Raw genomic sequence first — 144179 nt, 5'->3', positions numbered from 1 at the left:
ACTGAGATACACCCCCAATCAGGTATTTTGAAATATTTCATATTGTAGTCAATCAGAGTGATCCTACCATGCTGTGGAATACTAAAAGTAAGTCATTTCTCTTATCCAAGGGCACCCCCCATACCTATTAACCATCATCTTGCCATGGTCCCTCCCCTGTGCCCTTCCTGGGCTCTGGTAACCACTGTTCTCTGTATTCTATCAATTTTATTTTATTTTAAGTACTAAATTTTTTATATATGACAGCAGAATGTACAATTTTCACAACTCTGGTTGTACATAAAGTATATTCACACCAACTTATGTTTTCATACGTGTACTTTGGATAACCATGTCCATCACATTCCACCATCATTTCTAACCGCATGCCCCCTACCTTCCCTTCCCACTCCTCTCCCCTATCTGGAGCTCATCTCTTCCTCCCATGCTCCCCATCCCAGACTCCTTATATCAGAGAAAACACTTGGCATTCGTTTGTTTGGGATGGGCTGACTTCACTTAGCCTCATCTCCTCCATCTTCATCCATTTACCTGCAAATGCCATGATGGTATTCTCTTTTATTGCTGAGTAACATTCCCTTGTGTATATAAACAGACTGGTAGACCAATGGTACACAATAGAGGACACGGAGACTAACCCACTAAATTACAATTATCTTCTATCAGACAGAGGTGCCCAAAACATACTTTGGAGAAAAGATAGCCTCTTCAACAAACGGTGCTGGGAAAACTGGAAATCCATAGGCAACAAAATGAAACGAAAACCCCAGTCTCTCACCATGCACAAAACTCAATCCAGAGTGGAACTAGGACCTAGGAATTAAGCCAGAGACCTTGGGTCTAACAGAAGAAAAAGTAGGCTCTAATCTTCATCATGTGAGATTAGGCCCCAACTTGCATAATAAGACTGCTATAGTGCAAGAAATAAAATCAAGGATCAATAAATCAGATGGATTCCAACTAAAAAGCTTCTTTGCAGCAAAAGAAACAATAAGTGAGGTGAAGAGAGCCTACAGAATAGTTGGAAATTTTTAACCACACACAAATCAGATAGAGCACTCATATATATATGTATATAAAGATCTCAAAACTCTTAACACCAAAAAATACAAATAACCCAATGAATAAATGGGCCAAAAAACTGAACGGACATTTCTCAGAAAATGATATACAATCAATCAACAAATATATGAAAAAATGTTCAACATCTCTGGCAATTAGACAAATGCAAATAAAAAATCACTCTAAGATTTCATCTCTCTCCAGTAAAAATGACAGCTGTTAAGGATACAAACAACAATAAGTTTTCGCAAGGAAGTGGGGGGAAAAGGCACCTTCACACATTGCTGCTGGGACTGAAAATTGGTGCAGCCAATATGGAAAGCAGTGTGGAGATTCCTTGGAAAACTCATAACAGAACCACCATTGGATCCAGGTATCCCGCTCCTTGGTTTATACCCAAAGGACTTAGAAGTAGCATACTACAACGACGCAGACACATCCATGTTTACAGCAGCACAATTCACAATAGCTAAATTGTGGAACCAACCTAGATATACCCTTCATTAGATGAATGGATGAAGAAAATGTGGCATATATACACAATGGAATATCACTCACCATTAAAGGAGAAAAAAAATCATGGCATTTGCAAGTAAATGGATGAAGTTGGAGATTAAAATGCTGAATGAAGTAAGCAGACCCTAACAATTCAAATGCAGAATGTATTGTCTGATACAAGGATGATGATTTATAATGGGGATGGGGTGGGGGGAGCATGGGAAAAATAGATGAGCTTTAGATAGGGAAAAGGGGAGAGAGGAGAGAGGTTTTATGCTCGAAATCTGGACCCCCCGCAAAGACCACCAGAGACCAAGACCGATGTTAGCAGCAAAGAGGTTTCTATTGCGAGGTAGCTGGGTCCTCTGCGCAGACACAGCAACTGGTGATGCTAAGAGGCCCCGAGCCCAGGGTTTGCAGCAGTTTTATACATTCTTTGGAGAAGGCAGGGACGCCCACATACATCATAGCATCTCTTAGCAAATCATTACACACTGAGTGAAAATCAAATAACAACTCTAAAATATGATTAACACATTCACAGGCAGGAACAAGTTGGGTATGATGATTGGTTACTCCAAGAGGGGGATTCATTTGAACTGATTGGTTTATGCCAAGAGGGGTGTTCCTGCTGAACTACATGGTTTCCCAAAACCAAAAACTACTGGGAGGATCATCTGGCATTCCAGGTATTTCCCTGTCTCATGCTGATTGGTGGCTGCCAGGAGTTGCTAGGGGTCCCCCCCTAGCCTGACTGAGTCAGGGACAGGTGGCCCAGCAGATCTCTCCTGTTATTTGTAGAGAAACAACTTAGCAGGATGGGAATGTGCCTAAGAGTGCTCTGTGGGTTTTTCTAAAAACAAAGGTCATGTCCCTTTCTTGGACAGGCTTTGCTCTGAGGTAGAACCTGGTTTTTGAAAAGCGGGAATAAAGAGCCGGCAAGACAGGAATAAAATAAACGGATTTATGACAACTAAGCTGTAGGGAATGATGTAATGTGGGGCATGTTGCATCAGAAATGAGGAAAGAAAAGAAGAGCCCAGAGGAGGAGACCAGGGAGGGGGAAGAGTACAGGTAGGAGAAGTTTAGGGAAAAGAAAAACAGAAGATCAGGGAGGAGAAGGGTAGGGGAAAGAAAATCAGGAGGAGAAGGTTAGCGCAAAGAAGATCAGGGAGGAGAAGGTTGGGGAAAAGAGAAACAAACATGTAAGTTTCAAAGCGACAGGGTTGTAGTCAAAGCATCCAGTGAACCCCTGTTGCAACTTCAATAAAATATTCCCTTTGTATTCCAGCATATTGCCTTACTTACCTTTACTGTGGATTACCTTCCAGTAGTTTCATGGTTTCTTTACCCAGATTTGTTAAGTTCCAGGGGACAGGACCGTGCCCTGTGTTTTGTAGTTTCTCAGAATTGTGCTGTATATGTAGCAAAGACTTGAAAAAGGAAAAAATAATTGAAAAGCAAAAATAACTAAAGGTCTTCAGTGTTTCTGTACCCCTACAATCATGAGTTCCCCAACATTACTGTGAAATACAGGAAGCAGATAAAATTAACCTAAGTTTGCTAATATGGGCTTGAGGCCTCTGTAGGTAAAATGACTACTAAAATAAAAGGAGGATGACAGCCCAGCAGCTCTAGAGGCTGAGACAGGAGGATCGTGAATTCAAAGCCTGCCTCAGCAACTTGGAGGGGCACTAAGCAAGTCTGTGAGACCCTGTCTCAAAATAAAATATATATATAAAATACAAAATAATGGCTGGGGATGTGACTTAGTGGTTGAGTGCCCCTGTGTTCAATTCCCTGTACCAAAAAAAAAAAAAAAAAACAAACCAGAAAAAAAGGATTACTGTACAAGAACCCAGGTCTTTCCTCCCAAAGTCTACTTTATTTTCTCTTTCATCAGAACATATTAAGACCCTGGGTCTAACAGAAGAAAAAGTAGGCCCTAATCTTCATCATGTGAGATTAGGCCCCAACTTCCTTAATAAGACTGCTATAGTGCAAGAAATAAAATCAAGAATCAATAAATCACATGGATTCCAACTAAAATTTTATTTTCTAAGTTTCAATGCGACAAGGGATTTTTGCTTTTATATATTGGTGAGAGCATGCATAATTCTTTTTTCTGTGCCTGCCTGATTGCACTTAAGTGCTTGTCCCTCAGTTCCATCCAGGTTATCACAGGCCCTTTATTTCTTCATGACTCCCGAAAGAATCAATTTTTCTCAAGGAGTAAGTGTTCAAGGAGAAACCCAGAGGTATCATTTGAGGTTATTCTCACATATTATCTTCTGAAAACATGCAGTGAAGCAAAAACTTTCTTGGACTACAGAAAATAAACTTGGTCACTGTTCCTGCCCTCTTCTCTTCCCTTTTTCTCTTCTGCCAAGGCATTCTGGGTTGGTTTCCCATCTTCTGGCTCTTACACAGGACTTACCTTCACTGTGTTATTCATTACATTGTCTTATAAATATATTTGCTTGTCTTTGCTCCACCACACTGTATTTTCTTTGATATGAGCAGCTGTGTGTTTTATTTTTGAAGCCCCTGCTCCATAACTCAAGGCATTTAACACCTCATCTAAGAGTTTCTTAGGTTCAAGACCCTGGAATGATTCAGGGGCGAGAATTGTTCATTATCAGTGCAGAACTATGTGTTTCAAAAGTGTTCAATGGATATGGGCCAGTTCAGTGATTTTCTGATTTTTCTCTTTAGCTTTGGTGTGCTCTGCAGAAATATGCAGTAGCATGTTTAAGAAATCATTCATAGTAATGGATCTTGCTTCCCTTGTTTGGCTCACTCCCAATCTTCTTTTGTCCCCAAATTATTAGGTAATTACCCACTTTAGGCAACAACTAGCAGCATAGTCCACTATTTGCAAAATTCTGATATGAAAAACAGATTGTGATAAACCTAAATTTCACACGCACAAGAAATAACTCACAGAGCACTGGGCTTGCAGTAACTGACTATACCAGAGATAGCAAAACAGGTCAGTGACAAATTTAGGTTCTGATTTAATCAGGTAGCCTGGAAGGCAGCCAGCATGTCAGGAAAGCTCAGAGAGAGCATGTTTTGTCCTACCTCCCACTCTGTGGGTTTTTAGCCTTCATTCCTAAGCAAGAGCTGCTAAGTACTTGAGTGGTTTACAAAGCACTTCAAAATTCTTTCTAGTCAGGCTGCAGGTGGTAATGCTCAACCAATGTCAAAGACAGCCCAGAATCATTTCTAGGATTTTTTTTTCCTCATCTTTGTCCCTTCATAAAGCAACCGGGTTTCTCCATAGTCAGAAATTTTATGGGCTGACAAAATGAGGATGTGAAATAAGCAAGTCTATGAAAGGTTCTGAGGATTTGAAAGTACTCTTAGCATGAGGTTTGCCACTGTTGTGGTTTAGATATGAAGCATCCCCCAAAGGATCATTTGTGAGGCAATGCAAGAAAGTTCAGAAGTTAAATGTTTGGATTACAAGAGGTGTAATCTAATCAGTGGATTAATCCACTGACATGGATTATCTGAGCAGTAAATCTAGGCATGCAGGGTGTAGCTGGAGGAAGTAGGTCACCTGGTACATGCTTTTGAGGTTTACATTTTATCCCTATTGAGTGAGTGGAATATTCTCTCTCTCTCTCTCTCTGTCTCTGTCTCTCTCTCTGTCTCTGTCTCTCTCTCTGTCTCTGTCTCTCTCTCTCTCTCTCTGTCTGTCTCTCTGTCTTTCTCTCTCTCTCTTTTTCTCTCTCTCACTCTGTCTCTCTCTCTCTGTCTCTTGCTGTCTCTGTCTCACTCTCTTTCTCCATCCCTCCATCCTGGTTGCCATGTTCTGAGCTGTGTTCCTCTGCCACACCCTTCTGCCATGATTGCTGCCTCATCTTGGGCTCAGAGCTATGGAGATGGCCAACCATGAATTGAATCTCTGAATCCATGAGTCAAAATAAACTTTTCTTCCTCTGTGTTGTTTTGTAAGGTCTCTTGGTCGCAGCTATGAAAAGCAATGGAAAAGCTAACCGAAACAGCCAGCGCTCTACACATCATACATAGCCAGAGAGAGACAATGCCCTGGCACTGTGGCCTACATGGTGGGTATAAGCTCAACTAAGGCTCAGGTGAAGTTAATTCTCTTTTCTCACCAAACCTTCCTTAGGGCTTTAGATTCCCCACTCCCATATCTGTCTTTCTGCTCCCTCAAAGTTGTGAATAGGATGTGGGATCAACTCATGATTAAACATCCTTACAATCAGCTAGGTCCAGAAAAAGTCCATCAGATTTGATTTGTATCTTACAACACATGTGGAATCCTCAGGTGGGGTGGAATGTGAACAGGCTCTCCTCTTTATGTCTACATATTCTTTCCAACATCAGTGAGTGTGAATCACTCACAACTCCCACAAAACTGGGTCCTCAGTTAACTACTCTTTACAGTATCACCAGGGGAAATTTGGTTCTTCTTTGGGATGGTTTTAAATTTCAACCTCCTTTGCTCTATGTCTCTCTCTCTAGGCCCAGCCTCTTCTGTGATATCAGCTGTCAATCATTCCGTTCTATCTCTTGTCCCAGGGTGGACCTTAGGTTGGTGCTGAGAAAGATGTTCAGACTCCAGGTACATCAGTGTGATAATTAGCTGTTTTCTGCCATCTTGGGCATTGTTTTAGAGTGATCTTTGTGTCTTATCCTTTCTTTGCTCTGAGTTGCATTACCAAACACTCCCTTTTGCTCTTTGAATGTCCTGGGCCCCAAGAAACAGGGAGTGGGTTTGTAATAGGAATTGACTCTTCCTTTCACCACACACGTGGACCTGACTTCTTGGCTATTCCTTTATATATGAGATAATCATTTTTTTCTGAATGTCATTATTTGGCAGTTTTATCTCAGAAGTATAAATATGCCTACAAAGATAATCAATTGAAGGAAGATCTAGTTGGCCTGAAATTTTTGAAATATATGATTGGGTCTGATTTTGGGGTTTTGTCTTGATCATCAAGCTTATTATTCTGGTTCTCATTCCCTAAGCCTCTGCTAATAACAGGCTACCTCTTTCATCTGCAGTTAATCCCATTTCACTGTAAAGGATGTCTCCACATGGGGTAATGCATTTTCATTTTATGAGAGACGTCAACACTTTAACATAAAGCCTGAAGGTGAAAGATCAGAATTAAATGAAAACCTGAAGGTGAAAGATCAGAATTAAACTTCATCAGACCTGCAATTTTGTACCAGTTTTGGCACAGTCTTAGCCCTGTTACATTGAGTATTTCATACAACTGAGCCTTAGATTATGAAAACTGGAGATAGTGATAGCTACATCCCATTATTTAAAAACCACACAGTCTAGTGCTTATCAGTGTTAACTGTGCAGAAGAATCGTCTAGAGAACTTATTAAAACACAAAATGTCTGGGGCCATGTCCTGCACAGATGGTGCTTAATGGGGCCTGAGAATGTGTATTTCTAATAAGACATCAGGCAAGGTTGCTTGAACCACACTTGGAATACTACTGACATAATTGTTAGTAGTTCTTAGAACTGCCTGTGAAACAGGATCATGTACTTGTCTACAACATAGATTCTTAGGCTCTGTCTGCAGAATGTGATTCTATAATCCTCAGAAAGGCCTGGTAATCTTTGAAAGCCCCCAGAAATTTTTTTGTCATTGTTGGTCTATATACTCAATTATATTGTATTTTTGATAATTTAATCTATTTATTTATTTTTGGTGCTGGGGATTAAACCCAAGACTCTGCACATGCTAGACATACACTGTGCCGCTGACCTGTACCCCTACCATCTGATAATTACAGAAATCTTACCGAAATCATACAGAAACTTTGTATATACCCCCTTATCTAAGGTTAACAGTTTAAATAATCTTAAAGCAATGATTAAAACTGAGAAATTGACATTGGTACAATTCTATTAACTGAACTGATATACTCAGTGTAGAGAATCAGATGTGACTGCGTTACTATTACTGTCCTTGATGGAGTTTGCCTGCAAACAGGATATTCTGTCAAGATATAGAAAGGCAACAGCGGACATGCTTGCAAACGAGGTGTCTACTGTCCTTGGAAGGGCTTGCTCGCAAACGAGGGGCTCCTTCAAGGTTTAGATAAAGTAACAGCGGACATGCTTGAAAACGAGATGTTTGCTGTCCCTGGGAGAGTCTGCTCGCAAACGAGAGGCTTCTTCAAGGTTTAGATAGGTAACAACAGCCATGCTTGAAAGCGAGGTGTTTGCTGACCTTGGGAGAACTTGCCTGCAAACGGGATGTTCTGCCAAATGGGCTAGGAGGGCGCTAAGAAAAATTTTTATCTGTTCTAAACTAAGAGCAGAGCTCAGCATACTCCAGGTCAAAAGTAGATTAGCCATGAGAAGCGGGTCACTTCTGATTAGAAAGTAAAACTTCTATGCGCTATGTTTAATTAGCTGAAAGACCTGATTTATTGATGTTGGAAGGCTGCCTTCTTTGTTCACAATACTATAAAAAGATTGCTTATACACAATAAAGGACTTTTTTTCTGCTGCTGCTTTGCTTGCTCTGCTTCTTCTTTTTCTTTGTTTTCCCATGCTGACCTGCAAGTGAATTACTGCAACAATTGGCGTAGTCGGCAGGATCCAGCACCGAAAGGGTAAGCACCCCGGGTTAAGAAAACGAAAGGGGGACTTTCGGGATTCACAAAATATCGAAAGGTATCGCCCCAGGTTGAAAGAAACTTTAGGGGGAACTTTCAGAACTAACAAATATTGAAAGGTAGCACCCCAGGTTGAAAGAAACTTTAGGGGGACTTTCAGAACTAACATGGGAAACTCCCAGTCCTTAAAGGAACAATACATGGAGTTACTACAAAGATTATTATATTCCATAGGTTTGAAAACATCTCATAAGAGACTCAAGGAGTTATTTAAAATTATAGAATGTCATTGTCACTGGTTCCAGTATCAAACTAAGGTCCAGTTAAATTTAGGAGAATGAAAATTAGTTCAAAAAGAGCTCCATAAACAGCATCAGGCTGGAAATGTTATTTCTTTAAAGATTTGGACATTATATAATGCTATTACTCAGGCATTACAATTATTAGAAAACAATAATGAAAAGGGCTCTCTTTGTGAAGGTCAAGTTAATACATCAGAATCTGATAATAAGGTTAACAAAACGGAGCCCTAAGAAAATATTTGTGATACTATAGATGGCTCCCCTAAATCAGATCTGGATCATGAGGAAGATTCAAAAAATTCAGATAGTGACTCCAATATAAAAGAAATTATGGAGGGCCTTTGTAGATAAAATACAATTAAAAAAGCAAAGGTCCTCTCTTAAACCTACTGCTCCTTTTAATGCTTCTCTCTTTCCAATGACAGAGTATAGAGTTAATGTGGGTAAAGAACAACAATGTTCTTCATTTCCTCTTACTATGATACATGATGATGATGATCTTGCAGCCCCTCATGGTTGTTTTGTTGATCCACCACATTTGTTTCCTATAACTAGACAACAAAACCTTCAAAATCCCCTATGATTGATGTTCACTATACTGCAGTGGAATACAAGTTTATAAAGGATTTAAAAGCTACAGCCTTTCAATATGGCCCTCAGTCTCCTTTTGTGTTAGATATGTTAGAAAATTTGGGAAGTTCTAAATTACTTATTCCTTTGGATTGGGAGGCATTAACCAAAACAGTTTTGGAGGGATCTCAATGGTTACGATTGAGAAGTTGATGGGAAGATAAGACACAAAAACAAGCTAGAGAGAATGAAATTCAAAATCCCCCGGGACCTATAGAGGATAAGTTAATGGGAGAAAGTAATTACCATGCCTTTAGAGACAGGCTCAATATACAGATCCAGATCTACGACAAGTTTGACAGGTTTTCTTAAAAGCTTAGAGATGTATGATACCCACTGGTCAGGCACAACCTTCCTTTACTAAAACTATACAAGGGGCTACTGAAACTTACACTGATTTTCTTGCAAGACCGCATACTTTTGTTATGAGGGCATAGGTCACGATCAAATAGCAAAGGTATTATTGGAAACATTAACATTTGAAAATGCAAATCCTAAATGTAAGCATATTTTGGGGCCATTATAAGGGCAAAACGCCTCATTGAGTATATATGTGAGAGCTTGTGCTGGAGTGGGAGGAATTAAACATCAAAGTTTCTGTTTTTGCTGCAGCCGTGGCTGGAGCCCTTAAACCCAATAAATCAGGAACTTGTTTCAATTGTGGAAAAGCAGGTCATTTTAAAAGGGATCATAAAAAATAAAATAAAATATATAAATAAATTTTATGATACTTTCTAATTACTGGCCGGTCATTTTTCTAGGACTCTTACTTTTTCCTAGATTCTATATTTTTTGACCTCATAATTTTGACCCTACAGACCTAAGTTAATGTTTTTCTGATCAGTTCTATTTTTGATCAACTGTGGAATATTTAAACATTACAATGGAAATTTCACCTAAAATAGCTACAAGGCCTTTATTGTGTTATGTGTGCACATTTGTATTATATGTTGTATGTCTGTTTATGTGTATGTCCATATGTCATGTACATGATATAAAGATTGATATATATGTAAAGAGTGCTCATAAAAATTAAAAAAAAAATGGATCCAAATATTTTTAATTCACTGATTTAAATGGTTCAATTTAAATTGGGTAAACAAATAAAAATAAGATGTCTTTAACATGTTAATGACTGATGTGCTTTGATTCTAGGACTTTTCTTCAACAACAACAACAAAAAATGGCTAACACGGTTCATTATACTTGTCTAATGTTTTGATAATATAAGTAAATTAATTAGACATAAGAGTATTTGTTTATAAATATTTGTTAAATATCTGATTGATTTACAAGGTTAATATGCTAAATGTTAAATATACCATTAAATGCTTTTAACTCCTTAAATTACATTAGATAACATTATTAATAATTTTTTAAGTTGGTAAATAATATAAATAAATAAATGGTTCTTTATCATCCCTAATATTTAGACACTATATTTTCATAATATGGTAAAATAATGTGATTAATTGTGTACTACAAATAACAAAATATCTCTTATTAAAATGGAGTAATTTGCCTAAATTCAAAAATTCACAAGGATTATTTCAAAATGTAAATAAAGAAGGGGTTAAAAAAAAATTAAAAGGTTCTAGGTATGGATTTAATTAAAAAATGTGTTTCTGGAAGTGAGTAAATAAAAAAAATTTAAGCAAATGATAAAGAAGGTCTATGTATGTTGGCTATATAGTTTTAAGTAAGTGATAAAGAAGGTCTATATACATTGGCTATATATGTAAATTTTTGAACAAATAATCTTGAAAAAATTAGGATTATACAAATATGGTTAAATAACAACTTTTATTTTGCAATATTCTATTATGTTATTTCTTTAAGAGCTAAACTTAATTAATATAAAAACATCAATAGTAATTATGGTACTATTACTCTTCTTTGTATATTAAATGTGTTCATATTTTCCAGGTATACAAGTCATTAAGATAAAGCTTTAAAAAAAAAAAATTATATCAAGCTGGTGTTCTCCAAAAGGTTGCATGGTAATTTTAGGCTTATAAAAATAACATATTGGAGATTTATTTATATAATTTAATGTTCTATAACTGGGCCTATTATCAATAAGATATATAAAGTTTTATGTTACTTTTTACACTGAGGTACAATTTAAATATATTTTTTAAGTTAATGAGAGCCTTATCTACATAAAGGTTAATATTATAAAACACAAGAACATTTTTTCTATTTTTCTAAAAAAAGGCTAAAAGCTTTCAGCCTTTCTTTATTTCATGTTTTAGATGTGTTATCATATTGTGTTAGTTTTTACTCAAATAAACTTAAACAATTATTTATATAAAATTTATAATATATAATATTTAAAAAAATAATAATAACTTTAAAACTACAACACTTTACTTAAATTTATAAAGAGCCCTACTTACCTAAGATAAGACTCTATGTCCTATCTAACTACATGTAAAAATACGACAAAAATAGTAGGCCAAATTTCAGTGTATTTTACTCATATTAGAGCACATTCTACACTACCAGGACCATTTACTAAAAAAAATCAAAATGTTGATCAACTATTATTTCCCCTTACAAAAGGCTCATCTAGAACATGCTTTACATCATACAAACACTAAAGGACTTTATAAAAAATACAAAATAACTGTTCATCATGTGCTCCTTTTAATATTCCTTACTGTCCTCCTGGTGTTTATCCAAGGGGACTCCATCCTAATGCCCTTTAACAAATGGATGTTGTTATAATTCAGTCATTTGGACAATTAAGATATGTACATCATACTATTGACACTAATACTCATTTTCTTGGGCCACAGTTTATCTTTAAAAAAAAAGGGCTAATGCAATCATTTCTCATTTATTATCTTGTTTTGCTATCTTGGGAATTCCTTTAGAACTTAAACTGACAATGCACCTGCATATACCTCACAAAAATTACATTCATTTTTACATAAGTATGACATTACACATACATTTGGTATTCCTTATAATAGTCAAGGTCAAGCTATTATAGAAAGGACAAATCATACGCTAAGAGAATATATATTAAAAATAAAAAGGGGGGATATGGCTATGGCTTATACACCTCAAAATATAATTCATAAGACTTTACTAACTTTAATTTTTTTAAATGTCTGGTCAGCCTCTGAGGTTCCTGCAGCTCAGCAACATTTCTCTACATTTAAATCTCAGCCATTATTTCTAAAATCGGAAATACCTATATGGTACAGAGATGAAAATAAAGAATGGATTTCTAGGTTGTTGCACCACATGGGAAGGGGGTTTACTCTTATTTCTGCAGGTAAAACACCTTTCTAGGTACCTTCAAGACTTATCAAATTGCAGAATAAGTGACCCATTTATCAGACAATTTCAGGAGCTAACATTGCAGAGAACTTCTACAATGGCAACGAGAACAGCAAACCCCCCAACATGGGGACAGATAAAAAAGTTAACTCAAGAAGCTGAAAAAAAACCTTCAAAAGGCAAATCAGCCTTTAAATCCTGTTAATCTTTTATTAGCTATGCTTACAGTTATTAATTGCCAGGTAAGTATAATTTCTGCTCATTCTTTTGCTTATTGGGCCTATGTTCCTAACCCTCCTTTGGTGCGCAGTGTTTCCTGGGGAAAACCTGAAGTTCCTGTGTGTACTAATAATACTAATTTTCCCCCCTCATGTATGTGGGGGAATTAAAATTATTCCATTCTATAAAAATCTGTATAATATTTCTAATATAACTGTAACTGTTGAAGGAATCCCATTGTGTATAGGGGCTCATTCTTTCTGTTTGCCTCTTATAGCACATAACAACTCTCTTTCTTATAATAGTTGGGGAGTTAATTATCATAGTTACCCTACTGCTGTTTTTATTGTCATGATATCTTCTCGAGGATTTAATACCTCTAGTATGTATGTTAATCCATCATGGCTATCATCTAAAAAATGTTTTGTCAGAACTCATCTTCCTTTATGTTCACCTAAATATTTTGAAACCTTTTTAACTCATTTAGAGTGGGAAAAATGCCATGATCATCACCCTAAAACAGTAATCAAATATCAAAATATCACTATAGTTGATTGGAGTCCTGATCATTCTAAATTTATAGAAAGTTGGTCAAATCGTACTTTAAGATGGCATCGACATAATGGGACAATAAATGCTTGGGGTAATGAGACAATTAAAATGCAACATTATGCTTTGGTCCCTCCAATGTTACAGCATATAAAGTTTCCCAATATTCAAGGGGACATATAGAAATTATGGGCAGTATCTAGGAAACTCACTGTATGGACTGGAAATTTCACGTTAGATGTATCCCGTTCCTCTCCTTTTGAAGTACATCTACATAATAATCTGACTTATTTTGCTTCTACATGTGTTAAATTCCCTTATTCTCTTATGATTGGAAACTGGGAATGGAATGTAACTTGGGGAACAATATCATGTATAGACTTATCTTACTCAATGTGTAAATAGAACTAATTGGGAATTAATAGAAATTAATAATTATTCTTTAGTTATTGTTGAAGCTCACACAGAATTGTGGGTGCCTGTTAATTTGACTCGTCCTTGGTCTGATTCATTGTCTGTTACTCATTTGTACAATGCTCTTCAAGTTTTGTTACATCGCTCTCTACGATTAATAGGAACAGTTATAGCCTCAATCCTTGCAGTTGCTTCTGTAACTGCCACTGCTGCAGTAGCTGGCGTTGCTTTGCATCAAGACATTCAAACTGTGAATTTCGTGAGAACATAGCATCAAGATGCTCATTTATTGTGGCAACAACAAAAGGACTTAAACTCTCAATTAGCTACAGATGTGATCAATTTACAACATACTGTTTCCTGGCTTGGCGATCAAGTGACTATCTTGGCTACCAGAAGTGTACTGAAGTGTGACTGGAATTCTTCTCATATTTGTGTGACTCCTGTGCCATATAATACCAGTGATTCCTGGGAAACTGTTAAAAGACGGTTAAATGGACATCAAAATTTAACTTTAGAAATTATGAATTTGGAAAAGACTATTATGGACACCTTTAGTAAGACTTTACCTGAACTAACAGGATCTAACATTTTACAAAAATTGTCTTCAAGTATTGCTAATTTAAATCCTTTAAGTCATTTTTCTACCTTGTTGTCAGCTTCCTTAGGTAACACTGTAATAATTCTTGTTTTGTGTTTTGTTTTGTATATAGTCTTCCAACGCTGGAAAAAGCGAAGGCAATTGAAACATGAAACGTCCCTTATCGCTTCTGCTATGGCTCATTTACAAAAACAGAAGGAGGGAGATGTAGAGAATCAGATGTGACTGCGTTACTATTACTGTCCTTGATGGAGTTTGCCTGCAAACAGGATATTCTGTCAAGATATAGAAAGGCAACAGCGGACATGCTTGCAAACGAGGTGTCTACTGTCCTTGGAAGGGCTTGCTCGCAAACAAGGGGCTCCTTCAAGGTTTAGATAAAGTAACAGCGGACATGCTTGAAAACGAGATGTTTGCTGTCCCTGGGAGAGTCTGCTCGCAAACGAGAGGCTTCTTCAAGGTTTAGATAGGTAACAACAGCCATGCTTGAAAGCGAGGTGTTTGCTGACCTTGGGAGAACTTGCCTGCAAACGGGATGTTCTGCCAAATGGGCTAGGAGGGCGCTAAGAAAAATTTTTATCTGTTCTAAACTAAGAGCAGAGCTCAGCATACTCCAGGTCAAAAGTAGATTAGCCATGAGAAGCGGGTCACTTCTGATTAGAAAGTAAAACTTCTATGCGCTATGTTTAATTAGCTGAAAGACCTGATTTATTGATGTTGGAAGGCTGCCTTCTTTGTTCACAATACTATAAAAAGATTGCTTATACACAATAAAGGACTTTTTTTCTGCTGCTGCTTTGCTTGCTCTGCTTCTTCTTTTTCTTTGTTTTCCCATGCTGACCTGCAAGTGAATTACTGCAACACTCAGTAATACCCATTACTCAGGAAATTCTGACATGACCAGTCTGTAGCAGGCTGAATAATGGCCCCCAGAGATGTCTGTGTCCTATGTCCAGAATCTGTGAATGCCAACTTACATGGCAAAATGGACTTTGTAGATGTGAATGAATTAGGGATTGTGAAATATAGACATTGTTCTTGGATTATTCAGATGACCTTATAGAACCAAAATAGTTTTAAAAATAATGGGTGACACAGAAGGAGTCCGATCTGGAGGAGATGCAATGTGATGGCAGAAGCGGAGAGCAAAAAGACATTGTGATATGTCAAAAGTTGAAGGCAGCCTCTTTAGATGTTGGACAAGGCAAGGAATCAGGTTCTCCCCGGAGCCTCCAGAAGGAATCAGCCCTTCCCCAACACCTTGATTTCACTCATAAAAAACTTATTTTGGACTTCTGGTCTTGAGAACTTTAAGAGAATAAACTTGTGTGTGTGGGATATATATATATATATATATATATATATATATATATATATATATCCATTAAGTTTACGATAATTTGGTACAGCATCCATACAAAACTAATACACAGTACATATGTAGTGTTGTGGAATCACTGAACCTCAAAAGGATTGTTGAAGAAATTCAAGAAGAAAACTCATATGAAAGCAAATAGATTTATATTGACATATATGCAGTAGGGGCTCAAAAAGGGTATTTTGGTAACCTAAAATAACAAAGGCAAACATTAAGACAGCTGTATGCTTTCCCAATTGGTGGGATGATTTTCTGAGACAGTTTGTTACCTTTATTGGGTAAGTTGAAAAAGATAAATATCCTGGGAGGTTATATGTGGCTCTCAATTTGCTCTCTGTCCCAGTGTCCTCTGTTCATGAAGGCCATTCAAGAGACTATACTTTCCTATAAAAAAAGCTACCTGATTCTGTTGTTTATGCTTTTCTTATCTTCATATGGAATGGAGTTACTAGTTACTTTTACTTAAAAGACTCCACATGCCTTTACAACTTTGCATCAATGTGCTACTCTATCTTATTTTGAGTTAGATTTTTTAAAAATGATGTTTCCATTTGGATTCATATTATTTTTTAGTCTCTACTTGTGACTTTCCCTTTCACCGTTCCTTTTAATTTAATCTTTATTTTTTTTTAAAGAGAGAGTGAGTGTGTGTGTGTTAGAGAGAGAGAGAGAGAGAGAGAGAGAGAGAGAGAGAGAGAGAGGGCGAGAGAGAGAATTTTTTTTAATATTTATTTTTCAGTTTTCGGTGGACACAATATCTTTGTATGTGGTGTTGAGGATTGAACCCAGGCCGTACGCATGCCAGGCGAGCGCGCCACTGCTTGAGCCACATCCCCAGCCCCTTAATTTAATCTTTAATTTCCTCTTATCTTTAATGTATTTTAATCTTTTTTCTCTATATTATAATTAACTGTTCTGATTCCTATTTTCTTTTTTAATACTTTTATCTCTTTTTTTTCATTGTATTTTTGTACCAACAACTTTAGTGGGCAAATAGCATATTATCTTTGTTTTGGTATAATTCTCATTTCTATTTTCCTTTAGTTTTATTTATTTTAATTTTGTAACTTGTTTTTATAATTATGGCAGGATGTCTGGTCTTTAAGTTATATGATTTTTGTGTATGTGTGTGTATATATATATATATATATATATATATATATATATATATCTCCATTAAGTTTATGATAATTTGGTACAGCATCCATACGAAACTAATACACAATACATATGTAGTGTTGTGGAATCACTGAGCCTCAAAAGGATTGTTGAATATATATCACATTTTCTTTGCCCAATGATCTCTTGAAGTATACCTACATTGGCTCCACAGCTTGGCTCTTGTGAATTGTGCTGTTATAAATTTGTTGAGGCTGCATTGCTGTAGTATGCTAATTTTAAATCTTTTGGATATACACCAAGGAGTGGGATAGCTGGGTCATATGGTGGTTCTATTCTGCTTTCCAGAGTTGTTGCACAAATCTGCAATCTCACCAGCAATGTATTAAGTGTGCCTTTTCCCCACATCCTCGCACATATTTATTGTTTCTGTATTCTTGATAATTGCCATTCTGACTGGAGTGAGATTAAAATATCAATGTAGTTTTAATTTGCATTTCTCTAATTGCCACAGATGTTAACATTTTTTATGTTTGCTGGCATTTGTATTTATTATTTTGAGAAGTGTCTTCTTAGTTCCCATGTCCATTTATTTATTGGGTTCGTTCTTTCTCTCTCTCTCTCTCTCTCTCTCTCTCTCTCTCTCTCTCTCTTTCTTTCTTTCTCTCAGTGTGCGTGTATGTGTGTGTGTGTTCATGGTTAATACCACTTTTTTTAAGCTGAAAATTTCCATGCTTTGGAGTGAGCTTCCTTTTCTAAGAATAGTATGTTAACTCTAGCATGCCATCTAGTGTTAAGAACATGGGATGTCTTAAGAACAGTTTGCAAATCAAAAAGATTTTTTAAGTACTTCAATTCACGTTTCTATAGGCAATTTGAGCAAAACAATTTAACCTTTAAAAAGAAACACTGGGATTTGTTCTGAGTATATATTGCTGGCAAAGCTTAGTTTGCAAACTCTAAGAGCAATTATGCTCTTTCAATTCAGTATTATGCCATTTAAGTCATCACAGAAGACTATGGAAGAGCTAAGCTACTAATTTAAACTGCTAAAGGGAGAGGGTGAATCTCTGACCACATCCTCATATCTTTCTCCACCCCACCCCAGACACACACACTCACACACACACACTTCTGTTATTATTAACATTGCTGCCTGCATGTGTAGAAGTTGAGAATTAACCAGTTTCTTTAAAGGGTTACAAAAATGAAGACTCTATTTGAAGACCTCCCCAGATCCTATTTACTTTTGCATTAAGCATGAAAACATAAACAAATAAGAAAAGGTAAGAATTATTTCTTTCTGTCTTATCTACACAATTCATTACCCGAGAAAAGTTGATACTCTATTGGTAACTTGGCTCCAGGTTCATCTGGCAATAACTTAATCAGTATAATTAAAGTGCAGTCAGACATCAGTCAGGTAAAAACATTTATTGAGTATCTGAGTAACTCCATACTTGTATTTTTTTTTTTTTTGTAAAAGGGATTGAACCCAAGGGACTTTACCCAATGAATCCCATCCTCAGCCCCCTTTTTCATGTTTTATTTGAGACAGGGTCTCACTAAATCCTTAGGATTTCACTAAGTTGCTGAGGTTAGTCTAGAACTTGCAATCCTCCTGTGCCTGGCTGGCTCTTTTAAATGTTACGGATAGTATTCAAGGTTTTAGGAAACAGTAGTTGAAAAAGATAAAAGTCTCTGCTATGAGGAAACTCACAAAGTTGTGAATATTCTGAACTAAAGAAGACGTTTCCAATTTAAAACCACATACAAATGCCTTTTAAATTTGCCTACCCAATGACTGATGATTTGACTTCTGGGAATTTATCCTAATGAAATAATACCACACTCTCATCTCAGCAAAATATATAGTGACATACTACATGATCAAAAAGAGGGGTCAGCTAAGAAATTAAAACACATTCATGCAATAGAATACTCTGCAGCCATAGAAAATGAAGTATCAAAGGATGTTTAATTCATTCCACACATATCCATAATATCAAATGAAAGGAGAAGAAAATGATAATACGGAAAAGGTCGGAAGCATTTTTGTCAGAGAAGTATTCATAAGTGATTGGACCTGTCAGAGTTTCAAGAACTGTTGTGAACAAGGTGCATGGGCAAGCCCCAACACCAGATTAGGTGGCACAGTTATTCAGGATGCACTGTATTCCTTAAAACAAGTCCTTAATGGTATAATAGACACACACACAACCAGGTTCCTTCATAGTCCTTAGAATAGAAAATAGCACAGAATATAACTGCATCACTATCAGATGTACATCACTCAGAAAGAGATAGAACTGAATTGAAGAATATTTATAAACACTCCCATGTATTTAGCATTCTTGAAACTAAACATTGGAGCCATGCCAGTTGCCCAACTCCCAACTCCAGTTTTCTGAATATTTTAAAGTATTGGTTGCCTATAAAATAAAACAGTTTACCAGGAGTTTTGAAATGACTTTTTTAGCCAGTCTATTGTATTGGCCCTTCCATGCCTGTGTTGAATGGAGTTTTATGTGCCCTTGCCAAAAGAACTAGGGAATGATTCCATTTGTGAAGGAACCAGCTATCACAGTCTAAACTGGCAGCCAGCAGGGATATTGGGCTAAACCAAGAAATAGTTTGCTTTTCTAGCACAGATCGTTTCATCTATTTCTTCTACAGCCTCATAGTAACTTTAATTATCCATAAACCCCAGCTCCACTTAAGCTGCCTCAGAATCTATCTGCAGGGGGCACTCATTTAACAACACATGCTGAATGGGCATTATGCAGATGGAATGAAGATGAAAATGGACCACAGATTATACCCTTCCTGACCTTAAAGAACATGGGGTGAGAAATGGTGGAATTAATAAGCAATACAGTAAATAGCCTGAGGGCAGAGAGTGATGAGAAAGCAAGGTCAGGAGACACCTGCTGGAGAAGGGGAGGCTTCATTCCTAAAAGCTGAAGTTGAGTAGATATAGACAAAGGGAAAGACAGAGGGAAGGGCAGCCCAGCCAGAGGCAGCAGTGGTTTGAGATGGGAAGAAGCCTGGTTCATTGGAAGGACTGAAAAATTCCAGATCATTGTAAAGTTGCATCTCATGATGGGGGTTGGGGGTGCTGGGCTCAAGGGCCAAATTACAACTTCGTTCTTCATCCCAAGAGTCAGAGGCTCCAGGATTCAACAGCTTTGCTTCTGTCCTCTCCCTTATTTCTTAGACATTATTTTAACTGTCAATCACAATTCTGGTTACCTTTGTAAAATGAAAAAGTTGAATTAAATGAGCACTGAGGTTTATTGCAGCCATGAACCTGTATTTTTACATGCTCTGCAGTTTACTTATGTTTAATATTTATGGAATAGTATGAAGTTCCTCAAGGATCTATGAAATCATGAAGCCACTCACTCTCATTAGAACCTTGGTTTTAAAGTGCTTTAAATATCCCTATACCAACAACTTCTCTGTGCAAAGTAAATATTCATGAGCATCTTACAAAGCAAACTGGTCAAGGACAGTGAGGGTCAATCACTTTAGCTACTACTACTTTTTTCTTAGTATGGAATACAGTATAGTCAAATGCAGAAAAGTTTTCAACCACAGAACCAATGAATTATAATGCTTCATATGCTACAACAGATTTGGAATGATGCTAACACTATTCAGCTATTTTTCAGTTCCTTTCTTCCAATTATAACTTTCTATCTTCGAAAATTAGACTCTAATGAAAAAAGAACATTCTTCAGAATACTATGTCACTGAATATAATGTACCTTGCAACATAGATGTTTAATCTTGTTTTGGTCTTAATTCCAGTCTGATAAGGTCATTTTGTATGGTTTTTGAAGACAGTTCTGTTTGGTTTCTTTTTCAGAGTGTGTTTCTAAATTCGTTTTCCCATGTTTTATTATGGTTGTTAATGTCAAAAGTGGGATGGCCTGAAGATTAAATGACAACTCAGAAGAAGGTAATTAAACATCTTTACAGAAGTTAAGTGAACACAAATAATCATAATTATCACCTATCTAAAAATGTTCTTGCCACCAAATTCAACTAGTCCTTTTATAATACTATACATAATGGAAATGTGGACATATTATATGTGGACAACAGGCCATGTCTGGTAGAAGAATATGTAATTTCCTTCTTCCTGAAAGAAAGTTACTACCTTCTCAAACAAGAAGTTATGATTGGAATCTTGAAGTTGAGGCAAATCAATTCTATTTTCCATTTTGTCAAGGTGGTAAGCTCAGTTCTTTCTGCTTGTCTCTTTGGGGAGGACTTTTTTCTCTGTGTAAAGAATCTGGAATTTAAAGTTCAGACAGCAGTGACTTTTCTAGATGTCATAAAAGGTAGATATATATTGGATATAACAAAATGTCATTCAGATATTTCAAATATACAAGAGAGACTTTAAACATGAAGTAGGCACCACAGAGCATTTGGGCTATGAAGATGTGAACACTAAATTTCTTTCCCTTTGATTAGTTGTGTTTTTAATTTTGTTTGTAGTGTGTGTGAAAGAGAAAGAGAAAGGATTGGGGGTTAATTTTAAAATGTAGAAAAAGCATCAGGCACTATGGTGACAGACCAACGGGTAATGAGTGACAACCAGCAGGTGCAACAGGTAGTGATTGACAACCAGCAGGTACCTGTAGTGGCTTCACCTGCAGAAAGGAGCAATGGTGTGGTATAGTTAATGATGTGCATTCTCCAAGCAGCCAGCCAGCACCACCAACCACTCATGTGAACTGCTTAGTTAGGTATGTGGTATACTTCAATAAATCTCTCTGTGCCTCACCTAGAAATGCATCTAACACTACCTACCTTCTACGGTTTCAAGAGTTGAAATGAGGTAATGTACTTAGGTTGCTGGAAGAATATCAGAACATTATCTAATATTGTAGATATGTTTAATGTTACCTAAGACATTGCCTACTATGAATAATGAATTTTAATGGTGGTTACCATAATATCTGGGAGATTAAATCAAACTGTTTTCCCCCAAAGTTTTTCAATGCATAAATAAAATAAGCAGTGTCAAATGGAATGCACAAATCAATCGGGAACACTTTGGACAATTTTAATGCTTCCAGGAAGACAATGTCTTACAGTTTAATGTAGAGTATTAACTGGGAAGTCAAAAAGTTAATATTTCATGGGGAAAGTTTCTAATATCAAAAGACACATTACTTATCTCTAGACTAATTTATAACCTACTGAGATATTGGCTTTACAAACACTTTTACTTTCATGTCTTAAATATATTTGGGTTTGACATATCCTATAAAGCTAGCCTCCTTCTGTTATATCTATTTCATATCATTCTACCTAAAGGTAAGTTGCTAAAATGTTAAGAACTATTTTTTAAAATAAACATTTTAACAATGTGAATACTCCTTTGTGAGAAAAGTCAAATGTGCATTATTCCTTTAAATGATTTCTTAACTAAGCCAGAAGAAAAATAAACTTATCTTAGAAATGGGTGATTGATGTGAGCATTAAATAGTAGCAGTTTAATAAAGCATAGCTCAAGCCAAAGAGTCCATAATTATAATTTATTGACCTAGACCTGATATACAGATTTATGGATAGGGAAAACAATCTGAATTAGAAAGTTAGTAAGCATCTAATTCATGTCTGGTGTTGCAGCATGTTAGAAACTGATTAGCTCTTTAAAACCACAGGATTTCCTTGGGCATTTAGTGTCAGGATGAAAGAAAGAATACAAATTAAAATATTAGGGGCAAAGTACAGAGATATAATATAGCTGCTATTTTTTAAAATGTGATTGCCTAAAAGTAGGTTACTGACTAAATGGATTTACAGTTTTATAGAATTTGTAACAAAAGTTGCTTTGATTCCTTTTGATATTAATTTCATATCCCCAGCAATACTGGATTAAGGATCAAATGTCGCTAAGCCTCAATCAACTTCTCTGTAGAGACCATTTCAAATTTACATTTTGATACCAAGCTTAAATATAGAACATATATTGCTAGTTAGTTCGTAACAATTTGTTCAAGAAGAACTAAGAGCCCTTTAGAAAAGTTTCTAGAAAAAAAATACTGTACTATTTTGTCATTTCTATCAGAGGAAAGTTGTGAAAGTTACAGAGGGTAAAAATAAATGACTAAATTGACATAGGTGATAGATTTTCTTGAAGAAACATTGAAAACACTTTAAAAGTTTCAATATAACTCATACTTGAGTTAAAAAATATTTTTCCTAAGTCAATAATCTTTTATGAAAGAGTTGAAGCCATCAGTTAAGAAATTCAAGTTGCTGATAACAGTCTCCAAAAGCTCTACAAAGTCATCAACCTAAAAATAGGTAGATGGGGGGCTGGGACTGGAGCTCAGAGGCAGAGCGCTTGCCTAGCATGTGTGAGGCACTGGGTTGATCCTTAGCACCACATTAAAATGAAACAAATACAATAAAGACATGCTGCCTATGTACAACTACAAAAAATAAAAAAAAAATTAAAAAAAATATGAGACTGGGATGTAGCTCAGTGATACAGCATTTCCCTGGCATGAGTGAGGCCCTGTATTAGAGCCCCAGCAACACACACACACACACACACACACACACACACACATTTTCATATTCAGTACACTGATAATGGTGATGTTCTCATTCTCATACTTTGAAATGCAATTTTACAACTGTGAAAGAACAGAGATACTGTGAAAGAACCCCAAAACTAATTGTAGTTCTATTAGCCACACTAAAATATGTTAAGAAGTCACCTGTTGGGACAGTGCTATACATTCTCTATTATTTCTTACTACTAAGACTGACCAAATATTTATATGTTTATGATTCTGCCCATCAAGATCTCTTCTGATTTTGAACCTAAAAATAAAATCGCTAATAGAATACTGAAAAAAAAAAGCAAAAGAAGCTCAACATAGGTTTCCAGAAAGGAGACATATATCCAAATTATATGATATTTTCTATTTGCTGCTGGTGCTGCTGCTACTGATATTAAAAATATTTTTTAAAATGAACTCAAGATGCGGCTGATTCTCCTTGTACAATTCTATGCTCACTTGGGCTTTACCTACAACTGTGTTGGACCCTTTTCTGCATGTTGAACTTCGTATCTCAAGGGAATGACTCTCTGTCTAAGGGCTTTCTCTGGCATCATAGGAGCAAGTACTTTAGGAAGGGTGTTATGGTTTCGATAAAAGATATCCATCCTGCTTCACTTGTACTACCTGACATCAACTCTCAGACAAACTGTCTCCACCCAAGCCTTTGTCTCAGCATCTGGTCTGGAAAGACTCCAGAAAGATAAGATCACAGTACACTGTGAATAGATGTTCAATAAACATATTGAATTGATGTCCAGGCCCTGCTGTGTACCTATCACCAACAAAAGAGAAACATTCAACATCCACATCCAACATCCTTTCACAGGTAAAATTATATAACTGTATGATAAACTGTTGGTGCAGAGTCTATTCTAGGAATCAAGATGAGAAATCAATGCTGTCTTTGAGAGTCAAGGAAAAAATCCAAGGGAAGTGATCTTTGAGATGTATATCAAAAGCAAGGAGGAGTTTTCTGAGAAAAATGAAGGTGAAAGAAATTCATTGAAGTGCGATAATCTATGCAAAGATACGGATCTAGAGAAGATCCATTATATTATTCTGGAAATTATAAGGAATTGTCCAATGAGGACTAGAGACAAGATACAACTTTGTAAATAAAAGAAATCAAATTAAATGTAAAATAGATGTGAACCTGCCTCACAATGTGCCTAGCATAAGGTAGGTCCTCAGCAAATCTTGGTTTATCTCACTGTTGTGGTTCAGTAATAAGGTGTCCCACAAAAGCTCATGTGTGGGACAATGCAAAAAAGTTTAGAGGTGAAATGATTGGGTTATGAAAATCCTAACCTAAACAGTGCATTAACACCTATAGTGTTTAACTGGGTGGTAACTGTAGGTGGGTAGGGCATGGTTGGAGGAAGTAGGTCACTAAGGGCATAACTTTAGGGTTTATATTTTGTTCCTGGTGAGGGGAGAGCTCTCTCCACTTCCTGATTTCCATGTCCTGTGTTGCTTTCCTTCACAATGCCCCTCTGCAATGATGTTCAGCCTCACCTCAGGTCTAGGGCAATGGAGTTAGACGTAAATGGACTAAGACTGGGAGCTCCAGACTTTTCCTCCTCTAAAACTGTTTTTGTCAGGTCTTTTGATCACAGAGGTGAAAAAGCTGATGAAAACATTCACTTCATCCTGTGTGTCAGGAGTGCGAAAAATTTTCCACAAGATCAGATAAAAATGTAAAGGTTTGCGGGACATAAATCTTTTGTTGCACCTACTCAAAATTGCAACTGCAGCATAAAAGTAGACTAAAATAATATGTAAATATAATGAGTGTGCCCCATTATTAAAAAAAACCTGTTTTACAAAAATGGTGTAGGGGCTGAATTTGGATATGAATTCCTATGATCAAACAGTGGTTCCCAAGTTTTCCCATCAAAAAGAAAAACTTTAATATATATCATCAATTTGAAAAAATAGTGTATGCATATATGTAACATATAATTTATTAAACCTAGAGATAATGACTGGAGAGTGAAATTAAGGAATTTTGAAATGATCTGCAGCTTGCCATGGCTATGCTGTGACCCAGTAGTAGGAGGTGTGGTGTGTTCACTCTGGGCATTTAGGACAATGTGAAGCTGAAGGAAGTTCAGGATCAGTACGAGGTTTTACTTTTCAGAGTATTTCTAATATAATGTAAGTAAATATAAGAAACACTAATACCCCAGCAGTTTTTAAAGTAATAGGATCACATAAAATTGAATAATTTCTGGATCTAATGATAATCCTTAAGAGTAAAAGGGGAGAGCCTTAAGACTTGGGGCCGGGAGGATATTCTGTGGCAGCAGAAAGTCATAAACCAGAGGATCAGAGACAGTCAACCAGTCTCATCTTCCACCTTCAGAGAAAGTAGCAATTAACCTTCCCTCAGTGACAATGGTGAAGTGACAACTGAGAGTGATAGCAGGTAAGTTCATTTATCTGACTTCATGAAGGTGAGAGGAAAATGAGGACTAGCTCACCACAGTACAGAGTTTACTGTTTCTATTACCTCTGAATAGAGAGAAACTGAGGCAAAACCAAATAGCTCTGGAAGTAGACTTACCATTGCTAACATGGAAAACATGACCACAGCTGTTTCCTTGTCTTGGCCTCAAAACAGCTCCCTCTTGTTTGTTAGGGAACTACACCTGTTGCAATGGAGGTGACATAATAATGACAAAAATATGGCAGAGTAGTTACTTCCTAGAAGATGTCAGTTATATCTGCACATTTCTAACAAAACTGGCTAAATGATCTTGAATTCACACCAGGCAAGACTTTGATGACAATTGTGAAGTAGACTCAGTCTGGCTCTTTCCTGCTCCCAGGCCCTTTCAATTTGAATTTGCACTCCAAACTACACATGCAAACTACACACTTTACATGCAATACTGCAACCTATGAGATGACTAACCTCTCCAGTTTTTTAAGACTTTCAATACCAAAATTGAGATAATTGATCACTCATTGAGGGAAAGGCTGGCAGTAATGTGGCCACAGACAAAGGTCTGGTCCCCTAGAGGCCTGATCCACTTAGCTTGGTTCCACTATGAGAACTTGACAGACTGCAGTGCAAAGCTGAGACCAAAAAAGGGATGGAAAAAATTACCTGGATTCCCTGATGGTTTCCTGATTTCTAACTTCAGTGATAATCAAGAACCAGCTGCAATTCTATCCCTTCAGTTACATAAAGCATGCTTGTATAACAAATTGCTTATTTATTGTTGATGATGTTGTTAAATTAGCACAGGCTGGTTTCTTTAACTCAGAACTAAACTAACTTTGATTAATATAATATCCACCACTGCACTCTCTAAACAACTAAAAAAAATTTTTTTAAAATCTCATGCCCTACTGATGTGAGTCAGTAGTACCGTATCTGGACACCAAGGGTAGAATTATTAATAGTTTCTGGAGCAGTAGCAAGGCCCATTAATGCTTCAGAAAGAAAAGCACTAATGGAAAAGGGCCGCCTAGTTTCCAGTTTTCTTTGTTAATGAGCACATTTCATTCTCAGGCCAACAATGACTAGCTCAGATTCCCTGGTGCCTGGAAAGTTCTAATCTAAGTGCTATCTTGGTCTGTTTTGAAATCACAGTGCAAATAAAGGTTTGTATTTCCAGGCCTTAAAACAGATTTGGAAACTAAAATTATACCAAAAAAAATTAAAATCTTAAGTCCAGGGTATAGCAACCAACAATCCAATGCAGAACAATAAAAAGACAATTAATAAAAAACATCAGGTTCTTAGGCTGGGGCTGTGACTCAGTGGCAGAGCACTTGCCTAGCATGTGTGAGGCACTGGGTTCGATTCTCAGCACCATGTATCAATAAATAAAATAAAAGGTCCATTGACAACTAAATATATATATATAAATCAGGATCTGTCTGAGTCCTGAAATGTCTTAACTCAAAAGGAATGAAGTTCTCTTCCAGGTCTGTATTCTCTGCCTTGGACAATATGTTAGTCATCTACTATTCCATTCAGCATGAGGATGAGAGGCATAAGTCACAAAAAGACAAAGACAAGGACCAAACTGGTTGAGAGAGCACTAGAGTAACAAAACAATGATGGCAGCACAATTTAGAAAACCCATCTTGAATCTCACAATTTTCCCAGCACCAATCTAATCCATGCCCCTCTCACCTCTCACTTTCAAAGCAATTACCTCCTACCTTGTCTCCTGCTTTCTCCTTTGTTTCCCCAAGTCAGCTCCCCCCAGACCAGCCAGAGTGTCATCTTTTGAAGCTAGAAATCAGATTGTGTCACCCTTGACTGGAAACACTCTAACTGGCCATCATAGTCAGAACAAAATCCAATCTCCTGACAATTCTATGTATACCTGGCCCTAGATAACCTGGTGGCTATTGTTGAGACTGTCTGTCTTCCTCGTTAGAATGTAAAGTTCATGAGGGCAAAAGCTTGTCTTCTCCTATATGACTATGTTCCCAGATCCAGGTAGATAGTAAGTCTCTGAGAATCAATAGATAAATGAACAAAGATGAAAAACATATCTAGGTTCAAATCCCAGCTCTTTTCAACTGCCATCTTATATTACCTTTAGCAAGGCACCTAACTTCCCTAGACCTAAGTTTTCTTCATCTCTAAATCAAAGCTATCCCTTCCCTTCAAAAGTTGTCACGAGGAACAGTTGAGATCACTGAGGTAAATCCCCTCCATAGTGGCTAGACCTCTGTAGACATTCAGCAAGTCTCCCCCTCTCAGTCATTCCTTCACCTTCTGGGGAAGCCAAAAGCAGTAACTAGTGAGCCTCCCGGGCCTCAGGAGCTGTTGGGTTATGTGATTTTATCAGTTCAGTTGAGCGTAGATATTCTGTCATTTAGTCAATAGGTTTCTTGGTCACTGTATATGTCCTTAAAAGGCAAACATTCCTGTAAGAAAATATTCATCTTTATCTTAATAAAAGTCATGCTTAAAATGATTTTTTTCTGTGACTAGAAGCCCTGTAAAAGCCAGAAAAAGCAGAAATCAAGATGCCCCAAAGCAATTTCATAGATGTCTAGAGAGTTTGTTTGATTTAAAATCACAGCCTGAAATAAGGGTCTCAGCTAAATCATCAGGGATGATGGAAAAATTGGCACCTGTGCAGGAAAGACTACCTTATGTATAAACATCACTCAGGTGGGCAAGGTTATTACTACCTGATCAAGGGATACTTGTGCTGGGAAATTCCCAAGTGATTGCAGTAGACTAACTGCTCATTGTTTCATTGGCTCCAGGAATTATTGTATTAAAAATAAGCTAACGAGGCAATCATTTCGAACTGTCTTAAGATTTAATTATAGTTGTTCTAAGAAGACCAGATGACCCCAATCCTACTATAATTCAGCCTAATACCTATGCCCTCTATTTTGCTTTTACGTTTGGAGGTGGAAGAGAGAGCAATTGACCTTAATCAGCTTCTTCTCTCCATAAAGGAGACACTGAAACAAACTCATCTGATCTGCTCACAAGGCCACCTCAGCCTCTGATGTTTTACCATCTCCTCTCACAACTCTTCAGGGCTATGAAATGCTTATCAGCCTTGTCCTCTGGCTCCATGGAGTCTACAGCCTAAAAATGTCTTGGTTTTTTTGGGTCATAGAGAATTTAGAATCTTGGAAAATCCCCCAAAGTCTAATAGCTTGTTGTCCTGTAATACTGGATGATTTCAAAAAAATCATCCTTTTATTTATTGAATCTTCTTCAGTGATGGGCTTCCTTTTCCCACAATTCCAACCATTACCTTCAACCCCCAGGTAAGCTTTTGAAGTTGAAATCCCTCTTAAAAACGAAATTCTGTCCTTTTGTAATTCTATCCTATTTTCTTCTGGTTGCCAAGATATTTCACATCTAAGTGTATGGACTCATGGGGTCGATTGTTAATAATCAACCTGGTTTGGCTAAGTTTTGTGGTTTTCTTTTATTCCTGACACATCCCCTCATGTAAGTTTGAGCTCACATTCCTAAAATGAATGGGTCTTGATTTAATAAACAGACATAAATAAGATTGCTCTTTGGACAGATATAAACCCTATTTTTATAGGAAATGGAGCTCATTTTTCAATACACCAATACCTGAAATCCAGCCAAAACCATCTTTTTTCTTACAGAAATCTGGGCTGCTGATATTTCTTAGAGAAAGAATTCTAAATCCGGGAGGGAGGAATGACCTGAAAGCTCATCAGTGTCCTAAATTCTGTACTAGTAATTTTAGAATCATAATTTTAGAACATGAGATTGCACTGAGGAGCTAATAATACTACTAAAACTTGTTGCTATCTTTTCTCAGCCTAGATTAAGGTTTTATAAGCAAAGAACACCAAAGCTCTGAAAAATTATTACTATGTTATTTGCAGGACAGCCTAGATTAACCTGTCTCAGGGGAGACTTTATCTCTCTATATACTTGAGGTAGAAGAAGTGGGAATGAAAAGCAAAGTCTTATTTACTATTACTTTACTTGAATGGTTAGAAAAATGATTTTTGAAGTGGATAAAGTCCTTGACCTGTGGTTTGACATTTTATACAGTTTTTCCTTGCCATTCAAACTTGGCTGATGAAGAACAGAAAACATGAGAGAATTTATGAGGTCAATGTTTATTTAAAGGTCTTCCAGGGGTCTCTCAGATGTGTCAAAGACTACTATGCCCTGCTCATTGTGTTCTCTGTTGTTAATTAATTCTTTCAAAATTGTTGAGTGTCTGCTAGAGGCCAATCATTGTGCTAGGAACAGAGGGTAGTAAATTAACTCCATTCCATCTTTACAGACAATAGTTCAGTGGTAAGTTCACTTGTCCTGCTTGGTGTCTCTACTTAGAATGCCGAAGTCCTCATTGTTGGCTTTCTGGAATCCATCAACCCTACTTTCCCCTTCAGTACTTTGCTTCCTCCATAGACTCATCTCTAAAAAGTAGCGTGGAAATAATTAGCATCTTTGTGAGTGAATATATGACTAACTCTTCTGTTGCTTCTCTTTACCTACAATTCACCTTTTCCAATAGACAAGGGTCTACTATTACAGAATATATAAATATATGAATGCTTTTTCCAGGAATGTCATTTTTCAAAAAGGATTCTGGGAGAGGATAAAGTTTAGTTCAGGATATGCAGTTTCAGCAATAAACTCTCTGGCTATGCCTACATATGGCTACCTAGTATCTTTCATTTCGTATGGTTATAAACTAACATAAATATAAAGAAGGATTTTTTTTTAAGTTTTTCACTATGTAGATAGGGATCAAACCCAGGGCCTCATACATGCTAGGTGAGTGCACTACAATTGAGTCATATCCCTCAGTCCATAATACAGAGCAGGATTAATGATAAAAACACAAATATTTCCTGGGCCAAGGACACAAAATGAAAACTTGGTGGTAATTCAATGGCATTTTTACTGGAAACTAGAATAGCCAAAGGTAGATGTTACTCTCCATCTCTCTTAAGACTTCTAACTTCTCTAAGTGTATCTTTAGTCTATTGGCAAAGGTGAATTGTAGGTAAAGAGAAGCAACAGAAGAGTTAGTCATGTATTCACTCACTGCTATCTTAATCAACTGCTTCTTCTAATTTACGTTGGACGTGGCTCAATGTGGCCAGCCGCCCTAACTCTATGTCATAAAGTTTTAGCCCTTTTCCCATAACCAACTAGTATCAATTTTGTTTCTTCAGTTTTAATATGAAAGAGGGAGAGAAAAATGAAAAGTATATGACTCAGACTTTGATTGGTGTAGTTCATCTCTTTAAGTCATGCCATAAAATGTGCTGACTATGCATTGCAGATATTGGGCAAGATCTTCCTCCAGCCCAATTTTCTGAGCCCAGAAAATACCAATGTATCAGTATATAGGGCTATCTGTATGGGATCTGGATACAACAGAAGTTTCCAAAAGTCTGGATGAGACAGGCAATTAAATATCTTTTTTCTAATTGATTCAGAATAATTACACATATTTATGGAGTATAATGTGATGTTTTGAGATATATATATATATATATATATATTGTGTAATGATTAAACCAGCATATTAAGCATATCTATCAGTTTACATGTTTATAATTTCTTTGTGGTGAGAACATTCAAAGTTCTCTATTGTAGCTATTTTGAAGTAATGAACACAGTATTGTTAACCATAGTCATCCTACTATGCAATACCAGAAGTTTTTCCTCCTAGCCACTGTAACTTTGTACTCTTTGACCAATCTCTCTGTATACCCTTCTCCCCATCATTTTTCTAGCCTCTCTGCTCTCTATTGCCATGAGATCAGCTTCTTTAAATATTCTGCATAGACTCATCTCTAAAAAGTAGCTGGGAAATAACTGGCATCTTTGTGAGTGAATACATGACTAACTCTTCTGTTGCTTCTCTTTACCTACAATTCACCTTTGCCAATAGACTAAGGATCCACTATTACAGAATATATACAATGATGTAGGGGTATTGCTTTTCCAGTCATTCTCTCCCCTCCTCCTTGCTAGTGTAGCTCATTTCCCACAGTAAATGAAATATCCTTTAACAGACCCAATCTTTGTATTTGTAACATAAAAGAGCTGTAGGTTTTCATAAAGTATGATCAGCCCTTCCTTTCCTTCTCCTTTCCAATTGTTATAGATTTTTCTAGGTTCAAATCCACTTTACATTGTTTTCTTGCCTCCCACATCTATTTATTCGCCTCCATTGTAGGCTCTCAACCTTCAGAACCTAATGAGTACTGAAACAAAATGTAATCCACATAGAACCACTCGTGACCACAATTGCCCACATTGATAGCAATCATGATAAGAGGGTGCTCAGACAGCCCCCATCTGCCTGGCACTCTGTGGCTGGAACATTGAGTATCAGAGACAAGTGAGCAGAGGCGGTGGAGTATTTGTAAATGCCCTTCACAGGCATCCCGAGAGGAGCCAAGTACCTCTAGATTGTCCCCTCTTCAACTGACAAGGCTGGACTGGCCATGCCTCATAATATAGTTTGGGGTCTTCCTGAATTCACCTGGACTCTTTAAATCTATCTCCCCGTGTTTTCCCTCCTCTTCCTCTTGACGATTTGTTTGCCCTAATTTTAATCATTCAGAGAATTTTTTTTTTTTACTGTAGATGGGTAAATTGCCGACTTGCATACAATACATAGTGATCCAAGAAACTGTACCATAGAAGATATAGAATAAAATTTATGTCGGTGTAAAATGCCTTTAGGAAATCCCTCACAATTCCACAGATTCAGCTAGGCTATGAAGCTGTGTCAGGTACTTTATTTGATAATGATGTATTTGATGGCATGAAAAACTTGAAAAGTAAATATATATATTTTTTGTCCTTCATAAACAGATTATGGATGGATAGGAATAAACTGAAAGTCATAGGAATGGTCAACAGAACAGGAGTTTTCAACTAAGTTCCCTGGCTCCATCATTGGATTCATCACTGGGCAAACTGGCCTGACTAGACATAAAGCAAACACTGTTGGTTGCCAGGAGTCAATCTCTCCCCTCCTCCTTGCTAGTGTAGCTCATTTCCCATAATGAATGATCTCTCTGCAACGATGATTCTCATTCCCATGTCATCTCACTCAACGAGGACACGGGCACCTAACCAGTCTTGGACAATGGAAACTTTTTTTTTCTGCATGGAGCTTTATGAGGGAGGTTTCCTTTGTTACTGAAAATAAATTTCCCTCTGCATGTCTTTGGAAGTTTTCATTCTTGGAATGAGAGAAGTCTTAGGGCACTCATTATGTAGAAGATAAGAAGGTTAAATAGAATCTGAGCCAGAGCCATGACATTTTTAGCTGCTTCGTTACCACCCTAAAAGTCATTGAACCACTTTTTATTGTATAAAACATTTTCATTGGGGTATTCCATTCTTTGTAGCACCCAAATCTCCTTACTGAATAAATATCACTACCTCTAAGACTACTTCCAGCTCACAGAATATATGATCCTATGAGAAAAGAGAGAGAAGCAATGTCCCTTTTGAAAAGTTATTTTAAGCATCTATAGAAAAGAAATTTCAAAAAAACAATACTTCAAGAAGTCAGACTTCTAACTAGTCAAGAGTTGAGAGCTGCTGGCACAGTATGGCATAAAAAGCACAGAGATGAATCTATTCCAGACATGGCTTGGTTAGGGGAAGGAGTATCTGTAGTGTACATCTGTAGCATTTTTTTGATGGCCTATCATTTAGGCATCTTTCCTCTTTTACTATAAATAGAAGTCAAAGGAGATATTTTCTCCAGGCAAATCAGAGGAAGAGCAGTTGACTAAGAATGGAGCAGCTGAGAGTCAGGGTTGTGGCTCAGTGGTAGAGCGTTCACCTAGCATGAGTGAGGCACTGGGTTCAATTCCTAGCACCACATAAAAATAAAAACAAATAAAGGTATTGTGTTCATCTACAACTAAAAAAAATATTTAAAAAAGAATGGAGCAGCTGATGCTCTTACAAAGGATTTTTAATCTTAAGATATGGGGAAAGAGGGATGCCAATGCAGTTCTAAAGTTATTGAGGGCAGAGGCCTTGACCTTGAGGTGCTAGTGAAGATACTTCCAATCCCCGCTTCCTAACTAGACTTACCTCTGTGGTGTGAACTTGGATTAGAATTCTTTTTTTTTAAAATTTATTTATTTTATCTTATTGGTTGTTCAAAACATTACAAAGATTGCAGAATCACATTGGTTACACATCCACATTTTTACATGATGCCATATTAGTAACTGTTGTATTCTGTAATGCTCAGTCTCCTTTGGTCCTTCTTGCATTTTGAATCTAGTTCTCCAATTTCCCAAATCCTTCTGGAAGCTTTCCCTAATATATTTCAAATAAATTGTTCTCTGGTTTTGGTTAACTACAGATTGTTTTTCACAACCAAAAAGTCAGATTGATACAGACTCAAATCTTCAATATGAAGAAATGTGTCAAGAGTCTAAATCTCATATAGACTTATGAAAATAAAATTTGTAACAATTGCTCAAGTTTTCGGAGAACATTTGGAATTTTCTAATACTTCTGGACCCATCCAAGAGAAGAATGTCAGTTTTGGGAGGCACTGAAGAAACCATGTCAGTCCGCCACGGAACAGCTTTAGGTATCTTGGCTGCCCCTGTTCTGTACACGGCTCCCTAAAAGACTTGAGATAAAGTGCTTGTTCATGACTTTAGAGAACATTTTTGTTTCTCACTGCCATTTTTCAGAAAAATTAGAGATTGTCCTTCAAAAGTCCTTCAGACATATACTTAGTGAGATGTGTATGTGAGCAAAAAAAAACATTGAATGGAATGTGACCTTTATGAAGAGGAACACCTGCAGAGTTCGCTAGAGAGCAAGGAGCCTGCAATGTTCCATTTATGGTGCAGTTGTTCCCCTATACCTTAAAGACCACACTTCCTGCCATAATTATAAAAACAAGTTAGAAAATTAAAATAAATAAAAATAAAGCAAAATAGAAATCAGAATTATACCAAAACAAAAATAATATGCTATTTGTCCACTAAAGTTATTGGTAGAAAAAAATACAATGAACAAAAGAGATAAAAGTATTAAAAAGAAAATAGGAATCAGAACAGTTAATTAAAATATAGAGAAAAAAGATTAAAATACATTAAATATAAGAGGAAATTTAAAGATTAAATTAAAAGAAAGAGTGAAAGGGAAAGTCAAAAGTAGAGACTAAAAAAATAATATGAATCCAAATGGAAACATTATTTTTTAAAAATCTAACTCAAAATAAGATAGAGTAGCACATTGATGCAAAGTTGTAAAGGCATGTGGTGTCTTTTAAGTGAAAGTAACTAGTAACTCCATTCCCTATGAAGATAAGAAAAGCATAAACAACAGAATCAGGTAGCTTTTCTTATAGGAAAGTCTCTTGAATGGCCTTCATGAACAGAGAACAATGGGACAGAGAGCAAATTGAGAACCAAATATAACCTCCCAGAATATTTATCTTTTTCAACTTACCCAATAAAGGTAACAAACTGTCTCAGAAAATCATCCCACCAATTGGGAAAGCATACAGCTGTCTTAATGTTTGCCTTTGTTATTTTAGGTAACCAAAATACCCTTTTTGAGCCCCTACTGCATGTATGTCAATATAAATCTATTTGCTTTCATATGAGTTTTCTTCTTGAATTTCTTCAACAATCCTTTTGAGGTTCAGTGATTCCACAACACTAAATATGTACTGTGTATTAGTTTCAGTGATTCCACAACACTACATATGTACTGTGTATTAGTTTAAGATGCTGTACCAAATTATCATAAACTTAATGGATATATATATATATATATATATATATATATATATATATATATATCACAAGTTTATTCTCTTAAAGTTCTCAAGACCAGAAGTCCAAAATAAGTTTTTTATGAGTGAAATCAAGGTGTTGGGGAAGGGCTGATTCCTTCTGGAGGCTCCGGGGAGAACCTGATTCCTTGCCTTGTCCAACATCTAAAGAGGCTGCCTTCAACTTTTGACATATCACAATGTCTTTTTGCTCTCCGTTTCTGCCATCACATTGCATCTCCTCCAGATCGGACTCCTTCTGTGTCACCCATTATTTTTAAAACTATTTTGGTTCTATAAGGTCATCTGAATAATCCAAGAACAATGTCTATATTTCACAATCCCTAATTCATTCACATCTACAAAGTCCATTTTGCCATGTAAGTTGGCATTCACAGATTCTGGACATAGGACACAGACATCTCTGGGGGCCATTATTCAGCCTGCTACAGACTGGTCATGTCAGAATTTCCTGAGTAATGGGTATTACTGAGTATATCAGTTCAGTTAATAGAATTGTACCAATGTCAATTTCTCAGTTTTAATCATTGCTTTAAGATTATTTAAACTGTTAACCTTAGATAAGGGGGTATATACAAAGTTTCTGTATGATTTCGGTAAGATTTCTGTAATTATCAGATGGTAGGGGTACAGGTCAGCAGCACAGTGTATGTCTAGCATGTGCGGAGTCTTGGGTTTAATCCCCAGCACCAAAAATAAATAAATAGATTAAATTATCAAAAATACAATATAATTGAGTATATAGACCAACAATGACAAAAAAATTTCTGGGGGCTTTCAAAGATTACCAGGCCTTTCTGAGGATTATAGAATCACATTCTGCAGACAGAGCCTAAGAATCTATGTTGTAGACAAGTACATGATCCTGTTTCACAGGCAGTTCTAAGAACTACTAACAATTATGTCAGTAGTATTCCAAGTGTGGTTAAAGCAACCTTGCCTGATGTCTTATTAGAAATACACATTCTCAGACCCCATTAAGCACCATCTGTGCAGGACATGGCCCCAGACATTTTGTGTTTTAATAAGTTCTCTAGACGATTCTTCTGCACAGTTAACACTGATAAGCACTAGACTGTGTGGTTTTTAAATAATGGGATGTAGCTATCACTATCTCCAGTTTTCATAATCTAAGGCTCAGTTGTATGAAATACTCAATGTAACAGGGCTAAGACTGTGCCAAAACTGGTACAAAATTGCAGGTCTGATGAAGTTTAATTCTGATCTTTCACCTTCAGGTTTTCATTTAATTCTGATCTTTCACCTTCAGGCTTTATGTTAAAGTATTGACGTCTCTCATAAAATGAAAATGCATTACCCCATGTGGAGACATCCTTTACAGTGAAATGGGATTAACTGCAGATGAAAGAGGTAGCCTGTTATTAGCAGAGGCTTAGGGAATGAGAACCAGAATAATAAGCTTGATGATCAAGACAAAACCCCCAAATCAGACCCAATCATATATTTCAAAAATTTCAGGCCGACTAGATCTTCCTTCAATTGATTATCTTTGTAGGCATATTAATACTTCTGAGATAAAACTGCCAAATAATGACATTCAGAAAAAAATGATTATCTCATATATAAAGGAATAGCCAAGAAGTCAGGTCCACGTGTGTGGTGAAAGGAAGAGTCAATTCCTATTACAAACCCACTCCCTGTTTCTTGGGGCCCAGGACATTCAAAGAGCAAAATCGAGTATTTGGTAATGCAACTCAGAGCAAAGAAAGGATAAGACACAAAGATCACTCTAAAACAATGCCCAAGATGGCAGAAAACAGCTAATTATCACACTGATGTACCTGGAGTCTGAACATCTTTCTCAGCACCAACCTAAGGTCCACCCTGGGACAAGAGATAGAACGGAATGATTGACAGCTGATATCACAGAAGAGGCTGGGCCTAGAGAGAGAGACATAGAGCAAAGGAGGTTGAAATTTAAAACCATCCAAAAGAAGAACCAAATTTCCCCTGGTGATACTGTAAAGAGTAGTTAACTGAGGACCCAGTTTTGTGGGAGTTGTGAGTGATTCACACTCACTGATGTTGGAAAGAATATGTAGACATAAAGAGGAGAGCCTGTTCACATTCCACCCCACCTGAGGATTCCACATGTGTTGTAAGATACAAATCAAATCTGATGGACTTTTTCTGGACCTAGCTGATTGTAAGGATGTTTAATCATGAGTTGATCCCACATCCTATTCACAACTTTGAGGGAGCAGAAAGACAGATATGGGAGTGGGGAATCTAAAGCCCTAAGGAAGGTTTGGTGAGAAAAGAGAATTAACTTCACCTGAGCCTTAGTTGAGCTTATACCCACCATGTAGGCCACAGTGCCAGGGCATTGTCTCTCTCTGGCTATGTATGATGTGTAGAAAGCTGGCTGTTTCGGTTAGCTTTTCCATTGCTTTTCATTGCTGCGACCAAAAGACCTTACAAAACAACACAGAGGAAGAAAAGTTTATTTTGACTCATGGATTCAGAGATTCAATTCATGGTTGGCCATCTCCATAGCTCTGAGCCCAAGATGAGGCAGCAATCATGGCAGAAGGGTGTGGCAGAGGAACACAGCTCAGAACATGGCAACCAGGATGGAGGGATGGAGAAAGAGAGTGAGACAGAGACAGCAAGAGACAGAGAGAGAGAGACAGAGTGAGAGAGAGAAAAAGAGAGAGAGAGAAAGACAGAGAGACAGACAGAGAGAGAGAGAGAGAGAGAGAGACAGAGACAGAGAGAGAGACAGAGACAGAGAGAGAGAGAGAGAATATTCCACTCACTCAATAGGGATAAAATGTAAACCTCAAAAGCATGTACCAGGTGACCTACTTCCTCCAGCTACACCCTGCATGCCTAGATTTACTGCTCAGATAATCCATGTCAGTGGATTAATCCACTGATTAGATTACACCTCTTGTAATCCAAACATTTAACTTCTGAACTTTCTTGCATTGCCTCACAAATGATCCTTTGGGGGACGCTTCATATCTAAACCACAACAGTGGCAAACCTCATGCTAAGAGTACTTTCAAATCCTCAGAACCTTTCATAGACTTGCTTATTTCACATCCTCATTTTGTCAGCCCATAAAATTTCTGACTATGGAGAAACCCGGTTGCTTTATGAAGGGACAAAGAGGAGGAAAAAAAAATCCTAGAAATGATTCTGGGCTGTCTTTGACATTGGTTGAGCATTACCACCTGCAGCCTGACTAGAAAGAATTTTGAAGTGCTTTGTAAACCACTCAAGTACTTAGCAGCTCTTGCTTAGGAATGAAGGCTAAAAACCCACAGAGTGGGAGGTAGGACAAAACATGCTCTCTCTGAGCTTTCCTGACATGCTGGCTGCCTTCCAGGCTACCTGATTAAATCAGAACCTAAATTTGTCACTGACCTGTTTTGCTATCTCTGGTATAGTCAGTTACTGCAAGCCCAGTGCTCTGTGAGTTATTTCTTGTGCGTGTGAAATTTAGGTTTATCACAATCTGTTTTTCATATCAGAATTTTGCAAATAGTGGACTATGCTGCTAGTTGTTGCCTAAAGTGGGTAATTACCTAATAATTTGGGGACAAAAGAAGATTGGGAGTGAGCCAAACAAGGGAAGCAAGATCCATTTCTATGAATGATTTCTTAAACATGCTACTGCATATTTCTGCAGAGCACACCAAAGCTAAAGAGAAAAATCAGAAAATCACTGAACTGGCCCATATCCATTGAACACTTTTGAAACACATAGTTCTGCACTGATAATGAACAATTCTCGCCCCTGAATCATTCCAGGGTCTTGAACCTAAGAAACTCTTAGATGAGGTGTTAAATGCCTTGAGTTATGGAGCAGGGGCTTCAAAAATAAAACACACAGCTGCTCATATCAAAGAAAATACAGTGTGGTGGAGCAAAGACAAGCAAATATATTTATAAGACAATGTAATGAATAACACAGTGAAGGTAAGTCCTGTGTAAGAGCCAGAAGATGGGAAACCAACCCAGAATGCCTTGGCAGAAGAGAAAAAGGGAAGAGAAGAGGGCAGGAACAGTGACCAAGTTTATTTTCTGTAGTCCAAGAAAGTTTTTGCTTCACTGCATGTTTTCAGAAGATAATATGTGAGAATAACCTCAAATGATACCTCTGGGTTTCTCCTTGAACACTTACTCCTTGAGAAAAATTGATTCTTTGGGGAGTCATGAAGAAATAAAGGGCCTGTGATAACCTGGATGGAACTGAGGGACAAGCACTTAAGTGCAATCAGGCAGGCACAGAAAAAAGAATTATGCATGCTCTCACCAATATATAAAAGCAAAAATCCCTTGTCGCATTGAAACTTAGAAAATAAAATTTTAGTTGGAATCCATGTGATTTATTGATTCTTGATTTTATTTCTTGCACTATAGCAGTCTTATTAAGGAAGTTGGGGCCTAATCTCACATGATGAAGATTAGGGCCTACTTTTTCTTCTGTTAGACCCAGGGTCTTAATATGTTCTGATGAAAGAGAAAATAAAGTAGACTTTGGGAGGAAAGACCTGGGTTCTTGTACAGTAATCCTTTTTTTCTGTTTTTTTTTTTTTTTTGGTACAGGGAATTGAACACAGGGGCACTCAACCACTAAGTCACATCCCCAGCCATTATTTTGTATTTTATATATATATTTTATTTTGAGACAGGGTCTCACAGACTTGCTTAGTGCCCCTCCAAGTTGCTGAGGCAGGCTTTGAATTCACGATCCTCCTGTCTCAGCCTCTAGAGCTGCTGGGCTGTCATCCTCCTTTTATTTTAGTAGTCATTTTACCTACAGAGACCTCAAGCCCATATTAGCAAACTTAGGTTAATTTTATCTGCTTCCTGTATTTCACAGTAATGTTGGGGAACTCATGATTGTAGGGGTACAGAAACACTGAAGACCTTTAGTTATTTTTGCTTTTCAATTATTTTTTCCTTTTTCAAGTCTTTGCTACATATACAGCACAATTCTGAGAAACTACAAAACACAGGGCATGGTCCTGTCCCCTGGAACTTAACAAATCTGGGTAAAGAAACCCTGAAACTACTGGAAGGTAATCCACAGTAAAGGTAAGTAAGGCAATATGCTGGAATACAAAGGGAAGATTTTATTGAAGTTGCAACAGGGGTTCACTGGATGCTTTGACTACAACCCTGTCGCTTTGAAACTTACATGTTTGTTTCTCTTTTCCCCAACCTTCTCCTCCCTGATCTTCTTTGCCCTAACCTTCTCCTCCTGATTTTCTTTCCCCTACCCTTCTCCTCCCTGATCTTCTGTTTTTCTTTTCCCTAAACTTCTCCTACCTGTACTTTTCCCCCTCCCTGGTCTCCTCCTCTGGGCTCTTCTTTTCTTTCCTCATTTCTGATGCAACATGCCCCACATTACATCATTCCCTACAGCTTAGTTGTCATAAATCCGTTTATTTTATTCCTGTCTTGCCGGCTCTTTATTCCTGCTTTTGAAAAACCAGGCTCTACCTCAGAGCAAAGCCTGTCCAAGAAAGGGACATGACCTTTGTTTTTAGAAAAACCCACAGAGCACTCTTAGGCACATTCCCATCCTGCTAAGTTGTTTCTCTACAAATAACAGGAGAGATCTGCTGGGCCACATGTCCCTGACTCAGTCAGGCTAGGGGGGGACCCCTAGCAACTCCTAGCAGCCACCAATCAGCCTGAGACAGGGAAATACCTGGGATGCCAGATGATCCTCCCAGTAGTTTTTGGTTTTGGGAAACCATGTAGTTCAGCAGGAACACCCCTCTTGGCATAAACCAATCAGTTCAAATGAATCCCCCTCTTGGAGTAACCAATCATCATACCCAACTTGTTCCTGCCTGTGAATGTGTTAATCATGTTTTAGAGTTGTTATTTGATTTTCACTCAGTGTGTAATGATTTGCTAAGAGATGCTATGATGTATATGGGGGTCCCTGCCTTCTCCAAAGAATGTATAAAACTGCTGGAAACCCTGGGCTCGGGGCCTCTCAGCATCACCAGTTGCTGTGTCTGCGCAGAGGACCCAGCTACCTCGCAATAGACACCTCTTTGCTGCTAACATCGGTCTTGTTCTCTGGTGGTCTTTGGGGGGGGGGTTCAGATTTCGAGCATAAAACCTCTCTCCTCTCTCCCCTTTTCCCTATCTAAAGCTCATCTATTTTTCCCATGCTCCCCCCACCCCATCCCCATTATAAATCATCATCCTTGTATCAGACAATACATTCTGCATTTGAATTGTTAGGGTCTGCTTACTTCATTCAGCATTTTAATCTCCAACTTCATCCATTTACTTGCAAATGCCATGATTTTTTTTCTCCTTTAATGGTGAGTGATATTCCATTGTGTATATATGCCACATTTTCTTCATCCATTCATCTAATGAAGGGTATATCTAGGTTGGTTCCACAATTTAGCTATTGTGAATTGTGCTGCTGTAAACATGGATGTGTCTGCGTCCTTGTAGTATGCTACTTCTAAGGCCTTTGGGTATAAACCAAGGAGCGGGATACCTGGATCCAATGGTGGTTCTGTTATGAGTTTTCCAAGGAATCTCCATACTGCTTTTCATATTGGCTGCACCAATTTTCAGTCCCACCAGCAATGTGTGAAGGTGCCTTTTTACCCCACTTCCTTGCGAAAAATTATTGTTGTTTTTATCCTTAAGAGCTGCCAGAGATGTTGAACATTTTTTCATATATTTGTTGATTGATTGTATATCATTTTCTGAGAAATGTCCGTTCAGTTTTTGGCCCATTTATTCATTGGGTTATTTGTATTTTTTGGTGTTAAGAGTTTTGAGATCTTTATATATATATATATATATATGAGTGCTCTATCTGATTTGTGTGTGGTAAAATTTCCTCCTATTCTGTAGGCTCTCCACCTCACTTATTGTTTCTTTTGCTGCAAAGAAGCTTTTTAGTTGGAATCCATCTGATTTATTGATCCTTGATTTTATTTCTTGCACTATAGCAGTCTTATTATGCAAGTTGGGGCCTAATCTCACATGATGAAGATTAGAGCCTACTTTTTCTTCTGTTAGACCCAAGGTCTCTGGCTTAATTCATAGGTCCTACTTCCACTCTGGATTGAGTTTTGTGCATGGTGAGAGACTGGGGTTTTCGTTTCATTTTGTTGCCTATGGATTTCCAGTTTTCCCAGCACCGTTTGTTGAAGAGGCTATCTTTTCTCCAAATTAGTTTTGGGCACCTTTGTCTGATAGAAGATAATTGTAATTTAGTGGGTTAGTCTCCGTGTCCTCTATTGTGTACCATTGGTCTACCAGTCTGTTTATATACACAAGGGAATGTTACTCAGCAATAAAAGAGAATACCATCATGGCATTTGCAGGTAAATGGATGCAGATGGAGGAGATGAGGCTAAGTGAAGTCAGCCCATCCCAAACAAACGAATGCCAAGTGTTTTCTCTGATATAAGGAGTCTGGGATGGGGAGCATGGGAGGAAGAGATGAGCTCCAGATAGGGGAGAGGAGTGGGAAGGGAAGGTAGGGGGCATGCGGTTAGAAATGATGGTGGAATGTGATGGACATGGTTATCCAAAGTACACGTATGAAAACATAAGTTGGTGTGAATATACTTTATGTACAACCAGAGTTGTGAAAATTGTACATTCTGCTGTCATATATAAAAAATTTAGTAATTAAAATAAAATAAAATTGATAGAATACAGAGAACAGTGGTTACCAGAGCCCAGGAAGGGCACAGGGGAGGGACCATGGCAAGAGGATGGTTAATAGGTATGGGGGGTGCCCTTGGATAAGAGAAATGACTTACTTTTAGTATTCCACAGCATGGTAGGATCACTCTGATTGACTACAATATGAAATATTTCAAAATACCTGATTGGGGGTGTATCTCAGTGGTAGAATAATTGCTGAGTATGTACAATGCCCTGGGTGCAATCCTCAGTACTGGAAGGGGGAAACCTGATAGGGTTTTGAACGTTCCCAAAACGAAGGAGTGATACATGTGTGAGTGACATATATGCCAATTACCCTGATCTGATCATTACGCTTGGAACACAAGGATTAAGGTGCCACAGTGAAAACAACCCAATAAGATCAATGAACCCATTCACACTACGGGGCATACGGCAAAGTACCCCTAAATGTGTTCTGATGAAAGAGAAAATAAACTAGACTTTGGGAGGAAAGACCTGGGTTCTTGTACAGTAATCCCTTTTTTCTGGTTTGTTTGGTTTTTTTTTTTTTTTTGGTACAGGGAATTGGACACAGGGGCACTCAACCACTAAGTCACATCCCCAGCCATTATTTTGTAATATATATATATATATATATATATATATATATATATATATATATATATTACTTTGAGAAAGGGTCTCACAGAGTTGCTTATGTCTCTCCAAGTTGCGGAGGCAGGCTTTGAACTCACAATCCTCCTGTCTCAGCCTCTAGAGCTGCTGGGCTGTTATCCTCTTTTTTATTTTAGTAGTCATTTTACCTACAGAGGCCTCAATCCCATATTAGCAAACTTAGGTTAATTTTATCTGCTTCCTGTATTTCACAGTAATGTTGGGGAACTCAAGATTGTAGGGGTAAAGAAACACTGAAGACCTTTAGTTATTTTGGCTTTTCAATTTTTTTTTTTTTTTTTTTTTTTACTTTTTCAACTCTTTGCTACATATACAGCACAATTCTGAGAAAAAACGAAACACAGGGCATGGTCCTGTCCCCTGGAACTTAACAAATCTGGGTAAAGAAACCATGAAACTACCGGAAGGTAATCCACAGTAAAGGTAAGTAAGGCAATATGCTGGAATAGAAAGGGAATATTTTATTGAAGTTGCAACAGGGGTTCACTGGATGCCTTGTCTACATCCCTAGTAGCTTTGAAATTTACATGTTTGTTTTTCTTTTCCCCAACGTTCTCCTCCCTGATCTTCTTTGCCCTAACCTTCTCCTCCTGATTTTCTTTCCCCTACCCTTCTCCTCCCTGATCTTCTGTTTTTCTTTTCCCTAAACTTCTCCTCCCTGTTCTTTTCCCCCTCCCTGGTCTCCTCCTCTGGGTTCTTCTTTTCCCTAATCTTTTCCTCCCTGATCTCTCCTCCCTGATCTCACTTTCTCTGAATCACCTCTATAAAAACCCCCTACTCCTTCTGATGTGAGAACCATCGTTTCTTCTTCGCTGGCCAAGCAATAAACCATCCTTTCTCCTTCTCAAGAAGGTTTTCTCTCTCGCTGGATTGGCATCAAGGCAAGGACAGCTTTCTACGCCAGGGACAGCTTTCTAGACCAAGGACAGTGTTCCTCAACAAGGAGGCAAATACAGGATCATGGAGCCAGAGAAGGAGAAGACGCAGAGGCTGAACAGCCAGAGGAGACGGGTCCCCGACTGGCTGATGGGGACGCCCGAGGCAAGGATACCCCGTTCGGATCTTGAAGACAGGCAGCCCGAGCCCAAGAGAGCCCGGTTTTCTGGCATCATAATGGCCAAAAACTGTGAAATAACCCACGAACAGCTATGTGAGCTGCTCAAGTATGCAGTTCTGGCTGCACCCGTTATTGAGAGACCCAGGTGGTGCCAGCTTCTGTACGGAAAGCAACTGAGCAGAACAGTGGTTGTCATCCTTCAAGGGATGAGTCAACTCCACTTCTACAGGTTCTATTTGGAGTTTGGATTTCTCCGAAAAGCCTTCAGACACAAATTCCGCTTGCCTCCTCCATCACCGACTTTTCTAGCTGATGTTATCGGGCTACCAAATCAAGCGGCTGGATATCTGCCTAAGACCACGGGAGGATCTGTACCGTCTGCCGGTACAAAACCCGACGTCGACCTGCAGAATGACCCGGTCATTCAAAAGTATGGCTCTCAGAAGGTGGGCTTGCTGCGATGCCTTCTGACAGAGGAGGAGATGAGGACATTTGACTTTCCCTTCCAAGGTTCTCCCGACTGTGAGAACTTTGTACCTACCAGATGTGATGGGTCTGTCACAGAGAACAGCCCTCTCTTTGGGCTGGACGGAGAAATGTGCATCACGTCCAAAGGGAGAGAACTAACCCGCATCTCCCTGGTTGCCGAAGGAGGCTCGTGTCTCCTGGATGAGTTGGTGAAGCCCGATGAGGAGATTGTAGACTACGCCACCTGCTATTCGGGGATCACGGAGGAGATGCTTAAGCCGGTGACGACGAAACTGAAAGACGTTCAGAGGCGGTTAAAAGCACTGCTTCCTCCTGATGCGGTGTTGGTAGGCCATTCCCTAGACGTGGATCTCCGGGCACTGCACATGATCCACCCGTATGTTATCGACACCTCGTTGCTTTATGCCAGAGAGCGGGGCAGAAGATTCAAGCTCAAGTTCTTGGCCAAAGCTGTACTGGGGAAGGACATTCAACGTTCGGAAAGGGACGGTCATGATCCCACAGAGGACGCTGCCGCGACCCTTGAATTGGCTCAACATTTCCTCAGGTATGGCCCAAGGAAGATTGCAGAACTCAATCTGGAGGCGCTGTGGAGAGCCCAAGACCCAAGAAATGCCAGAGGAAAGTTCCACTTCACCTACAGAGGTGCTTTAAGATCTTTCGACCCGGGGCATCACAAGCTCCTTTTTGTATCCCGAGAGACAGACGATGTTGAACTCCCGTCTCCTGAAGATTGTGAGACTGTTAAGTGCCTTTCCAACAGAGAGGTCTTTGAGCAGGCCAGAAGGCAAGTGCGCCTGTACCCCTTCAGCGTTATTCGGTTCTCTTTGGAGCCTTTTTCACCTCTCCTCACTGAGGAAGTGAACCAAAGGATGCGGATGAAGTGGACAGAGATGTCCACTGTCTATGCTGGGCCATTGAGCAAAGATTGGAACCTAAGTGCTCTGAAGAGGCTGTTTAGGAGCTTTGGCCCAGTTCGTACAATGACTGCCGTTCTGGAAACTCATCGGCCTCATCTCTCCATAGAGTATGAAGTCCTGGAAGCTGCCCAGCTGGCCATCGAGTGCTTGAATGGCGTTCCCATGGGAGGTGTATACATGAAGGTACAGAGACCTGTGACAGAACTCACTCTGGATTGTGACACACTGGTTAAGGAGCTGGAAGGAGATCCTGAGAACCGAGAAACCATTTATCTGTCTGGAGTAGGTAAAGATTTCTTAGGACATGTTCAGGAACTACCGAGCCTCTTTGGTGGCCTGGAAGCTGTGATCGTGCCTCCAGATGCTCAAGGCGGAAGACAGGAAAAATACTGTTTTCTGAGATTCAAAACTTTTGGCAATGCCCAGAGGGCCCTCCATGTCCTCACAGGCAAGGACTGGAAGCTGAAAGGCAGGCAGGCCCTGACCCCCAGGCACCTGCACGCGTGGCTTAGGAGCTCACCACCTGAATCAAGAAGGCCCGCAGGTCTGCGAGTGAGACCTCCTCCCTCGGAGCGGGAGACCTTGCAGAATTTAAATGCGGAAAAGGCAAAGAGTGCAGCCTGGCGCTGGAGCCGCAAGATTGGAAGGCTCTACCGAAGCCTGAGCCCGGGAACCCTTTGCGTCATCCTCCTGCCAGGAACCACTAGCCCTCATGGATCCCTCTCTGGCCTGGGACTCATGGGAATAAAAGATGAAGAAGAGGAAAGCACCGGCCCAAGCGTGGGTTTGTGAGTCGGGCTCGCCACTTGCCTTTTCTCATCCTTCCTGGGCGATGGTGGAGAAGACGGGTCAGGCTGCAGCTTCTCCAAAGACTGCTGGGCCGTGTTTGATATCTTCGGACGTTTAACGTGTGATGGGATCTGAGTGGAGCGAATGAGCCCAGTGGTTATGTGGTTGAGTCTCGGAAACTGGGAAGCCTTGCAGCGTGGCTGACCATCTAGCTGAAGGGCAGATTGCAGAATTCAAAGCAGCTTTCCCACTATTTGACAGGAACGGGAATGGAACTATAGTATACTAACAAAGGAATTGGGAAGTGTAATGACATGGTCTCTTGGGTGGAATCCCACAGAAGTCCGAGTTACAGGACAGGATGAAGGGAGTAGCTGCTGGTGGTAATGGCAAAATGGACTTCCCTGAATTTCTGACACTGATGGCAAGAAAAAGGAAACACAGACGATGTAGGGCACGATGTAACATGTGGGGCATGTTGCATCAGAAAGGAGGAAAAACCGAACTTGCTGCCTGCTTCTGGGTGGGTCCTGGGGCCACCTGTGGCTAAGAAAGCACCTGGGGATCATCCAGAAGGCGTTGCCTGGGCTGTGAGGAAAAAAACCAGATGACCTCTAGGATAGGCTCAGAACCCTTCCGCCCTCTGGACAGCTCGGGGTCTCCCATTATGGCCTGTGAGATGGGTGTACACGTGAACTCTCCCCACCCTGCTGACCTTTATCCTGATTGGCTCCTGTGCCTTGTATTAGCTCTGTGTGTTTTCTCAATAAACTGAGATCCTGCTTTGACTGGTCTCCCTGGCTTGTCTGATTGTCCTCCCGTGGGGGAGGGCTGGATGGGGGAGGGGGGGTCAGTCAGCCCTTCCTTTCTTGGTTCCTCATGGTCGGGGTGTGCTCTCCCAATCTCTCCCTCAGGTCAGGAGGGAAGCGTGTGGGGTGGGGTGGGGCTAAAATCCCTGACATCTGGCGCCCAACGTGGGGCATTAAGAAGTCTGTTCACCCAAAGTGAGCGTATTGCCAAGCCAAGCCAAGAGAGTTTCGAGGTAGGGGTCTCCCCGAAAAGATGGGGCAATCTCACACTAAGTATGAGACCAGTATTGGGAAGCCATTGGTGAGGAGCGACTTTGGTCACAACGAGTCAGTCCTCTCACTGCCCAGGAGGAGAAAGGCTTAAAGCCTCACGCTGACAATGGCCTCCTAGACCCTTTTGAGGCCTGGCCTGGTGCTCTGGGTCCCGCACCAAGTGCTCCTGTCCTGGAACACTCGGTAGACAAGTCGGGAAGGGGAGAGGCCTATGCCATATTGTCACCGCTCCCCCCAAGGAAATTCTCCACCCTCTTGTGAGAACCTGGAAAAGCTGGTTCAGCTGCCTTCTTGCAACACCAGTGATGACTCACCCCCATTGTGTATGGCCCTGTCTTGTTAAGACCAGCAATGAGATGACTTATCCCCATTGTGTATAGATTTCTTGGTAAATGCTAACTCTGGGGGCAATAGACTGGCCTTAGGGTATTCCTGGGAGGCCCAAGATTTGAAAGAATGCAAAAAGGCCATTTCCAAGGATGGACCTAATTTGGCCTAGGCCGAAACCATCCTCTGGGGTCTCACCCACCAACAGTGTCCCACTCAAGACTGGAAAAAGCTAACCAAGACTGTCCTATTTGGTCCCTTGTACCTAAAATCGTGTGCCTTTTTTAATGAGGAGTGCCACACTCAGGCTTAGAAGAATCAGGCTTTTAATCCCCTGGTTCCTATAATTTATGGGATGCTGTTGGTGTTCAGTGATCAATTTTCCACAGGCTTTATGCAGGCTGCTATCCCTGCCTTCTACCTGGAGCAGGTAATGGCTTTGGGGCTGGCAGCATGGAAGAAGTTTGATGAAGGCCCCTCAGAGTCCCTGGTAGCAGGAATTAGTCAGAGGGCTACTGAGGATCTTGCCATCTTCATGGAGAGGGTGGAAAAGTGCCTCCAAAGATTGGATGTCCCACAGGGACATCCCTCAGGCCAGACTAAAGGTCAAACTCCACCTGAGATTCCTTGTGGGTTGAACAATGGCGGCTTCCCCAATAGGCCTTCCCTGAGCCCTTGGAATAGTCCTATATTTGTCATACAAAAAGCCACTGGGAAAAGGAGAATGTTACTGGACCTAAGTAAGATTAATGAGCAGATGATACCCTCCATCCCTTGGGATTTGACTCTCATTGTGATTGATATCAAATGATTGCTTCTTTTCTATTCCTCTTGATCCCCAGGACTGCAAGTTTGCCTTCTCTGTTCTCTGGGTTAACTTCCAGGGGCCAGACCAAAGATATGAGTGTGAGGTGTTTTTTGTCTTAGGCCTTCCTGGCCGTCTGGGGAATCTTTCCTGCCCCCACCCTGTTCTTCCCAGCGGCCCCTCCACTGGTCCATCCTCTCGCCTTGCCCCATCGCTGTCTCCACTCCCTGGAGTTGAGTTTTTTGCATAGTGAGATATAGGGGCTTAATTTCATTTTGTTGCATAGGGGTTTCCAGGTTTGTCAGCATCAATTTTTAAGGAGGCTTTCTTTTCTTCAATATATGTTTTGGCACCTAGGTCTAATATAAAATAACTGAAGTTACGTGGGGTTTTCTCTGTATTAAAATGTATCATAATTTAACCAGTGTACTACTAACAATTTGATTAGTGCAATCTTTTTTGCTACTAAAGTGATGCTAAAATACATTTTAGCTCTAATCAGAGATGATTTTACAATAAAGCTAATGAATCTCAAACATAAGAGTCCCTCACTTGCACTGAATTTGAAAATCAAGTCTGTAATCCAGGTTAATGGAAACCCTAGCTCCTTAGAATTTCATGGCCTTTAATTGATACTCCTGGCAGAATACATATCTTTCTGTTTTTAATATTAGTTATTCAGGTGCCTGTCCTGCCTTCCTCCCAGAGTTATAAACACCTTGAAAACAGCATGTGAGGCTTCTGTTCCATATTCTATCCAGTGCCCAGCAAAGCGGCTTTCATATAGCAGACATTCAAATATTTGTTGAATTTATTTTTGATATGATGAATATATAATCAAAATCAGTTATTGCATATATAAATAAACCACTTCTATATCCCCTTAAGTACAATTTAAATTTGGATTCTACCCATAAGATACCATCACTGACAACTTTGCAGGTTTAATGATTGTTCATTAAATCCTGTAAAAATAGTACACTATCTAGCCTAAGTAATAGTATACTATAATAGTAATAGTAAACTAGCCTAAGGTCAAAGTCCTACAAATTTTACCTCTTTACTCTCTTCCCATCTTCACCAGTTAATATTAAGCCACTGATATTACAATATATATATAACCTTGCAAAGAAACTGAATTCACAAATATTAAACATTTTATTGAAGCCTAAATACATGCTGGCTATGGCTTTCTCATTATCTTTAATAAGAGATCTATTACTCTGTCAAATTTCACTTATCAGACATAGTTGGATCCTTCCAAAAGCAGTATGAGGTACTAGAAAAATCTTCAACTTGTGTGCAGTGTTTGCCAGTTAATTCAGAAGAACTCAGGTTAAGGTGGCCAGAATGCATAGGTGTTAAATTAAATGATACATAATTTTTCATTTAAACAATACAAAGTTTAGCAGTGTTGTCATAAGTAATAAATTAGGCATCATTTTTCCTTGAGGTAAATAAAATCCTGTTAAGAGCTTATGTAGGTGATCCCAGAACTCCTAATAAGTACTCTGAAATGCATCACCTGGTACATCTGTTAAAAATAGTTCCCAAGTCCCATTCTTACAGTGATTTCTCCAGATCGTGCAACTAAAAAGTGATTCCTGTAACATAGCTTTGGAATCACCTGGGAAAATGTCAAACTCAGTTTCTCCTCAGCCCTACTGAATTAGAATATGCATATTGAACAACATCCCTAAGAGAATCATATGCACAATCAAGTTGGAGACTGCACTAAACTACGTCCTTTTTCCTTCCATCTCCTTTCAGTTTGTGTCCTTGATTCTGTGCCTTTGTGTGTACTTTGTCAAATTTCACTTATCAGATTAATTCAATCAATTTTCCTCTAATTACCTCCTTTTGGCTTATATTTTTGCTGTGCACTGTACTTGAAATATACAAAGGCCTGAGTCAAACAAAGTTGCTACTGCCATGGAGTTTATGTTGTCTTCCGAAAAACAAGACAACTAGAAAAATCAACCGATGAAATGAAATAGGTAATGACTGGAATAAGTTAAAAAAGAAAGAAAATAAGAATGAGGCAGATATTATTAGTATCCTTATTTCTAAACATTTCCAGGGAGGGAATCTTGCTGTGTACTAGAGGTACAGAGGTTGAAGTAGACTGGCCAAGGGCCATTGCTTGGAAGCAGGAAAAGATCCCTAATTGTGAGTTTGTTTCTAGATACCACTCTTACCCTATGAAGGAAAAACCACATGTAGGAGATACTGTGGTCCTCAGTGGTGCAGCAGGCCTTTATAGGAAATATCCATCTCGTAGCACTCCTGAAGACAAGCATGAAAATTCCCCATTTACAGATGAGAAAACCAAGGTTCAGAAATTATATGCCCAGATCTGCCAGAGGTGAGACTTGAGCTGAAATCTTTCTGACTCTCTGCTTTTTCTCTACAACCTAGAATAACTACTGACTTTGTCTGATACAGAGAGCACACCCTAATATGATAAAATTATTTTTAAAGTTTCATCCTGGCCACAGTTACACAGGAATGTAGAAAGTTCACACAACCGTGAGAATGTCAATTTATTTCCTTGCTAAAATTTTTTAAAGAAGTAAAATAAAAAACAACTAATCCAACACAAAGTCAGCAGTCAGATGTACAGACTCAGAGGAGCTCAGCAAAGTAGGCCTTGCTGAATTAAGTGTACCTTTAATGGGTGTTTGGGTTGAATGTCCTTTTGCAACAAACCGATCCACAATTGCTGCCATTAACACGGAGTTCATTTTCCAACGGAGTGGACAGAATTGGGTGAGGTTGTAAAGTTTGGTTATTCCATTTTCCATGTTGCTTGCATTGTGTGAAGTTAAGGGGTCAGAAGTAATCTATGTGGACAGGCCAAAATATTTCCAGCAACAAAGTCCAGAAATATTTTGGATGGCCAAAGCAAACACAACCTGGGATGAGTTTAAATCATGAGCTGCCTTTCTCTCCAATTTTCTCACCCCAGTATTCAGGCATAAAAGTGCTACCCTTAGCACCAATCACGTTTTAATTGTGTTTTGACACACACTGAGTGGATTGTGAGCCCATGCAAAATAATAATTTAATGATATACAACAACTCTTCCCTTTGCCCCACATTTCTCAATTTTTTTCTGGATAATGAACTAATAATATTGAAAGTCATGTTTTACTTCAATAATCTATAGCTAAGATCTATTGAATATTTATTTTATTGGGCTGGTCACTTCATATAATTATACTAATTAATTCTCAAGTACTCCATTTTAGAAAGAAAGAATGAAGCATCAAAAAATTGAGTTATTTCATCAAGATTTCATCAGTAAGTAGGAGAGTTAAATTTTTTTTTACATCTTTCTTTTTTTTATTGGTTATTCAAAACATTACAAAGATTGCAGAATCACATCGGTTACACATCCACATTTTTACATAATGCCATAATAGTAACTGTTGTATTCTGCTACCTTTCCTATCCTCTACTATCCCCCCTCCCCTCCCCTCCCATCTTCTCTCTCTACCCCATCTACTGTAATTCATTTCTCTCCTTATTTTTTTCCCATTCCCCTCACAACCTCTTATATGTAATTTTGTATAACAATGAGAGTCTCCTTCCATTTCCATTCAATTTCCCTTTTCTCTCCCTTTCCCTCCTACCTCATGACTCTATTTAATGTTAATCTTTTCCTCCTGCTCTTCCTCCCTGCTCTGTTCTTGGTTGCTCTCATTATATCAAAGAAGAAATTTGGCATTTGTTTTTTAGGGATTGGCTAGCTTCACTTAGCATAATCTGCTCTAATGCCATCCATTTCCCTGCAAATTCCATGTTTTTGTCTTTTTTAGTGCTGCGTAGTACTCCATTGTGTATAAATGCCACATTTTTTTATCCATTCATCTATTGAGGGGCATCGGGGTTGGTTCCACAGTCTAGCTATTGTGAATTGTGCTGCTATGAACATCGATGTGGCAGTATCCCTGTAGTACGCTCTTTTAAGGTCTTCAGGGAATAGTCCGAGAAGGGCAATAGCTGGGTCAAATGGTGGTTCCATTCCCAGCTTTCCCAGAAATCTCCAAACTGCTTTCCATATTGGCCGCACCAATTGGCAGTCCCACCAGCAATGTACAAGAGTACCCTTTTCCCCACATCCTCTCCAGCATTTGTTGTTGTTTGACTTCATAATGGCTGCCAATCTTACTGGAGTGAGATGGTATCTTAGGGTGGTTTTGATTTGCATTTCTCTGACTGCTAGAGATGGTGAGCATTTTTTCATGTACTTGTTGATTGATTGTATGTCCTCCTCTGAGAAGTGTCTGTTCAGGTCTTTGGCCCATTTGTTGATTGGGTTGTTTGTTTTCTTATTGTTTAATTTTTTGAGTTCTTTGTATACTCTGGATATTAGGGCTCTGTCTGAAGTGTGAGGAGTAAAGATTTGTTCCCAGGATGTAGGCTCCCTATTTACCTCTCTTATTGTTTCTCTTGCTGAGAAAAAACTTTTTAGTTTAAGTAAGTCCCATTTGTTGATTCTTGTTGTTAACTATTGTGCTATGGGTGTCCTGTTAAGGAATTTGGAGCCCGCCCCCACAATATGTAGATCGGAGCCAACTTTTTCTTCTATCAGATGCAGAGTCTCTGATTTAATATCAAGCTCCTTTATCCATTTTGAGTTAACTTTTGTGCATGGTGAGAGAAGGAGATTCAGTTTCATTTTGTTGCATATGGATTTCCAGTTTTCCCAGCACCATTTGTTGAAGATGCTATCCTTCCTCCATTGCATGCTTTTGGCCCCTTTATCGAATATAAGATAGTTGTAATTTTTGTGGATTGGTCTCTGTGTCCTCTATTCTATACCATTGGTTCACCCGCTTGTTTTGGTACCAGTACCATGTTGTTTTTGTTACTATTGCTCTGTAGTACAGTTTGAAATCTGGTATCATTATACCTCCAGATTCACACTTCCTGCTTAGAGTTGCTTTTGCTATTCTGGGTCTTTTATTTTTCCATATGAATTTCATGATTGCTTTCTCTATTTCTACAAGAAATGCCGTTGGGATTTTGATTGGCATTGCATTAAACCTATAGAGAACTTTTGGTAATATCGCCATTTTGATGATGTTAGTTCTGCCTATCCATGAACAGGGTATATTTTTCCATCTTCTAAGATCTTCTTCTATTTCTCTCTTTAGGGTTCTGTAGTTTTCATTGTATAAATCTTTCACCTCTTTTGTTAGGTTGATTCCCAAGTATTTTATTTTTTTTGAGGATATTGTGAATGGGGTGGTTTTCCTCATTTCCAGTTCAGAAGATTTGTCGCTGATATACAGAAATGCCTTTGATTTATGCATGTTGATTTTATATCCTGCCACTTTGCTGAATTCATTTATTAGTTCTACTAGCTTCTTTGTAGACCCTTTTGAGTCTTCTAGGTATAAAATCATATCATCCACAAATAGTGATAATTTAAGTTCTTCTTTTTCTATCTTAATGCCTTTAATTTCTTTTGTCTGTCTAATTGCTCTGGCCAGTATTTCGAGAACTATATTGAATAGAAGTGGTGAGAGAGGGCATCCCTGTCTTGTTCCAGATTTTAGAGGGAATGCCTTCAGTTTTTTTTCCATTCAGAATGATGCTAGCCTGAGGCTTAGCATATATAGCTTTTACAATGTTGAGGTAAGTTCCTGTTATCCCTAGTTTTTCTAATGTTTTCAACATAAAGGGATGCTGTACTTTGTCGAATGCTTTTTCTCATCTATCAAGATGATCATATGGTTCTTATCTTTAAGTATACTGATGTGGTGAATAACGTTTATTGATTTCCGTATATTGAACCAGCCTTGCATCCCAGGGATGAATCCTACTTGATCATGGTGCATGATCTTTTTGATATGTTTTTGTATACGATTTGCCAGAATTTTATTGAGGATTTTTGCATCTAAATTCATTAGGGATATTGGTCTGTAGTTTTCTTTCTTTGAGGTGTCTTTATCTGGTTTGGGAATCAGGGTGATATTGGCCTCATAGAATGAATTTGGATGGAAGTTCTCCCTCTTTTTCTATCTCCCTCTTTTTTTATCTCCTGAAATAGATTGTGGAGTATTGGTATTAGTTCTTCTTTAAAGTTCTTGTAAAACTCTGCTGTATATCCATCCGGTCCTGGGCTTTTCTTGGTTGGTAGTCTTTTGATGGCTTCTTCTATTTCCTCACTTGATATTGGTCTGTTTAGGTTGTTTATATCTTCTTGACTCAATCTGGGTAGTTCATATGTCTTAAGGAATTTATCGATGACTTCACTATCTTCTATTTTATTAGAGTATAGAGTTTCAAAATAATTTCTAATTATCTTCTGTATTTCTGAATTGTCTGTTGTGATGTTGCCTTTTTCATCCCATAAGCTAGTAATTTGGGTTCTCTCTCTTCTTCTCTTTGTTAGCATGGCTAGGGGTCTATCAATCTTATTTATTTTTTCAAGGAACCAACTTTTAGTTTTGTCAATTTTTTTGATTGTTTCTTTTATTTCGATTTCATTGATTTCAGGTCTAATTTTAATTATTTCTTGCCTTCTACTATATTTGCTGCTGATTTGTTCTTCTTTTTCTAAGGCTTCGAAGTGTAGTGTGAGGTCATTTATTTGTTGGCTTTTCTTTCTTTTAAGGAATGAACTCCATGAAATGAATTTTCCTCTTAGTACTGCTTTCATAGTGTCTCAGAGATTTCAATATGTTGTGTCTGAGTTTTCGTTTACCTCTAAGAATTTTTTAATTTCCTCTTTGATGTCTTCTGTAACCCTTTGTTCATTCAAAGTAGCATATTGTTTAATCTCCATGTGATGTAGGATTTTTCCTTTCTCATTTTATTATTGATTTCCAATTTCATTCCATTATGATCAGATAAAATGCATGGTAGTATCTCATCTCCTTTGTAATTGCTAAGATTTGCCCTGTGACATAATATATGGTCTATTTTGATCCATGTGCTGCTGAGAAGAAAGTGTATCCGCTTGATGTTGGGTGGTATATTCTGTATATAACAATTAAGTTTAAATTATTAATTGTATTATTGAGCTCTATGGTTTCTTTATTCAACTTTTTTTTGTTGTTTGTTTGGAAGATCTGTCCATTGGTGAGAGAGGTGTGTTAAAATCTCCCATGATTATTGTGTTGTGGTCTATTAGACTCTTGAACTTGAGAAGAGTTTGTTTGATGAACGTAGCTGCACCATTGTTTGGGGCACATATATTAATGATCATCAAGTCTTTTTGGTGTATGGTTCCCTTGAGCAGTATGTAGTGTCCTTGTTTATCCCTTTTGATTAACTTTGGCTTGAAGTCTATTTTATTTGATACAAGTATGGACACCCCTGCTTGATTCCGGGGTCCGTATAAGTGATATGATTTTTCCCAACCTTTCACCTTCAGTCTGTGTATGTCTTTTCCTATCAGATGAGTCTCCTGTAGAGAGCATATTGTTGGATCTTTTTTTTAAATCCATTCTACTAGCCTATGTCTTTTGATTGGTGCATTTAAGCCATTAACATTTAGGGTTACTATTGAGATATTTTTTTTATTTCCAGCCATATTTGGTTATGTATGATACTTAACATGATTTGTTTTTCCTCTATGCTTAGTTTTTCCTTTACTATATTACCTCCCGCTGTTGGTTTTCATTGTTATTTTTCATTTCCTCTTCCTGTAATGTTTTGCCAAGGATGTTTTGAAGAGCTGGTTTTCTAGCTGCAAATTTTTTAACTTTTGTTTATCGTGGAACATTTTTATTTCATCTTCAATCCTGAAGCTTAATTTCGCTGGATACATGATTCTTGGTTGGAACCCTTTTTCTTTCAGTGTTTGAAATATGTTGTTCCAGGATCTTCTAGCTTTCAGAGTCTGTGTTGAAAGATCAGCAGTTATCCTGATTGGTTTACCCCTAAATGTAATCTGCTTCCTCTCTCTTGTGGCTTTTAAGATTCTCTCCTTATTCTGTATGTTGGGCATCTTCATTATTATGTGTCTTGGTGTGGATCTCTTATGATTTTGTACATTCGGTGTCCTGTAGGCTTATAGTATTTGGATTTCTTTTTCATTCTTTAAGTCTGGGAAGTTTTCTAGTATTATTTCATTGAATAGATTGCTCATTCCCTTGGTTTGGACCTCTGTACCCTCTTGTATCCCAATAACTCTTAGGTTTGGTTTCTTGATGTTATCCCATAATTCTTGTATGTTCTGCTCATGATTTCTTAACATTCTCACTGAGCTGTCTATGTTCTTTTCAAGTTGAAAAACTTTGTCTTTATTGTCTGAAGTTCTATCTTCTAAGTGTTCCACTCTGCTGGTAATACTTTCATTTGAGTTTTTAATTTGGTTTATTGTTTCCTGCATTTCCAGGATTTCTGTTTGTTTGTTTTTTATATCCTCTATCTCCCTACAGAGTTGATCTTTTGCTTCTTGGATTTGAATATGTAATTCACTGTCAAAGTGATTTTTCATAGTCTGAATTTGATGTATAATGTCTTCCTTGAGACTCCAGATCATCTGAAGCATGTATATCCTGAACTCTTTGTCTAACATTCCATCAGCTGCAGATATTATCTCATCTAATGTTGAATTGACCTGTATTGTTTGTGGTCCTTTCTTTCCTTGTCTTTTCATACTGCTCATGATTCTTTCTAGCTTTGTGAAACTGTTGTGCTAATGTTTTTCCCCTTATATATTTGTATTGTTCTTGTATAGCTCCAAAATCCCTCTTTTTCGGAGAAAGACAATGTTAACAGATCCCAATATCAACAGTACATCATCTAAGCACAAGTTTTCATTATTAATACATTTATAGTTAGATTCTAAGACTATAGATATTGGTTTTAATTATTACTTAAGAATATATTCATTAGTTTCATAAAAGGCATACCATATCTGGTGGCATATAGAAAACTTAATTTCAGACGAAGGATGTTATACTTAGAGGGAAAGGAGTGAGGGTATGAGGTTAAACTAACTTAGCACCTTTGGAGAACTCTAACCACTAGACTGGTAATTTATGGAAGAATGTATAGACTCAACCTCCTATCTGTATTTAGATAGTTACCCTATGTATAGATAGCAAAAGTTAGGAGGTTGAAAGTGGGATAGAGAGAATACGAATTAAAAAAAAGAAAAAAATAACAAGGAAGAAAAGAGAAATAAGAGAAGGAAAAGGGAAGTAAGATAGAAATAAAGAAAAAAATGGGGGGAAGGTGGGGTATATGCAATTCCTGTATATTATATTACTTTGGTAATTTGGTTGTTCATGCACAGTTCTTGGTTTCACATATGCTGAAGTTGTGGAAGAGAGAGAAGAAAAGAGAAAGAAAGAGAAAAAAAGTCTCTCAGAACACTGTTTTCTTTGCTTCCAGTAGGTGGTGTTGTCTATTCCTAGCTTGAGCCTCTGTATTCAGGGTGGTGGGTATAGCCAGTGTGAAAGGAAATGAGCTTCCACCTGTATCTTCCCTACTCTAGTCTCTGAGGTAGAAACCAGGTGCCTGTACAGTTGTTGTTTTGCATTGATAGCTACAACCCCCAAAAGCTTGTGGGCAATATTTTGAGTTATCGCACCTAAGGGTGGGGGAGTTGGAAACCGGGTACCTGGATCAGCCGCAGAACCGTGCTGGTAGCCTCACCCCCTTTGATGGGTTTTAAGGGTTGATGGCCTTCCTCCGGACTAGCACTCGGGCGAGGGGCCGGACTTCCTCCTCCGGTCTGGCTGGGCGCCTGGCATCTTCCTCCTCCAGTCTGGCTGGGCGCCTGGCGCGTCTTCCTCCTCCCAAGAGTTAAAATTTAAATGAGCAACCTACAAAGAGTGTCTTTTCCACTCACATTAATGAAGATTTTCATACTGAACACTTTGAGCGTCTACTTCAGCACCATCTTTGTTTCCTCTATAAAACTTTATCACACTTATATTGGTGATTTTCTTTTATTTTTTGTCAGTTTTGTTTATTGGAATGGAAGTTTCCAAAGAGCAGGTTTTATGACTTATGTTTATAATTGCATTCTCAGCAAATATCATACCAATCAGTGTTTCCAGTATGAAAAAAAAAAGAATTTAAATGAGTAAGAAGTCAAGCTTGAGAATCCAAGTCTAAGAGTCATTGCAACTTCCTACCAAGTACTGGACATAAGTACCAGCTACATCATCCCAGTGTGATCCAGTGCCAACCACCCATTTGAAACCTAGAACCCAGCCAGTTCTAAGTTTGGAATCCAAGTTTTAGGGTTGCTTACCCCATTCTTCCAAACTGAATCTCTGCCAGCTCTGCTCAGGTCACTTCTTATGAAAGGGTCAGGCTAAAGACTTTCACAAGTCTCATATTCATCCATTCATAGACTTCTATCCCATACCTCACAATTATGTAGATAAGCGCTTTTAATTCTCTGGTGATCCACAGGAAACTTGCTCTGAGCTTCCTGCTCACAGAGAATTTTAAGCCTACCAAATACACTAGCTCTCTAGAAGCTCATATATCACAAAGAACTGGTAGTGCCACCATCCTGGAATGAAAGAACCAAAGTGTTTTTCTTTTTGTTTCTTTTTTTTTTTTTTTTTTTTTTTTTTTTTTACCATTGGAAGGAAGTTAATGGTGAAAGGATACCTATGATCACCCAGGTGGTGATGAGCAACAAGGAAACAGAGGCCAACAACTCCTGACACCGGTTTTTTTTTTTTGTTGTTGTTTGTTTGTTTGTTTGTTTTTACTAAAGCCAGAATGAACTTGGCTGTACATCAAGACATTGTCCCAAGCTGTGTTTCTTTCTGTGCTTATTTTAGTGGAACAAAATATAAGGAAGAGATTGATGAACACTATGTAAAGATCAGAAAACTATGGAAAAAGAAGAAAAAGGGAGAGACCAGCACAACCACCACCTCTCCATTGGTAGGAAATGGGGAAGTAAAACATCTTTGTCTACTCCTGGAAACCAGCTTTCCACACTGTAAAAAAAATTTTCCTCATGCAGCCACTTTTATCCTGTAACTGCTATATACCTAGCCCAGGAATAAATCATGCACAGTGAGCCCTCCCACCCAGCCTTCTCTTTGCTAGGCCCAACTCTGTTCCAGCTCATCAAATTGAGTTTTATTAAGCAGCTCTTTACCAACAAATTTATTTAGTAATCTCATTATCCGTATTAGTATTATAGATTTGTTCTGGAATGATTGATATTCCAAGTCATAATTGTTCAAATTCAAATAATATTGAAGTGAATATTTTTAGTTGCCCAAGATATCTTTTTTTTAATAGTAACCTGGTTTATTGTTTTGTTTTGTTTCACTTTGTTTGTGAATGTTGGTTCCTATAACATATGTCTGGGGATAATAATTCTTGGCAAGTTTACCTTTATAATTTGTGGCTTCTGATTTGTCTTTGCTCAAATGTTATTGATCTTAATTATCTATTCACCTCATAAAGCCTCATCTCTTTTTGGTTTCAGGCAAGTTTCTAATGTGAGTTATATGGCAGCCTGCCTCAGGGCAGGGAGGGAGGCAGGGATGGGGTATGAAGAGAAGATGTCTGAGTACCAGTGGAGCTGGGTTCTCTGGATGCTGGGGTTCCTCACTCTCTGTCATTGCCTACCCAGGCCAAGTCCCCACTTTTCTAGTGCCATATTCCTCTCGGTGAGGCTTTAGAGAGCAGTTGCACAGCTTTGTCACTTAAAATTAATTTCCCACATCCATAAATCAATACCAATGATTTCTAGACCTCCTTTCAGTTTGAATATTCTTTGATTAAAACAACTAAGTTACTCAGGGTTCTCCAGAGAAACATAACCAACAGAGGATGTGTTTATATTTACACATGTATATGTAGTGTGTATGAATGTTGTGTGTGTGTGTGTCTGTGTGTGTAGCAGCTCATTGTAATCCTAAAAAAATGTTGTCACAGTGTTTATCAATGTCACTTTAAAAATGAGAGAACTGATGCCCCAAGACATCTGTTTAACAGAAATCTTGCAAGGGTTCTCAGTGAGGAAACAGCAAAAGTCTGCACTCTTTGCCCCAACCTTTTCCTAGTGCAAGATTACTTTGTACAAAATATTCAACCTCATTATCTCATCTTCCTCTTCTTTAAAACAGAGGAAATTGCAACTTAACAAGTCCCTAAGTAACTTGGTGAGACCCTGTCTCAAAATAAAATAAAATTGGGCTAGGGGTATGGCTTAGTGGTTAAGCACTCCTGGGTTCAATCCCTGGTAGGAGAGGAAGGAAGGAAGGGAGGGAGGGAGAGAGGGAGGGAGGGAGAAAGGAAGGAAGGAAGGGAGGGAGGGAGGGAAGGAGGGAGGAAGGGAGGGAGGGAAAGAAATTGTTCTTCCCTAATTGCTTCCTGGAATTTCTTTCTTGATTTCCACAATTCCTGTGATCCTCACAGCACATTCACCTGGTTTGCCCCACAGGGGCACCGTTCACCACACCATGCAGGTGAGCTTAGACCTTGTGATAGGAAACGCTCCAGTTTTCAGAGAAGTGTGTCTTGAGATCACACAGGATTACGGTTTTCATTACTGTTTGCTGGGAAAATGGAAGAAATTCAAGACTCTTTTAAAAACTGGTTAATATAAAATTAACATGGGTAAATGTTTACCACAAATCTGGCATTGGGCTAAGCTCTTCCCATGCCTTCTCTCCTGGAAGTCTCAGATACTTAAAATATAGGTGTCACCAAGAGAGGGGTCAAGGTAGGATTTCAGTCCAAGCCACTGGAATGAAAACCTGTGCTTTCCAATATTATCCTTTACCAACTCTAGGACTGATATGGTTGTTAGGACCTGATGAAGTTATTATGGAACTTCAAGGCACATATGAAAGGTAGAACTCCATTTTATATAAACCATAATGAACATAAATTAAGAATTAGGTTCCTCAAGTGGTAGCTTTAGTTTTGTTCAAAAGGTTAATAATATTGTCTTCACAAAAGTCTTGCCATTAATTTTAGCTTTCATTTTTTTTCACTTAAAATGTATAAGTGCATTTAATTAACATTTTGTTATTCTACCTTTGATATTCCTAAACAGCAAGCTATTCTAGTATTTATTAAGAAAATCAGAAAAAAATACCCTTTTATTTCATTGACAAATGTTTTTTTACTTGGATATAGAAAGTCTGGATTTAATAAATTATTCTTGGTTTGAATTCAGGCAGTGATGAAGGCCAGATGTAGTTTTCATTGGAAAAAAATGAAAGATGCTGCCTAACTTGCCATATCTAACTTCCCAGAATATTTGTTATCCTGAAGAATTCAAACATCAGATGGAAAAGTGTTGCATTTGTGTGAGGGAGGAGAAAAAGATATTTATTTGACAATCTTGTATAATGTTTTATATCATATTTTTACTGTCCTTTGTGTATTTAGATAGGTTTAGATATGTGAGGATTTCCCAGAAATGCATGTGTACATGGTCATGCATCAATTTACAATAGGGATACATTCTGAGAAATGCTTCATTAGGTGATTTCGGTATTTTGCAAATATCTTGACCCAAGCCTCCAAGGTAGAGCCTTCTGCACCCTGGGGCTACATGGCAGGGCCTATCGCCCTAGGCAACAAACCCACCGTGCTGCTATACTAAATTGCAACACAATGGTAAGTATTCTGTATCTAATCATAGAAAAGACACAGTAAAAAATGGTGCACCTGTGGAGATCACTGACCATGAGTGGAGCTTGCAGAACTGGAAGTTTCCCTAGGAGAGCCGTGAAGGCCTGGGACATTACTATGCCACTCCTGCAGACTTTATAAACATGGTCTACACTAAATTTATTTTTTAAATATTTTTCAATATAGGTCTACCTTAACCTACCATAACTTTCTTACTTGATGAACTTTTTAAAACTTTATGACTCTTTGATAACATTGATCTTAAAACACAAACACACTCTATGGCAATGTTGTCTTTCTTTAGATCCTTATTTTATAAGCTTTTTTTTTTATTTAAAAAAAAAGGGTTTTTGCTTTTTTTTTTCATTTTAAACATTTTTCTTAAAAACTAAGACAAATATATACACATCACCCTCGACCTATTCAGGGTCAGGATCATCAGTACCTTCTACCTGCTCATCTTGTCCCTCTAGAAGGTCTTCAGGATGCTAGAGTTTGTAGCTGGAATGTTCCTCAAATGTCCCCCAAAGGTGTTGAAGGCTTGGCCCCCAGCCTATGGTGGCATTAGGAGATGGTAGAACCCATAGAAGGTGGGGCCTAAAGGGAAGTAATTAGGTCATGGTGGGGGGGGGCGTGACTTCCAAGGAGGTATTGGAACCGTGACCCCTCTCTCACTCTTTGCTTCCCAGCCACCGTAAGTGAACAGGCCTTCTCTGCCACCCACTCCCACTGTGATGTACTATTCTACCTCAGGCCCAAATGACCATGGACTAAAATCACTGAAAGTTGGGGTCCAAATGAACCTGTTTCTTTAGTAAGATGATTATCTCAAGATTTTTGTCATGGAGATGGAAAGCTGATTAACATGAGGGGCGATCAGGTGTATGGGGCTGTCAACTCCGATGATAATGATGCTTTCCTCTGTACTACCTCCTGGAGGACCCATCTGAGACTGTTTTACACTTAACTTTTCTCAATAAGTAGAAGGAGTACACTCTGAAATAATAATAAAATATAGAGTACAGTAAATACATAAGCAAATTACATAGTCATGTATTAGCATCATCAAGAATCATGTGCTGTGCATGATTGTATGTGCTGTGTTTTTTTATGGCTGGCAGTGAAGTTTATTCACATCGGCATCACCTCAAGCATTTAATACATCACACTACAATGTGACAACAGCTATGAATTCACTAGGCGGCAGGAATTTTTCAGCTCCCTTATGATTTCACAGGACCACTGTCATGCATGCAGTTTGTTTTTCACTGACCAAAACATGGCTCCATGCTGCATGACTATGTATTTCAGCTGTCTTTTATCTGGAGTGTCTTGAAAAAAACATACTTTTTTCTTCAAAATTTTATAAAACTAATACAAATAAATAGGTGATAACATGATTATTAAAAGGAAGAATATGCGATAACTCCTTCTCAATAAATTCTCTAAAAGCTAGTGGAGATTTTTCCTGTGGGAATAATTTTCTCTACAAGAAACAGAATAGAGCACAGCACAGTTTAAAGTCTCAACAATCTACCTTTTCTACTATTACTAGAGGAAAACACCAAATTTTTGGTAACTATATTTTCTAAAATTGCTTTTACAAAAATCAGTGTTTGCTTTGGGTTTGTTGAGCTAAATAGTATTGTTTAAAAAAACAAAAAAAAAACAGGACAAGCAGGGTGTGGGGGTGCACGCCTGTAATCCCAGCAGCTCAGGAGGCTGAGACAAGAGGATCAACAGTTCAAAGCCAGCCTCAGCAATAGGGAGGTGCTAAGCAACTCAGTGAGACCCTGTCTGTAAATAAAATGCAAAATAGGGCTGGAGATGTGGCTCAGTGGTTGAATAACCCTCAGTTCAATCCTGGTACCCCCACCCCCCTCCCCCACAAAAACGGAAAAAAAAACAGGACAATCTTTAAAATTCAAAATTTGAACATATTCATTAAATATAGGAGTGAGTATGAAAAGGAATAAGGATTCAGAGGTGAGAGATTTATAATTCAGATTTAAAGGACAGGGCCAGTGTAATATCTCCCTTGCTGCCATGGCTTTTAGATATAGCCTGGACTTTGCACAAGCTCTCAAATTCTCATTTACTCCTACAATTATATAACATTAAACTGATATTCAGTGTGCAAGGAAAAACATGTAATTGGGCGTACGTACGTGGGGGGTGAGGAGTGGGGGTGTGTTTAATCAACTCAACACTAGATGGCTCTAGTTACAAAACCAATGCATTTTTGAAAGCCTAAAACCCTGGACTCTTGTCATTCTGAAAACAGATGGATTCTAACCCACTCATTCAAATTCTGCTATCTTCCAAAGTCTTGCAGGCATTCAGAATAGTATGGAGCATTTATGTTTGTAATGTTATGAATTGCCAAAAGAGCAGGCATAAATCCTAGAAGTCCTTAGGGATAAAAACAAGAAATTGTACTGGCATAGCCTTGAAGGATGTATATTTAATTTGCTCTGTAAATATTCCACTTTATACCTGTATAGTACTCTATTATTTTTTAGTTACTTTCACATATATAAATTCATTTTATCCTCTCTGTAATCAAGGAGGGAGGTAAGGGAGGTAGATGTTTTCCTCATTCCAGGGCACTGAGACACAGGCAAAGGTAGAGGCTTACTCAAGGTTACACAGTTCCTAAGTGGCAATGTTGGGATTTGAACCCCAAGGTCCTGACTCCTGAGTCAGTGTTATTTTCTACACAACCAGCATGGAAAGGAACTGGGCTTTTGCCCTCCATTGTATTTCTGAAATAACACTTTTCATCTTTTAGCACGCACCCCTCTATTTAATTACATATTTCCACCTACCTAACAAAGTTCAAAAACTAAATGTTGAATTCCTAGAAAAATTAAAACCAATGAAGAAATATTTTAATGAGGTGGGAGAAAAAGAATGACCAACTTCATATCCTTAGTAATCTTTGGTTTGGGAATTATATTTATGGTCTCTGTTTGGCATCCTGTACTTCTCCTTCATAGTATGTATCACAACTATTCTGAGTTCATCATGAAAGTATTTGCTTCATGTACCCTCTATCTGCTCAGTTAACCACTGAATCACTAAAGACTACTGCAGTATTTGGCAAGCTTTTAAAATTGTGATCAATGATAAAAAAATAAAATTACAATATAACAACTATACACAGACACACAGGTACTTGAAAAAAACCTCATGAACAATGCTTGCCCTTTCTAGGTGCAATTCACTTTGGTATTTTCTATTCTATTTTTAATACATTGGATATAACCTACTTTATTGATTATACAGCTTACCAATAGACTCAACACTCATTTTAAATAATTATCCACCTAACAAAACTCTTTGTAGAGAGTAGTTCTTCAGTAGTTGTTTAGCGAATAAATAAATACCAGGCACTAACTGGGTTTATTTTTACAAAGTTAAAAAAAAAAAAAAAGACTTGGGCTGAGGACATGGCTCAATGGTAGAAGATTTGCCTGATATGCATGAGGTACTGGGTTCAATTCCCAGTGCTGCAAAACAAAAAAACAAAACAAAAAATCGTGCCATCCTAAGTACACTGAACTCCCTGTTTCTTGTCCCAGGAACACAGACTTTCACCTACATAGCGCTGAGTGTCGTCAGCTGGCCAGGCTTTCGAGATGAGCTGGGTTTAAAGGAGCTGGCTGTATCAATAACTAAGAAAACATCGAAGAAACCACGCAGCACACCAGCAAGAGTTTCTAAGAAAGACAGCAGGATGGCTCGGTGCCCCTAAGGGTCAGCTCCACACTGGGCAGTTCTGTAAAGAGCAAGAGAGCAAGCACACCTGAACCCCCCCCTATTTATTGGGGAGAATACATTTGATGGAGTATTCCACCCAAAGAAGGCAAGGGGTAGGGTTTTGAAGGGTGGAGTCTTGCTTGGTGATGTCTTGTGGTCAGCAGACTGAGTGACATCTTGGCAAGTCACACCCATCTCAAGTGCTGTGTGGGATCACAGGCAGAGAGAGAGGAAAGGCACATTTGTGTCCGCACAGCCCAATCAGAAGACAACGCCAGACCAGTCCCCTCCTATGCTCAAATGTGCGTGGTTCGAGACACCTGAGAAAAAGAAAAGCTGATCTATCATTTTCCACCTTATCTCCAACCACCGCATCCCTGTTGCTGTAAAAAAAAATGCTTTAGAAAATCAACAGCTATAACCTAACAATGCCATCAAATTCATTATGATCATAGGCTCCTATGAGCAATGCATGAATTGTGTTTTCCACATGACTGTAGTCCTGCCCCATTGACAGTCAGAACTTACAAATAAGGAACTGTTGTTGTATTTTTGTATCTAGTTTTTATGCGCTAAATTTTTACATCCCCAGTAAAATTCATATTTTGAATCTCTAACCCTCATTGCAAAATGTTAGATGAGTTCATGAGTGGGGGACCCTGGTTAGGACTATTCCCATTATTGAAAAAAGAGACTCAGGATTTCTTTTCCTGCATGCATGCACCTAGGCAGGCCATATGAGGATACACCCAAGAATGTGGCCCTACTGGTAATTTTGGACTTCTAGCCTCCAGAACTATGAGAAACAGATGTCTGAAGTTGAGTCCACCAGAGTGTGGTATTCATTTATAGCAACCTGAACTGAGACACTAATTAAAGCTAATAGCCCTGACTGAAAACGGTTCAAATTAGATTTCTCAGCTTAATGAAGTAAAAATGATACACATTCAGTAGAAACTGTACTTCAAATTTTCAATCTTGATCTTTTCCTGGGCTAATGATTTGCCATAGCATACTCTCTTGTAATGCTGGCAGTGGTAGTAAGCTACCGCTCCCAGTCAGCCTTGCAGTCAGAAGGGGACAAACCACCACTCCACACTGCATCATGTCACTAGTCTATGATGTTTTGTAGGTTAAGTATATTAAATACAAAATCAACTTAAGGTATTTTCAACTGATAGTGGGTTTACTGGGAAGTAACCCAGTGTAAGTCAAGGAGCCTCTGTAGAGTTCACTATTTTACCTGTTACATTTTGCTGTTTCTATCAGAAACCTAAAAGTCCCAACTTTCCTTTTTTTTTTTTTTTTCCCTCTCCACTTATCACTATCCAGGCAACCAACCAAATAAAGCAATTAAGGAAACCCTCCCAGGAATGTCACTCTGGACATATGAATCTGTCAGACCAAACTCAAAATAATTCCCCATTCATTTGGGAATCATTCAAACCTAGGCTGAACTTTCCCTGGAAAAAACAATAAGATTGCTTGGTGAAGGGATCTACTCTGAGGAAGTAGAAGGATATGACTCTCACATAACTGGCCGGATGGGACATGAATGCTTCCCTACCTCTCACTCCAAGAACACAATTATAAGGCAAAACAATTAAAGGGTGCTTTTGTTAGGCCCTGATATGCATTGCATTGGGAAAATATCAGGTAAATCAAAAAAAGTCTTTCTCATATTTAAGAACTGAAAACTGTGGGCAGAACTAGCATTCTTTTATCTCTACTTTGTGTGATCATAGATATGCTTAACTAGTACATCTTCCTCTGTCTATATTATAGAAGAATTGCTGGTTCTGTATTTTTCTATAAACAAAATGTTCTCTTAAGAGTTTGTTCCTAGAAAATTAAACTCCAAGTGAGATGATCTTCTAATTCTACTTTTGGAGCCCGTGGTTCACAACTCTTAAACCAATATTTATTCAAAATTGGGAAGGTTTCAGTTTTTCTTATTATTATTTTTTTTTCTTTTAAGTGGCCTTTTACCTTTCAAGATTTCCTCTACAGACTGAAGCCTTTACTAGAGAATTTAGTAGGTAGAGTATATCTTTTAAAAATTCCATTTCTCTACTCCTTAAGAAACACAGTTACCACTGAGATTTCACCAATGAACAATAGCATCACCCCTAACCCCAGTGTGCAGTTGATTGTTATGCTTTCTCAGAGATGAAGCCCTCTCAAAATCTGAATGAGCAGCTTGCATAAAAGGAAGAACATTTTCCTCAACCCCATCTGGCCTTTACCTGTCCACCTGGTTATGTAAATGCTTTGTGTATTTTCAGTTTGTAAGCCAACATCTATCCACATACTTGACCTAAAACACTGCACTTCACTCATGTAATACAGTGATAGAAAAACCATAAAACAAAGGAATATTCTCCTAAATTGCCTTAGCCTTAATATCACTTTGGCATAGTTAAAAAAAAAAAAAAACAAGGAAACTCAGATGAAGTAAAGCTTAGTTACCCAAATTGCAGTGAGTTCTACTTTTTAAATATTTAAGTCAATAAAATCCCTTCAAAGACTGTTTACCCCAATGTTTTTTAATGCAAAATACATTTCAGTTTTGCAAACAAGAAAGAAGAGTAGTTTTGTAGATTCCGTTTGGGTTGTAGTGACCCAATTATCTGGTCAAAGGGCTGCATGGATGCAAGAGACAGGGCGAGTTAAAGTTTAACTCCCAGGAATTGTAAACCAAACCTAAAGCCACTGAACCTTTGGAGTTTGATATGACGATTAGAACATAACCGGAGTGACACGTTGAATTCGCCATAATCAAGGAACCTTTTCCAGGTGGGGATCTCTGAAATTACTCAGGTATGGTCCACTCGGTTTGTTTTCTCTATTTCAATTTGGAAACTGTGCATTATGGTACTAGTGAGGATGCATGAAAACAGCTTTTACTCTCTTCTATTCCTAAACCTAATCTATGCTGCTATGTTTTGCTCCTTGATCTAAAACAAAAGTAGCTCAGGACTGTGGGGTCAAGAATGTGAGAATGCTCTGAGAAGTTTATTTAGCTCTAGCCAGACATCATGGAGAGCTGTGGTGGACTTCCTGTCCTGGTCCAAGGACCCTGGAAACAGAAATGTAATTAACAGGAAAAATAATAGTAACATCCCTGGCAGATTCGGAGTTCTCTATACAGGTCATAATTCCTATCATATTTTAGACTTAATGCATTCAATTATCTCCTTCACTACCACTACTATAAAAAAAGAAAACCTCGTGGTGAATTCTTGCTATTTCCTCTGCCATTACCCTGATAACCAAAAGAATGCCCTAAACTATTTGCTTTTGATTCTAGCAAAAAAGAAAACAAAAACAGTTATGGAAAATTACTGACATTTGTGTGTTAAAACTCAACCTTGGAGTGGCTAATTATTAGATAGTTGCCACAGTTTGGACAACTGTACTGTGGTGGATATATTTTTATGTTATCATTTTGTTCACCCCCAAAAAAGATGATTCATGTTCTTTCTTCAGAACATGATGTGCTCTGAAGAAAGAAACCCATCAGGGCATTTGACAGGATTATTCCATTCCTACCAGAAATCTCCTCAACTCTTTAATCGGAACACTTTTGTTTTATGATTACCCAAGTTAAGTTCCAAAATAGTTAAATAGATAAGTTTCTTTATTAAAAGAATTCTCAGATGAACATTGTGTATCTTCGAGAATATGAAGAATGCAATATTATATGTATATTATACTTTGCAAAATATGCACTCTTAAGTCCTACTCCATTTATAACTTAGGAGCATCAAAAGTGTGTTGCATTGGCCTGAAGCATTCTTTATAATATGATGGAAGCCCAGTGGGAAGATAGATCTGCAAAAAGAAGTGAAATCACTTACTTGTCAAAGTAGTAAGACTTTCTCCAGTTAAATACAGAGCAATAAACAAATGACTTACAGGGGTCATTCTTAAGGATGTTTTCTGGAATAACATTGATACTACCCATTTTAGACATTTTGTACATTTCACTGCTCCAATTTATTATTTATCAAGTGTAAGGGAAGTGAAAGGATAGTTGGCAAGAAAAAGAAATAAGTTGTTACGGGCAGACATTATGACACAATAGATCTAAAAATCACTGACTACTTTGTCATTTCCAGCAGGGCTAATACCAAGTTCGTTTTGCAGTACTTCAAATATCAACATATCCTACACTGTACTGAATGGTTAATAAGTGTAGCACAAAAAAAGCAACTCCATAGTCAAATAAGTTGAGGATATGGTGTTAAAGTGTCCTTCTTACTATTTGATATGAGTCTTTTGAGTAATAACATTGATTAAACACCATATTGGTTAAATGCAGTTCCAAGCACTCTCCATACATTTATCTCATGTTATTCTCAGAACAACCAGATGAGGTAGACACTATCATGACAAAACTGAGGTACAATTTACCTAAGGCTCACTGTCACCACTTAGCAAGTGACGGCTCCCCCCCCAGCCAGGTGGTCTTACTCCAGAACACTGATAGGGAGCTATTTGCATAAGTGCAGGGGATTTGCTATGTGTGTAAATAGGTCCATTCATTGTGCATAATCAAGACAGTATGAAGTGTTTTGTTTCCTAAGTTGGACAACAGAGTATCTTCTTCCAGGAATATTTATTGATGCTTCTCAGAACTGCTATTCCTTGGAACAGAGATTAAGGAAGAATAAATCATTTTTATAGCTCATGCCTGGCATTCATAGCAGCCAGAATCAATTGAAATCATCACTTTTGAAGTTATGGCAGTCAAACATGTCTAAGGTCCTTACATTCTCCATTTTCCATCAGCTATGCCTGGCTGAGAAGCTTTTCATAAAGAACATTGGACTTTTCTCCAGACAAAGCTGGTCAGAATGCTAGTTCCCAAATTCTCTTAGGCATATAAATTTGTGCATATTATTTGACTTTCTTGAGTCTCAGATTCCTCAAATGTGGAATGGGTATAAAATCTACTCCACAGAATTTTGTGACAATGAAATAAAATGATAAAGCAAAATAGTTAAGCACAGTCCCTGGAGCTTAGGAATTCAGTAAAACTCTCTTCCCTTTCTATTTCCCTATTTGTACCAATATCCAGAATAACTTCCTGAAACTTATCATTGGTTTTTACTAATGTTTGAACTTACCCAATAGTTCTTTTTTGTCAAAAAAATTCTATTAAAATAGAAAACTATGTAAATGATGAAGTTTTGAATGATTACAGATCATATTCCATTTATTCAGAGAAACAACCTTAATTTTTTTAATATTAGCACACACAGTGTATATTTTTATTTTAGAGAATGTTGCTCAAAACTCCCAAAGCCCAGCATACTTTTTGCTCAAACCCACAGGACACTCTGGTAAAAGTGTATACTCATTTCATCACACAGTCCGTTGATGTTAAAATTCTGTCTTAGTAGCTATCTTTTAAAATACTGTCATTTCAGGGCTGGAGTTGTAACTCAGTGGCAGAGCACTTGCCTAGCAAAAGTGAGGCACTGGCTTTGATCCTCAGAACCCCATAAAATAATAATAATAAATAAATAAAATAAAGATTTTTTTTAAATACTGTCATCTCTTAGAAAGCAGGGTAGTACTTTGGGTACTATTGCACAATGGCTTTCATTACCTTATGTGTGGATAAATGACTCAATAAGTTCAAACAAGACAGTATTGATCGACAGAGGATAAACACCATTTTATCTTATTCATGGAAACAGTAACCAGGCTCCTGTAAAGTGCAGTTCTAACAGTCCAAACTCCCCCAGGAAAAGTGGATGGAAAAGGAGCCCCATTCTCACTGTGACAGCCTTGTATTAGAAATCTAATTCCATCTGCTACTCGGCCTGAAACTATGAATCTAGGCAGTTATTATTAACAAATATTTACTACCAATTGGATCAGGAAAGTTAGTTTATAATTTTATGCCCTCAAACTCATTCCAACCAGTTTATCAGCCTTAAACACAATTTAGAATTTTTACCGTAATAAACTAAAATTTTGCATTGCATGTGTTTGGTTAATGCAAATCAAAAATTAAAATATAATGTCCCTCTTAACCCAAGGGATTGATTCCAGGACCCCTGAAGGGCACCAAAAATCTTCAGATGCTCCTGTATCTTATATAAAATGGCATAATGTTTGCATAGAGTTTACACATATCCCCCTTGCACTTAAATCATTTCCACTTGTTACACTTAATGCAATGTAGATGCTATTAAATAGTTGTTATATTGTATTGTTTGGGGAATATTGTTCAAGATAGAAGTCTGTATATTTTCAGTACAGGTGCAATTTTTTTTTCCAAATATTTTCAACCCACAGGGTAATTTGTAGATGGGGAAGCTACAGATTTATAGAGACAACTGCATTTTCTTTTGTAAAAAAATAGTTTTCTCTAAAATATCCTGATATCTTCAGCTTTTCAGTTGATTTTTAAAGGAATATAAGCTAAGCTTCTCCTTTGTAATTTCCATATATATATGGGTGAAATTTTGTGTATACAGGTATTAGAAATCATTTGGAAAACATCTTCCAGGTTTGCTTGTTTTAACAGGGGTCAGTCTCTGGTAAAGTTAGGAGGAAAGTAGTGATGAGGATGGAAGATAACTCCCTCTACTTTGCACAATTGTGTGCAGTGTTCTGCTCCAGTAAATGATACGACTAAAGAGAATTAGCACATGACAATTTGGCCAGACTGAATGTCTAAGTGAGCAAATTGGTTTGTAATTCTATAAAATTCCCTTTTCAATTATGTAGTAATGTCTTCCCTTCCTCCAACAATTAAAAACTAATCATTGTTTTGGGATGCCCAATTGATTTAAAGAACATTTGATCTAAGTAGTAGAATTAACTACTTGAGTTGCTTATTTCCATAGAATATTCTAGTTTATTAAAGTATTTCATACAGAAGAATTTATATGGACTTTTTAACGTCAAATTTCTTTCTAAACTTAATATGTCTTTACTTTAAGTTACCTGAGTCCATTTTTTCATCATCCCACGTGTACAAAACTAGTGACTTGGAAGATACCCTTGCCTCCTCTGTGTATGCAGCATAGTGCTGATGATGTGATGGGCCTTCAACTACTCTACTGAACACTAACTCATCTCTTGCTCAATCAAGATGCTAAATGAAACAATGAAGAGAGTACATAGTGTCCATAGTGATGTAAGAGAAAAAAAGAGTCCATGAAGAAAACATCCCTGAAAAGATGAAAGCCAGTCCAGATACTATAATACCCAGCGAAAGAAGTGAAGGAGTGATCATAAACAGGCTGTCAGGGGACTGGTGAAGCATTATGTACACATGTAATTGTGTTTCATTTCCAGTATCTTTAATGTTCTACTATTTATCTCTTTTATTGGGATTCTGTTTAGTGCTTATCTTTTCTGCTAGAAACTCACCATGAAGTAAAATGGCTTATTAGATATCCTTAGATCCTGATGCCTTTCATTATTTGCAGTAGAAGTTAGAAATCAGAATCTGATTCCATGGCAGAGGGGCAGGGGGAAATGTGCTGGCCCTCAGAGATGTCCATCCCAGACTTAATAGGACCAACCAGCCCTTCGTGACCTGGGCATTTATTCCCAACCAATTAATTAACCTTATAGTACTAATAATGATATTAATAATAACTTGAACATTCTCATCTAGCTTTGGCCAGGTGCCAGGGCACAATAGTGAACTCATTTATTCCTCCTATAAACTATATTCTACTGTTATGTCATTTTTCCAACCAAGAAGCTAAGGCTTAGGGATATGGTTAACCTTCTCAAACTAACAAGCTAATAAGTAGTGGAGGAGGAGTGAATCACAGTACCACCCTGCAAACCAAGGACAAATGGAATACTGAAAAGCATTGAGGCTTGGTAACAGAAAGAAACTGTGAGATCTTCTGGCAGAGTGAAGAGCTAAGTGAATTTCCCAAGAATAGAAGACACTTTTGATTAGGATAAGAAATCAAATGCAAAACTTCAACCCTCATGTGGGGCCTAGCCATTACAGCACCTCCCACTGCACTTTTTTTTTTTTGTACTAGGAATGAACAGAGGGGTGCTTTACCACTGAGCTAAACCCCCAGACTTTTCAATTTTATTTTATCTAATTTTTTGTGGGGAGGAATAGGGTCTTGCTAAGTTGCTTGGTGCTCCACTGAGTTACTAAGTTATTCTAACTTTGGATCCTCCTACCTCAGCCTCTCAAGTTGCTAGTATTACAGGCATACACTACTGCACCCCGCAGCATTTGTAAATCAACCTGATTATCTAAATTATAGGACACAGTATTAGTAGGACCTCCATGATTAAGAGGAAATCTACCTTAAATCCCTCCCTCCTTTCTATACCCACACCACAGACTGACACAGACATTCTATTAAAATATTCTTTTTTTTAATTTAATTGATTTTATTTTTTTAAAATACATGACAGCGGAATGCATTACAATTCTTATTACACATATAGAGCATTAAAAGATTCTATTAATTCTATTGAAGCCCATTTTGTGACTTGGGAGACAGGTTCAAATCACAGAGGAGACATGTGCAGGCAGGGGTGTTGTGGATATAGTACAGGATCTGCCCTGGAGATATTGCTGAACATACAAATAATTGTCTTGAAGGGCTTGGCTTCCTCATCTAAACTCTCTTAGTGTCTAAAGAGGACCTAGCACTTCCCATCTAGAGGACAAACCTTCTCCTCAGGGGAAAAATATCTGGGCTGCTAGGTCCATGTCTGCTAGCAAAGTCCCATATTAGACTGACCTAATTTGGAGCTTTAAATTAAGACTCAGGTGCTCCCATGAAGCAGTTCCACCAGCCAGAATAATAGGCTTAGGATAACAATGAGTTAATTTCCAGAAGTTTCTTGTTATAAGACAAGATGGTATTTCATTGTTAAAATATAGATTAGGTGGGGTGCAGGATGTAAGTGATGGGAACACTTCAGCCTAAAATCACTGAGCAGATGAACCAAGTTGGCAAAGCATGGTGGGATTGGTGCTCAGAAGTTCAGTTCTAATGACAGGTAAGGGAAAAAGTGGAACACTGGTCACCCAGGGTGACCAGAGAGGGATACAAGGGTCTGGAATGGCAGGTATTTGTTTGACCTTTGAGGCAGAATATACTTATTAAATGATTTTGATTTGTTATTAAAGTCATTTGAGCACCATACCAGATTCTAATTCCTCTGGGTCGCCTCCTTATTGTAACAGGTACTTACCACCAGTGCACTGGTGAGCTGGAATCACCCAGGGAATGCCATTATATGGCCCCTGAAGATAGTCTAAGGGGAAAAGCTCTAACACCTAGAAACTCATTTTATTTGCCTTTTCAGAAACAAGCCATAAAAATCAAATATTTTCTATAATAATAATAATTCAGTAACCCAGAATTGTAAAGTCTTCTCTAAAGACCAATGATGGTTAGTGCTGGAATGGCAGACAGAAACAGAATGTATGTTAAAGTAGGAGATTCTAGACCCAAAATGCCTAGGTTCAAATTCTGTCCCCACCGTTTGCTATTGTGTGACCCTAAACAAGTTATTTACCTTGTCTGTGCTTGTTTTCTCTTATGTTAAAGTTGGGAGTGTTTCAAGAAGTAGATCAGATATTATATATGAAGTTCTTAGAATAATACCAAGCAAGTGTGCATAACTCTTAGCTATTGTAGCTATTATTCCCATCAAATTTCTGTTTGGTAACAAAATGCTGTAATAGAAGAAAATGGTTATTAGAGATGCTGTGAGATGAAACTGTAGAGGATAGTTTTTAGATTGGAATAAGGTGGCTGAGAAATTAATTAGAACCTCACCATTGATATGTAGTGCATGCTTGGAAAACAAGAATGAATGAAAAATGCACTCATTAAAACATCAAGTCTCTGTAATGTGCTACATAAATAACTGGTACCAGGATTATCGACAAAACACAGCAGACACCTGCTTCTACATTGGCATTTCATGATTACCACTTCAGCTGTTTATATATTCATTTAACTATTAAATATATGCAAAGAAATCCTACTCTTCTTATTAAGCTATACCATTTTAGAATTCTAAATTCAATGCAGAGTGCCCCTGAGTTCAATTCCTGGTACCCCTCACCCCCAAAAGATTCCTTTTTATACTCACTCCTGTGTTAATGAATATTTTCAAAATTTGAGTTTTAAATGGGAGTTTTTAGGGGTCTTTTTTGTGGGGGTACCAGAGATTGAACTCAGCAGCACTCAATCACTGAGCCGCATCCCCAGCCCTGTCTTGTGTTTTATTTAGAGAAAGGGTCCCACTGAATTGCTTAGCACCTTGCTTTTGCTAAGGCTTACTTTGAACCCGCAATCCTCCTGCCTCAGCCTCCCAAGCAGCAGGGATATTCCTGGCACTTGAATAATTACAAGAAGATAGAAATCAGATTAATCAGTGTTCTCCAGAGAAAGACAAGTAATAGGGTGTTTGTTTGTGTGTGTGTGTGTGTGTGTGTGTGTGTGTACACACGTATATTTATTATATCTATAGATTTATTATATGAAATTGGCTCATAAGATTATGGAAGAAGAAACCCCAAGACTTGTATTCAGAAAACAGAGGAAACCTGAGGAGCCAGTGAGGGGGCAGTCCAAGTCCAAGGCCTGAGAGCCAGGGCAGCCAGTAGTATAAGTTCCCATCTTGAAGCTGACAAGCTGGAGACTCAAGAAGTCAAATTTTCATCTTGAGCAACCCACTGGGAGTTTCCTTTAAGTGTTGTTTGTTCTACAGAGGTCCTCAGTTGATCCATGAGGCCACTCACATGAGAATGGCACATCCCTTAACTCAGTTTACTAATTCAGACTTTAATCTCATCCAGAAACGTTCTCACAGACACTCTAAGAATAACATGTGACCAAATGTCTGGGCCCTCAGAGGCCGAGTCCAACTGACATATATGATTAACCCTCCCCGTGTCATTTTGAGGGGAGTTGCAGCTGCTCATGTTGTCTGCTCCATGTCTGTCCATTGTGTCCCCGCTACCCGCCCTTTTCCCCAATGCATGAACAGTTCCCATATGTTGTTAAATTTTCCCAAGATCATTTTTGGATTAAAAAAAAATAACAACAAAAAACATCATTCACCTCTCAGTCTTTGTGGTTGACAAGTACAAGTCATCTATGAGTATCCCAGTCTCAAGGTTTCTAACCTTCTGGTCTAAGTTCTGTAGCAAACTATTGGTGATACAACTGGTTATACAAGAGATGTACAGAGGGGCTTTTTTGTGGTGTTCTGCTGCCAGGAGTTCATTCACCCCTCTGTATATGGGTGTGATGAGGACCACACGATTGCTAGTGTATTCATACATGCATACATACAAAACCACACACACACACACACACACACACACACACACACACACACCTTATGGAGCAGGGAGAAAGGGCATAGAAAGGGAGAGCACTGAGTAGGAATACATGTGTACAGAAAGTGGGAAAATGAGATCCAGGCTTGCCAAGCCTCCTGCATTGGAGATGGATTCAGATGTAGGAATTCCTAGAACTGCTCAGGTGCTTCACAACATCCTGACCCAACTGCTTCCTCCATCTGCTCCTCCCTCTGCTACAAACCTTCCTCATCTCTTTCCTCTGCCTTTGCTTTTCCTCCATTCACAGAGCCAAAAGAAATAGTTTTATGCATATGGTGTTAATATAAATATCTTCTTAGCCAGGCATGGTGGCAGCACACCTGTAATCCCAGTGACTCGGGAGGCTGAGATATGAGGATCACAATCCTAGGTACAAAAAAAAAAAAAAGAAAGAAAGAAAGAAAATAAATATATAACATATATGTTACACATATATAACACATAAATATGTATGTTATATGTGTGTGTATATATGTGTGTGACATATATGTGTGTATGTGTGTATATATATAAAGATATATATATGTATATATAAAGATATATATATAAAGATATGTATATATATTAAAGATATATATCATATATATATATACACAAAAGATATATAAAATATATATCTTTTTTTTCTTGGTTGGTCCTCAATGAAACCAAGTTGAAAACAAGTCAGTGGAGCCAGAATATAGTTAAGAATGGGGTTTTTAATTTTTGTGAGGTAGTTCCAGGTCCTTATTTCTAAATGCCAGCAATTTGGTAAACACTTACTTATTAAAAATTATGAAAATGTAGACAAAATGGAATAGAGACAATATGGAATCATTCTTTCTTTTCTCCTGTAGTCCAGTCTCCACCTTTCTTTTATATATATATATATATTTTTTTCCTTCTTTTTAATAAAAATTTTTGTGTGAGTATCCATTCTATTTGGCAGGTAGGAAAAATTCAATTACTCTGGGTTGTTTTGTTTTGACGTTTAACACGTATAGATCAGAGCTTCGGTAAGCTGTTCTAAACTCCGCTGCATATTATCGTCACCCAGGGAGCTTTAAAATATACCATTTCCTGGGCCTCAGGCCAGATCAGTTGAATCAGAACCCTGCAGAGTGGAGAGGACACCTGAGCACCGGTGACTGTGACAGGAAGCCAGGCAGGAGGTCTGTTCCTGGGGCATTGCTCCTGCATCTCCCTCCTGTTGTCAGCTCGCTCTCATTCTTTGGTGATCATTTTGTGCCAGTAGGGAGTATGTGCTAATAGGGGTACAAAGATAGGGCCTTAAAGCAAGTTATTGAAGTCACAGTTAAAGAATCTACTCAAACTGGACGTTGCCTCTGAGCAGATTACAGTGAGCCTTTTGTTGTTGTTTGGTTTTGTTTGTGGGATGGAACCCCGGGGTACTCTACCACAGGACTACATCCTCATCCCTTTTTTTATTTTTAATATTTTATTTTTTAGTTATAGTTGGCACAATACCTTTATTTTATTTATTTATTTTTGTGTGGTGCTGAGGATGAAACCCAGGGCCTCTCACATGCTAGGCAAGCGCTCTACTGCTGAGCCACAACCCCAGTACCCCCATCCCTTTTTACAAATTTTAAAACTGGGTCTCTTTAAGTTGCTCAGCTGAGTCTCAAATTTGCAATCCTCCTGCCTCAGGCTCCCAAGTAGCTGGGATTCAGTCGCATGTGTCAGTGCTCAGCTAGTGAAGTTGTTTTTGAGATTATGAAAAAACAAAGGAAGCCTAGAGTTAATGGACTGAATGTGACTTGCTAAAATTGAAAAACACTTGTAGTTAAATCTCAAAATCCTATTTTGACAAAATGTGCAAAAATAATGCCTCCTCTGCTTGCCTTTCCCTGTTTAATTTCCAGTTTCAAGCAAAACCACAGGGATTTGATATCTAAAGGGCATTTTAAACAAATAAGTAACATAATACCTTTTGAAGCAGATAAAATATACTTCTACCATATACACCTAATGAGAATATGCTAAAAAGCAGAAGTATTTGTATTGGACCATAAATCACATAATTTTATGCAGATTTCTAAATGAAAACAAATAGTTCTATTTGAAATTTTTCTTCAAACAGACAAACAAAAAAAAAAGGATTTCTAGATGTCAAAAAAAATTGTTTTTCAAGAAGCTTGATCTGTGGACCAGAAAATTATGCTTAACTTTCCCAAGAGTTCTGGGAACTTTTTTTTTAAATAAATGTGTATCTCATTCCTGATTTTGACATAGTAAAAAAAAAAAATAGGAAAACATGTCTTCCATCACACTTGCATGCTTTAATGCCCTGATTTAGGCCCCTGTGTATCCACATGTATACTCAAACATATGTGTATATATACACAGGCAAAATTGCAACACAATAATCATTTGTCTGTTATACATCTGCTTGTTCTTTTTCTCTGATAAAGAAGTTAGTAGCTCCAATGATATCTTTCCCCTGATATAGTTTTATTTTTCTCTATAGATATTTTTACTGCAATACAATTTCCCCAGTATCTTGGGTTTTGCTATTTTAAGTTACTCTAGTTAGGATTTGGAATGATTCCAAATAGGTATTTATATGGATTGTAAACATCAACAAACAGTAATGGAGTATCACTTGCCCTATACATTTCTGCAAAAAAAAAAATTAATTATGTATTTCAAAAGTTGTGTCTATCAGTGCTGCTTTCAACAACAGTTAATATCTTGTCTTAAAAATACAGATAGAGAGGGCTGGGATTGTGGCTCAGCGGTAGAGCGCTTGCCTGGCACAGGCAGGACCCAGGTTCTATCCTCAGCACCACATAAAAATAAAGGCATTGTGTTGTGTCCATCTATATCTAAAAAATACATATTTTTAAAAAAATACAGGTATAGGACTGGGTATTGGCTCAGTGGCAGAGTGCTTGCCTAGCATGTGTGAAGTCCTGGGTTTGATTCTCAGCACCACATGTAAATAAAAAAAGAAAATAAAGGTCCATCAATAACAACAACAACAACAACAAAAACAACGCATCTTCTAAAAAAAATACAGTATACATTTCAGATACAATCAGCAACTTCTTTGCCATGAGTGTCACCAAAGAAACAAAGGGAAAATAAGGAATTAAAGAATGAAAGAGAGTGAGAAGTAGGAGGCGAAAAAGGAATATATGGACATTTGAAGGGGGAGAGTGTAAGACTCCGATCCCAAAGTAGCTGTGCTGGGCTGTGAGAGGCAATTGTGGTTTTGGCTGGCTATCACCCACCAACCCATCAGATATTTGATCCATAATGGACTTCTTTCTCTGGCTATCATCTATAGTCTAGAAGAACTGAAGATCAATAGCAAAAACAAAAAGCAAAACAAACAAAAAGAAAACCCCCAATACTTTAATTAAAATAAAAGAATAAAAATAATAGGTCAGATCCTGACAAGTGACCTATTACATGGAAAACCATGTAGAAACTACTATCTGCAGGGGGTGATGTTTGGGTGAGATACATGCAGCTCAGTGCATAGGAGATAGCTGTTCAATACCACATGTCTATTTTTTACTACGTCTGAAAGGGGTCAAATGCCTGGTCCAAGTGAATCATCAGACAAGCCATCTCCAACCAATTAGTCAAAGGAGTTATTATAAAAACTCATTTTCAGTTCAGTCAAGAACTAAATTACATAGTGCTTCAAATGGCCAAGACTCTGTGTCCCCATGGAACAGAATGCAGACTCACAGTTCATCCTCATCGACTTCTTTATGGTACCCTGTGTCCTTCATAGCAACACTTTAAGGGAAGCAGGAAATATAAGCTACTCTCTGATCACATTTTTTAAGGTGAAGAAACTGGAAATAAGTAAAATTTAGTAATTAAGAGCACAGATGGGACTGGAGTTGTGGCTCAGTGGCAGAGTGCTTACCTCATATATGTGAGGCACTGGGTTCAATTCTCAGCATGGCATATAAATATGAACAAAATAAAGGTCCATCAATAACTAAAAAAAAAATTTAAAAAGAGTATAGATGCTGCCCCCAGAATACCTAGATTCAGATCATTTGCCTGTAACTTGTTACCTGGGTGATCTTGGGCACAATAACTCACCTTTCTCTACCTTGGCTTCTACCTATAGCATGGAAATAATAAGACCCATCTCACTGAGTTCTTATGAGATTAAATGGATCATGTTTTACATTTTTAAAATATTCCATATAGTATGTGTTCAGTAAATATGAACAGTGCTTATTATTATTATTTAAAATCTTTTAAAATTTTGCCAAATAAGCAAAAAATGATATCTTGTTTTTTTTTCTTTTAATTAGTACTTTTCTTATCACTAAAGATCATCATAAATAAATCATAAGTTTATAGGTTATTATTATTTCTTTTTTCTGTGGATTGACTCTTCATGCCCTCTGCTCTTTGTCCACTGGTGGGCGAGTCTTTTTGTTATTCCTTGAAAAGCACTCTTTTCAAATTACAGATATCATTCTCCTTTTATTTAAATAGCAATCATTTTCTTGTAGTTTGTGACCTCTTTTTAACTCATCTTGCCCTTACAGAAGTTTGTGATTTCAATGTAGTTAAGTCTATTAGTCTTTTCATAATGGCTCTTTACATGCTTAGTTTTTAAAGGTTATTTCTTTAATCCACTTAGAATTTTGTCATAGATCATATGCCAACTTTCTCTCTTTCTCAAATTGTCTATGATTTCCCTATGATTTGAAATAGAATCTGTTGGCAAATTCCAATATAAACAGAACCATGGGTCTGGGCTTTTTATTCCATTGCACTAATTTGCCTATTGTTATGCCTGCTTTATTTTTTTTCTGTTGAGCTGAATAGGCTGGTTCAAAATCATTCTATTCTTTTAATATACTTCCTAGCATTTATTGCACATTTTTCCTGCGGGATGAAATGTAGAATCAATTGATCATATTGGAAACTAATTGTATTTGGATTTAAATTGGAATTGCATTAAACTAATAATTTTTTTAAAAACCAATACTTTATAAGCCTTTCATTTAACCAGGCCTTTAGATCTTTCAGTAGAATTTTATCATTTTTTTCATAAAGGTTTTGACATTTTTACTTTTATCTTTGATACTATTTGATCCATTTTCCTTTTCCTAATTCCTTTAGTTGAATGTTTAGTTATTTTCAGTGAAGTTTTCTTTTTGTTTGTTTTCTAATAAATGTTAAATACTTTCCTCAGAATAAAATCTTGACCAGATTTCATAATGAAAAATGTCACATGCTTTCCTTAATATTCATTTATTAATATAATTTTGTTTTCATTTTTTAATTGTAGGAACTATATATCATAGAAAGCTTAAAATAATTAAATAAGCAAAGATAAAGAAAATAAAAATAATTCATTAAGAACTACTATCTGTGATGAATATCATTGGCATTTTGATAAGGTTTACATTGAATCTGTGTAACACTTCTGGTAGTATGGCCAGTTTGATAATGATAATACCTATCCAAGAACACAGAAGGTCTTTCTATCTTCTACAGTCTTCAATTTCTTCCTTCAGTGTTATATAATTTTCATTATAGAGGTCTTTCACCTCCTTGTTAAAGTTATTCCAAAATTATTGGGTTTAGTTTGCATGGTTTTCTTTTTTTTAAGTTATTGTGAATGGGATGGGTTTTTTTTTCTTTTTTCAGCCAATTCATTAATGTAGTATACAGGAAAGTGATTGATTTACATATGTTAACCTTGTATTCTATTACTTTGCTAAAGTTGTTTGTCAGCTCTATAAGTCTTCTGGAGTTTTGTGGACCTTCTAAATATGAGATCATTTCATCAGCAAATAGATAATTTGACTTTGTTTTGTATCCCTTTAATTTCACATAACTTCAAGTTAGGCATCAGTGTTATATTCTTTTTTAAAAATAGGAAACCAGGTTTCAGAAAAATGAAAAATCACTGTGGCAGAACTGAAATTTAATTGCAAGCTTATCTTCTCCAAAAATGTGGACACTGTTACAGAGGAGAGTTGTCAATAATTTCAAGTAAAAGCAATATATTCATTACAAACAACTTTCTTTTCTCTATTTTAAAGCTTGTTCAGGTCCAAACTGACACAGTCCAAATTGATGCATGATTTTTTACTAATGCTTTAAGAACATAGAGGAGATTCTGGTCAATTTTCTTCTGAAATCTATTACATTAACAAAAATTGAGATTTTTGTGTGATGTTATTATGATTACATTTTGGAATTCTATGTATGCATATTCTATATTACTTTTGCTATGCTTCATAATGTGTGTCCAAATGAAGAGCTAACACATTCACTTCCAAAATACACCTAAGACCCATTTGTAAACATTTTTCCAAATTGAATATTACAGATAATTTATATTTCTTTGTATCAAGCAACAGAAAGTTCTATTTACTTAGCATCATCAAGCAAACACATGAACTTTGGTCACAAATCCTTCACAAACTGCTTCAGTACAATCTGGAATGTACTGAAAAATTCCCAGGAGATACTAAAAGGCTAAAATTCATGCTAAACCACTTATACCATATTCATGTTGCATAAGGGTTATGTCCAACTACAATCATGAAATATTACAGCATAAAACATTAGGGAAAGAGTGGATTTAGAAAAGTCCCAATAGTTAGTAAACCCATCAACAACTTGAAATGCACATGGGGCATAATGTCACCTTCAGCCCTAAGAAGCACCCTTTAGTTACAAAAGAACATCACTCCACTATGGACCAAGACAGAAGGAGTCTTTCTTCCCAGTTTCTTTGTCTTCCAAAAAATCAAATCAAAATAAGTAATATAGTAAATATAATAATAATAGAACTCCTTCACTTGCTAATACTAATTTATCTACAGCAGGTATATAGCAAATATTAAATTAAGATTTATTGATATTTTTGTTAAAGTTGAGGATATTTATTTTATTTTATGTTCAACCAAGATGTCCCCACACTTTAATTCCCCAACTTTATCTCCTTTTTGTTCTCTGCCTTTCACAACTGTCATTTCTGCCTTCGCCTCTGAAGCCTATCCTTCTTTGACTCTTTATGTACTTTCCGGGCATGTATTTCTCTTACTTGTATCTCATATCTTGATCAATTTACCATTTTGAGAGATTTTTTAAAAAATAAAACAAAAATTTTCCCCCACTTTCTCTGTTTCCCTAGTTGCCCATGAATGTTCCACTGAGGTAAAACATTCTTTCATTGCCATAACTTATGAGAAGTCTAGATAACAAACCTCATTTAAAATTCTCTCCTGGTTTTCCTTCATAACTTGTTCTCCATGTGGCACCAATTTTTAAGTACAAGATAAATGAATTTCCTCTTTCTAGACAAGGGTTATAATTATGGAACAAAATATAATATCCATCTGAAAGAAGTGAATTTAGAAAATTTAGAATTTTCTACCCCACACCTAGTCCTCTCTTCTAACTTCCTTCTCCTCTCTGCCTCCCTGACACTTTCCTGAACCAGATCCCATTGGTACCTAAGTCCATCAGGGTCAGGAACAGCAGCTCTGACCTTGCCCAACATTGAACTCTGGAAATTTCTATTGAGCAATTTAGCAAAGTGATGAAGTGAGCTGTTCATTGTAATCCTCCCCTAACTTTCAAAAAGGCAGAAATCTTAGACTCCAACTTCTCGGTCTTTCTTTTCTTAATCAAATGGGCACTGGCATTACACATATAGAATCAGAACGTCTAAAGAAGAAAAGTGTATCCAAATACCAACTTGAATTTCAATCACCTTGCACTTGAAAATGCTTACTTTTCTTTTTTTTCTCTCATAAATACAGTGATAGAAGAATAAATGCAGAGAAACCATGAAAACCAATTTCTCACATAAATCAAGTTTGTTCCGGGATGAAACTTTCAGGAATAGACTGGTAAAAAGAGAAACAATAAGTCTTAGGACATTAGATGTAAGTTAATTTTATTTCTGAGTGAACACAAGTCACTGTAATTTATAAAATTACTGATTCAAAGTCTTTCATTTGTCCTGCAAGTGTCTGTGGAGTACTTAGTGGAACATCCATCTTAACCTTTTGGGTAAACAACAATGAGTACAAGATAGATACCACATTTAGCAAGTTCACAGTTCAGTGAGAAAGACAGACATGGAAGCAAATAATTATAGCACTGTGTGCAACCAGGGAGGGCTGTACAGGCTTTCTTTAGAGCATTGAGGAACTGACAATGTTATCCACAGAGGCTGTCAGAGACAGCATCACAGAGCAAACATCAAATTTAAAAGGATGAATAAGGCCAAGCAGTGAAATTGGGAGACTTGGGAAGCAAAGAGTATTTCAAACAGAGAGGCTGAAGGTACAAGAAGGAACAGAACACTGAATGAGGGGCATGTGAATGGCTGGAAGGGGACTCTAGAATCTAATGCTGGAGGGACAGTGTTCATGATAAGAACTTGGGTTTTTATCCTCCCCATAAGTGAATAGATAGTGTTATACTGTTATCATAAAGGTGAATAATTATGATAACAGCATGACACAATAGCTAACATCAGTTATTAAACGCTAAAACCATTGTTATTTTACGTGTAAATATTTAATCTTCAAAAGAGCTATAAAGTAGGAACTATAGTTATCTTAGTTTTTTATATATAACGAGATTGAGGCTCAGAGAGCTTTACCTGGAAGCAGAAGAATAAAAGAGATCGTGTTCATATCGTAGGTTTGGTGATGAGCATACTCTGAAACCAAGAATTCAATCTCTAAGAAAAGAGGAATGGGAAGATCCTGACCACAGATGACCAAAAGTTGGCAGCGACAGAGGGGACCTCTGGCTTTTCACATGACTGGTTCCTCTCTTGCCCCATTTTTAGAATGAAAATAACAAGGAAGAAGGGAAAAGGAAGGAAATGATGCAAGGAAATGATGACCTCTCCAGGAGGCCCCTTCTAGAATCAACTCCTTTCTGCCTCTGTCCTCCAAAATGAGTTAGTAGCAGGAAGTCACATGGCCATGAGTTATGCAGTCCTGCTGGAGGACTTGCTGTGTGCTAGACCTAAACTGAATGCTTCACAGGTGTTTTCTCCTTTGTCTCCACGGCAGTATCATCCACAGCTTGTTATCCCATTTCACAGATGAAGATGCGGATGCCCAGGGAGGATGTATGAATGTAAGATTCTTTCCTGTAATGCTGACTAAAACTCTCCTCCATCCAACTTCCATTTTTCTGGACGTTTGTTCTCTTCTCATCTGTATAACAGTGCTCTTCCTCAAATCCACACAAATTCTTATTGCAGAGTCTCTGGATTTAGAGTTGAGGTGCTCCTTCTATAGTTGGGGACTACTTTGCCTCTCTCTTTCTCCTCTTTCTGGTGTCATATGTTTTTGCCTAACACTAATCAGTCATGTCCCATCTGCCAGGGGCTCTTACAAAACCCCTTCAATTCATTACTCATGTAATATCCATAGAAACCCTGAGAGAGGTACTATGATTGCCTCAGTTGAGGATACTGAGACAGAGAGGTTAAGAAATCTGCCTGGAGAATTCAGTAAGGAACACAATAAGGATGCAAACCCTGAAAATCTAGTTCCTGGGTCTGGATTCCTATTCAGACCTTTTCTCCTTGATTTAGTAGAACTTGTGCAGCTGGCCAATCACTTGTTCTCAAAATTACTTGGCTTTCAGACCATCTCACTCAATTGGTTCTTATCCTATCTTTTCCTATCTTTTTTTTTTTTTTGCCATTTCACTCAATTGTCTTTGATAGTTCCTTATTACATGCCAACTTCTACAAATTGGACTCCAGAGATCAGTCTTTCACCTATTCTCTACACTCAGTCCTTAGATGATCTCATCCAGTTTTACAGCTTAAATATCACCTCTACATGGATAACCTCACAGTCAGCCTCACCTTCCCGGGACTCTCCCAGAAATGCAGACTCATATCCACCTGCCATCAACTTAGTTCGTGGCAAAACATGTAGAATGTACCTCTCCAAGGAACTAAAATGAGCATGCCCAAACTGGAGACCCTGCTTTTCTTCCTTCCAAACTGAATGTCATTCTGGATTCTCATTTCCTCCCACACAACACATCCAATCAGTCCGTAAAATATATCCAAAATGTGTCCACTTTTCACAGTCACCACTGTCTCCACACCAGTGCAAGCCCTTCTCATCTTTTTCCTAGATGGAGCAATGGCTTCTGGTATATCTCTTGCTTCTCTCTCCCATCTCCACCAGCTAGAGTGAGGTAAGTGAGGCAAATAAGATGTTTATCTCCAGAATGAAATTTAAAGGAACACCCAAAAACTCAGTAATATAGACAAAATGATATATTAAGGCAATACTTTTCAGTTAAACCAATGCAAAAATAATTCATAATGAATGAAACAGTGAAATTTTAAATAAAATCAGGACTAGACTCTGTATTTGCATTACTTGCCTCCCTATAATATAGAACTGTTCCCAGCCCAGTTCTACTCCCTTCCATGTATTCACAACAGTCACAGTGATCTTTGTCTAAGAGCCAAAGCCAAAGTCCTTACTGGGACTGATAGGATCTACCATGAACTGGTCTGATTCTCTCTCTAACCTATACTCTTACTTCTCTCCCTTTTACTGAGCCTCATTCTCTATCACACTGGCCTCTGTTATTCCATCAACATGTTCCCACCCCTGTCCTTACTCTGACTAGGCTCTTTCTCTGCCTAGAATGTTCTATCCCATAAGTCTCTTTCTTCACCCAGATCTCTTCCCAAATACACTTTATTAGGACAAACTTTCTAAATGTTCCCCACCTACAAACACATTGTAAATATTCCTTTTCTACACTTTGTTTCTCCTCAGAAAATATCATACCACCACTCTATTTTACTTATTGATCTTATTACTTATTGTTTCTCCCACCTGTTATAAAACTCCCAGAGAAGTTTGGGGGAGGGATCAGTTTCATTCTCTGCTAATCTTCAGTGTCTCCAAAATTCCTGGAAGATGGTAGGCACTTAGCAATTTTTTGATTAATAAGTAATAGATACACGTTAATGCTCTCTTCTAGCTCCGGTGCCTCATATGGATAGGTTTTGTTTGGATGCTGTTACCTCAATAAATTACATTGGGAACTACTATTTCAAAATAGTCTCAGATCTTAAAAATTTACAGCTAGCACTGGATTAGAAAATGTATTGCAAAACCTTCATTTCAAATTGACCAAGATTTTTCACAAAAGTTTGACTTGCTTAAAAAAATATTTATCTGTGATTCAAGTTTACCCCTTAGATTTGGTCAACATTGGGAGAGGGAGTTATTTTGGAGGAATAAAAACTGAATATCCAGTGTTTTCTTGTTTTGTTTTGTGGTTGTTGTTACAGTGCTGGGGAGTGAATCCAAGGCCTCATTCATGCTAGGCAAGCACTCTACCACTGAGCTACACCCCTAGCCCTTCAAGTGCCTCTTTAGCAGATTCTGAACTTTATTTCCATGTCCTGATTTCCAGTGACTTGAGACAAAATTCAAATGTTACACAATTTGCCTCAATAACTTCAGAGTGAACTCATATGTAATCAAAAGACCTTTCTGATATCAAAATAACTTTAATCACCTTTAGTAATTATTAACAAAAATGAAAGGTAGGTTTTGCAAAAGCAAATTTGTTGTGTCACCATGAACTGTTATCTTTTGATGGAAAAGATGAAGTTCAGCAAAGTGTAAATCTGTAACCTGGTAAAAGACTGTAGACTTTGCCTTCAAAGGGCTGTAAGACATACACTCATCCACCACCTCCTTCTCTTGCAAGTTAAATCAGCACAGCCGGAGAGTTTGAGAATGTCCAATGAAAAAACAATTTAGTAACATTTGGAAACAGTGTAAGAATTAGAATTTGTCTTAAAGGTAGTTTTATTTATAAATGTTCAAAAATTTTCATAGTTTTATTTATCTGTTTTAAGGTTTATATTGTCTCCTAGAAATCCTTATGCCTGTATTCACCAGCATTTTAGGATTATAAACTGAATGCAGGTCTCAATTTACACTATATTTTAGAATCCATAGAAAAAGTACTTATACTCTAAATATATCAATAAAGGTACTTTTCCCAACCCAAGTTGTTACATTTATATCAAATCACTACTATTACAAAGAAATTCTAATCTGTCCTTTGCAAGATTCAAAACCGATGTGATTCTGCAATCTGTATACGGGGTAAAAATGGGAGTTCATAACCCACTTGAATCAAATGTATGCAATATGATATGTCGAGAGCTATGTAATGTTTTGAACAACTAATAAAAATTTTTTAAAAAAGAAAAAAAAAAAACCTTGCAAAGTGTAGACACTGAACCTGGTATGTTAACTTATTGAGTTAATAGGCTGCCCATGAAACACAATGCCCTAAAGCTGGGCAGGGAGTGGAGCCAGCATACAGACAGAACTAAATACTTCTTAAAAGAATGAGTGAGTTGACCTGGGGCAAGAGTAAGCAACAATATCACAAAGGTCACAGGCAAGAAATGGTCATACTCATCTGCAGAAAATGACACTGTTCTGTCCCTATAAAGATGATGAGTATTCTTCCTCTGGAATTTTGTATGTTTCCCTTTGGTTTCCTAAAGTATGTTGAAAATATTATGTTCTAAATAATTCCTATGAATTAGTTTGTAGGCTTTTTTATTCTGTCACCTTAGTAATAGAATACCTATTGCTATTATTACTAGCAATAGCATTATTGCTACTATTGATAATCTTAATACTAGTGATATTACTATTATATTACTTAAGTAATAATAATTTTAGTAACAATTCCTTGAAGCTTCACTTTTTTCTTCTGTCACTCAACTTTTGACCCAGTTTCCTATATTATTAATGGTTTATATATTGTTTTATAAATGATGATAATATAGGAAATCTCAGTGTGTTTGATAAAAATTTTTCAAAAGAATCTATAGTCAAATACATTAGGGTTCCATTTGGTTCAAATAATTGTAAAACACATCTCCTCTATGCTGGGCAGTAGAGCACATTAAGCAGAGTAAAAACCCAGCATTAAACCTTCACTGAGCTGCTTACACTCTGGCCCACCCTATGTACATAGGAGCCTCTACAGCCTCACTCCATTACAGCTTGAAACCTTCAGAATAGCCATTATTCTTGTCCTGGAAACCTGTGAATTTGAGTAACAACTATGATGTTTGGAATAGGGTTCAAAATGGACTATAGACAACAAAATCTGAAACTGCACACAGACATGACCTATATAAACTTTCATCATTTCCTAGATTATACAAAGGGTTGAGTTGTGTATGTTGTAATGATCCAGGTGTTGGTATACCCTTCCAACACCCCCTCCAAAAAATCCATTATTCTTGTTTTGTTAAAGTCTATGCCACATTTTCATTCTGTGGCATGTACCATATGTGGCTTCTGTACATCTATCTGTCACCAGCACACTTTCCTCTAAAAGTTTACCTTTGGAAAATAAGTAGACAAGTGTCTTAGAAACATGTGCAATAGATAAATGAAGCTCAATCTCAGAATTTTGATGTCCTGTCTTTGCTGATTTGATATAGACACAATACCCTCTTCCCCCCATCTATAAGAACCAAACTTCATATTCTTCTTCTTTTTCTCCTTTTTTTTTTTTTTTTTTTGGTACTGAGGATTGAACCCAGGGTCACTTTACCACTGAGCCATATCCCCAGCCTTCTTTATTTCTGCCTTTGAGATAAGGTCTTGCAAAGTGGCTGAGGCTGGCCTCAAAGTTTCCATCCTCCTGCCTTAGCCATCTAAGTTGCTGGGATTACAGTATACAACACCATGCCCATATTTTCATATTCTTCTAATTGATGTGAACTCATTTGTATTTGACCATTTGGTGACATCCTAAGGTAACTGGATTGAGAATTAGTGACCTGCATACTAACAGGAGAAGGGGTACCATACATTTTCACCTTCTAAGTTTCAACTATACTGAACCTTTTAAAGCACCCTATTCTTTTATTTAATATTTATTTTTTTTTAGTTGTAGTTGGACACAATACATTTATTTTATTTATTTCTTTTTATGTGGTGCTGAGGATGGAACCCAGGGCCTCGCATGTGCTAGGCAAAGGCGCTGAGCTACTACCCCAGCCCCTAAAGCACTCTATTCTTAATGAGTCCCTTTAGTCACCTACTTTGTTTGTGTATGACTGTTAGTTGCTTTGACTTCAATGACTTATTTGTAGAGAATGTTTCCTAAAGATGTTCTTCATCAGAAGGACAAGTTTGGACTTGGCAACAGTAATTTACTTAATTTATCTTAAATTTGATTTCAGTGAGCTACCCTAATTAACCTGATTTTTTGCTGATAATCACTCTCAATGGAATCAAATCACAAATCCGGGGATGGATTGAGCGGCACCCAGAAGGAAGCAGCCCTCCGCGCACTGGTCCAGCGCACAGGATATAGCTTGGTCCAGGTAGGAACTTCTTTTGACATCTGCTGAGACTCGCCACTGAATTCGCACAGTGGTGGGAACATTAGAAGTCCTCAGATGCAAACTGTAAACTCGTGTAACTCTTCACATGGGTGTCTTTTTCTGAAAGCGAAGAAAAGTGCATCCTTTCAGTTCTGTGGTGATGGGTAGGTGACAGGCCTTCTATTCTAGGTTATCCACTCAACCTTATCTTGTCACTTAAAAACAGAGTCAGTATCCACAGTCATACAGACTCTCACAGTTTTGAAAAAAACAATTTAGAATATGAAAAGGCCAGTGGAATTTCCCATTCTTGGCAAAGTAGAACTAAACTAGTATTTCAGGAATCAGCAAAAGAGAACTTCATCGGAACTAGCCTTAGTTTCAAGAGAGATCCCTGAAGATATAGGAGGACTTCTGGGTATGGGTTCAAGAAATGAACTTTTGGCAGCCTACCTATTCCAGTTTTTTTTTTTCTCAGAATACCTCCCCATCCAGCCTAGAATATATAACACTAAATTTTGCCTGTGCCCTGACCAAACTATCCTATGTACATAATGAATATGCCACAGTGAATTTCACCTTAATGAATATCTATAATGCAATAATTTAAAAAATATAAATAAATAGAAGGACTAGCAGAGTAGAGGAAAGCAACCAGAGGAGGGATAAGAGAAGAGAAAGTGGAAAGTCCTAGGGACTGAATTGGAGAAAATTATATTCTATTGCATGCATCATTGTGTCCAAATGAAGCCCAATATTAGATACATCTATAATGCACTAATAACAATTTTTAAATAAAATAAAAAATATCAATCTTAAAACAGTATTTATAGACATTGGTTATTAAGAATTGTCTGTATATTATCATTGCTATTATAAATTCCTCTAGAGAACTTATGCTGCACTGAAAAGCAAACCTGTTAGATACATATATTATTTAGTTGAATAAATAATGTTCTTTTTAAAGTAAGACAAAAGTATTTTAAGTCAGCTTTTGTCTTTCATCCACACACTTTTCCTACTTAACAAATCTAGGTACTATCATGAATATAAATATCATCCATGCCTAACCATAAAATATGCAACAGTATCCTTTTATTAGATGTTCTTTCCTCAGATAGTTGCAAAATATACAATTTGTTTTGACCAATTCTATAAATCATGACATGCTTCATTATATGTAATACAATGCTCAAAGTTATTGGTATTCTTCATCTGAATGATCTTAACACCATTTCTCTTTCCCACGTATATCAGGATGGAGGGTGATTTTTTCCATTTTCCTGCTTTATGCTTTACGCTCCCAATGCCAATTTGCTAACTGAGTTTTCTGGCTTGGAGTTGAACAGAAGGGAGAGAGAAAAGCAACAGGAGAAGAAAGGAAAGACCCTGAAAGATATTGAAAGTTGTGGGCTGCTTTGTAGGATTGTCAGAGATGCCCTCCATCCCACAGTCACAGTCTTTCACCTGGCCATACTTTTCCCAGGTCAGCCTCTTTGTGTTGAACTCCTTTTGACACCAGGCAGTATTCTTGGAGAGGAACAACAGAGGGGTTCCACAGGTAGTCATACTCCACTTCCCTAAAAACATTCACTCATTTTTTGACCCAGGAAACTGCAAACTAAAGCAGCCAGCTCCCCTGGCCAATGTCAGGGCACTAGGCCACCTGACAGCTCACCTTTAGATATCTCAGGAGTGAGTGTGTTCCCACACAACCTGGTGTGTTCCCCAGATACAAAGGCAAATATCCAGTGCTTTTATTAACACTTTTTCCCTAGTATAGGCAAAGGGAGGGACACCCTTCCCCACCAATCTCTACTGTGCAGGGAAAGTGCGACTCAATATTTAACAGCAGTTGCTTCCAAACATCTTTGTGTAGACTCAAAAAAATCCTCTGTTTGTACAAGGCGGAAGCAACCCTCTTTTCAACTAATTATACCTGAGCACAGGTTTTTAAAAGTTAAAAAAAAAAAGTTATAGACTATAAAAATCTACAGAGCTTCCCCTATCACTTATAAAGTTTCCTTTTAGGAAACCTGAATAAAAATTTTAATCATTCACTATATGGAAGCACATTAACTTTAGAAATAAAAATATTTAAAGTTTACTAATGATTTAAAAATAACATGACTTTTATGGCTTTGGAACAAGAAACATCAGCTTCTCCTTTGACTTAAATAAAGTCAGCCATGGAAAAAAAATTTTTTTAATCTTTTTAACAAATCCTAAGTAACACTCCTTAACTTTGTAGCGTAATTTTCTTTTAAGTAATATTCGTTAACAGAATGACTATTGGATCAGAAGTTCTCCAGTAACATGAAAGCCTAAAATTCTAAATACTTGTTATTTAGACTTACAACCTCTAATCAAAATGTAAATACAAATGCAATTAGTTTCAAGTGAATTAAAAAATACCTCCTGATATTAGCTGCAAAATGTGGAAAATCACTCAAATTTTCAAATCAGAAGGCCTATAATCTAATGTGTTCCCTACTGTATACAAGTTGTATGATCTTGAGCAAGGGATTTAACTACTTTAGGCCTTAATTTCCCAAAAGTCCTCCACACCTCCACTGGGCATAAATCTGTAGTTCTAATATCTTCTGAATCTGGTTATTAGTCAGCAGAGTCAGCAGACTGGACTATTTGGTTGAAGAAGTGAACCAGACATGTGTGAAGATATAGCTTTAAACTGGGTGACTTAGGAAAAATCTTTTAGTCTTCTTCCTACTCTGGATTATGGCAAAGACTATTATGATTATCAAATAAAGACAGCAACAGCAACATCAGGTTTTCCTTTTTTTTTTTTTAGAATCAGATTTACTTTTTAAAACATTTCCATACAAAAATGAAGAAATATCTTAATACAATTCAAGGAGCATACCCCTAAGGTAATGGTTTTAGAATTTTGTGGTATTTGCTAAGTGATGGCGTGGTAGATTTACTTTGGCTGTATCTTCACAGTCTCTGATACTAAATGTTAGATTCTTCCAACACAAGAATTCAAAAACAGGGTGACAACGTTGTCTTCTCATCACTAGCAGAACAAATACAGCTATCAAAAATAGATTTTTCAAGTTACTTAATAATATGAGATAATCCTTTACATGGCAACTGATATAATAATATGTGCTTTTGAGGATTTAAAAGCATGTTTAAATGAGGATTTAAAAGCATCTTTGAATATTGATAGCTGAGAATTTTTATCAAAGTACTTTATAAAAGAAACTTAAAACAGAACCCTGTATATAGTAGGCATTGATAATAAATAGTATTGATAAAAATCATATAAAATTGACAAGTGCAAATGTAAACTTTATAGTCGCAGTATGCCATATAGAAATACTTGGGTATTGTGCTATACAACATTAACACATAAACAGCTTTTGTCGCTGGGTATGGATTATTTGTATGGGTTTATTTTTTTCCTAATTTTTAACTCCCAATTACACTTTCCAGACTTTCTAAAGCTAGTATATGTTTCTTTGAGAATCAAAGAAAAAAATCACATTATGATGGTCCTTGTCCCAAGAATGAATTAATGGAGTGGGTCATAAACTCAGGTACGTGATGCTTCCTCTGCCTGAGATTTTCTCCTTAGACCCAAGAAAGTACATATTCACCAATGAGCATATTCAGAAAACTTTGGACCCAATGTGGGGTCAGTTTACATTAATTTTAGTTCTACTACTAGTAAATTTATGTCTAATAAATATCACCCTCAAGTAGTTTGAGTACTTTTTAAAAGTAGACTCAGGATTATCATCATATATAATTTACATGATTTACAATACAGTGTATATTAGCATTACTTGTTCAAGTATGCTATTTTATAATCTATTTTCTAAAAATTATATTATAACCCAGTCAATGTTTATGAACTCTGAGAATTGCATTCTTCTATTTATATTTTTTTGTTCTGGGGATTAAACCCAGGGGCACTTTACCACTGATCTACAACCCCAGCCCTTTTTATTTTGAGACAGAGTCTCTCTAAGTTGCTTAGGGTCTTGTTGCTGAGTTGCTGAGGCTGTCCTTAAACTTGTGATCTTCCAGCCTCAGCCTCCCAAATCACTGGGCTTACAGGTATGTATGTGCCATAACATCCTGCTCCTATTGCATTATTACACCAATGGTTGCCCTAAATGAACATCAAGGTTTTTTTTTTAAACTTTGTTTTTCTGCTTGTTTCCTTATTCTATATTATTGAAACCAATGTGTTAGTGCTAGGTCTTGGGAGTACAGAAGTATAAAAACATAGCCTGGCCCAAAGGGGACAGAGTCGATGAGATGAAAATTAACTTATCTAAAATTTAAAATGGCAACATAAGTCAGCCTCAAATGAGCAATGTAGTAAAAGTAACACAAAATATGAGTATACTTTTCTGTATAAGGCTCTATAAAAGTTTTTAAGCTTCCTTCAAAGAAGTAAGTGTATCCCTCCTGTCCTATACATCCACACCAACTCAAGAACCAGCCCTCAATCATTCATTTATCAACTCATTTATTGATTCTCCAAAGAAAAACATGGTTTCTGCCTTCGTGGAGATTATTCTCATATGGAAGACAGAAAGTAAACAAATAAATAAAATAATTATAGGTAATAAATCCTGGAACATCATAAACCAGGTTGTGTGACAGCATATGTCAGGTGATCTTCTTCAGAAAAGATGGCATTGAAGCTGAGATTTACAGAACAAAAGCAAACCTTGCAGTCAAGAAGATATTGTGCATCAGAGGGGACCACTCCTTCACCAAAGTATTTGTAAAATGCTTGATCTTGGTGAAGTAAAGATTTTTATGAATCTTAATTTCAAAGACCTAGAGAGATTACAACAGATAAACAAGAGACTTTAAGTGGGCTTCCTTTACTCTTGGGATCAGTCCCCTCAAGCTAAGAACAAAATACATTCTTTAATTTCCATCCCTGAAACTTTGCTTCAGATGCATTCTCTCTTATACAGAGTTTCAGTGCAACTGTGTTTTGATTCTAATTTGTTCAACTCTTTAACAAATACCTACAAGCCATAAGGTACAGAGGATAGCGTTACATCAACATAAGTCTGGTTAGAATACCAATCCCCTTCTGATGGTAAAGGTAATCCCACCTAAATTAACTACCCTTCTCTAGTCTGGTATAATATACATTAGTAATTTTAATTGGGCCTCTCAAACTGTCAAAGGTCAAAGACAAAGAGAGGTTCCTGGAAAGTAGCTACAGAAAAAAAGCAAATAAAATATAAGGGGGTTTCAGTATGCCTAGCTGCAGACTTCACAGCAGACACCTTACAAACCAGGAGGGAATTAGATAATATATTCAAAATTCTGAAGGAAAAAAACCCACCTATAATGAATACTATATCCAGCAAAACTGTCCTTCAGAAATGAAAAGGAAAAAGCAAAACTTGGGGAATTCATCGCCACCTTGTTAAAGGGAATTCCGAAAAGACAAAAGAACACTAATGAGTAAAGGGATAAAACTCACTGGTAAAATAAGGATCCAGACAAATTCAGAATACTCTAATACTATAATCATGATATGTAAACCACTAATATCTTTAGTATGAAGAGTAAAAGACAAAACTATTAAAATAATAACAAATATAATAATTTGTGACATTGAAAATTCAAAATGGGGGTAGGGGTTAAAGAATAGAAGTTTCAACTGGGCCTGGTGGAGCACATCTGTAATTCCAGTCACTTGGGAAACTAAGGCAAAAGGGTCATAAGTTCAAGTTCAGCTGGGCAATTAAGTGAGATGTTATAGCATAAAATTAAAAAGGCTGGGGGCGTGGTCCATGGTAGAGCCCTTTCCTAACATGTGCTAGACTCTGGGCTCAATCCCCAGTATCTTTCACACACACACACACACACACAAAGTAGTTTTCTTTCTTTCTTCTTTCTCCCCTTCTTCCTTTTTACATAATCAAAGTTAACTTCTTATCAGTTTAAAATAACCTGTCATAACTACAAGATGTTGTTTGTAAGCCTCATGGTAACCATGAAGCAAAAAACTATAATATCCTTTTTTAAAGCAAATAAATCAAAACATACCATGAGAGAAAATAACGTAACCAAAAAGGAGACAGTGAAAGAGGAAAAAGGGAATAATGGATCTACAAAATAACCAGAAAAAAAAACCTGACAAAATGGCAGTAGTATATCCATAATGGCCTTCGAGGTAAATGAATTAGGTTCTCCAATTAAAAGATACAGAATGGATGAGTGGATAAGAGAAAACATGACCCAGCCATAAGCTGCCTACAACAGACTCTCTTCATGTGTAAGGATACACGTGAACTCAAAGTGAAGGGATGGCAAAAGATATTCCATGCAAATACACAGGGAGTAGCTATACATTTATCAGACAAAATACACTTTAAGTAAAAAAAAAACTATAAAAAAGACAATATCGTTAAATAGTCATAAATAAATCAATTCAACAAGAGTCCATAACTAATACAATGAAACCAATAAGTAACTTTAGGACCCCGAGTTTACTAATTGGTTTCATCTGAACTCATCCAGAGAAAAGCTGATGGAAAAACACTGTGACATTGACAGTTTTTTCTAACCACTGCACACACACAAAAATTTAGGAACAGAAATAGGAATTTGACTTCATGGCAAAATATAGCTTCTGGGTCCTTTTTCTTCTATGGCTTGTTCTCACCACATGATCACATCCCTGCTATCCAAAGACTTAGGTCATTCACCAAGTACATGGATACCAGTTCTTTAAATAGGTGGCAATAAGCCTGAGAACAGGATGGGACCAGTACATCATCACAGACTCATGCTTCCCTAAGCTTATCACTCTGGCTACCCATGGGCCAACTTTATTTTAAAGCTCAGAAGAAACCTAGCTTTTTTCTAGCCAGAGGTGCCAGAGTGTAGTGTAGAAGACCCCCAATGAAGGATCCCATTAAGGAGAATGTATGTGCCCAATATTTTTGTGAATTTCATCAACCCTAGAGGTATGTACTAGAAGCTATTTTCAAAAAGGCAGCCTAATAGACCGTTGGTATATAAAATCTTCAGTATACACTTCAAAGTCTTTGCAAACTGTCCCTTAAACTTCTAGCACAAAGATTTCCCATTTATCAGATTAGAAACTAATGTAAACCTCATGACCCAAATATGAAGAAGCATGGACAGGAGGTTTAGTCTGTACTCGCAGGCAACTTCAAGATGTTTCTAAGTGATATCTATTTGTTATTTCTTATCAGCAACCAAAAATAAGTGACTTCATCTTTGGAACCATTATAAGATGCAAAGACAGCTTTCAAACATAGCTAGACAGAAATTATTGAGATCATGAGCTGTGTCATCATGTTTATAGAACTTCAGTGTCTGTAATCCTTTATAACATTATTTTAGATGTGCTGAACAGAGAACTGAGATGATGTTAAGTGGTACACTGCCAAGCATTAAGCAACCCTGAAGCATATATTAAGGAATTATTCCACTCTCAATCCTCCTTCAGGCTTTCTGATGAGAAAAGTTAGGTGATGGAGTCATGTCTTGAACAATCCCCCAACCTCTGCTCATCTTTTTAAACAAACAGTGTAGGACAAGGACTCAGATCTTTTAGTAGATGACCATGCCTAGCTAGAAGCTGATCATGATTTTCCTCTTTCATAACTGTATCTGTAAGAAAATAATGGAATCTTCAGCTGCTTTAATAGAATTAGTTAATCCAAACAAGCAAACTGTATCTGTAAGTAAATAAAAAGTTAGATGGGCCTATTTGATAAATAATAATTACCTTTTAAATAAAAATTACCTTTCATTTGTAATAAATGATAATGATATAGATATTCTCTATCTACATAATGTATATATATATATATATATATATCCTATAATATGTATTAATCCTATAGTGTACTCACATATGTTATTATATATGTATACGTACACATATATACATATATAAAATGTAGTATAAGTTTCTTCAACAGTGAGTCAATGCAAAGAAAGTTGTTAAGTAATTAATAGAATAGATGTCAAGTAGATATGTATTTTCAACCAGAGATATACTAATTTTTAAAATTCCAATACATTACCTGTAAGGCTTCCATGGATTAACTCATAAAACATCCTATGAACATTTTTCTGCATTTAAATATGGCATCAAAGTCAGCCTCCCTTTCATGAGCATCCTAGCACCCCACAGGACTCTTGCAAATGCCTAGTAAACCCCATTTTTATTTATAGATGAAGAAATGAAAGAAAGGATTGAGTGCCTTGCCAAGTCCCTCAGCTTGTGAAAAATTAAAATTCATGGGTGTATGATAAAGAGAATAATGACTATATGAAATTCCTTGCATGCCAAAATCCAAGTGCAGTAGATGAGATTACCCTTGGCAGATGTTGAAGTGGGAAAAGACAGGAGAGCAATAATCTAAACCAGATGTTCCTTCTTATGTCTTTATCCAAATGTGGACAGTTTTACATAACTTAATGGGATCTTCAGCTGCTTTAATAGTATTAGTTAATCCAAAAAGAAAAGCTGTATCTGTAAGTAAATAAAAAGTTAGATGGGCCTATTTGATAAATAATACATTCCCAAACCCCCAAAGAATGAACACATCACTAAAGCTATCACTGAGTGATTTCTTAAGTGCACATTAGAGGCTCCTGTACACGGAACACTGTGTCAAAAAAAACACATGTGCAGAGCCAGAGGTGAGCATAAGCACAGCAACTCCTGGCCTCCGGAAGAAAATGTGCTCCACGGTCCATCATCATGCAAACCTCACTGCAAAACATAAGTAGGGAGTCATAGATATATTTAACTGTAAATGAACACAATACCTTATTTTATTGATTTATTTTTATGAGATGCTGAAGATTGAACCCAATGCCTCACATGTACTAGAAAAGTGCTCAACCACTGAGCTACGGCCCCAGCCCCAGAAGAGAGTCTTAGTAGTGAACTGGCATTTTACTTTTCCCTCCATTTAAACTAACATACATGTCATTGTTTTCTGACTTCAATTTCATGTATTCTTGAATTTAATATCCCATATGAATGGCAAAAACTTACATTATAAAAAGCTTCATAAAAACACAAGTCATTTTAAAAAGCCTGCTTGTTTGTGAATGCTTCAAATATTGATGTACAGAATCTCTAAGGGGTGGTTTGTAATACATAATCCTTAAAGGTAAAACAAAATGATTAAAATATGCTATTATTAAATGTGTCAATTTGACCAAAAAAAAAAAAAAACAACCTGATTTTTCGCTTTCATGAAACAACTAAAAGGATGAAATTAGGACTGTTTACCTAGGCAACAGAACTTAAATTGTCTATTCTTAGGATAATATCTGGCATTCATATTGCATATGCCTTGTAAGGATTATAGAAAATAGCTATTAAGAGTAACACCAACTTCCTGAGCATATAAAAATGTAAGTCACATAAATTATGCCCACTAAAAGTTCCCAGTCTAAAAATAGATTTTGCCACCATGATGTCACCATTCTTAACAAGATGTGAAAATGAACAAATCGCACAAAACAGAGAATTATCCTTTATATAGAATCAATGAAATGAATATTCCCTTTGGCACTGTCTGTTCTTTCCAGGCAACAAAACCTCCATAAGACTCAATGTAAAAATCACATCTAGGAGGGTCTTTTCAGTAGATTTTATGTAAGGACCATTAGACTTGCTTTAGACCCCATCATATCATGAGGGATCTGGATATAAATGGAATGTAATTGAAATCATGTCTTATAAAAAGTTTTAGTCAATCTCACAAATTAACAAGTGGGAACCCCTAGTATAAACTCAGGAACCACAATAGACACAATCTGGACAGATATTCTTAATGTATTGGTCTCAACTCTGAGAACTACCCACAGCAGTTTTACACAGAACCACTGTCTTGAGTATGACAAGCAGAGAAATCTAGAAATGCCACCCAGTGTGGATAAATTGGCCAGGAACAGCAGCAAATACAAACCCAGCCAATTGGAAAATGGATAGAAGAACATCTGAAAGCAGTTTAGTTAGGAAAAATATGCAAATACTTCCCTCTTGGAGAGAAAGAAAAATATAAAGAACCAAAGAGAACCACTAAGATGATTACAGATTTATAATAGCAAATCTGCAAAGATCCATTAAAAGAATCAAAATTATTAGTCAGAAAACAGATTGAATGAGGGTTCATCAATTAATAGCCTTCCAGTTTGTGAATGAAATCATGTATGAGGAAGCTACTCTCTGGTCTCCATAACTGGTGAAGCCGGCAATAACACACAGCATGTAGAATCATGAGGCTGGAAAGCCTGAGAAGAAAAGTCTTCACAACTTTTGAATACTAAATACACCATGAAGTTCACCCAAGAATCATGGAACCCTTATTCTAGTGTTTTCTGCAATAAATTAAACCACTTTGTCTTTGGACAATTCATGCAATGTCTCTGAGTTTCCTCATCTATAAAATGAGTAAATGGGCTTAATCGAGAACCGAAAAGCAGGAATATCTTGATGACAAACATGGACCTAGGATTCAGATTTTGTCTCTGCTGCTTATTGCTTGTATGAATTTGGATGAATTCTATGCCTTCAGTTTCTTATCCTCCTGGGTTTGTTGAGAAAATTATTTAAGTTAATATATATAGAACACTTAGCACAGTGCCTGATTAACCAGGTTTAGCTGTTGTTTTGCTGCTGTTAATTTTAAGTGCAAATAACAAAATATAGTCTTGGCTAAGTAAGGAGAAACAGTTTATTAAAAGGATATTGGATTATAGCAATTTTGAACTTAGAGAACAAGATTCATGAGTGAGCTTTTAGGAATGAAACCTCCAAACACATCACAGATTGTTATAAGAAAATGTATCCACCATTGCAGAATGCTCAACACTAAAGTTTCTACCACTGTGATTTCAGAACCAGAATTTAATTTAATTTTACTGTAAATCCAGGGTCATCCCAGTTTTTTCAAGAGAAGTTGGAAAAGCAAGTATCTGTCAGGAGAAAGAGATTTTGCACAGATTCCCCAAATATATATATAAATTCACATGATTGGTGGCCAAATGAACTCAGCATTTTCAATTTTCATGCTAAGGCTTATTGCCCAGAATGATCTATTGAAGAAGGCTGTCTGCTTTTATTGAAGGTCAAGAAGATGGTAGCCATAATATCTTTAAGACTCCATGACTCTGTTAAGAAGGATTTGAAATATCTGTGACAGGAAGGATTTCCAAATACTCCTGACATGCAAACTGAGTTACTGGGTAGTCTCGACACTCAATATTTAAAATAAAGCCACTGGGTTTATAGTTAGAATTGGGTCCTCAATTTTTAATTTACACAGTTGAATTATGTATATGTGATTAATGAGAAAAACAAATTTCTAAGTCTTTGATTGGAAAAGTAAAAGTTCCCAGAGTTTAATAAACATCTTTTCATTTTAAAAAAATTCTATATTTTCCTTTGAACTATTAATACATTCAGGCTGCTTGGGAGATCACATCCCATAAGAATGATATCAGCCGGGAGGGAAAAGAGCAGTTATAATTGGGCTTTATCTATTTTAAACTCTTCAACTATAAAAATAGGGCCTGCAATACCAGCAAACCAGAACCCGAACTGTCCTTTCTGAGTAACGGACAGCTATTCTAATCCCATGACTAAATCCCAAGGCCTGTCTTAAATAGTTCTGGACTTCTAACTACTGGTGCATTCCAACCCACTGGTTGGCTCAGCAAGCACATCTCCTGCACTTCATGAACTTAGAGCATCTCTGGGACAGTCAGACTGTTTGCAATACCAAAGACTATTCTTGGAGAATTTTTTTCAAGTGTGTGTAGAAACCACAGAAACACAATTAATAAACTTTCTTAACCATCTTAGCTCATAAACAAATGAATCCTCTTACATCCATGATATGTACAAAATAGGGCTGGGGATATAGTTCAGTTGGTATAGTGCTTGCCTTGCATGCACTAAGCCCTGGGTTCAATCTCAAGCCCCCCCACCAAAAAAAATATATATATACACATACATAGAAAATACTATATATATATATATATATATATATATATATACACACACACACACACACACACACACACACACACAAACACACACACACACACACACATACAGATACAGAGAGAGAAAATAGCTTGGTGACAATTTTAGCAATTATAACAAGAAAGTTGAAGGCAAAATTAGAAATATCTATCTGTTGGTTGCCTGTTTTCAAACTATCAGATAAAGCGTGTCAAATCAGAAATTCTGAAAGAGCCACTCTACTCTCATGGGACGAGGGGTTGATTTCTTCAACCTAACAGGTAGAAATACTGCCAAATTTATATTAAATTTATTACAATGATCTCTTGAATGTTATAGACATCTAAGATATACAGAAATGAACTCAAAAGGCATTATCATTAGTCAAGTGGAAAGACATGGCCCAAGCAGAACTGTGATTGGCAATAAACAGGCCTCTCTGAAAGATGTTCTCCCCAAAATTTGGTGTTTTAAGATGATTGAAAATTGGAAAAGATTTTAAATGCAGCAGAGAGTTTGCTATTTAATAACATGATAAACTTTTTCATAAATAAGGATTATTTTAATGTATGTATGTGTGGTAAGGCTCAGGCTTCCCTATGTCAAGGCAGCAACATTAAGTTAATAAACCCAGGCCTACTTCCTAGGTCCAAATCCTGGCTTTTCCACCCCATAACCATGTTAGCTCAGCAAGTTGCTCTATGGAATTCATGCTTTCTGTAAATTAGGGTGAAAAAAACATCACTAACCCATGACATTGTTCTGAGAATTAGATCACCATCTAGCATATAGTATGTACTATGTAGGTATTTGTTAGAGAATAAGAAAATCAATGACTAAAACCTTCAATATCTCTACCAATGTCATATTTCTATTGAGAGCACTAAATGCTTAAGTTTTTTTTTCCTAAAAGCATGAAATACTTAAATTCTTAGATTTGTCAGTGACACCACAGTTTCACTTTCTTACAAGGAGTACTGGGTATTCCTGTAAGAATATAGGGTCAGGAAAAAATTACAAGAATTCTATAGTCAAATTTTTAAGTATTCAGTAAAATGAAAAGTATCCAATTGCCTGAAACAAGAAATATCAAGGCAAGATGGAACATTCATCTATCAACCTTTCATATTATTTGAAGCAAGATGGTTATATTATCAAGAATCTAAAAGGGTCTTGACCACAGACATCATGTAAATTCTGTGATGCAAACAGCCTTTGTGCAAACTTTACAAAATAATTAAGAAAGCCAGGTGTGGTGGCTCAGCCTGTAATCCCAGTGTCTAGAGAGGTGGAGGCAGGAGGATTGCCAATTCAAAGTCAGCCTGAGCAACTTAGTGAAGCCCTAAGCAATTTAGAGACCCTGTCTCAAAATTAAAAAAAAAAAAATTTTTTTAAAGGGTTGGGATGTGGCTCAGTGTTTAAGTGTCCCTGGGTTCAATTGCTAGTACTTATTAATAATTAAGAAAGAGTCAAGTTGGTGTAAATGTTTAACAGAGATACTAAAATCTGTTTTACACTAATTTTTTAATTCAATAGATATTTATTCAGTGAATAAGATCATATTTCAGGGGTCTTGTCACAATTAATAGTTTATCTAATAGGTACTTACAGTAGATTGCTATGTTTAATCCCTACAGCAACCCTCTGAAAATCCCTTTTCCAAATTTCTTAAGGTTTGATATATTTGGAATTTCAGAAAATTTTTTTGTTTTTAGAAAGGCAATATGTTGCAATCTCAGAGTGACTTGGGGACACAACAGCTATCACAAAAAACAATGTCTTTAAAAAACTAACATAATTTAAAATTATAGATAGAAAAATATTTGGAAAAGCAGACTGAAGTTCTTAATAGTAACTACTTCTCATGAGGAATAAAATGATACATTGGGGCTTTTCTCTTTTTCTTTTATACATTACTATTTTTTCTCTAACAACATGTATCATCTTATAGCATAAAACATCCTAAAATATTAATTGTGAAGTTAGTAGAATGCTGACATTTGGCCCCTTATATTTTCCTTTTTCCAAAAATCACAATAAAATGTAATGACCTGAGCTCTAACTGTGCCAAAGTGCAAAGTAATTTGTTTATCTTTCCCCAGCAAATGAACTATTACAGATCAATAGCAGTGGATTAGGACCATACTTTCCTTTGGTCTTTAACCTCTAGAAAAACAAAGATAGCACTGCAGAAAAACACCATCATTACTCCTCCCCAAAATAATTTTTAAAAGAAGAAGTAGTAGTTGTTAATTCAGTTTGAGCTGAGAATATCATTATTCACCACATAAAGAGCCAACATTAGTAAAAACTTCTTAGGATCTTATCAGCTTTGAAAGCAGATTCAAATCCCTCACTAGCTACCCTCCAAATTAGTCAATGCACCTCTCCAAATGTAACTCTTAAGTTAGGAAGCAACCCAAATCCAAGAAGGCAAAAAAGAATTAATAACTGTTAAGCACATATCACAGTCATATCATGCATATTGATGAATTGTCTCCTCCAACCAAAAGCTGATATTACCTCCATCTTACCTATAAGAAAACTGAGGTCTAGAGGAGTTAAGTCATTTGTGAAGGTACCACACCCAGTGAGCAGTGGAGCCAAGAAGTAATTCCAGGACCTTTGCTACCACCCTACATAGCCATTAATGTTAAATCAGAGTCCTGAATATGGTCAGCTCATTTGGTAATCAGATTTTTGGTGAGTACATAACAATAGAAAAAATAATAATTCCTTAATTTGTTAAGATATCAATGCTAGATATTCTTGCCATAATAATTTTTTAAAATATATTTTTCCAGCACTTTACAACTTTTAACAATGCTTATCTCAAGCAAATCTCTGAAGCACAAACCATGGTATTATAATTCACATAAAAGAGACTTCAGGGGCTGGGGTTGTGGCTCAGCAGTAGAGTGCTCGCCTCGCACGCACCGGACCCTGGGTTCAATTCTCAGCACCACATAAAAATAAATAAATGAAATAGAAGTATTGTGTCCAACTGCAACTAAAAAAAATTAAATATTTTTTTAAAAAAAGAGAGAAACTTTACCTTTTGCCCTCCAACTAGTCAAATATTATTACCTGAGAATGATAAATATGTTCCTTATTGTGAATGATTTTTTAAAATGAAATTAAGGAAATGAAACTAAAGATTTTATTGTTTTCTTCTCTCCTTCATATACATCCCCCTGAATTTGCAGGAAAATGGACAAAGAAAATATGGTGGCCCTCCACCTGGTTGGGATGCTGCACCCCCAGAAAGAGGCTGTGAAATCTTTATTGGAAAACTTCCCAGAGACCTTTTTGAGGATGAACTTATCCCATTATGTGAAAAAGTGAGTCCAAATTTAATATTTAACTCTTCTTATCTTTCAAAGGGAAAATACTACTTACTTTGCATTGCTTTTGCTCATGTCCTTCCTGGTCAGTGAAGGCTTCTTTTATTTTTTTTGTACTGGAATTGAACTCAGGGGTACCCACCACTGAGCCACATCCCCAGCCTTATTTTGCATTTTATTTAGAGACAGGGTATCACTGAGCTGCATAGCACCTCAGTTTTGCTGAGGCTGGCTTTGAACTCATGATCCTCCTGTCTCAGCCTCCCAAGCTGCTGGGATTACAAGTGTGCACTACCACACCCTGCTTGGTTTCTCCTCTAATTGCCATTCTTTGACAAAGTTAAAGCCTTTCTAGCCATTAGTGACTATCCCTCCTTGACTCAGCTCTTTGTCCTGTTACTTATAGAAACTATCATTGCTGATGGCTCTCAGATTTATATCTTGTCCCCAATCCATCCACTGATATGACTATCTGACATCAATGTGTCTATCAAACCAGAAAACTACTACAACAGTCTATCTAAAATAAGTTATTGCTCCAACTTCACATTTTAATATATTTTATAAGTGTAGCATTTTCACATAACAACATTGTATATGTTTTCCATAGCTCAAACACACACCTGTACATACTAACTCAGAATAAAAGTTTCTTCTTTCTAAAAGTCTGAATTTCTTATTAATGAAATGAATATCAATAAGATAAAAACAGGGTTTCTCCATGTCATTATGTAACTACTAAGACATAAATTTTTCTCAGTTTTGATTCCAAATTATAATTTGTTGGTAAACTCAAGATTAAAGGGTAAATACAAAATTAAAATTTATTTTAATAATTTACCAAGCAGCTTTTAGCAGCAACTATATTTCAGGAAAATTTAGTAAATATGAGAATTTAATTTTTCCTAGAATGCCAAAATCAATTGTGTGTGTGTGTGTACAACATACATGTATGTGTAATTCAACCTCAGATTCAAAATCACACTTAATTTTATGTATACAATCCCAGTTGGCATATAGACAAATTATGAGCACCTAACCCTGTAAGAATTTTATATTCTTAAACTGAAAATGAGCATCTCAAAAGATCTGAAACACAGATGAAACATGCTCATGTTTTTCTCTAGAAAGAACAGAAGGAAAAAAATATATGTTCATCACTAAGTACTTTAGTGGGGCAGCGTGAGACTAAGCAGAGGAGCCACCAACCACTAATGTGATGGTCTGTGCTCTTCATAACACTTCTCTGCACACATGCCCACATCTATTTGGATCACCCTTGTTACAGCAGCCCACGAGAATGAACTTCTGAGTCTGGGTGGCTAGAGAACACTTGGGGTGCAGGAAGGAGTAGAACATGGGCAAGCAGAAGAGCTGTAGCCAGGGGCAGAGTGAATACTTTTCTGGTATGGAGGTACTGGTCTGATGTCAGCTGTATTGAGATTAGCATTTGCTTTCAGCCCACACACTGAGAAAATCACAGCACTGCCCAGACCATCCTCTGAAACTCACCTGTGTTTATACTGATGTCATGGCAGGAGGAAATACTGTAGCCACATAGTTTAGCAAGATCCCAAATGAGTGTTCCTAGTCTTTGTTTTAAATATCAATGATAGAGTATGACCAAATAAAGGTCAAACTATGAAGACCTCAGAAGCTAAATTAGAAGCCATGGACAAATCTTTTCAGAAATTGTACTTCTGATGACAAATGAGGTTTTAGATTCCTAAAACATTGCATAAATCTCCAGATAATAGTGTGATGAAAGGTCATTTGCTCTGTCAAAATATATTTGGTTAACTCAGGCTGAAATGTCACTTGTATACATTTTCTTTATTTAACTTGACTTTTCCCATGAGTCACATATTTAATCTCAACAAAGCATAAAAATATGTAAACCATTCCACATGAGATGCAAATACCAAACACTGGCAGGAGGCGAAATTCAGAAAATATTAAGTGGGTGTGTATGCGCGCGTGTATACATGTGCACATGTTTATTTAGAAGTACAAGTATATAAATGTGAATTTTCTGTTTCTATTACTTATAGATTGGTAAAATTTATGAAATGAGAATGATGATGGATTTTAATGGCAACAATAGAGGATATGCATTTGTAACATTCTCAAATAAATTGGAAGCCAAGAATGCAATCAAGCAACTTAATAATTATGAAATTAGGTAAGACTGACATCTTCTAAATTAAAATTGCATCAGATAATGCACTTGTATCTATTTTTCTATCAACTTTGTCCAATAGGGCATATGCACAATATAGTCAAGCCAGAAATTAAATGTTAGATCTGTTCTTTGGTGAAAATAAATCTGGTTAAATATTTATTTAACATTAATGCTTCATGATAGGCCCAACCAAGTTCTGTGATATGTTCAAAGAAATGAAATTTACTAATTTATCAATTTCATAAGTATGTACTGGGCACTGTTCCAAATACTGGAAATACCTAAAGGTACAATTCTTTGTCTTTATAGTAAATAAATATATAAGATTATGTAAAATAGTATGAAAAAAAATCAACCAGGGATGTGATATGGTTATGTATGTAGTTGGTTAATTTCATTTGGTGCATTTAAGAAAATATTCTCTAGGAAAGCAAATTTTGATCTGAGATTTTCATGAAAAGCTGCAGCCCTGACAGGCCCAGAAGCAGATTATTACAGAAAAGAACAGCAAGTGCAACCTTCCCAAAATGAGAAACTTGATATGTTTGAAGGACAGGAAGAAAGTCCATGCCTCCAGAAAAGAGAGAAAGGATGTTGTGAGCAACACAGTTGGAGAACCTTGTTCTCTGTGAGGAAGATTTGAATAATATCTAAATAGGAAGGGGAAGTCATAGGAGGATTTTAATGAGATGTATGGTTTTAAAATATTACTCGGGCTGTTGGTTGAAGAACAGGTTACAGCAAAGTGAAAACTAAAAGAGAGAAGCGATGCAGAAGGCTCCTACGTAGCCTAGATCTAGACAAGAGATGACCATGAGTGGACAAGGGGTCATTGGTGGAAGTGACCAAAGAGGGTCACATCTGGAATACACTGTGGAGGCTGAGGAGACAGGCCTGCTAGATATTTGATTTAAAGGGAGAGAGCATTCAGAACTCAGTGGAGTCAGGAGAGAGGTAATAGTTGGGAATCAGCCAAATATAGATAGGAACTACAGGAGAGTTCCAGGATATAATTGATCCTGTGCAACCAATCACCTGTTTTTTTATAAAATGGAAGCAGCTAACTTTATATAACTGAATGAGTTCTAAAAACTTTACTTGAAGGAAAAACGGTCATAAATTCCTTCTTAAAAAAGGCCTCCACCCTGGGAGGCAGATTAGTATAGCAGGGAAACAGCAACAGCTTTGGGGTCGTGCAGGCTTCACTGGACAGTGCCAACAAGTAACTATCTCTCTGTGCCTCAACTTCCTCACCTATAAAATGGGGATAATATGTGATTCATAGGTTTTATTGTGAGTGTATTATACATGTTTTGCAATGTCTAATCCAGTATTTGGGATTCAGTAATAAGTCAACAAATGATAAAAAATATTAGCACAGGTCATCAACTGTTAAGTGCAATTTTTCATATCTATTTCCTTTTTGAAATTCAGATGCACATTAAGATTGATAGACTATTAACTCTGATGAAGGCAGAAAGATTTCCCACGTGTATTTTTCTCCCACTTTCAACAAACCAAAATAAGTCATGCATTATCTTTATAATTCTCTAAGTCAATCAACTACTCAGTCATTTTTCTTAAACTCTTTAGCCACAGGAAAAGCAGAGGGATTTGACAACTACTATTGTCCTAGCTATTTTAATCCCAAGGTTGGATTTTGGAGCAGAGTTGTTTTCTCTGTTGGAGAAAACAGAAAGGGGGCTTCGTTCCCACACATGCTTTCCTGAACCCAGAAGAGCTTAGTGCAATGTGTAAGGGATTGTTTGAAATAAGAATCAGGAGATCTTAGGTCTAGCTAAGGTTCCTTTGGACAAGTCCTTTGATTTCTTTGAATATCACTTCTATCATTAACATCTGATCTTGCAACACAGAGAATAGCACACACTAAAGTGCTTTGGAAAGAGCTACACAAAATATATTAAGATATACCCTAATATTATATAGTGATGCATATGTATATTATACATACATACAGTATAATACTACATAGCAATTGCAAATTTTGACAATTAGACCCAGAAGAAGATTATTGCAGAAAAGAAAAGCAAGTGCTATGCTATGTAGTTAGTATTAGAGTTTATGTACAGTTTATTTATAGTATTATAATACTACATAGTATTATAATACTACATAGCCATTGCTATGTAGTATTATATTTTTGTGTAGCCCTTTTCAAAGCACTTTAGTGTATGCTATTCTCTGTGTTGTAAGATCAGGTGTTAATGATAGAAGTGATGTTCAAAGAAATCAAAGGACTTGTCCAAAGGAACTTTAGCTAGAGTAAGTACATATAGTATACATATGTATTGCCATATAGTATTATAGTCTACGTATGTATAATATACATACGCATTGCTAAATAGCATTATATAGTATATATAGTACTATAAGCATATGTATACTATATATATAGTAATATGGTATTATAGTATATTTTTATATAGTATATAACTTAATACTAGAGTTACTCGATGTCAGAGATTAAAGATTCCCCACTCGTTTTTTTATGAAACCTGGACTTACTAATAGTAAGATTTATTCCCAAAGGGGCTTTTGAGTTGAGATACAAGTGGATTTGGCCAGGTAGGGAATCAATAGAATTTGTTGTATCTACTTAAAACACTGTTACTCACGGGGGCATGTCAATACTTTTGAAAATAGAATACAAAAAATGAATATGATCACTCGACCATGGTCACCATTAATTAGCAGTATCTTCTGAATTTCAGTGTCTTGCCTGTGAAACGGAGATAAAAATATACCTACCTCATGGAGTATTATGAAAAATAGATGAGATAATACACATAAATCTCAGCACCTGACACACTCTGGCTGCTCTATAAAAGTCTGCTGATAATTATGATGGTGATGAGAGAGGAAGAGGGAGAAAAAGGAGAAATGTGACAAAGAATTTGGAAAGACAATTGGTACCCAATGTTGCAGTCAAAGTTTCAGGTGGATGCCAGAAGCAAGGCAAAGGCACAGAAATACCTTACAAATTTGGGAGTGAGATCAATAGAATATGAAATAGCTGAAGAGATCGCAGAGCCACCCTCACGACTCCCACTCTGCCTTGGATCTGTCCTGCCAGAGAGAGGACCTTGTATAGCTCTTCTCCACATTGTCATACCATCTTCCTCCTCATCAAATATTCACTGAACAGCGTCTAGATGCCAGGCTTTTGGAGACATTAAAGTCGTGCCCTCAGCTTTTGAAAGACAACTCTGTCTCCAAGCAATTCTGGGAAGGTTCCTAATAAACCACATACATTTAAAATTAGGAAACAGAAACTCTAGGCTCCCCCTGCTGGTAACTGGTAGCCAGATTAGCCCTCCACGTATTAAAAACATTTTTATTTCTGATTAAATGTCTTAGAAGAGAAGGGGGTTTTATCTTTTTTTAAAGTTCATTTTTTAAAAAATTAACAATTGGAAGATTACTTTATCAACCTTCCCTCCACCAAGACACCATATTCCTTGGACAAAGCTCAACTTTCTGAGATGAATTTGTCATGGATCTGATATGTGGTCCCTGGTTTTTCAGCAAAGCACGGGAAGCAACTAGGACTGTGGCCCAAACCTGGTCAGAATCCCTGCCACACACCTTAGAGCCACTAGTTCACAGAAAATTAGACCAATCTCCCACTTACCTGGTTGAGAGCTTTTATTCATGGCTAATGAATAGTTTCTGTTAAGGATACTGTATTCATTTTTAATAACTTAAAAATTATATGGCCCAATACACAACACATGGAAACATTAAAAAGTACAAAGTTAAAATAATTCTTCCATAACAGAAGTGCTTAAAAATAACCCCTATGTTGACATAATATTGCCTTTCCATATTTTCTATATATTTTTTACATTTTTAATCAAAATGGCATTTTCATGTATTTATCTTACAGACTTTTTTTAACTGAGAAGAATATAGTAAACTGACTATTTTAAATCAATAAGTGTTCTTCTATGTTACTACTTTCAATGATTGCAGAGCATTTTTGGTATGAATGTCCATCTCTTTTGTACCAGTGATTCCCAGCCAGGAGCAGTACTGTCACCCTAATGACATTTACAAAGGGGGAAGGCATTTTTGTATGACCTGATGGATGACTACTGGAATTTTGTGGACAAGAACCAGGAATAAGAAACATACCATAATATACAAAGAGAAAATATCTAGTCACAAAGTCAATGATATCTCAATCAAAATACATTAAATCAGTTTCTTACTATAAAGTATCGCTTACTTCCAATATGGCGGTTACTCTAAATGACAATGATACCTATGCATAAAAGCTTAGTGTTCCTCTCTATTTACTAAGAGCATACTCCCAGAAGGGGCATTATTTGGTCTAATAATATACATACTTAAGACTTTCGAACCATTTTCCCAAATGTGCTCTGGAATAGTTGAACCCATCTCTCCTCTGACCATAAAGGTAATCTTCACCTTTCTAACAAACAATTTTTCACAGCAAAAGAAACAGGAACTGAGGGCCCAGAGGCCACTTTCATTCTTTCAAATCTATAATAGCTTCATCAAATCACTTAATTTCTTGGAGTCTCAAGTTCTTCATCTGTAAAATGGAAATAACACCTACTCTGCCCATTTCATAGGCTCCTTTGTATGAGCCAAATAAGCTAATATGCAAAAGATGTTACAGCCAAGGGACCATTTTTAATAGCTATTGTGTTGGAATAGTTTCTCCCTTTGACTGGAAAAGAAATGGAACATGAAGAGTTACACCCCAAACACCTGCAGGACGAGCAGGGGACACGAGGAATGTGGGCAGGTGTAGCAGCCTCAGCGTTAAGGGCCAATCAGAGAACGGAATGAACACAACTCATTGATCCACTTCTGGACTAAAAAAGAACAGATGCTACTCAGTTTCACATCATTTTTCCCCTTTAAAAATTAAGGACACATCTCCTGATCTCCCCAAAGAAGCCAAAAACTTCATAAATGGTTTAAACACTATGAAGACCAAATACCTCTCTGGCCCAGGGCCATACATTTACAACCTCCCCAGTCAACCTTAACCATCATGTTAAAACAATGATCTTTGTCAATCACAATGCCTGTTCTTTTGCAGAAATGGGCGTCTCTTAGGGGTCTGTGCCAGCGTGGACAACTGCCGATTGTTTGTTGGGGGAATCCCGAAAACCAAAAAAAGAGAAGAAATCTTATCGGAGATGAAAAAGGTCACCGAGGGAGTCATTGATGTCATCGTCTACCCAAGTGCTGCCGATAAAACCAAAAACCGGGGCTTTGCCTTTGTGGAATATGAAAGTCATCGGGCAGCTGCCATGGCCAGGAGGAAACTGTTACCAGGTTAGCAAGCCCCTCCTCAAACACCAGGCTTCTCCTCTCCACCTGGCGGGCCTCAGGCTGCTGCCCTGCCCTCGGAGCAAAGAAAGCAGTGATTGCTCTTTCTTGTTTTCTTTTACATCCTTATGTTGTATCTTCAACTTTTCATCTTTCTTATTTATTGCATACTTGACTCAGTTCCCTGAAGTTTGCACAGATGGAGTTTGAAAACATTCATTCTGTGCCTTAGGTCTAATTTGCATGCACTGGAGAAATCTAAAACTTTAAGCTATAGTAATCCTATTAATGAATCTTTAAAGTGAAGAATCTTCTAAAAATTAAATATAACAATCAGTTATTTTTGCATATAGATTATGTTTCAGGCTTACTAAAAATAGAATATATTATCCATTATAAAGTAGACATAATAAAACTGCAAGTAATCTCAATGACAATTAAGTGATGTACTTTTATTATGACTCCCTGATGTCTAATAATTTCCATCTAAATGAGAGAAAAGAAGCCCTTCTTAAAAGGGCACCTTTGTTGGGTATTCCAGTCACAGGGTGGGTCCCCTTCTGGCAAAAACAACAAGTTCCTGTATTTAAGACTCCACCAAGACCCTATTTTAGTCAGATCAACTTAGGGAAAAGTGTTTTAAGATCCTGAGCTCTTCCCACTATTATGTATAATTATAATGCACCAATAAAAAAAATGAACCTCAGCTTACTTGAAAATGGAGAGGGATTGGAGTGGGTAATAATATGGGTACAATTAAAGTATGTTATATGCATGCATGAAAATATCACAAAGAAGGTCCTCATTTTATACAATATACACAATTAAAAATTATCAAAATCGAATTAAATTTTAAAATAAAATGTTCACTAAAAATCATTACACTGTCAAGTATTAAAGACAATTTCAAGAGTGACAGAATGGACACGTATGAATCAACTTTTCTTATGAAAATTATGGGAGAGGATAAAAAACATAACAACAAAAGCATGTAGATTTATACTGCCCTGATATACATTCTCAAAAACAGAACACACCAATTGATTGTAGGATTAGCCTTATAGAAATTTTCAAAATTGGAAGAAAGCTTCTGAGCTAAGAAAAGATGCTTTAATAATATTTTCACAAAGACAACTTAAAGTAAACAAAAAATTAACTCCCAAAACTGCTGAATCTGATGGCAAGGTGGATATCTTTAGTGTTGAGATTTTTCTTCACCACTTCATTCCTCGTTACTTAAACATCAAGTCATTGAATCAAAGGTCCATAGCTGTGGGATCCACGTGTCTTGGTGACCTGGGCTTATAATTTTGCTATCCTCTCAGTTTTTCTCTTTTCAACACTAACCTTCCTATTATTCAAAAGTCCCTTGTATTCATCCTGTTATCAGGCCACCAATGTAGTCTAAATACATACATTTCCCACCTTAGATTATTTTTTCAAAGTCTCCCAATTCTGCTCTCCCTTTGACACAACCACACTCTGCCTACTCCATTCTGAATATTACCACTATCCTATCATTCTTTAAACAAGTTCTTGCAAAAAGTGAAAATTTAGTCTCTATGAAGAAGCTGACTGAATGGTGTCAGTAACCTGCCAGTTCGTGAATGTTCCCCAACTATTTGCTGCATATGAGAGAAGGAGTAAATTCTGGCCCTGGTATTCAAGGCCCTTCATTCATGTCACCAGTTCTTTACCATCATATTTTTATTTTCCAAAAAAACCTCTCCTTTCTATGAGGACTGATTTTTTCCAACACCACTATGCTCATTTCTGCCTCCTTCAACTCGGCCAACATCCTGATGAACACACTGTCACTTTTCCTGCCCATGTTAATCACTTTCACATTCAGGCAGCCATTCATGGATTCCCTACCCAGAATCCAACAGTAGAGAGGCTGTCTTCTTCTCCCCCTCCACTTCTTATATTAATCACAACAGAAGGTGACCCCCTGAACTACAGCCCTTTGAGATGACCTCAGTTTGGCTTCACTCCACTGGATTTCAGTTGGGCTGCCTTACCAGCAAACCAACAAGATGAGGCCCAATAGGGTATAAGCCAGCCAGAGCAAACGGTTTTACTTCTAGGAAGACCTAAGAACAAAATTGTTACCCAATTCAGAGCCCTCTCCCTGTTACTCCACTGTAGATTCATCAGCAACAAAAGAATTTGGTAATTAGCAACCGTATGGGGAATCTACTGTTAAAGAAAAGAGAGGTATTTAAGAAAAAATTCTGAGCACAGATCACATGAATTTTTTTCTTTCTTAATTGTGCAGTCAAATTTATGATCCACTGATAAATTTACCAGCTAATGACATTGGGCACTCACCTTATGGGATGTAAATAGGAACACTCAACCCACAAATATCTATTGAGCATCCACAACACAGAATGCTCTCTTCTAAATGATATGGGAGATTCTGATAATAAAACAAAACATATAACTGTTGTACTCAAAGAGTAGATATACTGAGGAAATTATACCTATAAGAAAAATAGAAAAAAAAGAATTTTAAAGGACTATATATTGTTGAATTATTTAAAAGTGATAAACTGAGTCCTTTACCTGCATCATTTTCTTTTGTCTTCACAATAGTAGTTACCTTTACTATACAGATAATGAAAATTATGCTTAGAAAGTAGGTTTTCTAGCCGAGATCATTGCTCCAATTTTGAACTTACCTGACTTCAATGCCCGTGTTCTCAAATCACTCTGGCACCCTGCCTTCCACCACAGCCCTTCGTGGATGTTTGTTGAAATCATTGCTTCCTGTGTCTGCTCTCATTTCTGTTCCCTTCAGCTTTATGCAGCTCTGTAAGCCCAGGCATGGTTTACATTGGTCTCAGGCTGGGAAGGTGAAAGCAAGAGCAGTGGTACTCAACCTTGGCTGCATGTTAATTAACTGAGGACTGTTTTAAAATCCTGAGACCCAGACCATGTACAGTAACCTCCTGGGACATCCGAGGGTCATCCAGGGACATCCAGGAGTCAGTAATGAGCTGGTATATCTTGAATAGCTGTTCTCAGGAGAAAAACAAGAGCCCTGATTGGTAGCATTTTCCTATTTTCATGCTGTGAACACTCCGATTGTGGCTAATTTCAAGCTACCAGTATGATGTCAACTGACTCAAAAAATTCTAAAATTTTCCTTATCCATTTATCCATCAATAGACACTTAGGTTGATTCCATATCTTGGCTACTGAGAATGATTCTGCAATGAACGTGGGAGTGCATAAGTCTCTTTGACATACTGATTTCATTTCCTTTGGATATCTATCCTGTAGTAGGATTGCAGGATCATATGGATCACATGAAGTTTCTATTTTATTTTTTCCAGGAACTGCCATACTTTTTTCTATAACTGCTGTACCAGTTTAAACTCACACCAACATTGTACAAGGATTCTCTTTTTTTTCCTACAGCCTTGCCAACATTATCTTTTGTTTTTGATAATTGCCATTCTACCCAAAGTGAAGTGATATTTCATTGTTTTAGTTTGCATTTTCTTGATGACTAGTGATATTGAGCATATCATATGACTAGTGATATTAAGCCTGTTGCCAATTTGTGTTTCTTCTTTTCAGAATGTCTATTTAAGTCTTCTGTCCATTGTTAATTGGGTCATTTGTTTTCTTGCAATTGAGTTATCCCTTAAATATTTTGGATACTAACCCCTTATCAAATGTATGGTTTACAAATATTTTCCCTTTCTTTGCATTATCTGTTGATCATTTTCTTGCTGGGCAGAGCTTTCTAGTTAGTTCCATTTGTCTCTTTTTGCTTTGTTGACTGTACTTTTGTGGGTCATGTTCAAAAAAATTATTGTACAGACCAGTGTCAAGAAACTTTTCACCCACTGTTTTCTTCTAGCAGTGTCATAGTTTCAGGTCTTACATTTGAGCCTTTTATTTGTTTTATTTGTTTGAGTCAATTCTTTTATATGGTCTGAGATGGGGTAACCCATCTCAGACAACTCCATTGTTCTGCATGTGGATATTCAGGTTTCCCAGTAGCATTTATTGAAGAGACTGCCTTTTCAGTACTCACTGTGAGTTCTTGGAATCTTTGTCAAAGATCACAAGTGCTTTCCAAGGAATAAAACGATGAATCTGGGTTGAAAATACTTGCCTCCTATGCATCATATTTAAATAAATAAATAAATCCTTACTATTACTAAGGACTCCTGACTTTCTTCTCTCCGACTTTGTATTATTTTCAGGATGGAGCTTATTCCCAAAGAATGAATAAAAACAAAGTAGGTAATTTGCCCCAGGCTCCAGAAGCATCCATTCCTTCCAGGGGAGCAGTGAGCACTGCTTTGAGGGCTAACTCTGGGGTTGCTGTATTTTGAGGGTGATAAAACAGAATAAACTTTAAAAAGCGAAAGAAAGAAAGAACGAACGAACTAGGTTTAGCGTCAAATTCACAACCTTCTTACCATTGTGACAAGGATCTGAAACTCACAGACGTAAAAGAAATGAACCACAAAAACCAAAGGAGAGAGGTGGTGAGGGGAAATAGGTTTGGGCAGGTTACCAACCCTAAAGCTCCTTTCCTTTTCTGTAAAACTGGGATTCATCCTCTTCCCCACAAGGCTATGGTAAGAAAGAACTGAGAAAGCACATAGAGAAAAATACTTAATAAATAATTACTATAGAAATACAAAAATATATGTGATCCTGGACAGCAACTACACTTTAAGGAGAGTCAGATTTCTTGTCGTAACTGAGCCGACCCTCAGTGAAATTATGACTTAATCCCACTCTAAGCTAGAGATGTACCTCAGTGGTAGAACAGTTGTCCTGTTGACTTGCGGCTAAATCCCTAGTAACTGTATTTTTTTTAAGAGCAGTTTTCTAACACAGGTTTTGATTTTTTGCTAGAATAAATATCTTTGTGAATCTGAATTACAGATAGCAATTATACTGAATACCTGTAGTTCTTTCCATTTTTGTGAATCCCGAGATGCTGACAGATGGGAATTTATTGGAAAGTTTATTCATATTGAGTAATGAAAGAGCTTTGTCTCTATAGTTAACAAAAACTTTGGTAACTCTGAAAACCATTCACTGAATTATAGCTTTCAAAACTATTGATACTCTGGGTTAGTATTCAGTCAGAATTTTTAGTGTTTTAGAATTATTTCCTTGAATTTTCAGGAACAGATCTTAACAGTTTTATGGTGCTGATGCTTAGCTATCTCACATCACTAAATTGTAAAAGTGAGTTAACACAATATATGTGAATTTTTGCTGTAATGCAAATACTTAAGTTTTAAATTTATAAAATTATACTGTGAAAACTATTTTAAAATAATCTATTAGTTTAATGTTTTTTAACATAATTCTTATCATACACTTTTTCATTGATTGCTCTTCATCTCTCTTCTTAATTAGGATTTTAAAAAAATATATATTTTTCTCCAGATTCCCAAGTTACCCATGTTCTAAAAGAAAATTGGCAGGAAACACAGTAGCTTGGAGCCTTGACCAAGTTTAAGGAGTAGAGAACAAACTAGGGGTGAGTGGGTCCCTGGGTGCCACTCACCCACCCACCCTTGCCCAAGTACCATTTCTTAGACATCTCAAATGGTGCCTGGGCCAAATAACAACACAGATTCCAATAGCAGCAGACACATATTCTACTGACCTTTTTAATGTTTCAGGAAGCCAAATTCTGTGTCTGAGTTCTCAATCCACTCTTGGCCTTTCTCTCCTTTTTCTTTGTTCCTTTAAACAGCTACCTTTACCCTGTAAGATCTATCTTAAGACCCAAACATGTCTACTGTTTCTATTTCAAACCACAACCTATTTCCTTTTATACGCAATCATTATAATAAACCACTAGTCACACAGAACTCACTTCTAACCAACTTTTACATTTTTTGAATGTCTTAAAATCAACAATAACCTCTTTAAATGGTCTTGCTCATTCAAGACCTCAAGGGTCAGTTCAATTTAAAAGAACATCAGCATGAACTGAGATAATGTTGTCCTTATTTCTAAATAATGTACCATACATTTGATCATTTTCCACAGGAAGAATTCAGTTATGGGGACATCCTATTGCAGTAGACTGGGCAGAGCCGGAAGTAGAAGTTGATGAAGACACCATGTCTTCTGTGAAAATCCTATATGTAAGAAATCTTATGCTGTCTACCTCTGAAGAGATGATTGAAAAGGAATTCAACAATATTAGACCAGGTGGGACGTACATGTAAGGTTACTTTTTCAAAACATACTTTACAAGCTTATGCTTCAGGTGGCTTCTGATAACTTTAAAGAGAATATAGCTTTTATTGAGGTCATTCTCATAATTGAATGTACATTACTCAAGCTATATTCCCATTTTTGGATTAGAAAGTGATACCTATGGTTCTACAACATTTAACAATATTATAATCATGTATTTATCTGTGTGAGTAATGAATCCACATTTACTTCACTAAACTAGCAATTCCATGAATATAAGTTCTTTTTCCTCTTGTTATGTCCTCAATCCTAAGACACTCAGTCTGTAGACCAGCAATATAATAAGTGTTCAATAAATATTGACTGTGTTATTGAGTTCATGGCCATAACTCCAGGTTTAATGCAGGGTTTCTCAACTTTAGCACTAAGGGAATTTTGGAACAGATGATTCTTGATAATGGGGATCTGTCCAGAAGATAGTAGGATATATTCAGCAGCAGCCCAGGCTCCTCCTAGTAGACACCAATAGTGACCTCCATAACAACCAAAAGTATTTCCAGACATTGCCTAATATACTCCAGGAGTGTGCAAAACCACCCCCAGTTGAGAACCACTATTGTAATGGAATACACTTTTGACTTCAGGTGCAAAAGTAAGGCAGTGACAATCTTCGGAAACTGGGTGAAGAGGGAGGAAAAGGAATCAAGGAAAGGTTCCAACAAAAAGGAATAACTAGTTGCTAATTATCTTGTCAATATTTTTCAATGTTGATTATAAACTACAAGATTGACTCTCCATCTCTTTCTTCTCAATATGGAAGCTATAACACTTAGACTGGTAAAGCATTTCAAGAAACAGTGTAGAAATGAGCATTTGCATAAACTAATACAGAACATCACATCTACAAAATGTTAGTAGGTATTCCTGATAAAAGGGTCCCCTGGTCAAATAAGTTTGTAAACACCAGTTTCTGCAAAATTAAGCAGATTTCTTCATTATGGGACTTAGAGTCATTAGCCTTCTAACATGCTTGAAAGTCCTCAAGAAGAGATGTGGGATACCTCATTTCCCAAACTTTTGGAGCATGGATCCTCTTTTGTGGCAGGCTACCTTGGCGGTTTAGTGTATCTTGGGACATCTTCTTGGCAATATTGGCCTGTTTTAGCACAGTAATAACATTTTTCCATGACAGAATGTCTAAGTCTCCAGAAAAATACTCTAGGATGTTGATAAGCCTGGGCCACAATGCTACCATGTTAAACTGCCTGAGAATATTCACCGCAAATATTCATATTTTCTGTTTCAGATTCTGGGTGCTATTTTGGGCATAATAAAATAATAAGCTGATGATTCATGCTGAAGTTAATTAGCAAGGATGTCATTTTTTTCTTTTTAAAGATCCCCCAAAGATTTGTCTTTCTTCAGCCTCAGGAACTCAGTCTTCCCTGATACTTTAATATTATGGTGTGAGTGCATACTAACACCTACAAATTCATGGCTAATATAGAAAACTGCTAACAACTGGCTGGTCACTATCTGCCAGGCATTACAGTGGGCACTTTTACATCATGTGTAACTTATTCATCACAGTGACCTAATAATGTATGTTAATATATTAGTTCCTTTATTTTCTAGATAAGAAAACCAGAACCCAGAGTAAAGTAGCTTACCTACCTAGGGTCATACAACCAGTAGGTAGGAGATCCTCAGTTTAACAACTCTAGGATCCCATACCCCATCCTTATTCAATTCATTCATGCAACTGTCATTCTTTCAGTATTTTGTAACTTTTAAAAATAAACAGTGGGAACTAGGGTTGTGGCTCAGAAGTAGAGCACTCACCTAGCATGTGTAAGGCCCTGGGTTCAATCCTCAGTACCACATAAAAATAAATAAATAAAGGTATTGTGTCCAACTACAACTAAAAAATAAATATAGTAAATAAATAAATAAACAGTGGGTCTCAATATTCCATTTAAGTACCCACAGGTCCATTCTGTTCCCTTTGAAGACTCTGATATTGGTATAAATGTACCAGATTTAGTCACTCCATAAAAAATGTATATTAAGCTATTTTGTTTTTGCTGTTTCAGGAGTGGTATAATTGATTTACTCATGCATAATCTTAATGCAAATTTTATTTCTATATGAAACATTCCTCAAAATAGAATTAGTAGATACCTACTTGATTTCCAACCTTTAGATATCATCATTATAGCATGGGAGGAATCTCAGATGTTCTTCAGAAGCAATTTTATTATTTTTTTTAATTTAAAGAGTATTGGATAAGATATAGAAGATCTAGTTCTAGATCCTGACTATGTGGAAGATAAACATCACCTATCTTGTCAGAATCATAGTTTCCTAACATATAAGTAAAAATAAGTATAGTAAAAGTAATAAAAAATTAAAATCATTACTAAAGTTTCACTTAGCTCTAAAATTCTATTATATAGTCAAAAGAAATAAGATATTTCAGAGGGATAGCATAAAACTTCAAAAAGGTAATCAACTAAATATGTAAGATAACCAATAGTTGAGTTCAACTCAATTCAATGGCATTTTACCATTGCATATAATATCATCATTTATATAAAATGCAAAGTAAGCTGCCATTTCTGCCCTTAAAAGTCTTAGGAAGTAGAAAACACGAATCCACAGATAATTATAACAAGTCACACACTGCAAATGTTGTTTTAAACTTACAAACAAAATCTTTTAAATTTGCAGAACTTTAAACCTGGACACACAAGATTCCTGATAAGATCCTTATGTGCACTCTCAGAAGCGAACTGCATCATTTCAATGCTGTCTCAAGTTTGCTAATCGGGCTACTTTCACTCTCTTCTCAGGTGCGGTGGAGAGAGTAAAAAAAATCCGAGACTATGCCTTTGTGCACTTCAGTAACCGAGAAGATGCAGTTGAGGCTATGAAAGCTTTAAACGGGAAGGTAATGTAGGAGAAAGGATAAAATATGCACAGATTCCTGTTCAATAGAGCAATGAGTCCACTGCACTGCATCTTTCCCCATGTCCAACATGGCTTCTGCAGTCCCCTTAAAAAATGCACAGAAGAAAAATGATAAACATACAGTGGAGGATGGAGATGGAGCTAGTATGTCCAGTTCTGCCTCTAATTATTTTTCTGATTTGAACAAATCACTGGCCCACAATTTTCTTAGAAAGAGGGGATTAGACTTAATTACTTTAAGGTGTCTCCCCCCACCCAATTCCAAATTTCTCTCATTATTGTACTTTCTAGTACAGTATTTTAAGAGCCAATGGTCCCTTTTTTAAAATGTTAAGATAGCTGTCATTCTACCCTGAGAGTTTGATCTGCCAACTCTGGATGGCTTAGAATCTCCCACCTTGCCAAGAGTAATATCTAAAGGAAAACAAACATCTATATCCTTACTACTGATTTGTCTGTAGAAACCAATTTAGTATTGACATCAGTCCAATAAACACTAAAACACACTATCTACTAATATCATCTGGGACACAAAGAGAATCAAATCCAAAATACCTATCAAAGAGCCAGAATTCTCCTGGAGGATTAAGAGAAATACACAAACACCTATGCAAAGCACAGTTAGGTAGAGTATCGTAAAAAGAGATAGAAAAGCAGTAAAAAGGTTCAAATGAAGAAGTGAGTCATCAAGAACCAGAAAATCTTCATGGACATGAGAAGATAATACAAAGGAGAAGCCTTAGAAATTGGATCTAATTTCAAAAGACAAAATATGGAAAGGAGACCCAGTCTTAGAAACCAGAATTGGGCATAGCAAGGCAAAATTGGAGAACAATAAGCAAAGTAGTTAAAACATAATGCACTTGGGGCTGTTTTACATTTGAGTCTTGCATCTGTCAGGATACCAAAAGAAAACCATTGTCAAAGGAATTAATTACAGATATGTGAGTGGGGAGTAGGGAAATTAAAAGAGATAGTACAGGAACCTGAGGCTCACAGTACTCCTGAAGTCAAAGGCACAAGGGACTGGGGCATTAATAGAAATCCTGAAAGAAAAAAGGAGTGGGTACAGTTGGTCTTTTCAAAAGGCATAGTGACTTAGGGCCATACCACCTTGAACAGGCTCAGTCTTGTCTGAAAGGTGTAATGTCCTTTGGTTAAAGGATACAACCAGTCCAAGGTAGCCTCTGAGAGAGGGATCCAGGAGAATACATGCCCGCAAATCACTGTTGTTTTTCTCTCTACCCGCCTGTCAATGTTGCTCAGTGGCCAAGTCCGTGATAATACAGAAGGTCACAAGCCCTAGAGAGGAGCCATATAGAGAAGTCTCCCAGAGCAGAGGGCAGGGTAGAGATTGGTGGGGGAGTTGATCTGGAGGGAAAAATGGGAGACTTTCCAGCCCAGGTATCTTCAGACAGCCTGAAGCCTTCAAAAATGTTTAAGAGAGCATGAATTGAAAAGCAAAAGGAAATGCATATTTAAATACATACCTACATGCCTATGAAACAAACCATTATTTCAAAGTAATAACATGAATACATCATATATGTTGACATATTCATTCATAGGATATATTCAATGTGTGTGACATATTCATGTTATTACATTGAAAACAATTTTTAAGTTAGCTTTTCTCTTTTAGGAAATATTTCTGAGTATACATGATGATTGCTGAGAAGCCGAAGCCAAAGCCAATTGTAAATTAAAGGCTAAGTAATTATACTGGAATAATTAAGGCAGAGAAGTATTCAAATTATTGTCAATTTTGCAGCTAGATATTTTCACAGCAGTGTTCACATATAGAGTTAATTATATTTAATATTATTAGCAAATATAGATCAAATATTATATTTAAGTATAATGTAGCAAGAAAAAAAATCAAAAATAAGTTTTCCCAGGACATATGTAGGCCTAATATTTCAACTCTGGGTATTTACATTTCATTTATTAAAGAAGATGAGACTTTGAAGTTTCTTTGTGAGGTAGAGTAATGATCATATATAATTTGGAGAAATTAACTTAGTAAGAGTTGACTTTTTGAGTGGCAAGAAAGAGATGATGGAATCTAGTTATAAAGCTATTACAATCATCAAAATAAGGGCTTGAACTAAGATGAAAAGGGAATATAATAGAGACCTCTATGCAGAACTCTGGGGGAGTTAATTCAAAGTGTCGTAACTGACTAGAGATGATGAAAAAGGAGAAGTCATTATAAGTTTTCCATAATGACAGACTGGGGGGGGGTCAGGAAGAAAAGCCTATTTTGGAGAAAAATATGATGAATTTAGCTTTGAACATGATTACTCACTTATTCTATAAATACTTATGTGTATCTCTGAGGTGATAAAAATTGGGGGGGGGGCCTTGGGGTCTACTGATCAATAAGACATTGTCCCAACTATTCAAATATCTAAACTCAACAACTAAAATACTATACTGTGTATAAGATGCTGTTGAAGAGGGCAGAGAAATGCAGAGAAAAATCTATTACAGTAAGAAATATGACTTGCCAGTGACTATTTCATTCAAAACATTTCCTGATATGGAAGTGCTTATAATCAGAGACCTATCTGAGTACCTCATTTTCTTCAAGACAGAGCGAAAGATATAAAGAGTCTTATACCTAAGTCCTTCCCCTTCCTTCAGCATTCCAAGTCTCTTCCAATTACATCTACAGAAATATATGATTGTTGAGTATCGACTGGGTTTTGTCCATTCTGTCTATATTTGACACTGGATCAATCTTAGCAATAAATACAAGCTCTGTATTTAGACTTATTGTTGGGTTCAACTTAGAAGCAAGGAGACACATCCACGTTACTGTGGAGACAAACATATTACTGTTTTACAATTTTTTCAGTAGAACTGAATTGAGCATTTGAAAATTAAGGTAGATACATGAAACAAGGAAAAGTTGCTGCAGAGGCTAATGAAAATATCAGGATGACTGTGAGGCACAAGCTTTGTCCAGCACACTTCAGTAAGCCAGAAACCACTGAGTCACTCATGAAAGTGAAGGATAAGGATGTACACTCAGCTGCTGTGAACAGAAATTTTTGCAGGAACACTTTCTGTTATTTACATTCTTTGTGTAAAATAGAGACTGGTTGTTTTCTTATTGAAAAGAAGCCATGAGTGTTTTCTGACAACACTTTGTCCTTTAAACAAGAAAATGCATCAATCTATCAAGTATTTGTTGAGAGATATCTTTGTTTCATGGGTAGGCAAACTGTATATAGGAGTAAGTTACACAGAAGACCTACACAGCCATTATCTTCAATATCTGGAGTTGTATGCAGTTTCAGAAACTTGCATCAGAGAAAGGCTACTCCAATAACTCTAGAGGGAAGATTTTAAGCATCTCATGACTGGAGAATTCTCAGTACTGCTCCCATCTCCCAATCACAATCCCTGTCAACCCTGTTTATTAGTTCCCAATTGCTCAGTGGATCAAATTTCTTTTTCACAAGGAAGTATCTGTGGGAGAAAATGCATAGCCTCATAGGTTTCTATTCCTTGAGTTGGGCCCCACCTGAGCCTCTGTTCTTCCCCAGTGAAAATGACCTATTGTGTAGTGACTCTAATGAGCAAGACATTTGGCTCCCTGATAGCTGACAAGGCCTAGCTAAAGAACCCACAGTAGCTCAGTGTTAACAAGTGATAAGAACCCTTTGTTGTCTTCCTTCACCTTTATTTTATTATGTCATGTAGTAAAAATTATATTTCACCCGTAATGAACCTAAAATTTCTGGTAACTATATGACTATATAAATATGTGCTTTAAAATATATATCTCACATAATAGAGATACTACATAATTTTCCATCTCATAATTTTTCTATCTCTAGATTTTAAATTCATAACCAATATATTAATGAACAGTAGTCAGTATGCCACTGTCAAACCTGTTGGCACCGTATGCAATTTACCAACAAAACCACTCAGAGAAAATCAAGTGGCATACAAATAAGAATCTATAAAGACACAAGATGTGAATAATTGAATCAGTCAGTAAATATACAGAAAATACTCTAGCACTCAGAAGGAGATATGTTTTTAGGGCTCAGCCACACTTGATTGTCTTAATATCTCCTTATGTTGCTTTCTCCTTGCTCTCTACAACAGGTGCTGGATGGTTCCCCCATTGAAGTGACCTTAGCCAAACCAGTGGACAAGGACAGTTATGTTAGGTATACTCGAGGCACAGGTGGAAGGGGCACCATGCTTCAAGGAGAGTACACCTACTCTTTGGGCCATGTTTATGATCCCACCACAACCTACCTTGGAGCTCCTGTCTTCTACGCCCCCCAGGCCTATGCAGCAATTCCCAGTCTTCATTTCCCAGCCACAAAAGGTCACCTCAGCAACAGGGCCATTATCCGAGCCCCTTCTGTTAGAGGTAACACCAATCATTTCCTGTATTAGAGTAACTCCAGGATTTCAAATGATTTGTAGTCCAATAGCCTTAGACCAATTGGATGTGACCACTGGAAGAAAAGGACTGGAAAATGCATATTAAAAATCAAATATATCAATAGCTCTCACTTCATAGGAATCTTTTTTTTTTTACATTACAACTGGTAATTAAAAAACCTTGATCAGAACTTTGTGTAAATGAAACTAGTGTACAAATTTGATCTTTGCACAGACCCATAAAATTTGCATGAACTAAAACCTAGCTCCACCATCTTGTATTAATTACAAAATTTCCAAAGGCAGGACATGGTCTGAGACGGGAGGATTACAAGTTCAAGGCCAGTGTTAGCAGTTTAGCGAGACCCTATCTTAAAATAAAAAATAAAAAGAGCTGGGGGTGGTGGCACATGCCTGTAATCCCAGCAGCTCTGAAGGCTGAGGCAGGAGAATCATGAGTTCAAAACCAGCCTCAGCAAAAGCAAGGGACTAAGCAACCGTCTCTAAATAAAAATACAAAATAGGGCTGGGGATGTGGCTCAGTGGTCAAGTGCCCCTAATTCAATCCCCAGTACCAAATAAATAAATAAAAAGGGCTGAGGATGTTGCTGTTGAATCAGCAAAGTTCCCCTGGGTTCAATCCACAGTAAAACAACAACAACAACAACAACAAACTTCTAAGGCAAAGTAGTGTTGTCCAAAATGGAAATTGATTACCTCAAATAACAAAAAACATTTTAAGGCTTTATGTACTTGATGGTGACTGAGTAGCATCATCTTTATCATAAATTACAAATCACCATAAATATAGTCTAATAGATCGATGGGATACTCTCATCTGACCTCTCCTAATGAATATACATTATGCCTTCAAAAAGCCAATCACTAAGGAAATCAACTGATTTCTTTAGTGTATGGGAAACTATTAAACTCCAAGTAGAAAAACAAACTCAGCCCAACTTCCAGACCATAACAATTTCATGTTTGAATCCTATAAGAATTCCCAATATTCAAGCAGTTTTCTGAGCTCAGTCTGTTCAAGTAATATAGAAGATGAGAAAAACATTTTTAATTTCCAAGCAATTGGTTTGTCTCTTCCTATAGGATAGATAAGTGTGGTTGTGCTAGAATGTGGCTAATGCCAGCAGAATCCCAGTCCAGTTTTCCAAATGTGACATCAATCTTAGCAATAACTACAAACTCTGTATTTAGATCTATTCTTGGGTTCAACTTAGAAGCAAGGAGACACATCCATGTTACTGTGGAGACAAACATATTACTGTTTTACAATTTTTCAGTAGAACTGAATTGAGCATTTTAGGACCTCTATCCTTCAACAGGCTTAAAAGTTCTACATTCATAATCATCCCAGCCAAAATTGTAATACAAAAGAAATCATCAGGTCTTCCTACAGAAGAACTTCTATGTTATATGATAATAAATGATGTCATTGAAACATCATACATATATAATCTAAAATATATCATTAAGCAAGCCATATATTAATATAAGTTGTCAACCAGTTGTGATGTAGAAAAAAGACTCTAAGAGAAATATATATGATTTATAAAAAGAAAGGAATCAACGAATAATATTCATGGATGAAGGGTAATCAATTTAGTTTTTTTTATCTCTTTATGCCACCAAGAGGAAATCAAAGTAACAACATGGCAAAACAAAACTCAAAAGGAATCTATATGTGAAACTCAATGGAAATTTAAGACTCACATTGACAGAATATCAGAAAGAGAATGATGATCTTAAAAATACGTTTTCTATATATATTGGTTTCCCATTAAGCCATTAGGGGTAGGATAATTGGGGAAGCTAGAATTCATTTCTGATTTTCTGATCAGTGACAGTCTATATGCAAGACTGGTTTCAATACAAGTGGTCATATTATGCTGAAGTGTTCAATACACACATTTCCAAACTTTAGTCTTCAGAGAAACATTAAGAAAAGGTTAACTGAAGGTGGAAATTGCAAAGTTTCTCTTTATACCAAAGTTGTTAAATTGCTCATGTGCTTATCAGAAGCCCTGATGGTATTACTTTCAGGTAGTTAATAAAACAGAGATGCCTACAGTGAGCCTTAATTGAGGTTGAGTTTCATCACATTAGACTCCTAGAGTTTTCTACCTATCTTTGAGGTTGTAATCAATGTGAGTTGGGCTAACTTTTCCATTACAGTAAGATTCAGGGTGATTTTCTGGTGGTTTGATTCAGTTTAATGCCTTCTTACATTCCTAGAAATTTACATGAATGTACCTGTAGGGGCTGCGGGAGTGAGAGGACTGGGCGGCCGTGGCTATTTGGCATACACAGGCCTGGGCCGTGGATACCAAGTCAAAGGAGACAAGAGAGAAGACAAACTCTATGATATTTTACCTGGGATGGAGCTCACCCCCATGAATCCTGTAACTTTAAAACCCCAAGGAATTAAACTTGCTCCCCAGGTAGGTAAATTAATTGCAGATATAGCTTCTTTAAGTTGGGCCAATGATCATCATACACCTATCATCAAATGATTGGGTTTGATCCTTACTTGGGCTATGCTTATGTTTTACTAGATAAAGTGGCTAGCCAACATCATGTAATTTGAGGGGATATGGGGCATTGAGTGTCATTTTCCATTATAGGCCCTTTCATTATTTTTTAATCTTAAATCATCTTCCTCTGAAATGCAAAGAATCTAAGAGCTATTAAGAATTGTCAACCATTATATTAAATTGAAATAAAACAAGACAAGCATCCTGGCTTAGAATAAATGTCTGTGTGTGTGAACCAGTTCAGTTGGCAAATGAAGAGTACTAAAGGCAGGGAACTCTAAATAGACCAATCAGGACATCTTTTCTTAGAAATGCTGTGTTTAAGAGAAAGCTATTCCATGATAGCTAGGTGAATCTTTAACTATAACATGCCATCAGTCATATCAAATTGAGTCTTCTACAATGATCATATTTGTGCAGTGGCATTATGGTGAAGTTTTTTTGCAATCATCTAACAGTTCTAACTTTCCATGTTTCTGTAGGAGGCTGTGGTCTTTCTTAAATGAAAATTGGAAGTTATAAAGTTTGTTTCAGTGTGAAATCTGAATTCCAGAGTTGAAAATAAGACAAAATAGAATCTATGCTAACCCTAGACTGTTCCCTGTGGGTGTGCATTATATGCTGATCTCTCTACGCTGTACTTTGGCTGAATAACCACAGCTTAAGTTCATCTAAAGTTTCTGCTAACTCTATTTAGGCAATTTGGGTTTTTGGGGGGGAGGGAGGCATATCAGGAATTGAACTCAGGGGCATTTGATCACTGAGCCATATCACCAGCCCCATTTTGTATTTTATTTAGAGACAGGGTCTCACTGAGTTGCTTAGCACCTCGCTTTTGCTGAACCTGGCTTTGAACTCACAATCCTCCTGCCTCAGCCTCCCCAGCTGCTGGGATTACATGCATGCACCACTGCACCCAGCAGTTTTAAAAGAATGCCTATCAGAGTGACAATCAGCTATTTTTTTAATTGGGCTTCTCTTATGAACAGTGTATTGTTTTAAGTGCTAGAGAGAAAAAATTATTATAACCATCAAATTTCATATAGCAATCAAGTGGGATGATACCAACACATAATTATAGAGAAATTGGGTAGGTGACATGATAAAGATTTCTGAGAAAATACCTCTCTTGAGTCAAAACCCAATTATTAAAAACTCCAAGTTCTGGTATTCATGGAAATCATTTAAAAACATCTTAAAAGGCAATAATAATAAATTCTGTATAGTATTTCTGAGAGCTGCTGTAGCATGAGCAAAGATCTCTGCTTTTTACATTAAAACTCAGGTTAGAAGTTGGCCATGCTTTATATTAATCTGTGAATAACTGTGTGTATCACCTAAAGAAAGGTCTTTAATTAATTTATCTCTGAATGTTAGCAGCTATGGTTGAGAAGTTGAAGACCATGTGACCCCTAACATTCATACCCTGTAGCAGCATTTAGAACCCCTAAGCAGAAGAGCAGAGGCTCCTGTCCTGCATGGTCAGTAGTTAGAGTGGTCACTCTGACTGCATGTTGCTCACCTGCATAAACAGGCAGACTGACTATCCTCCAGCAAGAGCTAATTTATTATTGCATGGGAACCTTGGAGAATGCTTTGCAGATGACAAGAACTGCTACAAGAATGTTTTGAAAAAGAGTTAACAGAGAAAATAAGAGCAATCTACAAATTAATAAGCTGGAAAATGTCATGCCACACAGCTAGATTAGTGTTAGAACAAATGAGATAAGAAGTGCCAAGAGACACATCCTGGGGCACCATTCTGTCTCCGAGTTATTTTCTCAGACTGGTGTCTATTTTGCACAGTATACTGATTCTGCTGATCAGAACCTCTCTGGAATGACTTCTGGATGAAGAAAGTAAAAAGATTCAGTTTGGTGTAATTACACAAGAAAAAATGAAAACATGCAAAGGATGAAAAACAAAACAAAACAAAAAAACAGGTCATCATAAAGATATCCAAAAGCAAAGTGTTGCCAAACATTGCAACTATCAACACTATTCTATCAATGCTCATTAATAAGTACCAACCCATAAAACTTTTCACCAACTTTTTTTTAAAAAAACATGCCTTATGACAAAAGACATTAAATAAGAATATATTCTCCATTTATCTTCTCTAAACCACTATAAACAGAGGACTTGAGGGTAATAATAAGTAAATGTATCCACACATTGGTGCAAAGCAGGGTTTTTTTTAAGATAGATGAAATAAATATATCAAACAAGTCATGAAATTAAGCTCTTAGTAAAAAGTTACAGCTAATGGACTAAACCAAAAGCTTATTAGAGTAAATGGTGCGAAAATTATTCTATGAACTAATAGATATAACATTTTAAATGGAGTTCAAATTGAGTTCAACTTAAATTTTATGAGTCATTAAATCATGCAGCATTTTCTATCTTCTCATATTGGTTTAAACTCTGGAGATCAGAGTTTAAAACCTGGAAACTAGAAAAATAATGCAAATGTGACATTTGAGGGAGAAATCATCTTTTTTTTAACTCTTACAGATATTAGAAGAAATTTGTCAGAAAAATAACTGGGGCCAGCCAGTGTACCAGCTGCATTCTGCCATTGGACAAGACCAAAGACAATTATTTTTATTCAAAGTAACTATTCCTGCTCTGGCCAGTCAGAATCCTGCAATGTATGTAAATTTCTCCAAATTGTTAGAATAAGATCCACTTGTAAATTTAATATATTTATTTAATCATTATCTAAACAGTATAAATTCTCAAGTCTATTACCTACTAATTTGTCATTAAATGCAAACATTGAGATGTATAGTTGGGATGTAGGTGCCAACTATGAGGCCTGCATCAAAAAGCCCCAAATTTCCTATAGACAACAAAAACTGTGTAATATAATCAACCAATGGAGACCAGTAGGTCATGAGAAAGAAATGAAAGACTATAGCCAGTTCTTTTATCTGTGTTTAGTTTGAACCATATGAAGTTGCCATTTTTATGTATAATGTTTGCTCCATCATTTAACTTTTTATTTTTATTTTGTTTATTTATTCATTTGTTTGTTTATTGGTGCTGGGGATCTGACCCAGGAGTACTTTACACCAAGCTAGAGCTATATCTCCAACCCTTTTTAATTTTTCATTTTGAGACAGAGTCTCATTAGTTGCTTAGGGTCTCTGTAAGTTGCTTCTGTTTCAACCTCCTGTTTCAAAGTCACTGGGACTACAGGCATGTGCCACTACACCCAGTTTCATCATTTAAAAGTTTTGGACCAAAGATATGACCTCCCTGTTAGTGGATACCACCTTCTGGATTTTATCTCAAGTTTGCATTTATGGATATTTTAGGAACCACTGTGTTTCACATGTGTTGTAGTAAATTATAAAGTATGCCCCAAGAATGTCACGGATCACTGGCAATTGGGTCAATTCATGTATATCCCTACATGCACATATATTTAGAAGATTTTAATAGCAAAGATTATAAAAAAATAACCATATAAAATCCATCATCTAATCATCTTAAAGTTCTAATGGTGACAGCAGATAGCCAATCAGAAAAATAATAATAATAATAATAATAACTAAGAGTACCTTAGGTTTTCACCTGACCCCAGTACACAAGGTTAAAAATTCCTACTCTGGCTGTGCTTTCCAGCCACCCTTTCACACCTCCGAAGCTAAGTGCCTATGTGGATGAAGCGAAGACATATGCAGCGGAGTACACCCTGCAGACCCTGGGCATCCCCACCGATGGAGGTGACGTGGGGACAACGCCTGCTGCTGCTGCTTCTGCTGCTGTTTTCCCAGGTAAGGAAAAATCATGCCAGAGAGTGTTTGGGAAACCCTTCTTGCTATCAAGTGCTCATAGAATTGTTTGTGAACTCCACCTCCATAGAGCCTACTGGCACCATCTGTGAAACAAAAAGGGTTTGCCATCTGAGTGAACCATTCAAGCATGAGGCAAGGAAATTGAGCAAGGCAGCAGAGTTGGTTCTCGACTCAGCTCAAATTAAAGCAGCTGCAAAATCTTGAATGAGTCAATCTCTCTGAGTCTGGGATGACATTTTGTTTTCCCTTTTAGTAAGAGACTTTGGGACAATCTATTAATAGGAGGTGTTACTGAATGAGACACCCTAATGCTCACAAGCTTTACAATATGACACCACTGGTTTAGGTTAAATCATGATGTCCATTTTACAGATAAAAGAACCCAGGTACTAGATGAAGTAATTGGGCCAATGTCAATTAGATTTTTAGCAATACTTGAGCTCCCTCTCCAATTTTAGTCTTCTAATTTTATTACTTTACTTTCTGGAAAAAGATGCATGTATCACATTTTTAAAAATCATTTTTAGTAAAAAATTAAATGTGTGTGCATGAAAGACAAAGATTCTTCAATGTGTGAACCATGAGGCCTCAATTTATCATTCTCTAATTTTGGTCCAGGGCATATGCTGATTGCTTAACATGAATTCTATCAACATGTCCTCAGGAATCATATTTAAAGGACTTGCCACTTTATTATATACTCACGACAAAGGGTAATCATTAAAAATGAAACCTCTAGAGATCAGAAAGGACCAAGCAAGAAATTTTTTCATAGCAGCTAGTTTAACCCTTCTACTTTTTAGTAAAAATTTCTATTTCTCTTGAAGAAATTATTGTTCTGTCCTGTCATTGTTTCAGCATGTCCCCCTCCATATGCTCAAATTTGAGAGTTTTTGCTAGAGCTAGAATTATACCATTGATTCACTCACATTATAGGTCACGTGTAGGTGGGAGAATTTTATATTCCTCATATCCAGAACACCTGGGGTTCTCTCTTCCTCTCTTTTATTCCTCAAAGACTGTGAATGTCTTCCATTCTGTTACATGTGGCTAAAGCTATTCATGTTTTACACACAAATGTGACCTCGATTCCAGCTTTGTTTCTTTATAAGAACATGGAGAGGCTCTGTGGTGAGACCCTGTAAGGTTACCAAGGCAACAGCTGCCACTGCAGAGAGCAAGGTCCTCCCTGGGCAGCACTGTCATCAGCCTCTGTGCTGACAGAGTGTTTACCTTTCCTTCTACTCAGGGTTTATACTAAGGCTTGCTTCTCAGGTCTTGGAGAATCGAGCAGAAAGCTGTACCCATAGACAACCAATATACTATACAGAAAGCTGTACCCATAGACAAGCAATATACTATAAATAAATAAGCCATGTCAAATGGGAATTTTAAAGTTTTCTCAAAGGATTTGCTTTCACCCAAGATTTTTTTTTAAATTTTATCCTCCCTTTTATTTGTTCCAGCAAGAAGTTAAAAATATTTAGGGCATGAGAGTTGTTTTAGGAATGAATACCTAAGAATTTGGTAGCCTGTTATAACTTTACTATGGAGTCAGGCAAAGAATAATAGATTCCAAGGACAGAATCTAAAACACTAATGCCCTTGCAGTTAAGAAATTAGCCAATTGGAAATTAGAAAAAAGAAAATCCAACATTTCTAAAGGAAAAATCAGTGCTAAACAAACACACTCATACATTTATGTGCCTTGTAACTTTAGAAGCACCATTTGCAAAATAATGAAAGTGATATTGATATTTTTCTCATATCTTTGGGAAATATACCAAACTTTACATGTGCATTAGCCGGCATTACTAACCAAAGTGTACAACCGAGGTATGAATTTGATCTTTAAAAACATAGTCCAGCTAGCTTCCTGCCACCACTTCCTGAGAAGCCACTAGGAAAAATCAATGTGTCTGGGCTAGGGTAGACTTCCACTGCACATAAACCAACAGGACTTTTAAAATTCTAAACCAGATCCCAACTTATTCCTTAAGTTCCTCTCTCCCTTTTTACAATTTGGGGGTCATCTCTGAAACACCCAGGCTTTGCTCTAAAACACTAACAAAGAAATATAGCTCTGGACAGTGGCTGCTGGGTTTTCTTCTTCAAAAACAAATGTTCATCAGCCAGACATAATATAAACTGAGAGCATGAATGCTTTCTTTATTACTCAAACTCTTTGGTTCCCTGAGAGTGAGGACCAGTATCAAGGCCTCTGAATACATTAAGGACAGGCTTGGTGGATGGGTCCCAAGATAGGGCTTCTGCTGTTTATGGTTAGGTCCAAATGTGGACAGGGTAGACATCTGCTTTTATGGTATTAAGAAGACACACACTAAAACTTTACAGTATTTCCACTACTGATCTATCCAGTGCCTACACATCCTTCTTGGGAGAAGGCAATGGTTTTTCATGTTTAATTTGGCAGGTGTAGGGGTGCAGCAGTACCGCCACCATGCCCTGCTGACCCCTCAATGGCCTCTCTTTCTTTAAAATTTCCGAGACACTCTGGAAAAGCTCCACAATGCAGACTTTCATTAACCCAGCATCCTCCTACATTTCTGCTTCCTGGGTCTTCTCTCCAGTGTTTCTGATTCTCCAGGTATGAAGTGCTTCTGACCCAGGTGACACAGGCAGTTCTTGCTTTGATGATCACTGTTTTAGGGCTTTCCAAATGCCATTTAAAAATCAGTATGCCCACCTACTGTGTCCCATGAGAGCACCTTTTAAAACATATATACTTACTTTTAACTTTTTTCTTCTTAAATTTAACTTAAAGCCATATGTTAAAATTTTTCAAATTCCTAAAGGAGGACCACATGCCCAAAGAGAGCGAATCTGAATGCCTTTCATGAAGTTTTCTCTGCCTCCTTCTCTAGGATACGCTGTCCCCAGCGCAACAGCACCTGTGTCTGCAGCCCAGCTCAAGCAAGCAGTGACCCTTGGACAAGACCTAGCAGCATACACAACCTATGAGGTCTACCCCACTTTTGCAGTGACTGCCCGAGGGGATGGATACGGAACCTTCTGAAGATACCTTTCTTTTAACTTAAGAATAAGAAACACAAACCTCTATATAGGAGAAATAAAATTCTCACTCAGTACCCTAATGATCATAAGCCATGCCTTTCCTAAAGTAGTTCCTTTCCTAAGACAGTATAACTGGCCCTTGTTTATAGAATCATGAAATGTGAATGCCATTCCTAAATGAAATCAAATGTCCAGGAGCCTTTTGTTTAACAGGAAGCTGCAGAGCCATTGACCCCAAATTTATTCTTCCAAGGTTCCTGAGTGTCCTGGAAGTATGTTTACAAATACTGACAGAGTGGGAGAGATCTCTCAGTAGGCAGGTGTGAGGGCTGAGCAAACCTGAGTTGTCAGCAACAACAAGGGGAAGCTGATTAACTTCCAGGTTCTCAATCCCTGGCTCACAGCTGCTTTTGTGATACAAAGAGTCACAAAGAGGCAAAAGGAAGGTAGGAGATTACTTTGCAAAACACCTTCACCATTGCTCATATCCCAGATCTGAAACCAAGACACTTGTCCAAGATTTTATGGATTCAGCATCACTTCAGTCTGAAAATTCCACCCAATCAAATTTTGTCATAAATCAGAATACTTTTGGCCCCTTCAGTCTCTGGGGACATCCTAGAAACTGATATAACATGTTGCACATATGGTTGAAACAATTCCAGGTTCCTTATTTATTCAACTCTTTAGCCTAAACTATTTTTCTCTAGAACTCCTGCCCTGCCCAGGATGCCATAGTACAAAAACCATACCAATATGAAGTTACTTTCTCATTTTAAAAACTTTTCCTTATCCATACAGAAATGTTTTCATCTTGGATGCAGGGTGTTCATCTCTAATGCAGTAAAAACACTTTACAGATCTACAAGATACCACCTACGATATTTTTTCCTACTCAGCAAAATAGGCTGCAAGGTCATGTCAAAGATAAAAGTGAAGTTTTTTTTTGGTCTGTTGTTTTGTTTTGGTGGTCACTGTCATTTTGTGTTGCTTTGCTCTGCAGTACTGGGGATCAAACGCAGGGCCTCCTGCATGCCAGGTAGGCACTCCACACTAACCTGCACCACCAGTCCTGTTTTCAACTCTTTGATTTTTTTTTTTTTTTTGCAGCACCCAGACCACCATCTAGTATTCAGAGACAGTTATATAAACTGGGAGAGCCTTGAATTATCTAACTCACAGAATCCTTTCCTTTTATTTTTAATTAAGAGAGGCAGTTTTATCAGACCTGAATCCTCTTGTCTTGAAACCATTCCAAGATAATTTTATATCCACCACTACTGAATAGACACTGCTTCTTCAGAAGAAACACTCATTAGAGTGTTATTTGCTCAAATTCCCTAGAGTCTCAGGACTCTTCTCCAGGAATATCTTATGGTAGGGAGGTGATGCCAACCAAGAATGAGGGTACAAAAGAGGCACTTATTTCCTGACATACTTGTAAATGATCACTTTATTCAAAACATAAGTAATAAAAGTCCAGCACCAAATATCTATTACTATTATGCTAGTCTTATCAGAGGTTTAAGACATAGCATGAGGATATTCATTTAAAAAAATCTTTTGGCCCTTGCAAAATTATAGGGCACTCCAAGGAAAACAGAAACACGAAGGTGTCAACAATTTTGTGAGCTCCTTAGGAATTCTGTGGTCCAAAAATCAGGCCAGATTCCACTTGAAGTCAGGTAAATTTCAATCACCATTAAAAGTACTTGTAACATTTCAATTTATGAATTCCAATCAGACATCAAAGTCTTCAAAACAACAGCTGAAATTCTGAAAGGTTTTTGTGCTTTCTGTTTCACATCTAGCTTCTCATATTCCCAAGGATAATATTTTCTAAACTTGGCTGCAACTGGAAACACCTGGAGAACTTTTAAATATGCTAATGCCAAGATCACACCTCATACCAATTACATCAAAAAGTCTTAGAGTGGAGGCCTGGCATCTGTATTTTTTAAGAATTCCACAGTGATTTCAGTGTGCAGCTGAGTTTGGGAACTGCTATATTCTTTGAATTTCCACCCCATCTCTCAATTTTTTTTTTAAAAAAATCACTTTTATTAAATAGAAAAATGCAGGAAAAACTGAGTTAAAACAAATAGCCAAAGCATATTTTTACATATGTTCACCTTGTAAACAGTATGAATTTAAATACAATTCATTTGACTTCAAACTAAGTCTTGAGTCAAACTCTAAAAATGAGAAAGTAAAAATATTCCTCCTAAAGCAATTCTTATATTCAAATTTATACTGCCCCAAAGATCTGCTTTTATTCTCAAAGACAACATTTACAATTACAAGTGTTCTTTGGGGCAAGGCAAATTTCCACTCAGCCTAAAGAAGCATTCCAAATTCCAAGAGCAAAAGTTTTGATTTTCCTTAGAATCTTTGAAAATAAATAGCAAAGGGCATTCTGCAAAGTTCAGTCAATGTAAAATAGAAAAACTAATTCAGAGAAATTTTAAATGTATTCCAAATGAAAAGATGATTAGTTACTACAGGAATCTCCTTATGAGAAAAGTCATTATTCTGAATGAGGTTGTCAATGATGTTTTAAAAGATGAAAAGTAAAGATATAAACATTAAAAAAATACTAAAGTGTCAAGAAAATTACCTGTGGAACACCATATCATTACGTTTGAGGAGAAACACAGGTATACATAACATTTGCCTTCTTAGGACTGATTTTTAGACAAGTGAATAGATATGTTTTTGAGACTTTGAATCCCCTTATAATACATTCATGTGTCTATGCTTGTTTTTATTTTCCCCAAGTTAAGAAATATAGAGCAAATTCTGCTATGATGAGTTTGAAACTCTGAGGAGGAAAATTAGTTTTTTCTAAAAAAACAAGTATAGAACTGAAATTTAATTTTGCATAATGTTCATTTTTTTAGATTTAAGAAATTAGCACCTATTTAACACCTCCATACCTTACCCATCATTATTCATTTTTCTACTCTTCCTTGACTGCTTTCTAATTCTCCATAGAAAAACATAAAATTAGTTAGCAAATCAAGTGATAATAATAAAATACCTAAACCAACAATTTAGATACCTAGTATTGAGCTTCTAAATTTTGTCAATGAATATTTTATTGATGGTTGAAATCAGTCCAGTGTTACTTAGGAGGAAATGGAACAGCACTGAGATTGGATGTTTGTTTCCTTACCTATAAAAATGTTGCCTCTTCTCAAATTGGTATATTTCTCTCCCTCCCCCACTTAATATATCAAGAAAATCACCTTTGACTGCAATAAAACATAATTCTCCTAGATAACTAGGGTACCCTTCAACCCCAGTATCATGCCGAACTATACTGTGTTTGGGTATCAACACCCAAAATGCTGCTAGAAAACTACCTCATATTATGAAAACCTTGACTTCAAAAAATATCTAACAAAAGAGGACCTATTTCCAAACCACAGTTCCTCAACTTTTTAAATCGGGGTGGAAGTTAAACTATAGCTATGTGTTGTTAATAGCCATGAATTGATCATAGCTATGCAGAAGATTAATTTTTGTTTGGTTTGGTTTTTTAAAAGTTTCTTCAAGTCTTCTATAAGACTTCTATAAGATCACTAAAATGCTAGATCAATCTAATTTTTAATTTATATTAATTTTCAGTATACTATTTAGTATATTTTCATATGTTTCAGAGAATTTTCAATAAATGTATTTTCAGTAAGGGGAGTCCTAGTCTCCCCTTACTCCGCTGGGACACAAAACCTGAATTCCACCTTGATTTGGCAGAGCTGGGCCAGATTGTCAGGGGACAAGATGAAGGATGGCCCTTGGGAATGCTTGTCCAACCTGTCAAGATCCACAGGGTTTCAGAACATTTGCCAGTTCCTTTTTTCCTTAAACCAAGTTACTTACATCCCAAACCAGAGAGAACTTCCTATGTAAATCTATACCTTAAAAATCTTTTTGCCTTTCCCCCCTTTTTCCATTTCACAAATTTGTTTAGACACTAATTTCCTTGCAGTAACTTCACTAATACGGCTGCTTAACAAATATTTTTCACAAAAAAAAAAAAAACTTTACATAATCCCACACACAGTTTCGATTATTTTTAATCTAAAATAACACTGACAGGTTAGTTTCCTCTTTTATAGGATTTTTACTCTTCCTTTATTCTCATTACTAAAATTGGGAATTATTAATAAAGAATAGCTAAATTGCTATCAACCCACCAATTTACTCTTCATAGGTTGTATGATCAGTCTGTGCTTACTGTGTACCTACTCTTATCCCAGAAACTGTGAAAACCAATACATACATTTCTCATTTCTCTTCTCAGTGGGGCACACAGTCCAGTGGTCCATTCTGCATTTTTTCAAAGCTGAATACAAATACATCAGCTGGTAGATTTTACCACTTGGTCAGAATCCCAAAAATAAATCAGCTCTATTCTAAAACTCAAGTTTCCACTATTATCACCAAACACTGAGTTAGTTGGTAGAGTCTTTTTGAAAGATGAATTTAATGCTTGACCTATTATTGTTTAAGCAAAATAAATTTTAAAATATTTTCTGTGAAAAAAATATAAAGAATTATGCCAAAGCAGAAGAAGATTAGAGATTCAGAAGACACTTTAAATTAAAAAATTCATATATTGACTTAAGTAAATGAGAAACATGGTACTCATTTATTAACATAACACTTGGGTCATTAACTATTTCTGTTTTCTAGATGTGCTTGTGTTTACGAAATTCAAAACTCTATTTAACAAGCCATAGCCCGACCTATATTTTTGTCAGTGAATGATTTGCAATGAATATACAAACTTTTTTTCTTTTTACAAATGTATAATACTACTTTTAAATTTGGCATTTTCCACTATAATTTCTAGCACATCTTTGGGCTCCCAGACTGCAAATGTATCTATTTAAATCAATCATCACTTTCACTGATATAAATAGTTCATGTGATCATTGGCATTTTTGTTTTTCTAATCCTTCATGGAACTGTTGTTTCCTCATTTTTCCGACTGCACTATAGCCAAATATTGTTATCCCTTATCTCTTGATGAAAAGCAAGCTCTCACTGAAATGCATTTCTAATTTCCACATGTTAAACAATCTCTTGCTTCTCTTCCTTTTTGTTATTGTTTTTGTTTATGTGAAGTTAACTAAGGTACCAAAAAAAAGATAGAAACAGTATTAAAGAGTGTGCATAAAGCACTTGTATTTGTACTTTGAGTACAATGTTTTATAGAAACCTATTATCTATCTACCTAAATTAAATAAAATCATACAAGTTGCTTATTGGGAAAATAATTGTTGGTTTGAAAGATATGAACATATTGTGCACCTTAGAATTATAAATCATATGAAATGAGAAACAATGCAATAGTGTGTAATTCTGGGAGAGTGAAGTGGTTTTTAATTGAATTTTACAGTACCATTATAAACTTTAAAAAATTATCAACATAACTTGCTGTCTGATTTTTTCTTCTCTGAGAACTCAAGTTTTACTTTTTCTTTCGAGTAAATACCTTACTGTTAATAATCCATAATTGTGATGTGTTTCTGATGATTTTTTTTTACATTCCCATTTTTATAAAAATTCTGATGCATCTTCTGAGAGTAAATGTGACTTTTAGGAATTAAGTGCATTGTTTTCTAATCAATAAATAAAACCAGAGAAACGTTCAGAAGAGAAAACAGGACTCCAAAAAGGTACACGTGCTCTGAAGTTGACATTTTCCTGAGGGCATCTGCTAAACCCTACTGGATAGGAATGGGATCAGCCAAAATGTCCCTCCAGGACTATCCAGTTGTAT

General features: G+C 37.0%; 1 protein-coding gene and 1 pseudogene across 1 annotated transcript; both read left to right on the top strand.

Moving 5' to 3' along the window:
* The first annotated feature begins 44901 nt into the window (after nt 1–44901).
* LOC144255065 (RNA exonuclease 5 pseudogene) lies at nt 44902–47199 on the top strand (annotated as a pseudogene).
* A 26822-nt stretch (nt 47200–74021) lies between these two features.
* A1cf (APOBEC1 complementation factor) lies at nt 74022–138389 on the top strand. Its single transcript, XM_026410549.2, has 12 exons — nt 74022–74067; nt 92391–92534; nt 107775–107909; nt 109964–110094; nt 115190–115428; nt 121465–121629; nt 124470–124567; nt 128713–128986; nt 131251–131456; nt 134064–134200; nt 135180–135331; nt 138238–138389. The coding sequence occupies exons 2-12, from the start codon at nt 92436–92438 to the stop codon at nt 138387–138389; spliced, it is 1788 nt and encodes a 595-aa protein (XP_026266334.1). The 5' UTR covers nt 74022–74067; nt 92391–92435.
* The last annotated feature ends 5790 nt before the right edge of the window (nt 138390–144179 follow it).

This window comes from Urocitellus parryii, chromosome 5 (genome assembly GCF_045843805.1).
Source record: "Urocitellus parryii isolate mUroPar1 chromosome 5, mUroPar1.hap1, whole genome shotgun sequence".
Taxonomy (NCBI): Eukaryota; Metazoa; Chordata; class Mammalia; order Rodentia; family Sciuridae; genus Urocitellus; species Urocitellus parryii.
This window is presented reverse-complemented; position numbering and strand designations above follow the sequence as displayed.

Excerpts from the sequence above, each read along its gene's own strand:
- A1cf (XM_026410549.2), top strand. The coding sequence starts at position 92,436 with ATGGAATCAAATCACAAATCCGGGGATGGATTGAGCGGCACCCAGAAG. Across the intron at positions 107,910-109,963 it reads TTATCCCATTATGTGAAAAA|ATTGGTAAAATTTATGAAAT; the intron begins GTGAGTCCAAAT and ends TATTACTTATAG. Across the intron at positions 135,332-138,237 it reads TTCTGCTGCTGTTTTCCCAG|GATACGCTGTCCCCAGCGCA; the intron begins GTAAGGAAAAAT and ends CTCCTTCTCTAG.